Source organism: Myripristis murdjan, chromosome 12 (assembly GCF_902150065.1).
Source record: "Myripristis murdjan chromosome 12, fMyrMur1.1, whole genome shotgun sequence".
NCBI classification, from domain to species: Eukaryota; Metazoa; Chordata; class Actinopteri; order Holocentriformes; family Holocentridae; genus Myripristis; species Myripristis murdjan.
In genome coordinates this window covers 23,145,803-23,278,369 of record NC_043991.1, presented here as the reverse complement: position 1 = coordinate 23,278,369, position 132,567 = coordinate 23,145,803, and the positions used below count along the sequence as shown (strand labels likewise).

Sequence of the window (132,567 nt, the reverse complement as noted above, 5' to 3'; positions counted from 1 at the left end):
CCAATCAACCTCAAAGAAACACAGCTGCAACCACTTACCGTATCAAGACCCTAGCAGCCACATAGAAACGTCCTGGCAATCACTTAGCAACACCCTAACAACCATGTAGGACACCCTATCAATACACCCTAGCAACCACTTGGTGATACAACCACCAAAACACAGCAGCAACCACTGAGACTGTAGCCTAGCAACCACATAGAAACATCCTAGCAATCACTTAGCAACACCCTAGCAATCATGTAGGACACCCTATCAACACACCCTAGCAACCACCTGGTTTATTCGTTTAGCTCATAGTACTTGTTGTTGCAATCCCAAAGAATCAGCGCCTACCTGCTGTTTGTATCTTGAGTGGGGAAGGGCCGATCACTTCCTGATGTAACGGCTGACTGCTGGCTTGGAACAGCCCGCTCAGCAGGTCAGAAACCGAGCACTACTAATCACTGTTGCTATATCTGATGAAGTATTTAAATAGCCAATAGCATAACCCATCGCAATCTTGGTGTGATTTTAAGGTCATCAGCACACCTTAGCAACCACCTGGTGACACAACCACCAAGACATAGCAGCGGCCACTAAGACTGGAGCCTAGCAACCACGTAGAAACATTTTAACAGCCATTTAGGAACCCCTTAGCAACACCCTATCAATCCTTTACATTTCCACCTTAGAAACCGTTTAAATATCTAGATTCCTTACCCCCCAGCTACTTACAGCTTGCACACATATTTTCTCAAAGAAATATATTTTCTAGCTACATCTAAAATCTTTTAACAATACTTTACAGTACATGCAGTTCAGTCAGTACAGTACAGAACTTATGACTAACAACTGCCCACTCAGCAGATCAGACACCAAACTGGATCAACAAACAATTAAACTAAGATCTGAGAACATCACATCTATCACAATATCTATGCTGTTGTATGACACATTCATCTGAAAACCTACTGCCTAAAACCCTGTCATTTACAGTATAGAAAACAAACCTACAGTCTCAGGGGTCTCTTGGCTGGAGGACGGCTGCTGCTGTCATCCTCGCTGTCCCTCTTCCTCTTCCCCTTGCCTTGTGGAGCGGGACGGGATCTCCGCAGAAACCTGGCATCGGGGATAGAGCAGAAAACGGACAGTATCATGTTCCCCTCAGGGGTGTAGTCGGTCACCCTCCACCGACCCAACAGCTCACCTCTCGTCCGGGAGACCACTGGGGAGAAGACCCTGACGAACTGCACACCTTGATGGTCCATGGGGAGGACCTCGTTCCTCGGGTCCGCCCTCAAGGTCGCCAGGTCTGCCCTGTCGGGATGGGCCGGTGTCACCAGGGTGCCGCCTGCGGACAGCATCACTGCAGCCGCTTCCGCCATCAGGGGACACGGCGCGGTGTTCTCCGCTTCGTCCCTGTGGGGGTAAACAAAGTGAGACACCATCAGCATAACATCGGTTAAAAAAACAGGAATGGAGGTCAACTCATCCTCTCCAGTGATGCGGCTGTGAAGGCGAACAGCGGACATCGCCAGAGAGTGGAGGTTCCCCATCGTGAGTGGACGGTTCCTCAAGTTGGAAACCTCCATCTGGACCTGCGGGAACCCGTAGCTCCAAACTAGAGGGGAAACACAATGACTCTTTACTCTTTAACTGATTACAGTCCTTACTTATAACATGAAATTGTGAAAGCAGAATTTCATTAGTGATTCAGGGGAAATGCACAATGTGACAATTTCAAATATTCAGTGTGAATTAATTGCTGACTGTCAAACATGGATAAATCCTACTGGGATGCAGAGAATAAAATGTTGAACTTGAACTATCATCAAGTCTCTCTCTGGATTGGAAAAAGTTAGGACTAACCAATGTAACACCAAAATTTGCTCATTTACTGCTATTGATAACCGTACAATAAAAACATACCTTCTATTTTAAGTTACTTAATGCAAGGCATCTTTAACATCATGCCGGAGGACTGCGGTTGTAAACTAGCCTCTGGCTAACACTGGCACATTTACAGGAACGTTAATTAATGTGCACTGTCCTCTCTAAATAAATAAATAAATAAAAGAATTATGATATCAGGCAGATGTACTCAGACAAGTGTCTCAAACATTTTAATCTGGCAGCACTTAATACTCCCAACTGCAATACAGAAAAAAGCTACTATAAGTTAGAATTTGACATGAAGCGAGCTGACCATCTGGGCTGTTTGGGAGGCAAAAGCTTAATTCAGAAACACAGATGAGAAGCGGGATTAGACAGAGCAGCTGCTGTGCTGATCAGGGTAACCACTGCCTACCATGTAAACATCATATCAGCTGGCCCTGTGAGTAATTTAACTAAGTATAATAAATAATAATAATAATATTAGATAAGTATTCAGTAGAGAAGCAATGTTGAAGCTCAGTGGACTGGAGGCTGCTGATAAGCGGCGGGTAACGGAGCTGTGACAAGAAATTACTGGACACAATCAGAAATTAGGGAATGCAACATGTATAAATGTCAATTGAGATCATGAGATAAAAACCACCAAACAACTTTATATTAAAAGTTTCGGAGCAAAGTGATGAGCCTGAATGTTGATCTTCTATTTTATATGGATCACCTTGGAGACGGAGAGCGTGTGACGGTGATCGTTCTGAGATGACACTATAAATTCTCAAGATAGTGTTATAGATGGCCATATCCACTTCCGGTTTTGTGACAGGTTAGACGTGTTTTTCTGAGCTCTCCGCTTTTGCATTTTGTTTTTTACATTTCGCTATTTCCTACATATTATTTCAATGAGAGTTATTACCGGATACCTCGGTGGTAACAAAACGTGTATCGTTGAGTTGTATTACGGTACAAAAGTTGAGTTTGTGAACATGGAAAGTTTCAGAGCTCCGTTAGTTTTGTATGCTAGCTTTGCCTTACCGACTGGGCTTCTCTGAGCGGCAAAGACAACGCAAAAAAACCGAAAAAGAAACACCTACTGACCGTGGTCCTCAACTCCGAGACTCCACCAGCATCACCAGGTAGCGAGTACTGTATCTCCCGTTTTAACATCGCTCTTTTATTTTTAGCAAGTAGCATTTTAGCTAGCTGGCGGAGTCAGCAGCGCTGCTCCGGCAGCAACAGCCGGCTGCTCCGGGAGCCGCGGCCGGCTGCTCCGGGAGCGACGGGACAAAGCAAACAATTTGTCTCCATCATGTATCTCTCAGTACCTGAAGATCGGCGAGGAGCGGCGCTGAGCGCCACGCAGAGCCGGTATCTCTCGCGTCGAGTTGCAGAGGCCATGCAGTCTGACTTTCTGTTAGAAATTCAGGAGCAAAGTGAGGAGCCCGAATGTTGACATTCTATTTTATATGGATCACCTTGGAGACGGAGAGCGCATGACGGGGATTGTTCTGACAGATGACACAAAAACACTCAAGGTAGTATTACATCTGGCCATATCCACTTCCGGTTTTGTGACAGGTCAGACGTGTTTTTTCTGAGCTCTCCGCTTTTGCATTTTTTTTTTTTTTTTTTTTTTTTTTTTACATTTCGCTATTTCCTACATATTATTTCAATGAGATTTATTACCAGATACCCCGGCGGTAACACAACGTGTATAGCTGAGTTGTATTATGGTACTAAAGTTGAGTTTGTGAACATGGAAAGTTTCAGAGCTCCGCCACAGACTCCGCTAGCTTTGTATGCTAGCCTACCAGACTAAGCTTCTCTGAGCGGAAAACGCAAAAGCTGTCTACAAAAACCGAAAAAGAAAAAGAAATACCTGCTGACCGTGGTCCTCAACTCCCAGACTCCACCAGCATCACCAGGTAACATTAAATTGTGTGGAAATGGCGCTGAACTAGCTCAAATGCTAACCGAGCTACCTCTAAAATACAAGAACAAACAACCATTTAACTTGAGATAATGTCTGAGAAACATGTCTTCGTGATGCAACCGCATGATAATAGTTTTTTCATAGTTTTTAGTTTTTTTTATGGTGTTGTCTAGTAATGTCTAAACTAAAGAATATTTTTTTCTATGTTGCAACAGAAATAAAAATGATTGTGAGTGTGAAGTGTTGACAGGTTAAGCTCATAGAGAAACTTGTCTCAGTATATCTGCCTGAATCTACCTTGAATAAGTAACTTGAAGCAGAGGGTATGTTTTTATTGTATTTGTATCAACAGCAGTAAATGAGTAGACTTAAGTGTTACATTGTCTGGTTCCAAACTCTTTACAATCCAGAGAGGCTTGATCACAGTTCAACATCTTACTCTCTGCATCTCAGCATCCATGTTTGAAAGTGACTCAGCAATTAATTCACAATCACATACAGACTGGCTGCTTCTGGACGGGTTGTATTTAGACTGGCACAGTACAGCTGCTCTACTGTAGTATTATTAGTGTTATTAGTAGTACTATTAATAAACATAGAAAAATGAGTAATTTTAACCATTCATTTTAGTAGTATGATGCAAAATATCAAGCATGGCAAATTTAGTTTTATTTTCAGATAATTTCACTGTTTTGAGGTGGCTGTCAAGGCAAAGTGTGGACTTGGCCAGTGGAGGCTGCCCTCTTGCCCTCTGTCCTGGTCTATTCAGAGCAGCACAGACATCTTTAACCCTCCAATTATTTTGGGGTCAGTTTGACCCCAGCCAATGTTTAATGTCTCTAAATAAATGATTAATATCATTTTTTTTGCTTCATATTTAATGAGTTCCTAATGTAATGGGTACTACTGGGTAAACATTTTTCAAACTATTTTTCAACACTTGAAAGAGGAATACTAGAGAAACGACAGGTTAAAAAAAAGTATCCAAACTCTTACACTTTGTTAACTGCTGCAGATACAAAATCAGCCCAGTGTCAAAAAACTGAGTGTGTTTGTACATGAGGAAGGACTGTTGTCCGATTATCTGTGAGAATCTTGAAGATCATCTGTCCTGCGTGCGAGGATCAGCTGCACAGTTTTAGACCTTGGAGGTAGTTAAGTTTAAGCATTTTGTCTCCCAGGCTATGATGCACGTAAGGATTTTGGCCTGATGTAAATAATTTGCTGGCTTCAGGGCCCTTTTTTTTTTTTTTTTTTTTTTTTTTTTGTAAATAAAACTCCACTGGGAGGCCATCTATTCCCGGAGATTTTCCTGGTTTCATGAACTGAATAGCTGCTCTAACTTCTGACTACAAAATGGGGACTGAAGACATCTTGCAAAGTTCAATCTGATTTAAAAAAAAAAAAAAAAAAAAAAAAAAACTGCATTCAGTTTGACTGGGTCTGAATCTATCTCTGAAGTATTGAGTTTTGAATCAAAGTTTTGAATCACCCTACCAATACTCTTTACTACCTTTCCCTTGTCATTGTTAATACCAGGAAATACATAGCCAGCCTCTTTTTGTTTACAGCTGTCTGGTAAATCGTTCACCCAATTTTTTGCCCTTTTAATAACAAACTTTTGTCAGTCTAAACAGATTTATTCAGTGTTTCTGTTAAAAATCTCATTTACATCAAATTTCAAAGTACACATTTGAGTAATGATTAAGTAATGATTTACCATAGCTATTAGGCAGTTGCTCTTTTTTTTTTCCTTTAGCTGAGATCATCCTGGTGTTTGCTCTTTGCCTCAGGGTTATTTTCAGCTCTGACTGAACTGCTGGATGTCCTGACCTGCAGCTCAGTGAATTTACAACATGGCTACTCTGCCCTCTGCTGGCCACAGTACAACACTGCAGCCTGCAAGACAGCCCTCAGGCTGAGCTGAGGGGTTAAACCATATTCTTACAGACACTTTACATTGTGAGGGTCTTATTCCAGTGTCTAGGACATGTGCACCATAATCATTCTGGATTGCCTCCTGTGAATGTTACTGTTGTAGTTCAGTGTAGTCTGCTAGTGTTGGTTTTCTAATATTTGTGGTGAGTATCATTAGCACAGCTCAGTGGTGGCTTGTGTTCATTTTCTATGGAAGCGTATTGCCGCCACGGCAGAAAAAAAAATATGTACCAGTATCACGTTATAACATGAAACTTATCACATTATAACTGAAACAGAACATATATATGAAACAGAACATAAAACTCCCATTACACGGTGTGCGGATGGATTAATTGAGGAATATGGCTCATATACATAAACATATTCTGTTTCATGCTTGGGCTGAAACGTGGCGAGATTCTGTTGTTATCGAGGACTGTGGATGATATTGTGAAGATTATGCATACATTAAGGAGGATTGTAAAATGCATGGGGTTGGACAGAGGAATGAATGAGTCCGACCCTCTGGAGGTCGGGAGCCTCCTTTCTCATTGATCAGCTGAGGGGGCACGGCAGGCTCCATGGATACAAACTGCACTATCTAAGCTTTCACGTTTTAACAATACATATTATCATGTTATAATGTGATGTTATCACGTTATGACACGATAAGTTTCACGTTATAACAGGATAAGTTTCACGCCAGAAAAAAAAAAATATATATGTATCACGTTATAACATGAAACTTCTTAAAGTGCTGAAATCACTTACTGACTAAAAAACACTGCTGTTTTTGTTGTGAACTGCACAGGGGCTTGTTTGAAAGAGGCTGTTGTTGAGTTTTAACTGAAACATCAATTTGTTCAAATGTTGACATGACATACATACACCATAATAAACTGGCTGGCTTTTTCTTCTCTCCACCTCACAGGAGCAGCTCCTCATGTGATTCTCCAGTCAACACCAAGTTGAAGAAGAGGAGAGGAAATAACAAAGCTGAAAAGACAAACAACCTAAACAGCAATGTTTTTTGTTTTTGATGAACTCATACCTCACATTATGTTCAACAGTATTTCGCTCCAGGTAATGATGTACTAAGCCTTGTTCCTGAACTGATATGTAGTGTGCTTGACAGTATGGGAACAGTGTCACAATCAGAGATCAGATTTATGCTGCTCCATCCCTTAATGTCTGTTAAAGCTATTAAAGCATTAGTTCATAACATTAGAGCTAAGAAAATGTAGGCCATGCTGTTAGACAATTAAAAAAAAAAAAGATCAGCAGTACTTATGTTTATTGCTGTGCTTCAATACAGAGAAATTCTGTGTGAGAAGTAAATAAAACCATAATTCATTACTTTTATTTTGGCTGATTACATTCCTCACTTAAAACATGAAATTGTGAAAATGGGAAGTTTCATCAGTGATTCAGGAGAATATTTGCTGCCCTTCAGCTGGTAGATCTCCACCTCCCTTCCTCCAGTCAGTAGTTCAGGTCTGCAGCCCAAAGGTGACTGACCTGCTGAGATGCAGAGTGACATGTTGAACTGTCATCAAGCCTCTCTAGATTGTAAAACGTTAGGACTAACCAATGTAACACCCAAATCTACCCATTTACTGCTATTGATAACAACAAAATAAAATAAAATAAAATAAAGCCTTCTTCACATTGAGAACCCAGATAACTTGGTGAGATTCATGTACATTATACAATTTTACTAACAAATTACAGCAATATGTAGCCTAAAATCTGTTTGCCCTATTTCTGTTTTTTTTTTTTTTTTGACATGATATTAATTTCTTAGGTGACGCATAGTTGCAACTTTGTTATGTTTTATTGCCCTCACCTATGAAATTAAATAGCCTCCACCCCTGTTGTTGTTAGGAGAGGCTTCCTTTGGTGTGAGTGGCCACAGTCTGAGCCAGCAAGCTGCAGCATTTTCTCTGAATATCCCTGAGAAATCTTATTTTATTTATCTCAGCTACTGTACAAACAAGTCTGTTGTTGTTTATTATGCTGTGCATTTGCACTTATTTATTTTAATACATCCTGTCCTAGCAGTTACGTGGAAAATTATTCAGATAGTGATTTTTGTACTGGTCTATGTTTTTTATTATAAAAGAAATAAAGCTGTGATGGATTAGCAAATGAATAATGCATTTTTCATTCATACAAGTACACCTTTTTATTTGATGGGAATGCCAGCAGTGTTGTTGCAGATGTGCGACAGCACCAAGCCTCCCTTCTGCACAGCTTGAGGGAACAGATCAAAATGGCTTTGACACTCATGTTGGAAGTAAGAAGCTCCAGACAGCAGGTCTGGCACTTTCTGATGAAAAGTCTCTTCAACAGGACAGTAGTCCTCGGCCCATTTTAGTCTGATCCATCACTCAGAAGCCTTGAGGAGTTGTTTTCTGATCCCTGGACATTCACAATAATCAGCTGCATGCCTGAGAGGGGTAAAGTGGGGGTTCATATGATGCAGCTGATGGTGAACTTCTTAGGCACAACCTCCTTTTCTCTGCCAGACACTCCGCGTTGCATCACTAATAACAGTCGGCCATTCACGTCTGTAACGATAAAGCAAATTAGATGAAAACAGTCGCAAAATGAATACATTAATGCACCAATTAATTTCCCAAAAGTCATGCTGCGCGCGCACACCGTGTTTCTTGCCACCGGCGTGTTCCAGTCGACATCTGAAGCGCACCCGCCCTCGCCGGATGTGACGTCTCGGCGTTTCCTGTGTACATGGTAGCCTACACATTGGCCATGCTTGTCTGGTGAAAAGTATCAATAATAGACATTTTACATCATACACACATTGGAAATCATCTGGAATCATGTCCGGGCGACAAAACAACAAACTGCCCAACAACTTACCACAATTACAGAATCTGATAAAGAGAGATCCACAGTCATACCTAGAGGAGGTAAGTGCTAAGCTACTAGCTAGCCTGAGTCCTATGAAGTTGCCCGAAATCAGCTGGTGAGAACTGCGATGTCAAACACTTCTTTGAGCCTACAGCATGCCGCAGTGATGCGACAACAGCTGCCGACTTTGTGTCTTCATATTTTCCGCAGTTTCTTCAGCAGTACCGACACTACCAGTCCAATGTGCAGATCTTCAGACTGCAGCCTGACAAGCCTAACCGGGAGCTGGCAGAGCTTGTCATGTTCCTGGCCCAGGTATGAGTCCTGTGAGTCAGTGTACAAAAACATAGATGCTGTGTCGGTGCACAGACTGTAGTTAAAGTTGTTGTTGTCCTTCAGGTGGGACACTGCTACCTGCAGCACCTGTCTACCTTTCCTCAAGAGCTGACCGAGCTGCTCCTGAGCCATCACACCATCCTCGAGCCAGACCTACGAATGGTGGGAATACAGGACTCAGCCACGCAATAACATTATTCAGCCTTATGTAGTCAGTTACTTAATACTTGAATGTTGAGCCTTGTGCAAATTATTTGTGATTCAGTCTTTTTCCCTCTCTCTGTCAGACCTTCTGTAAAGCGCTGATTCTTCTGAGGAACAAGGACCTGATCAACCCGACCGGCCTCCTGGAGCTCTTCTTTGAGCTTCTGCGGTGTCATGACAAGCTGCTGAGAAAGGTGAAAGCACTCAGCTCTGGGTGTATTTACAATAACTATCAGTTTTGTTTCTTTGCCTAAACCGTCATCTGACCATAGTCTAATAGTACATTCTCAGTCCCCGGCTGATCCAATCGTGTTAATTATTATTTCTGCCACTTTTCAGAATGTAGATGAAACAAAGTCCTATCGCAGCTGTATTTGTCCACTTGTTTGTTAGTGTCTTTGCTGTCTTTTTGACTTCTTCTGCTGCACTAATGCGAAATTTGTTGCCGTATATGGTTACCATACGTGTTTAAGAGTGGGCGCTCAGAAGCATAATAGTGGTTTTGAAAGTGTAGTTTTTATTAAAGCAGATTTCTTGTGAGTGTGTGTACATGCATTTAATAAATGCTAATTTTCTTATCTGTAGGAACAGTTTAAATATTATTTGTAAGAAATAATGAAGAAAGCTTTCTGCGTAATGCTGACATCTGTCTTTGTGAGGTCTTTAGGTTTGTATTTTCACTTATTCCTCCTCTGTCCTCCTAAATTCATTGTCTCCCTTCATAACTTAAGCAGTTTCTTTTCTCTCCCCACAGACCCTGTATACACACATTGTATCAGATATCAAAAACATCAATGCCAAGCACAAAAACAACAAGGTCAACACAGTAAGTGCTCATGCACACATGCATCCCTTCACACAAATCTGCTTTTTTTCCAAAGGAAAGAGACCTGTGTCATAGTGTTGTCACTTTAAAATCAGCCAATTAATATCAATGGCACCGGTATCTAAATGCACAGGCTAGACCAAGCCCCTTGGCTAATTAGTAAGTAAACACATGGTATGACCTGTAATATACCATAGACCATAACATATGTGGCTGCATGGTTTATTAGACTGTAGTAGTATAATAATATTGTTATAAAATAATGATAATTTTTTTTAAATCCTAAAAAAGGTGTAATGGCACCACTACAATGCATTGTCCAATTGTCCAGTCCAAGTCTAAGTTGTTCTGAATTTAATAAAAAAGACCCACACATGACACACTCGGCAGAGAGTCCAACTTGAGATATTGAAAGCTAGAAACATCCATGGATGGTAGCTCAATAAATGTCTCTTATGTCTAAGATGAATGGTGCCATTTATTAATGATGGCTAATTATGAGTCTTTTGAATATTGAATGCACTGCCACAGTATACAGTTGGGTAAGACAATAAGGATTATATTGTATAGGAATATCTTGTGGCTGACTATGTTGTAAAATATGCTTTGTCTGCGGCCTTGACCCACTGCTGCTGTAGCTGTGTAGTTTAAGGTACATGCTGTGCAAATGTGGCGTGATGGGTTCATATAAGGCCTGAGACCCTTTCTCTTCCTGTCTTCCCTGTCTTTATTTTGAATTGCAAGACATAGGTGAAATGCCAAATAAAATAACAATAAAAAAAAGCCCACCTTCATCGTGATATGTAAGTACAGGACACAGTCTGACATGGTCTCCTCTTATTGTTTCTTTTCTAATATTGTATGTGTGCATTTCAGACGTTACAGAATTTCATGTACACCATGCTGAGAGACAGTAATCCCATAGCAGCAAAGATCTCTCTAGATGTGATGGTGGAGCTGTACAAAAGGAATATATGGTGAGCTTTGTAATTTGAAAACTGATTTTCATGGAATAAATTGAAAAGTATAGAGGTCATGGCATTGACACAGTTTTCTTTATGTGTGACAGGAATGATGCCAAAACAGTTAATGTCATCACAACAGCATGCTTCTCCAAGGTGACAAAGGTAAGGGTTTTTTTTGTTTTTAATGTTGAACTTATTCCCTATTGAACAACTGGACCGTCTTTTACCTGTCTCTCTCCCTGTGCAGATCCTTGTAGGAGGACTCAAATTCTTCTTGGGTAAAGATGAGGATGAGAAGAATGAGAGTGACTCAGAATCAGAGGCAAGTAGCACACACAAAATTAATACAGGAGTACATTGATCAGTTTCAGACACAGGTATAATCCATAATGTGTATGCAACATGCTCACAAATGCAGAGTCTTTTTTTTTTTTTTTTTTTTTTTCACCTTCAGGAAGAGGGACCATCAGCTAGAGACCTGATGGTGAGATACTCGACTGGCAAGAAAACCTCCAAGAACAAAAAGAAGATGGAGAAGGCCATGAAAGTCCTCAAGGTGCAGCTGTTTAGAAATTATTAAAGCCATTATTCAGTTTGTTACACTTGTGTTTCAGTGAAATCAACATTTTTTTTTTTTTGTACAATCTTGGCAGAAACACAAGAAAAAGAGGAAACCAGAAGTGTTCAATTTCTCCGCAATTCACCTAATTCATGATCCTCAAGGTGCGGTCGCTCACATTAACACTGCAGCATGGGACATTGTCTAAGGTCACTGGGGCCAGGATAGACAGCACACACATTAACCACACAATTTTTCTTTGTGTTAAGATTTCTCAGAGAAACTCTTGAAGCAGCTGGAGGACTCAAAAGAGCGCTTTGAGGTGAAGATCATGATGATGGAGCTCATATCCCGACTAGTGGGGATCCATGAGGTAAGCTGCCAGTTGAAATATGACAAAACACTGTTGTAAATAAAATATTATGGTGCTACAGAGATGCCATAGCCTACAAATTGTATTTTCCAAATGTAGGAGAATGTGTTTGTCGATTGGATTTCATCCACCTATTTACAGTGATGACATTGACCTGTTTTTTTCTAACATTTTATATATAATGTGCATTGTGTAGAATGGATGTTATCAACTTTTTTTTTTATTATTATTGCTGTTGGCTCATTTTTGGGATAGAAACTAAATTAGAACAAAATTACATTTTTATCATGAATAACACATGTGATCAGTTCTCAATTTGTGGTATTGGGTCCTTGTCTGAAACTCTGAATATTGTTGGTTGCAACATGAATGCATTCTGCACAGCTTATCACAGTGAATGATATTCACAGCGTTGTTTTCTTTCTACAGCTCTTCCTTTTCAATTTCTATCCCTTCATCCAGAGGTTTCTCCAGCCCCATCAAAGAGGTAACCATAATTTATACTGCAGGAAGTGTGTGTCTGTTGCTTTGTAGTGATGAGAAAATTGAAATAATGTGTTTCCTTTCCAGAAGTGACAAAGATTCTCCTTTGTGCTGCCCAGGCTTCACACCAGCTGGTTCCCCCTGAGGTACGTCAAGAGCTACAGGTTTATTCCGCAGATTAAACAAGGTGGACTTGAAATGACTCTAACACAGTCAATGTCTCCTCACACATGCAGATTATCCAACCTGTGATCATGACTATTGCCAACAACTTTGTGACTGACAGGAACTCCGGGGAGGTGATGACTGTTGGGTAGGTAGCCAGCATCTAGCTGGTTTGGCTTGAAAGTGATGATTTGAAGACAATCCCTTATTTATGTGTCATGTATGCTTTCCTGTTTGTAACAATCCAAAGAACAGAGAGAACTGGTTAATTAGGAACCATAAATATTAAACACATACTCCTCACTTGTAACGTGCATGCCCAATATAAAACTACTGTAAAACTTGCATTACAATCCCAGGCTTCAATTAGTGTTAATTATCAAAAGCAACTGGCTGTATTTGGGGCCTGCATCCACTCGGGAGGTGCCTTTATTTCCTTTTTGCACTAAATTCTTGCTCAGCATAAACTTAGAAAACATAATCAAAAGATACCTGAAAATTTAGGATTTAGAAAAAAATATTTCTCAGAGTCTCTTGAGTGTAGATAATTTGAGCTCAGTAGGGTTGGGGTTGACAGTTATAAACTCTTAGTCAAAACCGATACCTTAGCCAGTGCTGATTATGTCCCGGGACAGTGAGCAGGATGTGACAGGAAAACCCACAGCTGCTGTCCAAAGACAGGCGCTTTTCCCCAGCAGGACAAGCTGACCCCTGCTCTGTAGTTTGTCACCAAGCAGTGACTAAACAGCCTGATCATTCACAATGGTGTTGAAATTTAATGTGAATATTTGACCCAACTTCTAATAGGGACCGGCATTTATTTATCAAAACGTGCAGCCATGCCCGGCCAGTAAAAGAGACTCTGTGTTTAATTATGACTCAGCTTTTCAATGCAGATTTGTGGTACATTTTATATGTAATTTTAAATTGTACCTCTGCTGTGACTACAGTATCAACGCCATCAAGGAGGTGGCAGCCCGCTGTCCGCTCGCCATCAATGAAGACCTTGTGCAGGACCTGGCCCAGTATAAGACTCACAAAGACAAAAGTAGGTGGCTAGGACAAGTAACAACCATCCTGTGCTGTTTTGTCACAGTCCTCGATGCAGGAATTAATACAGATGTGTGTGTTTGTGTTTCTCTGTTTCTCTGTATTTGTCTCAGATGTGATGATGTCTGCCAGAGGACTGATTCAGCTGTTCAGGAATCTCAACCCCCAATTGCTGCACAAGAAGGACAGGGTGAGCGAACATCTCTGTGCACTCTACCAACAAAACAGAAAGAGCTGTTTTGGTCAAACCTTTGAGAGCAGTGGTCACAGTTTGTGTATCACCCACAGTGAGAAAACCCCATAGATAATATCCTTTAATAAAATAGCTCATCAACAAAATATCCAAGTCCATCGATCTTGTATCCACATTATGGATCAACTGATGTATCAGTATGCCAGTAGAATGGATTCTGATTTTTCTCAGATTTGCCGCTCACTATACCACACTATTTCAGACATAATCCTAGAATGTATTTATAATAACATATAGAGCTATGGAAGAGAATTTGATCCAAAGAGGGAAAAATCACCACAACCATAAACAACATCAGCACTGGCTGCTGCTCATTTTCTTCACTTTCCAGTTTATAGTAATGATGTGTATGCCAGGGACTACATCCCTTTGTACACCTTTTTATCATAAACCAAACACAACTTCAGTCAACAAGTTGTCTTTCTGTTCAGGGGAGACCCACAGAGGCGTCAGCAGAGGCCAAGATAAGAGACTATGGAGAGCTGGAAGCTAAAGACTACATCCCCGGAGCTGAAGTCCTGGAGGTGGAGGAGGAGAAGGGAGAGGGAGAGGAGGATGAAGGTGAGCAGATGTTATTGAGCAGACAAGGCTAGATTACAAAGGTTTACATTTTGAGCCGCAAGCACAGAATCTGGCTTCATTCGGTGCTCTGTGTTTACGTGGAGGGAACGGTTGCATGATACTGGACACATATCTGTTTATTTCTGTCCTGCAACAGAGGGCTGGGAGAGTGCCAGCATTAGTGATGATGATGAAGATGGTGAGTGGGTGGACGTTCACCATTCCTCTGATGAAGACACAGGAGAAATGGTGAGAATGAACATGCCTAGCCCAATATGTATTTCTGACAGGGGATTAAAGAAGATTGTACATTATCAGGATGGCTATTTGGACATAAACCTACCTAGGTTATTTAAGAATTTTCCATGTTTGTTGCAGGCGGAGAAGCTCCAGAGCATGCCCGCTGAGGAAAGGAAGGCTAAAGCAGCAGCGGTCAGTGCCAGCAGGCTGCTCACTCAGGATGACTTTAAGAAGATTCGTCTAGTCCAGATGGCCAAGGAAGTGAACGCTGCTCCAGGCAGGGGCCAGAAGAGGAAAACAGTGGACATTGATGATGATGAGGGTGACAGCAGGTGAGCAGGCTGGTTGGGCCCTGCTCGAGCATCAGGCAGGGGCCTAGCAGACACAGTGGAGGGGGACATGTTCCCCTCACCTCTGGAACCTGTCCCTTCCTGTTGCGTAAGGCTGCATTCAGATGCCTGTCACAAGTTATTTAAACCTCTGCAAGCTGAGCAAATTGACTTGATTCCTTTCAAACACCTGGGGAAATGTGACAAGCAAATTTGCAAGGAGTGACCCAGAAATCAGCAAGAAATTACTTTTAAAAAAATCAAGAAAATAACCAAAACATAACCAAACTTATTCAAGTTAAATTAGATAAAAATAATTACCACAAATTGACACTAAGCTGTTATTTTTATGTTTAAAAAAAAAGAGTCTTTCTCCTGAACATTTTGTCCCCATCACTTTTGAAATGCTGGCTCAGCCCTTGGCTCGTAGCATTATGCCATTGTTGTGTGCATTTGAATGATTATGCTCAACCTTTCAGAGGGGAGCTGCTGACGTTGAGGAATATTGAGAAACTGCACAAGAAACCCAAAGCAGACAAGGAAACACGACTGGCAACAGCACAGGTGATAACTCTACCCATACTGTTGATTTAAACAAATCATCAGTTATTTGGAGGCACACCCATGGAAAAAAGCCAGATTACCCAATGCAGCTGAGATGCTGTTTTTTCTCAAACTCAGTCTTGGGCATATTATAAAATGCAGACATTAAGTAACAAAGCGTTTGATGTTTCAGGCTGGACGGACAGACCGGAAGGAGTTTGTCAAGAAGCGAACCAAGTTGAACCCATTCGCCAGCACCAGTAACAAGGAGAAAAAGAGGAAGAAGAACTTCATCATGATGAGGCACAGTCAAAATGTCAGGAGCAAAGGCAAACGCTCCTTCAGAGAGAAACAGGTAACCCGCTGTCAACCATTAGGCAAATTCTATGCAATGTTTCAGCGTGGCTGGAATGATCTTGTACATTTTGCAGGGAAAACAGATGTTTGATTGCATTTCAGCTATAAATAATTAAAGTCAACCGTCTCTTTTATCCAGATTGCTCTGCGAGATGCTCTCCTGAAAAAGAAGAAGCAGTATAAATAGAGTATGTGGAGGCAACGAGAACGGCATCACCATTGCCTTATTCAGCGTTTTGTTCCGTGTCTATCATCCTGCTGTGGAACCCTGGCAGTGGGATTTTTGGTGGCTGTCACGAACCTGACCTTTGACAGTATCAAATGACAATGTACATCTTTTAAGTGGCTTGTAAAATCTTATCAGTGACTTGATTGTTTGTATTATTTTCATTGGCTCTATTAGAGAAGTGTAAATTGCGCTGAAATAAATAATCATTTCATAACTGTGTGAATATAAGTTTTTATAGTAGGGTATGGATTTATTCTATTTCTTAACCTCCCATTGAATTGTCTTCTCATGCTACCTGTACTCAGGACGTTTTCATTCATATTAGTCTGGATTGCAGGTTGATACATCCTCCTACAGAAGTTGCATGTCACATGACGAGTTTGTTTACCCTCATCACTATTACTCTGCTGTTGAAGGGGCTTATGAATGTAGTGATGCACACTTTGAGCTGACTGTTGAGGCCATACTTGTGCGTAGGAGTAGTTTATTACCTTGGACTGTAATCCTCAGATCTTTTATCCTGACATCAACACCACTAATTGGAATATTTTTGTAGGTGTCCCAGTTGCTTGGTTGTTTTTAAGCTCCCCATCAGGCTAGACAACTTGAGAAACGTCCCAAGAGCATTACAGCTGGCTTCAATTCCATTCTCCGCAGGGGAGACCGGGCCTCTCATGATTCCCCGAAAAGTCTCAATGAAACAACTCAGGGAAAAGGGAAGAGGCAGACCGGTGTTTTATCAGTTCACCGCAATGGAGAATAACATGGGCACTTCAAAAATCATTGTCTCACCACTGTGAGCAAGCAATTAGGGTTCATGTGGTAACTTCAAGAAGTCTGCGTAAGCATCAGGAAAACAGCAAAAATGAACTCTGAACTTTGCACTGCCTGTCTGTGCATCATCACAGACTTCTTTGATCAAAGGTGATGCAACTCCTCTCTGATCTTCCATTTGGGTCACATTTGTCAGAAAAGTTCACCTGAACTCAAATACACCTGGGGCTGGGCTTGTATTTTAACCCTCATTTCTGTTGAGAGAGAGAGAGAGAAAAAAAACAGAAGCCTTGAGTTAATCGGCTTGGTTTCCAGTGGCAACAGGCATTCCATAGAACAACCATTTATTACAGGCCCAGGGAGGGAGGTTAAATTGTTGAATAGAGGCGGAGCTGACAAATGGGTAGAGGGAAGGGAGGGAAGCTTGAGACAGGCAGAGGGTCATGTGTTCCCTTCTCCAGTATTGCTGATTGCTGATCATGCTGAACAACAGCAGTTTAGATACCACAGTGGGAAATGGATCTCTAGTTGATGAGCCTGGGGGGCTTGGCAGTGGACTCCACAGGACCCTGAGTGTGGTGCTGACCATCATGCTGGCCATGGTGGTCTTCTCCTTGGGGTGCACGGTTGAGGTGCCCAAGCTGTGGTTCCACCTGCGCAAGCCCTGGGGCATCCTGGTGGGCTTCATCTGCCAGTTTGGCCTAATGCCCCTCACAGCATATCTGCTAGCGACTGGGTTCGGCGTGCAGCCTGTCCAGGCAGTGGCAGTCATCATCATGGGGTGCTGTCCAGGAGGGATCATCTCCAACATCATCACATACTGGCTTGACGGAGACATGGACCTCAGGTACAGAAAACACTGTAATCCCTATCTGCTTGTGGTATTCTCCATGCTTTTTGCCATTCAATCTTTTTTTCTCCCCCTCCATGAATGGTGTCTGTGTTGTATGAATGACATTTTTGACAGTGTTCAGAACAGAAAGTGGTGAGGAAATAACTTAGATGTAGCACACAGTGGTCTAAAGTGTGACGAGAGCGGCTGTAAAAGTAAATTTTGTAGCATAACGCCTCCTCCATAATGAAAGCAAATGGGGAAAAAATGCTAAAATTTGGTCACAAAAAAAGTAAATCTCTGGCTCAGGGGAAGCTGAAGTATGCAGAACGATGTTTCCCTGCAAGTATAGCTGTTCCTCTTTACTTTTCTAATAGTATCTGTGGACATTTAATCAAGCAGATAGATCTGATCTGGGGTATAATGAAATAGAAACTAAGAAGATGTGTGCACAGTTGAGACAATGCCAGAAGGGAGGAAGCTACTCCCAAAATTCCAAGGTCAAGGTTAAGATGATGTTATTTTCACGCATCAGCGAGAATTGCTTTGGACAAAAAGGAAAGTATTGTACTGCAAAAAAAAAAAAAAAAAAAAAAGACAGATTTACATCCACATTTACAACCTAATTGACATAATCAACCATGTTTCTCTAAAATCACATACTTTTTTTTTTTTTTTTTTACATTTAAAAGCATTCCCAGTCACAACATACATTATCTCATTATTTGCATACCCAAGGACCATGCATGTACACACACACACACACATACCATATTTCCACCTCATACTCAGGAGATAATTCCACCTAACTGTCATTCTACTGTTCCTCTAGCTCCCTTCCTGTTCTCATCAAATAGCCTTGATAAATTTCACCAGTAAGGGAACAAAAGGATGATTGTAGCAGTTTTGTTTGCCCAGTGGCCCCGTATGTATTTCTTTCCAGAGGACATTAAGTGATACAACACATGAGAAGGCTCCAGTGGCTGCAGATCACTGTGTTACAGGAAGGTCAGGCCAGCCCGATGATGTAATGCTCCTCCCACCTGTCTTCATGTAGCATCACCATGACCAGCTGCTCCACAGTGCTCGGCATGGGCATGATGCCACTCTGCCTCTACATCTACACTCATTCCTGGGTGGAAGCAGGGAGCATCAAAATACCATATTTTAACATTGGTAAGAATGTGTTTTGTTTTGTTGTTGTTTTTCTTTTAAGTTATTCTCTAAAAATCAGATCTTGGCCACTTTCTACTGGCTGTCTGAACATAGCCAAAGAGAGCTCATACTATCACGGTATATTCTTTTTTTGCCCCTCAAAAGACATTTATGGCGTGAACAATTTTACTATATTCTGTCAGTTTCTTTCTTTAAATCAGCAGCTTGAGACATCACTGGTCTAGACTGAATGCTTATTGGTATGGAATGTGCTTTTAACACCAGCACTGCTTTAGTTACACAACCATGCTTCAGGAAAGGAGTGGCCAACAGCAGGGTCCTGCTGGAAGAATATGAAAAATCTTGCTCTCTTATCAGCACACCATGTTTTGCAGGAGAGGCAAAGAATAAACAGGACAAATTGCATCACTAAACAACCAGCAGGCCTTTAGCTGTCAAGAGTTCAAATGAGAGAAATGTTTATACCTCTCAGCATCATGAATTCAGTATTTATTGTGTGCATACCTCCTCAGACCTGTTGATGCGTAATTGCTGTTTTTATGTTGTAGGCATCACTCTTATCACCTTAGTTGTGCCTGTGGCCTGTGGTGTCGCTGTCAACTACAAGTGGCCGAAAGCTGCAAAAATGATCCTGAGGGTATTTTGTTTTTTAAATTGTTCAATCTATACTTTATCTAGGTCTATTTTAAGTGGATTTTGTTCATATATATTTAATGGCTTGTCCAACATCAATCAAATTCTCCTGACAGGTCTAAAGTGGTAGACTGTAGATTCATATTTCTTGGCTCCTGAGATTTACCATGTGGACATGCTAAGCTGGTTGGTTTCTTGCAGGTTGGCTCTGTGGTCGGAGGCCTCCTGCTGCTGGTGGTGGGTCTGGCCAGCGCGTTATTGTATCGCGGCTCCTGGTATACAGACAGCTCACTCCTCATTATCGGCTCTGTCTTCCCTCTCATTGGCTACAGCATCAGCTTCATCATTGCTGTCGTCCTAAGGCAGCCGTGGCCGAGGTGAAAGCAGGAAGCTGAATCTGAAAAGTCCAGATTTGTGCGTAACATTCAAGAAGAGCACTTGTGTTAATACAGTGCTAGAAGACCAGCGTTAGAACCGTGGGTGGGATTATTCTTATTAATCCATAAGACATGCAAAAACTTTTCCCCATACTCTTCATACAGGGTTTAGCTTCAGATTCATGTCATTTGGGAGAAAAACACTTTAGGCAAGGCAGGACAAGGCAGCTTTGGGTATATAGCACCTTTTCATACACAGAGGCGATTCAAAGTGACTTCCAGAATAATAAAAATACAATAAAGGCACAAGATGTTGAATTTAGAATGTGCAAAAGTACAGGAGCAATCAAAGTGCTTTACAGAATAATAAAAAATGCAGTTAAATTCAAAGCTTAAGAATGTGCAAAGTACAGAGGCAATTAAAAAACAGCAGCTTTAGCCAAGACTAGCTTATCTTCCGCAGAAAGAGCCCTCCCAGCTACACGTTTCTTCATATTTTTTTATTTTAAAACATATAAAAACCATATTGACCTGTACAAGTGTAGAGTAGAAAATGTGTGTATTAATGTTTGTATTGGAATTTTTAATAATCTCTCTGTAGCTCCCTTCACTCAGTCACACTGATGATTTTAGATGCCGAACCATCGCTATGGAGACGGGAGCCCAGAATGTGCAGATCTGCTCCACCATGCTGCAGCTCTCCTTCCCGCCGGAGCAGCTGATCCACATGTTCACCTTTCCCCTCATATACGGCTCCTTCCAGCTGCTGAATGGCCTCCTGCTGGTCACAGGTGAAATAACAAGAAAAACAAAAAAAAAAAAACAATATTTGTGCTTGTTTTCCTCAATAAGTATGCTGTTGAATAGACTCGCCTGTTGTGTTTTCATTCATTCAGATTCACACATTCTTCAAACCTGTTCTCAGTGGAACCTGGAAATAATTCACAGTATTAGTCAAAATGTCCTGGCGTGGCTTACCAGATAAATGTAAACTTTGTGGCATTCAGTGTTTAGTTCAGTTTATTGTGCATGATAATAATAAAAACAACAGAACAATAAGGATGAATACATTTGAATACATAAGGATTGTGAGGTGGAGAGAAAACAAAAATTATGGAGGAGGAAATCTCCAGAGGATTTTCAACTGACCTTCCTATTAGATTACATAAATCATAAAAAGAAAATAAGAAATAAAATAAAATAAAATAAAAATGACAGCCATAATTAATATACAAAAGATATAAAAAAACATAAGAAAAAAATATATACAATATATAGTATACAAATGTACAAAAATATACAAAAAAGAACTATATGCACACACACACACACACACACACACACACACACACACACACACACACACACACACACATATAATACACAAATAAAAAAGATACAAAAAATGCAACATATACAATATATATAATATACAAAACAATTCTTACAAATATACAAAAGTACCAAGAAAAATACAAAGAAAGTAATATACACAATATATATAATATACAAAAAAAGAAAAAAAAAACATTGTCTGTAATATTGTCCTTGACTTGTCTGTTATAATGTGAAACTTATTGTGTAACCTTGTGTGATATTCATGTATTTGAGAATTATACAAAAAAACTAGCTTTGACAAACAGATCAGGAGGAAGTTGTGGATGAAGTGAAGGACAAAGAGACAAAATTGTGCAGAGCTGACATCAGACCCACGGGTGTCCCATCCTCTTTGTGTCTCACCTTAACCCCTCTGCTACAACATCAGGCTAAAGCAAACCTTAAAACGTACTTTGCACATACAGACAGGGGCGCCGTATATGGGGGAAAAGTTAGGACAATTCCAAGGGCCCTTGCCTGACAAACTAAAATTATTAAACCATCATCGAGTAAATATATATATATATATATATATATATATATATATATATATTTTTTTTTTTTTTTTTTTTCATGGGGCCCAAACATCCTGGCGGCGCCCCTGCATACAGTTCTCACACTGTGTGATTTCTGTCACTGTAGTCATGTCTGTGTGTGGAGCCTGATAAGTGACAGTGTCCTGTTTGTGATTTGTCCCAGCGTATCAGATCTACAAACAGATGCACCTACGCAGAACAGCTGATGCCTCTGGACAGGAGCTGCAGACGGCACCGGGCGTCGACAGTGGCCACGGGGAAATCAACATGGGGTTTGAAAATGACCACAAGGCTGTTCGCACTGCAAGCTGAACAGCTGGTCAACACTTGTCCGATTCAAATGTAACACACAGACTGATGGAGGCTGGCTGTGTGGGAACCAGGTGTGACCGGTGTGGGGAAGGTTACTTCTGAAATGTAATGGGTTACAGGTTACTAATTACCCCTTTAAATATGTTCATCAAAATATAACTTCTTACATTTGATAACCTTTTGATTACTTTTCTAACACAGAATGAATGTCATATTCTACAAATAAACTTTTTTTTTTTAACCAAAAAAGAATACATTCAGATGTAACCCCTTTGTAATCACCAACTTTTTGATTAGTAACTGTATTTTTTTTTTTTTTTTCAGTAACCGTAACCACTTACAGTTACATTTATTTTACAGTTTAATTACATGTAACATGTTATGTCTCAACACTGGTGATGACTGTGGAGGTAGATTTGGAGGAGGGCTGAGGGCTGAGCTTCAGTCATTTTAAACCTTGTGTTTATCACAATTAATCTCCTATATTTAAAATTTGATCATGATCTTTGTATTTTATAATATTATGGCTGTATAATTTACTGAGTTGCTTATATGGTAGAACAGGTCGTAAAAGGGTGTTATTTATTTTGTTACTTATTTTTCTACCAATGTTACCCACAGTTCTTGAGTGCCTATATGCATCTGTTAAAATGCATTTTATTAACGTTAAACATTTGTAACAACCAAAAAAAAAAAAAAAAAAAAAAAAAAAAACTAAAGAAACAGAAAGTGCTGGATATCCCATCTTGTATTTGAACTGCTCATCATTAAAAATAAGACCATGCTGTTGTATTGTCTTTGTCTTTATTTATACTTTATTTCATCTGGAAGTCACCATGAGGTTGAAATCTCATTTGCAATGAACATTATATATATATATATAAAAAAAACCCTGTAAATCTAAAAAAAAAAAAAAAAAAAAAACATACATCATGATAACATATCAATGTAGGAAATATCTCATCTATCTAATTCATTTCCATCAATCCGACCTTAGTGACTTAGTCCACAGGATTTTGATACTTGTAACTGTTTGGCTGGAATGCTTAAAGCTGATGACTATGATGTGCAAACAGACAGCAAGACATGAGTCCTAAAGTTTCATGAGAGACAAATCTGATTTCATGGATAGGTTTCAAATCTCCCTGCTCAGGGCATAAAAATGACCCTGATCAGCCAGATGGTGGCACAACTTCACATAACAGCCAGTAACTCCTGAACTGTGTCTTTTCCAAATTTGTTTCTCTCTGCTTTTGTTCCTGACATTTTTAAGATGAGTTTCTTGATCCATAATCACCATGAATTTCGCCCCCTGCAAATGTGATTCAAGTAACAAACTTTAAATAGCCAGTGTTCATATGTTAGAATTCAATGTCTGGACTTGGACTCAAGGCCAGAGGAACAGCAGACTCATTCTCATGGTGCATCAGGTACCCATGCTATGTCAAACTCAAACAAAGTCAAGAAGCAGAGCCTGTTGTCCACGTCTAGACATGGAATCCCTTGTGATGTTTAACTGCATGCACATCTGAGAAATCAACATATATCCAAGCACAAAGTCTTGTCAAAGTCATCATTCTCAGTCCCAGTGGCTACATCCAGTCAGAAAACCACAGCTCCAAGTGCACCCATGAAACCTCAGGTGGGCCAGTTCAAGGAGGGATCACCCACCAGGGTGGCCGAGCAGGAGGCTGAAGTGGGTGCTGAGACAAAATACAATGGACAGTAACATGTTCACTAACAATGACATAAGAAAACTGATGTGACAAAGTGAAATTTAATCTGTGCAATCATTTGGCCAAAACATGCAAGGGAAGGTGACAGTGAAGATGCACAAACTTAAAACATTTAATACTCAAGCAATCAGACCACATACTTGTGCAGGTGTTTTTCAGATTACACATGAATGTGCACTATCACGGTGTTGGGAGGATGACTTGGCATTTTTTTATTGCAGTATTTCAGGTATCTATGTGTATTTGGCTTGTGGGCTAAGACAAAGCTAATGATAAGCAGCTATGTTTACCCTTCCCTGTGTTTAAGGATTGAAAAGTTTGTTCTTATGTCTTATTGTTTTGTCCCAGATTTCTGGTGTTTGCAATATGACAGCAGAAATATGGAGACACAACACTGACATGAAGAAATCAGGGCACGAAGATGCTGTTAATCTATAATCTGGTGAGCTTTTACTGGCCAATATACTTAACACAGTCATATGACAAATGAGATTTATGTGCAAAAGCATGCAGTTGTGTCCTTAAGCTGCCCATCTCTTTTCACTTTAGTGCCTTCAATGCTCAATGAGACAGAGGACAAATAAAATTAGAGAGTTTACTTACAAGAATGGATTCAAGGCCTTTCAATCAAGGTTCAATGAAATCTGTTGCTCATCAGAGGTAAACTCCATGTGTGTGTGTGTGTGTGTGTGTGTGTGTGTGTGTGTGTGATGTGATGTTTGCTCCCATCGGGCTGTCCCCTCTGTTAAAAAATAAATCACCTGCTGTGTCCAGGCTGCGTGTGTCCTCTGCCAGTGTCCTGTGATGTGTGGCAGCCTGCCAGGTGCACTGCGCACAAACTGTTGTCAGATCATGTCATCCACGGCTGGCCCAACATCCTGGCCTTCAGCACAGCAGGAGGATTGTCTTTGCCTCAGTTGTGTTTGTGCATGCCCTTGGATCTACATAAATATGTGTATCAGCTAAAAGCATTCATCAATTTTTTGTCTGTTTGTCCTTCTTATGTGTCATCTGATCATGTCTCATTTACAGGATTAGATTAGAGGATGTTATTAAATTATTTTAAACAGTGCAAAGTCTGATCTGAGCACTCGACAAGTCTTTATTTTATGAAATGCCTTGTGTCAGACAAACAGTAACAGTCATACCTTATCCTCATCATATCCTAATCAGTATTTAGTATTGACAAGCCCTGTTTTTGTTATGCTTATTTGGGGACTGTATAATTTTTTTTTTTTTAACATATCCACAAATTTTCAGTGTTTTCCAGCCTTAGAATAGCCACTGACATACTAATTTCTGCCCCTCTCACATTTTTGTGGTTGCAACACTAAATATTTAGAGTACGCAGACATTTTAGCATTTTTATTACTCCACAAATAAACTTGACCTTTTGTTTGCATATGGAATATACAAGTAAATGATTTGAATATAATCCAGGTGTAAATTCATTATAATTCTGATGTAAGAATATACCTAAGTTCCCACTTAATAGAAACATCATCTCCAAATTGATGTAATTTCCTGCAGCACAATGTCTTCTTGCCAACTCTCACTCTGCATATTCTGATGGTTGAGACTACAGGTTGTCCCAGAATTTGTACAACTTGAGAAAAATACAGTATTTTAAGTTTTTTTTTTTTTTTTTTAATTATATCTTGTGGCCACGACTTAGTAAATCTGGGCGTAAAAATAAATATAGTATTTTTCCTCTCATTGTTCCTCTTGGGCTCCATATAGGGATATGTAGTATCAGTATGATTTTCTGATATGGCTAACTTTACTCATTTGCCTCAAGATTCACATCATCACTGCCCTCTAAAATCATAGACAAGCTTAACAGAATTCAGAAAGTGTTCAAATTAAAATTGCATTAAATTTTAAATGCACAGAGTTTAGGAATGACCTTTGTTTTTAGTTCCTTCTAATGCCATACCTTATGTAGGCCTATCTGTTATCTTTTCACATCTGACTTTTTGATATCTGTGTGCCATGTTCCACTTTGAGTATAAAGAAATGCAGTTGTCAGTAGAGCATCTTTAAATCACTGTAAAACAGCTGGCGCATACTCTGTATTTTCCTTTTTCCAGCAGCTGTCGCTTGAGAATGCTGTAGGACTACATTACCCAGAAAGCACTGGGAATAACAACAAACGTGCCACTGCCAAAGACTCGTCTCCTCCGTGAGTCACACAGATGAGTGGCCGTGAATGAAAGTGGCGTTTTAACTCTTTGCTGCGAGATGAGGTAACGAAACAAATCGCGTTTCATCTACCGCGACGATTATCCTGCATTTAGTCCTAAGTGCTGCTGCAAAGTTTGTGTTTTTTGTATGAAATTAATGATTGTAATTCCGGTGCGGGTTGCCAGCTAGCGTTAATGTTAGCTAACATAACGTACGTGGGCTAGCCTGCCTGTTTGCTGCTGATTGCAAAGTGGCGTTATGGCTAACTGCTTCCGTTACACTGGTTTACATGGTTTCGTTTTGTTCTCCACCCTCATAGAGCAACATGGACAAAATACAAGCATGAATAGTTAAAAACAAAACAAAAAAACGAGGCTCAGTAAAGGGTCGTGGCGTTTGTTGCTGTTGTTTACACTGAATACAGGACGCACGCCTGCCTGGTAGCCTGTAAACTGGATTTGCCTCACAAACTGTTGACGTGTAGGTGCATATTTTCATCTTGCATTTTTTTTTTTTATATCACCTGTCATCATTTTTAATTATTTAATTATTCACAACCCAGAACCTGTGCTATTGCCATGGCATTATACAGATATCACCATTTACTGAAGAAGTCAGTGGGGATTTATTACCTAAATAAACATCTTATCCGTGATTTTAAAATCTCAGTAGCTAGTTTCAGGTTTTCTTAAGTGCTCCTTGATGTTGATTTCAATCACTGATCGCTGTCTGGATATGGGTTTTGCCTGCCAGGATGTCTCAAATGGTATCCTGATTTGATGCTACAACATAGTGGCTTAAGCTGACATGATGGAAATATGTGCTCTGGAGAATTGGGCATACTGCCTTCACAAAGCATGTTTAAGTCACTGGACACTGTTGAATCAATCTCTGTTTGATCTTGGAGTCGTAACTCATAAGGATCACTCAGGTTGTTTTCCACCAAGCATTTAGTGCGACATAGGCTGTGTCTTTAGTCTGCGGAAGCAAATCACTATAATGTGTCATCATCTTGGCTGTAATGATGTTTGCATCAGTGAGGGATGAGGGGAGAAGAGGAGCCTGTTTTAAAAACATAACCTCATTTTAAACTAAAAGTCTAGTATCTAGTAGGTATGATTTTACAACAAATGAAATTCTTTTAATTGTAGTTAATGGAGTGTTTGAAATGTGGTGTGTTACATTATAGCACATGAAATCATTTTTAGAATCTAATACAATTCAGGAATTTGAGCTCCTCAGCAGAAAAATATGGTTATAATCTTAACCCATATTCACTATTTGGCAGATGAGTTTCTTTCAGTTCCCTTTCAAAACCCCATGAAATGATATTTCACTTCCTTGATTTTGTTGTACTTGCTCTTGACACAGAAAGCTGGGGCAAGACACAACACATCTCCATGTGCCTCAATCCAAAGTGTAAACCAGTGAGATATCAGTTTGGGAGAGTCGTGTAGTTTTATTTGATGATGCTGATGTCCAAAAATATGTGAAGGTGTTACTGGCTTTAATTTTGATTCTTGCCTCATGGTGCTGTGTGAGGTCACTGTTGTTTTCCAGGAAGTAAAAGTGAGTTCATTTCATGGGGGCTTTAAAAACCTTGCTGTTGGGGCCTAGTAGGGCCTTAATCAGGGGACAGTGCACTCAGCAAAGGACAATGACATACATTTATATAGGAGGCACTATAGGGTGGAGTCTGGTCACAATGACCAGTGGGTGGTTCAAAATACAACAGTAAAGCAAGTGCCTACAGCTGGGATAACACGGGGCTTTGAAAATCACTACATAACATTTGGCACAAGAAATGCCATAACCCTAAACAGTGTCTATATTGCATCTCTGTAATATTTGGAAATACATGTCTGTAAAATACCTCAGCTGTCCTCAAATCAAAAGGTCTGTTGGCTAAGCTGATACCTTTATTTCTTTGGCATAAGCTGCTTCACCTGTAGTGTCTCAAAAGCAAGTGAAGGTTACAAAGCCACAAAAGCTGGGGAAGAGGACATAGATTATTTGGCTAATAAACCCACTATCCAAAAGGATATACCATGGAAGCAAGACTTGGGCAGCTGAAAGTCTGTACCATCTACAGCAGAAGTTTTTATACTCCTCAGCATTGTATTGTTTTCTAAGGGCTGGGCACTACATCAGTATGATATTATGTGATATGAGCCAAAATGTTTTAATATCATGATATGGTAAAGCTGTTGTCTTTTCCTGGTTGCATCTCAGTAAAGGGATGCAGTTTTCTGAACTTATTAGACTGTTCTCACTTTTCTATTATTTGCATCTACATGCTTGATCATCATATCCACATTACTAATGACTTTTTATCAAAAGTATGTAAATATTTTGTGAAAGCATCATCCCTGTAGTAGTGTTGCAATATTGATATTGAGATATTCAGCCAAAAATAGTGTCATATTTGATTTTGTCCATATCGCCCAGCCCTGCGTTTTCTTATCCACTCTGTTTTCTTGCACACGCATGAGCTGTTTAGAAATCTGAGTAAGGGTTTACATGGCCCAGTAATCGGGCTTCTACAGCAGAAATATAACAGTGTCAGTTGAGGTTCCCTTAATCCTTTAACCTGATAATGGAAAGCTGCTTTCTAATTTAAAAGGCATTTCTGAAATCAGATTACTGCCGTACGTGGGGAATAACCCGATTAGCTAATGTGCATGTAAATACACTGTATGATTGTTTCGTCCCTTTGGAAAGTGGATGAAGTAATTGGACATGACAAATGTAGGTCCCCATGAGTGTATACTGCTGCTCAGTCTACCTTTGTGCACATTTCTGACACAAAACTGCATAGAAAAATAGCTTCTGGTTGTCTGAGTTACAGTAGGTTGCTGTTAGCATTTTGTCATTTGGGGTTAGGGTTTGGTATACACTGTATATACAATAGATTTTAATTGTTTTGCTTTTAATTGTTGATTCTCAATTAAATTATTCTCTATAAATAATACAGTTTTGTCTGATCTTAACATGGTAAGGCCATTCAAGTGTCAAAACTGTACCTGAGTTAGTATGCTTTTGGATCAAGTAAGTATTACAAAGTCCATTCACGTTTTAATTGAGCATTTTCAGAAATAAAGCCCAGCCATGAGCCTCTGAATTGACACACATAGAGAGAGTCTTTGACCATCCGTGCATGTGATAGGACTTAATGTCTTGTGCCCTTATAGCTGAGAGGACTAATGATGAGGGGCGATACACTGAGTCCATTCAGTGGCAGAAACACAGCTTTTAAAGAGAGACAGTGCATCATCTGTAAGGCGTGGGTGGAGCTGTGCCTTTGGCAGTCCGATTTGAGTTGTTCTCAAGTAAAGCAATATCAACTGCAGAGATTTTCATCAGACTCAGCAAAAGGTAGGATTTGTCATAGGTTGAGTTGTTCTGTATTGTCAGCAGTATGCTCTAGGGAGCTACAGTAGTTAAGGAAATGTGTCTGGCCACATTTTTCTGGCCACCAGGCTGCTGTTTTCCCTCTGTTGAGGGGTCCCTCCAGTGCGGCATCACAAATGTTATGGTATTTGTACCTTTGTTAGTTGCAGTTTCTGCTGTGAACAGTCTGTGCTTTGTATGGCAGTGGCTCTTCTATGATGGGATCAATGGCACTTAAAATTGATGCTGCTGATTAGTGTTTGCAAGAGGTAAACAGTGTTTTATGGGTGGGATTTGTTTCTCATGTGCCCCTTCTCCTCTGCCATCTCTCTGTTAAGGGTTTTATTTCTGTAGACCGCTATGGCACCAGGGGATGTGGTGCCAGACCATGCCAAACAGCTTAAGTCCAAGGAGAAGCGGCCTGGAAGCAGGGCCTCAAAGACCGACTGTGAGCCTGATGGTTCCTTTGTGTTTGAGGCCCATGAGGCCTGGAAGGACTTCCACAACTCCCTCAGGCATTTCTACGAAGTAGGGGAGCTCTGTGACGTCACACTGAAGGCAGGTCACTCTGTTTGGACCCAAGAAAAGAGATTTGTTTTGAGTTTAATTTATGGCTCAACTGACCTTTGTTTTCTGTTCAGTTATATAAAAAAATGCCTGACAAAAATATTTTACAGATGTGAGGCTTTACAGGCTGTTTTTTTTTTCTCTGTTAAATTATAAGTTGAGTGGGGTTGGAGTCTGTTTGCAGTTTGATTTAGTGTCAGCATCTGAGCTGCTGCAGAAATTAAATGAGTCTGTCCTGTCTCCACAGTTAGACTGGAAATGAGTATACTTGTGTGCCTTATTTTTATTTATTTTTTTTTCTTTGTCCCTTTTTCTCTGTGTCTTTGTCCTCATGGTAGGTGGGCAGTAGGCTGATACCATGCCACAAGCTTGTGCTGGCCTGTGTCATCCCTTACTTCAGGTATACTCTATCCTCATGTTTTATTCCATGAACCAGACTTTCATTACTGCATAGAAAAATGAGAAGATTTTTTTACTGACTGCCACATTCCCAAAATAATTTAATGGACTCTGCTTGTCTAGGTTTTGTTAAAACTGAATCATTTAGTGCGGTGGCCCAAAAGCATGTGCCATGCAAGGCCAAGAGCAATACAAGTGGAAGCCCTATGCCCTGCCTGGGGTAAAGAGAATAAATAAGTAATTGTTTAGATCAAATGAAAGTCTACAGTATATATACTTGGCTTTCCATGGCATGTGATTGGATACCACTGATGCAGACTGTAGAAGTTAGTGTGATAGCCCTGTCTGAGAGGCTGCTTCTTCCTCCAGGGCCATGTTCCTGTCGGAGATGTCTGAGGCCAAGCAGGAACTGATTGAGATAAAGGACTTTGATGGTGACGCCATTCAAGACTTGGTGCAATTTGCCTACTCTTCCAGGCTCACTTTAACTGTAGACAATGTTCAGCCACTACTTTATGCTGCTTGCATCCTTCAGGTGAGAATACACACATGCAAACAAACCATGGGTGTGTGTGCATAGACAATTTATTCACCTTGTTCATGTGAGTTTGGCATGCATGAAATTTCACAGAACAAATAAAATGTAGTGATATTGAGACCTTTAGTCACTGAGCAGTTGAAAAAGATGAAGCAATTGTGGACTGAAAATATGTTCTCTGATACATCAAGAGAGTGTAAAATGAGTTTCAATGCCTGAATCCTTTAGGTGGAGCTGGTAGCAAGGGCTTGCTGCGAGTACATGAAGGCCCACTTCCACCCCACCAACTGCCTAGCAGTGCGCACGTTTGCTGAGAGCCATAATCGAGTGGACCTGATGGACATGGCTGACCGCTATGCCTGTGAGCACTTCTGTGAGGTGGTGGAGTGTGAGGACTTCCCCTGTGTTTCACCCCAGCACCTGCGCACACTGCTGTCCTCCAGTGAGCTGAACATTCATTCAGAGACACAAGTGTACAACGCGGCAATCAAATGGCTTAAAGCAAATCCACAGCACCACGAGACCTGGCTGGACCAGATCATGTCTCAGGTTAGAGAATACAGACACTGCATTATGAGGATAGAGCTGGTTGGGGCTCAGGTGGGTAACAGTTGTCTCTCTTGTGTTTTGTATCTGTGTCAGAGGGAAAAGACCTGTGCCTATGTGCTCTAGTGATGTTAGACTTGATTTTGTCCATAAGTGGGCTACTTTATTTCTTTAATGTAAGCTTGATAGTTTCATACAAATATATGTCAATCTCTCCTTCAGGTTCGCCTCCCCCTGCTCCCAGTGGAATTCCTGACAGGAACAGTGGCAAAGGAGGAGATGATCAAAGGTAACCTGAGCTGTCGCGACCTGTTGGACGAAGCCAGGAACTACCACCTGCACCTCAGCAACAAGGTGGTGCCAGACTTTGAATATTCAGTCCGCACCACACCCAGGAAACACACTGCAGGTGGGATTTAGGAGCTGGAGTTTGGCTTTGAATGTGTAACATTTAATATCTTAGAACCTTTAGTAACTCTCAGCAACTGGTATGGCAAGTTTTCTAGAGGTTGTCTGGGTAGAAAGTCTTGCATACTTTCTCTCGCTATATCTCTTCTTTTTGCCCTCCAACCATCTCTTCAGGTGTTTTGTTCTGTGTGGGTGGTCGGGGCGGTTCCGGTGACCCATTTCGCAGCATCGAGTGCTATTCCATTACCAAGAACAGCTGGTTTTTTGGCCCTGAGATGAACAGTAGACGACGGCACGTGGGAGTGATATCTGTTGGAGGTAAGGAGGTTGTTGCAGAGAAAGAAAGACAGTGACCCTGCAGAAAGTAAAAGACAATGCCTTGCATGGGAACATAATCCAATGGGTTTAAAAACTGAATTGCTTAGGGAAACATTTGCAGATGGTGATAAATTTAAGGCCTTTATTTGAAGATGAAAAAGAAAGGGAAGATGAGTGTATAGAAAATGAGTGCATACGAGCTTGAACAACAGTGTAAAGTAAAATAATCTAGGCATAGTCATTTTCTACGTTTTTTGAGTCATAGACACCTCAGATGTCATGTCTTTAGAATAAGGACATTATCACTCAGTGCACATGCAATGAAGCTTCATTTATGCTTGGCTGCTCAACACTCCTAACAGCTGTTTCTTGAAAGAAATGCGAGATTTTTGAGTAGATAAAGTGTTGCAGGGCATTCATGTCACTGTGGATGATTGTTGTGTGTTTGGATGGGTTTCTTCGCCTTGATAATGCTCACCAGTTCCTTGCCTGTTTGAACATACAAAAAATCCATCAGATTCAGTTATTTCATCAGCAACAGCCGTGTTTGCAGAGGAAGTAACAAGTCCGCTAGCGACTCTTTACCCTTGCAGTTGACAGAACCTGTCACTTATGTCTTCACCAAGTTGTAAGTGAGACATGTGGCAATATAACATGTCTTGTTGACAGACAGCTGTCGAGTGTTGTGCTGAAACATTAATTAATTAACAGGGACAAACACAAAGAACAGATTTCTCTGGTCTTCATCGTAAGCAGCCCGTTAAAATAACTCCCTGTCACACTCATGACACTCATAACCCCAAGTTCAGTTAGGTTTGTTTTCCTGAAATTTCAACAAATGCCAGTATTATGCAGGACAGTGCAGTTCTCTGGCACTAAGTTGGCATACGGCTGTTTTAGATTTACAAAACAGTCCGAGCTGCTGTTTGTCGCCATACTAGCAAGACCCATTTTCAGGTGGGTTACATTTGTAGCTGCCACTTATGCAATTATATAGTCATGTAAAGCATTATTACACAATGTTATGTCCAACTATGGCAATGTCTTACTCAATTAGCAGCAGCCTACCTTCACTCATAAGCCTTTGAGTTCCTGCCAGAGCTGTGTAGCCGGCATTGCACCACTGAAACACCACAGCATTACAACAGTGAAGCTAGGCTAAGAAAAGCCGTTGAGGGACAACATCAGTTTGGAGAGGTGTTTAAAAAATTCAGTCATGACAAAAATCATAATCATGATTATTTTGGTTAATATTGAAATCACCATTATTTAACATGATTATTCATTGACTTTGGAAACATTGCATTTATTGAACTTAAAAAATGGTCTTCAATTGTAGATTTCCTTGAACTGTAAATATAAATATGTCACAGCCGGGCTGAGGATGAATTTTGGCTTTTATGGAGGGGCAAGAGCACACTGCTGGAAGAAGAAAAGGGTGTGCTGGATTTACAACACAAGAAACAATAAGAGCATCATTTTGAAAAGGAATGCTGCACAATAATCCTTTTATCTCGATTACCTTGTTTTCATAATTGTCAGAAGCAAGAATTGTAATTGGAAAATAAAATTTGCTTAATCGCTTAATCCGAGTACACATAGATTTGGATAGATGAAATGGATGGAGAATGCTAAGAACTGGGCATGTGCTTCTGTGCTGTACATGACAAAAAAATTCACATGGGAGTAGCAGCAAGAAAGCTCTTGTTCACCATGAAGCTGGTCCCAGCTACAGGGCTGCCGTGACTCACCACAGCGGCCACTAGATTGCCAGGAGCAGCAGCCACATCAGCTGCACCAGCAGAACATGATCGCTGGTCAATTTGTGTAAAAGGTTGTAGTGTTTACATTCAGTGATCAGGTCACATGATCATATAGCTTGAGCTTCATATCTGGTCTCAGGTGTGCGCTCCTGTTCTCAGTACCTTTTATGAAAGAAGGTCCTGACTGCTGCATGTTGGACATTTGTCTCCTCAGGCAAGGTGTATGCTGTTGGGGGCCATGATGGCAGCGAACACTTAGGCAACATGGAGATGTTTGACCCCCTCACCAACAAGTGGATGATGAAAGCTTCCATGAACACCAAGAGGTACATATACACATTAAGACTAAATGTGAAGCGGTCTCTCTAGTTACAGCTCACATTGTAGGAGAGTGTTCTGTCTGTTTGTAGTGGGGATGCAAGGACCAAAAAACAATATTAAGTCATTTCTAACATTGTGGAGTATACCCATTATACTGGAATCCAAGAAAATATTTATACGTTACACCCTGAGAGTAATTTCGGTTTTACATTTAAAGTTTCTATGTTAAGTAATCTTTTTTTTGTAAAGTGTTTTTGTTTGTTTTCTTTGTTGGCCTCTTTTACTTTCACCTACTTGTTTGCCTGCTCCTCTGCTTGCCTGTTTGAGTTAGCCGGTGTGCTTTAGAAATGAAGCAAGGCTGGTAGTCTGTGAGCTGCTCTTCCTTGTTACGCTTTTAGTCCAGATGTGTGTTTTGTTTGAAAAAAATTAATAATCTGACAGTTTCTGCTCACTGAAGACCCGTAGCTGTAAGCATCTCTTGCCATGGGATATTCCTGTTGTCAGCAAGAGGTTACTTGTGAGAATTTTGAACTTAATAACCCAGAAATAATGTAATATGATGCCAGTAAACAGTGCACAGTGCCCCTGTGTTTTACAATCTGGCAACAGTCTGTGAGCACTTTGTACCAAAGAATGCCAACTGCATCAGAGAGGGGAAAGTTCTAGCATTAGTGAGTCCACTCACTCACTGCTGTTTAAAACACTTTATATTTCAGTCATAAAAGGAACAAAAAACACATTTTCTTTTAAAAAGGTATGCACTATAATATCAGCAGGTCTGTGGTATTGGCCGATATCAGCTTTAAAATAAAATGTCGGCAACGGCCCAAAATTAAAATTTCTGTTGATATAACTGGCTGATATGTGAAATAGGCCAAATTTGCCCTGGTTGTGGCATCCCAGCCTGTTTAAGTAGGATGAATCTTACAGTGTTGATTGAACAAAAGTGTTATATAGAAATAAATATGGCATGTTTTACATATCTCAAGTGTTATTTTGTTTTTGTTTTGGGTTTTTTGCCCAATGAAGGTATACATTTTGAAAAGCACTGAATTTTATGTCTGCATCTGCCAGTAGAGCATCATAATACGAGCAGACATAATAATATGTTCATACAAGAGACTTGATGCTCTCTGATGCTCTCTTGATACTCTATGCAGTTGGAACACAAGACACAAGATTTTTTTTTTTTTTTTTTTTTTTTTTGCCAATATCTGATATTGGCAAAAAAAAATCTTGTGTCTTGTGTTCCAGTCTCACCTTGTAATTTAGACTAACAACCTTACTTCATACAGTATAAAGCTATATAACAAAATTCTGGCTTTGCACCAACAGGACAAATTAATAGCTTAAGCACAATTTTCTCCCATTGTACCGTTTCAGTCAAAATGGTACCAACTTTACTGTTTCTATAACTGGCTTTATTGGATCATGTTTTTTTTTTTATTATTTTTTTTTTTTTACATAATTTACTCAATATCTGCTATGATCAAGGATGTGTGCGTTTGTCTCAGGAGGGGTATAGCCCTGGCAGCTCTTGGTGGTCCTATCTATGCTATTGGAGGTCTGGATGACAACTCATGCTTCAACGATGTGGAGCGTTATGACATTGAAAGCGACCGCTGGAGTGCCGTAGCTCCCATGAACACACCCAGAGGAGGAGTGGGATCTGTGGCATTAGGGGTATGACTGTGCACGATAGCCAGTCCAGCTGACCCACACACATTTACTCAGTATCTCACAGCCTAACAAATGGGATAGATGTGTTTATTTTAGAAATACAGCAGCTGTTGATGTTAAGGAAGGGTGATATGATTCAAGACAGTCACACTACTCACAGTACTAAATGACTCTATTATGTGTGCAAAATGGAATATTAAATAATTCATATTAACCCCAGTGAACCAAATAGTAATTTAATAGTAACTCTATTCTCAAATTATCACAATAATTTAGGCACAATAATTTATTGTGCCTAATCTTGTCAGTTTTTAAGCAAGATTTCACTTATCATCAGTTTAGACAACAGACTTGTGTGTCACAATATCCCAGTATCACCGTATCATCACAATATGCTTCTACTGCATTTTATTTCACCACTGTTTAACCTCTCGTTGCCAGAGTTACGTGTACGCTGTGGGGGGCAACGATGGCGTGGCATCTCTGTCCAGTGTGGAGCGCTTTGACCCTCACCTCAACAAATGGACAGAGGTCAAGGAGATGGGCCAGCGACGGGCTGGAAATGGAGTCAGCAAACTGAATGGCTGCCTCTATGTAGTGGGTGAGAGAAACATGCAAACATACAAGGAATAATTTGATGGATTCCAAACACCCTTATTCATTTATTTTAGATCTAACGACATGGATGACCAGCTTGAGCTAGATATTCCTCATATGGCTTACAAGCCCTACAGTCAAAGGGATATGTAGTATGAATGACAAAGAAGTTGGTATTATTTGAAATGAACTGACAAGATTTGTTTTGTCCACATTGCTCCATCGCCCACACCCCTACTGCAGTGACTGGGAGGATCAGAGTTTGATTTTAATTTTTCCAGTGTGCCAGTATTTTTATTAGTGTGTGTTCCTCCTTACTGGACGCTATGCTTTGAGACAGGCAGGTCACATGCCTCCCTTGTCCACACCCTGCAATTTTATGCACAAATCCATGAATCAAGAAAGAGAAAAGATTATGTTTTGTAAAGCTTTCTGGTTACTGATTACAGAGAATACATACAGACAGACTTTTTATTGTGCCACTTTTGCTTAGTCACCAGCTGTGGCTTCATATGGGTATCTGCTCGTTAAGTAGCAACATCATCTCACTCAGAGCAAATGACTGTTGACGGCTGGTACCTTTATACCCGAGCACATCATTTCCTGGTTTCACATAACTTGGAATCTTTTCTACGTGCAGTAATGTCATATATGCCACTTGTCACTTACACCGTTCCTCACACAGCCAAGGCACTGTTCCCTACATGTCGCTCTTTGTCAGTGATATTTCACTGACTTTCCTGTGCTTCTTGAAGGTGGTTTTGACGACAACTCGCCCCTGAGTTCTGTGGAGCGTTTTGACCCACGGATGCACCGCTGGGAGTATGTGTCCGAGCTAACAACGCCCCGCGGTGGAGTCGGGGTGGCCACCGTAATGGGGCGGGTGTTTGCAGTCGGTGGCCACAATGGGAACATCTACCTGAACACAGTGGAGGCTTTCGAGCCTCGAATGAACAGGTTAGAAAGACAAAGAGATGAACCAAGACTGCATGACATGTAGTGTTTTTCATTCATTCATTCATAAATTCATTCAACACAGACTGTGCACAAAAAAACATTAATCTCAGGATGATAAAAGACGATTTTTGACATATTACTAGCAGTCTACTAGCAGTCACCAACACATTAATACCTAAAAAAAAAAAAAAAAACATTCATCCAGTACAGTAAAACTATAAAATTACAGTTCATTACAATTAAAAATCAGAATCATGGTTAAAATTAATTTGGACATGACTTAAGCCACTGCAGTGGAAAGAGGGATCATCAAATTATTCTTGTGGCGATCAAATCAAAATCTATTAATGAAGCAAATCACCATGGTTGTGAACAAGGGGCCACAAGATCCCTCAGGTAGATAACTGTTGGAGCTGTAATGCCTATAATTGGAGATTTACTAGACGAATATGAAAAGCTGTGTCTGTATCATATCCTGAAAAGTTTACATCTCTGCTTCCAGCTCCCTTTCACATGCACATCTGTGATTCTGTTTTTAAACTCCTGTTATGTAATAAAATAACAAGTACTTAGTAATATGAACAAGCTGTCCACCCACGTGGGAATTCTTTGATGTTTTGACATCATGCTCATTTGAGCATTTAATGGTGTCTGTAGTTACCTACTGCGTTCTACAGGCTGCTGTGCGTCTGACGACTATCATTATGTTCATATCTTCATCTTCCTCTCTGTTTCCTTTCCAGGTGGGAGCTGGTGGGCTCAGTGTCCCACTGCCGGGCCGGGGCCGGGGTGGCTGTCTGCTCCTCTCACATCAGCCAAATCAGGGATGTGGGCCAGGGCTCTAGCAACGTGGTCAACTGCATGTGACTGACGCTCCGCTTCCCAGGTGACTGCTGAGCCTCCAGCAGATCTGATTTGCCAAGCACCCCGTCCAGCCCCACAGTCCAGAGTGATATCCCCTCATTACAGCACCGTCACAAAGACGTGACAGACATTATGTCAGACTGAACAGCAGCGCTCGCGTTCAGTCTACACACAGTGACTGAGGAATATCATGGTGATATTTCAGACTTAATCATGTGGACATCTGAAGTCACCTGAAGTCTTCTCTGAGCCCTCTAAGAAAAAGAAACAAAGATTTCTTTTATTCTGTTTGTGATATTTGCATTTCAGTGATGTATTATCTAGTACTGTATTTTCTAGCTTCTTTTTATTTGACTGCCTTGACATAGATTTTTTTTTTGTTTGTTTGATTTTTTTGTTTTTATTATTATTAAGGGAAAAATGGTAGCTGAGTCTAGTACCGGCCTCTTTGAGTAGAAATGAGTCATAATCAGCACTACTATATTAACCTACAAACTCCACATTATTAACCTGGATTACATAGTGGGCCAGTATGAACGCTTTTCAAAGGCTTTTTGCTTGAGACTGTACCTGGATTGCACTTTGGCTCTATAGTTTTCATTACCCAGAGAAGGCTCACAAACTAGAGAATATTCATACTGTAACACTCATCTCCTATTTTGCAGTGCAGTTAGAAAACTAATATTTTCACGAGTCTGTGTGAACTCGGCAGGTTGACCTCACCCACGTCCACAAGATGCTTCTTATTCAGCCTCGTGTCAGGATAAGCAAAGGCATCATGGGCATGGTGTTTTGATTTTCGAAGATGGATTTTAGAGTTATCTTATCAGCAGGTCCCACTGCAGTATGCTGGATCGCACCCCAGCGGTGCAGCTGGGTGTAAATGCATTTGTACAATCGTTGTCGGCTGATTGGGACAGCCGGTCGTTGGTTAGCACGTGGCAGGCCCAAGGAATCTTAGCGCTGCAAGTGCCAAACAGAGGAACTTGTGTGAAGCTTTTAGAGAGAGCTACGGATGCAAACTTTTGCTGGTCCAACCTTTTGCTGAGTCATATCGCTCCCTTACCTCAGAGCTGAGAAAAGCACGACTGTAGATTGATAGAGCAATACCCTGCAGCCCACCAGTTCTGCTCGATTTACAAAGTTGTTACGTAGACATCTGTGGAGATCTATTTGAAGCTGGCAGGGAAATGATTTTCAACTTCAGAATTTGTGTTTGACGATAGCTGGACTGTCAGAATCCTAATCAAGAGTGCTTTCAGATGTGAATGAGATTAGACTGAGATTTCTCTCTGGCAATTGGTTCAGATATATTTTAATATATGGAATTTTGTATTACCAAATAGGTGTATCTTTGGTGTTCTTCTTTTCTACATTATCTAATCCATTGCTGTGCACTATTTTCCTAGAATAGATGTGAAGTTTGGGTATATTTTTTTTGTCATGAAATAAGAATTTTATGTAGTGATTTTTTTTTTTTTTTTTTTCCAGATGTCTTGACAATACTTGCATTTCTTTGGCTTTGAGTTTGAAGATGGCTCTTGAACTCTCATGCTGATTTGGGGCATATGTAAGGAATTTGAAGGCATTTCTTGCAACTCTGTTAATTTTTTTTTTTCACAATAGGTTGAGAAAATGATGATTTTTAAACAGATATTATTTACATACTCAGAAGGAAAAAAAACATTGCTACACAGCTTGTGTTCCTCTATAATCAATATGAGTGCAATTTAGTCAACCTGGTTGTGTTTTGTGCTGTTACCATTCCTCCTTTGACTGCTTCAATTGTGTGCTATTCATTTACATGGCATTGGTATAATAAAATAAAATTATGCATCATGTTTACTCGCCATATTTGTCCTGTTTTTCTGAGTTGGTTATGAAAGTTGCCTTGCAGTGAAGATGAGCCCTATCTTGATGCCAAAAAAAAAAAAAAAAAAAAAAAAAAACTTACACCAATCAAGTTTGGAATTCTTGGTTAACTACTGTAAGGGCCCAATCATAAAATTAACTTTTATGATTTAAAATTAACTTTTTAATTATGAAAAGTCACCACAGAAATATGCAGAACTGCAAATATGCTCATCATAGTTTGATGTGCCTGCTGCAATATACTGCATAAATGACAATTTGATTACTTCAAATACGCTGCTATTGTCTTGTAACATGTGCTTCAGTTAAAAAGTAACAAATGTAACAAGGCAGAGTTTTGGCTATATAACATTTACAGACAGTTAACATGCAGCTGTTATAATCTGCCTCTTGTGGACTTTGAGATTTTGTTTTCATTCAAATGTCATGCACATTTCCCAATGACAGATCATTCAGCTTCTGATGGAATTGGTTGCATATCCTGATAGTTTGTGTTGTTCAGGAATGCTAAATGTTATGTATCATAAGAATAGTAATTAGGTTGATAAGTGCACATATTCTATAAATTACATACATTACACAGTTCACACTAAAGTACTTAACATATACTAGGCAGTATAATAAAAATCACTTGGCACACAACAAATGCTGAATGAAATGTATCTAGCATTTATTGCATTTATTATATTTACTGGGGGCTATGATCTTTTTTGATACATGAAATTTGTGTAAAAGCTTTGAGCAAAAGCAAAAGTCATCATCAAAATGCAAGAGGAAAAAGTTGCAAAAATCAAAACAGAAGTATGTCTAAACTTTTTTGTCTGTAAAGTTGCAGTCCGTCTATACTGAACGAACAACAGCACACTTGAATTGGGATCACTGGAGTTCATTTCCTTAACAGAAAAGGTTGTAATTTAGCAAATCAGTCAAGAGGTCAAGTGGTTGTCATCAAGGTTTTACTGCTCTGTCATTTGACTCAGAGCTGATGCTGAAAAGAAGCTGGTCAAAGAGGAGTTGATCAGATATCTGTTAACCAGGAGCTAGGAAACGTCAGACCTGGTGCTGGACTCGGGAGACGTTCCTCGAGAGAGTTGCACCTGGTAGGATGTGCAAAACTTCACCTTGACAGCTGAACACAGAGAAGTGATCTACCGGCTGGCCAAAGGATGCTTCTGCTGCTCTTCAGCATCTTTCCTCTTTTTTCTTTGGGTAAGGCTGATTTTGTTCACCTCCATTTTTATTTTTGTTTTCTTTACAATGCAATGTGTCAAATTCATCATTATACTTAACATGTCAGAGCACACTGGTAGCAACTGAGTGGTGTCCCGGGTGCTAAAGATTCTGTGCTCCACAAAATGAGGACTTAAATTGATGTATTACAGCAACAGTTCACCCCCCCCCCAAAAAGTGTGATTTGTTGAGGTTCCCAGTCTACTGTGGTCTTCTCAAATACTATGGGGTTGGCTGGATATTTGTTTTTAGAGATAACAGTGATGGTTTGGATTCTTACCCGTATAATGGTATTTCTTTTGATGATGAATCTCCAACAAACATGCATTTTTTCAACTTTGGCCACTCAAAATCCTACCTCTGTTTCATTCATTTTGGAGAGTAACACTCCCAATGAAACACTCGTTCTCATGATTAACTTGGAGGATCACTTCCTTTTGTGTTGAGTAGCAAATACAATCATGTAGGTAAGAATCCACACTATCACTTTAAACCAGCAAAAATTCACATGGAAAAAGCTCGACAGCAGCAGCTCTTTCTGTACTATTTCTCACAAACAACAAATGGTATCTATCCACCAGACGTTGCTAGTTTTAGATGGAAACTGTCTCTCTCCAGCCCCATGGGTGGATTCATGTAGTTTGCTGATGCTCTATAATTCCCAACGACAGTTTGCTCTCCGAGGGCAGCAGGTTAACTTTTCACAGGTGAATTTTTGACCAGCTGAATTATAACAAAAAAAATATCCATCCAACCCCACTGTATTGTGGTGCCAGGGAGGAATAGGACATTGCACAAGACTAGAAACCTCACAAAATATCACAAAAAAACTATGTGGATGGATACTTCCTGTCCCTTTAACCAGGTGCACAAGCATATTTTTGCACCTGAAATACAGAATGACACCTTTGTGTTTTTAACCTAGTCCTAATATTTGTAGGGGAATTGTAAAATCGCAAAGTTTAATTTCCTAGTAATCAGAGCTCAGAACAAACTTTGCTCATTTTTCATTTGCATAGACGATGCTGATAGGAAACTTATGAGCTGAATAGAAGAAAACTGATAAAAGCAACTGTCCTTACAAGAGGCTCATTGGAAATAATGATGAGTACGAAATAAATTCATATTATTCGTATTATTGAATTGCCCAGGAGCAGTGAGCTTTCTAGAGCTAACAGGGTGATGTGTGGAATGCTTCGATGTACTAGTTTTTTACGGCAGGTATTAGTATCTGATGGTTGTAATGTCTGACAATGTGACATTAAATAAAAGATGTGAAGCTGTTCCATCTTGCATGTTTCCCTGCGCACTCTCAGTCCATCAGAGATGTGTGACAGACATGTGACGGTATTGTGCCTGTAAAAGACGTTTAAGGTCAAACATTACCACAAGCCCGCTGGTCTGAGATGGTCAGAGGTATTTGACATACTGTGCTTTTGTCATGGGACTTTTATGGATGTGAATGCAGTTCCATATCAGCTGTTCCATATCAGCTGGACAATATTTGACTTGGGAAGCGAGAAAAATCTCTGAGTACTCTAATGTCATGTTGTTACGTTCCTATTCAAAATAATCTATCTTCAGCCCACGGCGAGTGCGCTCAAGGCTGGAGGCCGTACGAGGGCAGATGTTACTACTTTTCAACAGACACAAAGACATGGTCGGAGGCTCATGCGTACTGTCTGAGCCAAAGAGGCGACCTGATGAGCATTCAAGACATTCACGAGAGGGTGAGGCAAAAACATACACTTGCGTTTTGCAGTTTTCAACACTGACATACCACACTTCATTCATCCACACAGGCATCACATCTACACACCCCATGTGTTATATATTTGATTTAGACAAATGAATTTGATAATCTGAGTGCTGTGTGTGGACACTTGTTCCATGTATCCTCTCAGACACTGCACTGTCCTATCTCTGTTCTGTGTTTCTAGCTATGGGTGAAGACACAAATTGGCACAGAGATCTTTTGGATCGGCCTGAATGACCTAATCACAGAGGGCGTCTGGGAGTGGACGGATGGGAGGCCTTACATTGAGTACTTGGCGTATGTAAAAGCTGTTCCCATTTGAACACTGGCACTGATTTGATTGTGGTACCTAAATAATAATAATAATCTTATAGACCATGTTATCTATTTTACTGAATCAGTGCCGAACCCAATTAAATTCCAAAAGCGCACACACAAAAGTTGTGATTGTGGATTTCCACTCTAAATGCACTCATAAATCTTTAGTAATCAAAAAAAAAAAATAAATTAAATTAAATTTAATTTAAAAAAAAAAAATAAAAAATAATAATAAAAAAATACAGAACTTTATTATGTGTTTTTCCCCCCTGTCCATCCCAATGATCAAAGAATCTGAATGTGAGAAACCACCTGGTAGTAAAAATTACAATAAGAGACTTTTTTTTTTTTTTTTTTTTTTAAATTTTACATGAATGGTTAGCTCATATCAATGAATAAACCAATGCTTTAAAACACATATTTTGTATTATTTTAACAAAATGATTGACTAAAAAACCCTCAGTTTCTGAAGTATCTGCACAAAGCAGCATGCTCAAACCCTCCTGACCTGAATATTTGGTGTATATCATCAGTATTAAGCATTATATGATTTTAGTATTAGAAAATAAAATTAGAACAGTCAGAATAAACCAAAAACTGTTTTTTGCTGTTCATTTCCCAATTTCCCTTCTGGTGACATTGAGATTCCCTGTCCATTCCAATGGGCAGATGTTTTTGATGACATCCTGAATAAAACCTATAAATATTTCATATGATATTTTGATATGAATAAGTCATATGACATCTCATGTGTACTTTAATCACAGTTTAAACACTTTAACAGTATGATTAACAGATTAAGGAGTGCCTCACACTTCCTCCTTGCCTCACAGCTGGCCATGCTTGCTGAAAAAATGGGTGTGGCTCTACTGCAGTCCACTTTTGATGATGTGGAACACTGTGATTGGCTTATACATATCTTATTCATAGGTGTGTACATTTGGATAGTGTCAGATGACATTAATCGTAGATCTAGACGTCCTAGAAAAGCTATGTCCATCGGCATGGACGGTGGATCTGCACAAGGAGATTTCACTGATTACCTCACTGTCAAGCAGAGAGGAGGAACTTGTTAGTGAAACCATCTGGTGGAGATTTTGGTTGGAATGAAAACCTGCAGGCTCTCGGTTCTCCATGGCACATGGTTGCCTAGCCTGGGTTTAGTCTAAACTTTAGTTAAGCTACATCATCAAATCTACTTCCTCTCCTCTCCTCCACACTTCAGACACTGGAGGCCCGGCCAGCCTGACAACTGGGGTGATGAGCCGGGGGAGGACTGTGGCCAGGTGGTAGGGTCTGATTATGGACAGTGGAATGATGAAAACTGCGGCGTTCACAGGAAATACATCTGCAAACACGATAATCGTGAGTCCCCCAGCCAGCGTCCATGCTGTTGTTCACCTTAATCTTGCTTTACTGTGCTCAAACAACAACTTGATTATGAAACAGCACACAACAACTTATTGGTGGTACCATGAAAAAACTGGTGAGGTGCACCACAGTCATGTGGATTTTAATTTTTGTTTTCCTTGCTTTATTTATCACCTCAGCCAACCCTTCCACACAATGTGACTTGGCCAATGGCTGGAGTCAGTTTAACTCTAACTGCTACAAGCTAGAGGCAGACCTGTGGAAGAGCTGGGCAGCAGCCAGACACGACTGTGTGACGGAAGGAGGAGACCTGGTGTCCATTACCTCACCTGAGGAAGAGCAATACGTCACAGGAAGGCTGGACCCCTCCCACTTCGACCTCTGGATTGGATTGTCCACACTGGTGAGAGTCAGGCGTGGGATGGCAATCAGGGAGCGAGAGGGTAGCCGGAAATATGCATCATTTAATATCACTGCTTAGTTTTTTTTTTTATTTTTTTATTTATTTATTTTTTTTATCAGTGCTCTCATGAAATTTGAGCAGCTTGGGTATCTTTGCACCCTTATATGTCACATGAGGGATACGCATATGAAATAGATGACTAGAGAGATAAGCTGTTTTTGTTTCTACAGAAATGCAACAAATTTTCATGTGAAGTTCAGCCTGGTAATGATCAGTACACTTGGTCTGATGCTGACACCGGCTCATACAGAAACTGGGCGCAAGGTGAACCTTCAGGGTGAGTGAGAGTGTGACAGCTGCCGGTTAAATTTCAACATGATTTTGTGTGGTAACATTTTAATTATATTCAACCATGTAATCCTTTCTAACAGTGATGTGCAGGCAGGTGTATGCTCTGCAGTTGTCAAAGATGTAGGACAGGAGTATGGGAAATGGAGAGGCCATGCGTGCCGATACGAACGTCCCTACATGTGTAAACGGCCGCTCAACAGTAAGCTTGACTGTTTTAGAGATATTTCTTGCCTCAGTCTTGGTCATTTGTACTTTCCTCGTGCTTTTCCTCATGTAATCTATCCCCCCCCCCCCCCCCCCCCCCCCCCCCCCCCCACTAACTCACTTCCAGCCATCTGCCCTCCTGGTTGGCTGAGCTTCGCTGGGAGTTGTTACTGGTTGGTCAGTAATACCAATCTGCTGACCAACTGGTACGAGGCTCAGACCAAGTGCTTCGATTTAGGAGCCAACTTGCTGATTATTGAAAGGTAGGGGGGGAGCAAAATACCAAGGATCCAGTGATTTGACATTATAAACAAAACCATATTTAATTACACTCCAGTTAATTACATCAGAGGAAATTGTATCTCACATTATCTCTCACATTTATCCCATTCTGTATTTGTAGTCAGGAGGAACAGTACTTTATCAATGGAAAACTCCCAGAGTTCCATCAAACAGATGTTCCTGACATCTGGATCGGTCTATCAGGTATTCTGCAGCCATATGATACATTTAATGCTCAGTATGAATCAGTATACATTTGTTCTATGTTAATGTTAGGGCTTGACCTGATGTACATATAAATTTAGCTGTCATTGCTGTAATGAAATATATATATATATAAGAAGCACTGTTCATATTTTCAAGTTCAACTTCAAGTTTATTTAAAGTCTGATATCAGGGTTTACAGTCTAAGGTGTTTTTTTCCTTATTATGCAATTAAACAGATTTGCAATCCAAAACATAGATTTGAGAGCAAAACTATCAATGCTGCAATTAAAAAAAATTAGTAAAATAAAGTAAAATAAATGTGTGGTTATGTTGCAAATCAAAAGGTTTTGCTTGGTATCCAAAAGTTTTGCTTGCTGTTGAGTTGAATCTTGTAGGTGGGGCCTACGCTGAAGATGTGTAAGACACGTCTCTATTGGCCAGTCTCGACTGGAGTGACAACATGGCAACGTCCACAGTTATAATGTAGTTATAGTGTTATAAAGTTGTAATGTAACACTCCCATCCAGGTAGCGGTAAGACTGGCCAATCACAAATTTATTTTACTTGTTGCTTGATTGCATAATAAAGAAACAAAAAACACTCCATGACTTGATCGTCATATAGTGGGCAAGTAAAGACGCCCCCAAAACGCCCATTTTCTGCTTTGTGGTGTCACCAGATATGTACGGGGACGGGGTCTTCAAATGGGTGGACAAGAACCCGATCACGTTTTCCAACTGGGGCCCTGGGTGGCCCCACAACACTGCAAACATCTGGGACTGTGGGCAGATCTTCACAGGTAAGCACACAAGTCCACCATTATAGCCCTGAAAAGACACTGCCATACTTTTACATGAAACTGGCACTGTCAGACTAAATGCGTTCACTTGCTCTCCTTCAGGAAATTACGAAGGCAAATGGGAAACAACCAACTGCTTCAAGAACCTGGGTTACATTTGTGAGATGAAGGGCGGCCAGAACGTGAAGCCGACTTCAGCCCCTAGTTAGTGAGACTTATTATTTCTCCTCATGTACTGTGTAGCTAATGCTGCATTCGTTATCTTTATTATCATTTACTAAATGTAATAGATGAGAGGGAATATATTTTTCAATCTTTTGTCTTTTTTATAAACCTGGACAGAGTGGATGGAGGTTAAACAAAACCATTTTTTTCTCCCAAGGTTTGTACTGTGACCATGGATATTTGCTCTATGGAAATTACTGCTATCATTTTGAGATCGAGGATATGAAGAACTGGCAAGAGGCAGAGGATTACTGTGTCAGAGATCAGGGTCACCTGGTCAGCATCTACTCTGAGGAGCAGCTCAGCTTCCTGAATGGTGGGTGGCCTACAGATCAACTCACCTGTTGGAACCTTACTGATTTTGTGGAGGCTGTAATGTTTGGTCTTTTCCCTATAGCTCACATGCCCGGGGCAGCCTGGGTGGGTCTGAATGACATCAGAGAGGAAGGACACTTTGAATATACTGATGGATCTCAATTTGTAAGTGACTATGCTGTGAACATAATTGTGTGGTACAGATCCCAAGCAGCCCAAGAAACAAACATTTCCAAACATTTGGTTAAGAACATTACATTAGATACTCATGCTACAATATACAAAAACATTTCACAGATGTTCATGATAAGGTAATATTTTACTGTAAGCCAGTTTTCTCCGGGTCTTAGAACCTCATCCTGTGGGCACCGGGCCAGCCAGACAACTGGCAGAACAACGAAGACTGTGCGCACCTCAGAGCACCGACTGACCCACAAGCTGGGTTGCTCAATGATGATTTCTGCACTGCCACAAGGGAATTTATTTGCAAAAAAGGTCTGACATCCATATAAATATTTTTTTTTTGCTTTTCATATGCCAATTATGTAGTTGTTTTACTTTTTTTTTTGCATTCCCTTGTCTTTTGCTTGTTCACAGAAAAGGGAAAAGAAACTTCTCCCCAGCCCCCAACGTCTGGACCAGGTAAACTTACCTGTGCTCACACTGACTGACAGCGTGGGAAAGGTTACTTTAGAAATGTAATAGGTTACAGTTTGCTAGTTACCCTGTTAAAGATTTAAAAAGTAATGTAACTAATTTAAGAACTTCATCAAAGTAATGTAACTCATTACATTTGATTATTTTTTGATTACTTTTCTGAAAAAAAGATGTATTGGTAAACAAGCTGGTAAACATGTTTTACACTGTACAGTAATGTTAGAGCCTGTTCTGATTTCACAAGGAAAATATTGTTAAACGAAACGTGTTCTTGTCCAACGACATGGCCACCCGCCTTGATGTGGTTGGCTGTTCACAGCTCGGCATGGCAGACTGGCTGCTTAGAGGCATGTGCACTGAAGAGGCAGTGCAAATTTAAACAAACATGAGGACCAATCAAAAACAACGGCCAAAATTTGAGCGCATGCTGCCAAATGAATGGAGCCCTTGATGGTGGTGGTCTCAAATTTGTCCCAAAGTGCCGACCTGCATTGCTGACCCACATTGCTGACCCACATTGAAATATGTCAGAAGAGGGCATTCCTGCACAGCAACACTGTGCCAAGAAACAGCATGAATGTTTCTATTCTACACATGAGCTTTTTACTGAAAAGAATGCATTCGGATGTAACACCTTTGTAATCACCAACATTTTGATTAGTCACATTAATTTAATTACATTTTTTTTCTCAGTAACTGTGACAGATTAAAATTACATTTATTTTGTAATTGAATTACATGTAACTAGTTGCTCCCCAACACTGCTGAACGCACAGCGTTTAATTACTGCATAGGCACTATAAACAGTTCACTTAAAATACACAACAGATTTTATGTGTGTTTTTATGCGTATGCACGTGTGCATTAATGTGCTCGTGTTTGTCACAGGATGGAATGAGAAATGTGGCTACTGGACGCCTGACCCGTTCAATGACTACTGCTACCTGTTCAACTACCTGTCTATGAGGACGTGGGCGGAGGCAAGAGCTGACTGCGTGAATCAGGGAGGAGACCTCATCAGCATCACCGATCCCTTTGAACAGTCTTTCATACATGGTATGCTTGCTATATTTTTGCTTGAATATTGTTTCTAAAATAATTGCACTATTCAGTGATATGATTCTTTAGTTTTTCTGGAATTACAGCTATATTATTCATATTTTTTTTAAATGATTATTTAGTAATTAATTTCTGAACCCACCTCTGACTATCAGTATGTGGAGTTTACTGACTATAGACATTTTAGATGAAGTTCGTGCAGGATTATGCATAATTCTGTTGTTGTTTAACTTGTGCTGTTTGCACTGGCACAGCTGAGATCTCCCATACTGTCTCTTGGTTGTGGTTTTACAAGAGCTCTGCAATGACCTCACCCGTATTTTGTTGTTTCCTCGCCAGGCCATATCCAGCAGATTCCCACAGGGATCTCGCTGTGGATGGGGGGGCATGACTCTGTGACTGAGGGGGGCTGGGAGTGGACTGATGGCTCACCTTTCAGATACATCCGTTGGAATGCAGGTATGTGTTCAATTAAAAGAAAAAAAAAAAGGCCTGGAAAACAAAAAACAATAAAGATTACAATTAGATCCTGCTTCCTGGTGCCGTTTTCCTCCCAGGTAACCCAGACAACCACAATGATGAAGACTGTCTGTCCATCCTTATTAACAATGGCTACTGGAATGATGACAACTGCGACTTCAACAGAGGATATATCTGCAAGCGGAGAGGTAAGATGTGCAGCATGCATTGTTACTGTCACCACTTAGAAATGGAAAACAATTTTTAAACTGAAATCATACTTATAATTCCTGTTTCAGGGAGGACTCCTCACCCGCCTCCACCTCATGACGGTACGTTAGACGGCTCACAGCTTTGAGATGGTTTTTAATGTAGCTTATTTAGCTGTCAAACACAAATAGATGCATAATGTATTCTCTGTCATATGTATGCCATGCAGTGGTAAGTTATGGGCCTTATGGCGGATGAAGTTTACATCATATGAATCCTGTGTAAACCCTTGGTATCTGATCTGTAGGTTTTATGACGGCGCTGATGTGCCAGGATTCCAGCGCTGTGCTTCACTGTCCAGAAGAAAGCGTCATTAACATCCAGTCTGCTTTTTTCGGACGTGCGGACAAGGACGTCTGTCCCCACCTGGATGGATCAGGAGGAGGTACTTAATTAAAAGTCATGCAAAATTAGACAAAGCAGATACCGATGATGTCCATTATGGTATATCCACTGAAATATTGCTGTTCTGCAGGAGGCTGCACTGTGCCTGGTGTCCTACCTTTTATTAGGAAAATATGTGACAACCGTCCTTTCTGCTTTGCGTATGCCCATGTGGAGGATGACCCCTGTCCGGATGTTGCCAAGTACCTAGAAATCGTCTACAGTTGTGAACAGAAGGGTGAGCGCTCCTCCTCATGTCGCCGTTCCGCCACCGTCTGCTCTCAAATCATTCCTGAACTCGTAAACTCACCACTTTTGCCTGCCATTGTGTTTTTGTGATTTGGCCTCTTCCAGTGTGTCTGCACGGCCTCGGTGTAGAGGACGGGACCATCACAGACTCCCAGCTTTCCGCTTCCTCCTCCCAGGGCTCCTTCACCCCGAACAATGCCCGTTTAAATGGCAACTCCTGCTGGATGCCGTCTGGCAGCTGTATGTACTAACTCATTATCACTCCTAGGAGTACAGTATTGCAACAATGGAGAATGAGAAAGAAAGAGTTTTTATTTTTTTTCGGTGAAAATGACTCACTCAGCGCTGGGTGAGATTTTTGCTAAATTTTAACCAAATTTAAGACAGATTTTTGCAAAAAAGCTTATTTTTGTTATTCATTTGAGCATTGCAGATAAGTGTAAAGAAAAGCACTGTATTTTTTGTGATGTCAGTTTTAGGTAATAATATGGTTGGTTACTGACTACAGGCTTTGCTGGAATAAATCCAGGCAGGATTTTTTTTTTTTTTTTTTTTTCAACAGAACTTGGGACAAGTAAGTCCAAGGATTTTGTTCTTGTGTGTTTTTCTCTACAGATAATGTGCATGTAAATGTAATATATCAGAGTAAATGTAAAGTGAGTTAGATTAATCTACATGAAGCATTTCCCCAGCAGGTTAAGTGTGACATGTTGGTATAAAGGAAGTATTAGGCTCATGTTTTGTAATAGCAGAAATGTTGTACTTCATGCAGAAGACCTTGACAAATTTTTACCAAGAGAAATTAAAAGATGGATAAATAAAATTTGATCAAATGTTTGTGGAAATTAAGACTTCATAAATTCAAATTTAAGACTATTTAATGATTTTTAAGGCCTAATATATGTATATAAAATTGAATTTAAGATATTTTAAGACTTTTTTAAGAACCGGAAGACATCTTTTTTGTTTGTTGATGCCTGCTTCTGCCTGACTGCTGCATTTTTGTATTGGTATTTTTTTTTTTTTTTTTGTATTGGTAGTTTGGTATTGTATGCTTCCCTTGACCCCTGCCCTGTCTCCACTCTGCCCTCCTTCAGCAAACTCAGACTGGATCCAGGTGAACCTGGGTCAGACCAGGAAGGTGACTGGGATAGTGATCCAGGGTTGTCCTCAGAACGATCACTGGGTCACCACATTTAAGCTTCAGCACAGTGTGGATGGAACGAGCTGGACTGACTACACCGCTGATGGCGAGGTGAGTCAACAGAGTCACGCTTGTAGCCTCTAGCTACAAGGTGACCTGAATTAAGGAATGATTGCATCTTTGAAATACAATGTTTCACCTCGTGATAGTTCCAGAAAACAACTCTGATTTTGCTTGGTTCTCCAGTTCTTCCCGGGTTCAACAGACAAGAACACTCCAGACACTCAGCTCCTGGGTACACCTGTGTCAGCTAAGTACATCCGCATCCTGCCGCAGGAGTACCATGGTCAGGCGGGACTTCGCTTTGACGTCTTGGGATGCACGCCTGACTGTAGGCTGATTTTGCAAAATACTTTCATCATCAAATTATTAATAAATAATTTTCATTGCTTGTTAAATCAGCTCGCGATATTATGCTTTGATGCATCTGACAGTTAAGACAACCTTTGCCTCAACAGATACGGTCACGTGTGCTAACAAGCCCAACTTCGACCATTCCATTGATCGCATGACGTGAGTGACACTCGAAATGATAATTCCTCATGTGGTGTACTCCATATTCTACTGTGTTCTTTTGTCTGTTATAGTGTTAGAACTATAGTCACCACATAGTCTGGTGATATTGATGATTTTGTGTCTTTCAGTGTCCACTGTCCAGCAGGCTGTGCCAGAGCTGCCTACAATGTGTTCGGCAGCACAGTATATCGTGGGGTACGTCAGCATAAATCATGTAATCTGTATCACAGCTCCTGCAAAGTGTGTGCATGGATAGATGAGGAAAAAATAATTGCATTATTCATTTACCTCCTGTAACAGGATTCGAACATATGTGCAGCAGCTATCCATGCGGGTGTGATTCTAAATGAGGTTGGAGGAGACTGTACTTTGCTGAAGAAACCAGGACAGGATTTCTATACAGGCTCCGCCAGAAATGGGATCACCTCAAAACAGTATGTGCCTAAAGTGCACTATTTCTTAAAGTGTCACGTCACCTCGTGAGCGATTTTAATCCAGAAAATACAACGAGCGGCATAATCACTGACTCGTCTAATTTCTACAGATCTCAAGGAAGCTATTCAGTGTCTTACACTTTTGCAGATGGAGGTGAGTTGAGCTACACATATGTTTAATAAAACAAAAGCAAATGGCATTTTCTTGTCTGTGCAATTATTCATGAAGTACTTTTCTGCATGTGACCTTATTTGATGGTGCTCAATCGCTGCACGGACTATGTGTTTATCTTATTCATTCCCCTGTAGAGTTGAGATGTTCAGGGTCTGACTGGCATGAGTTTGGAGAGTTCTGCTACAAACCTTTTGGAGAGAAAAAGACATGGAATGACGCCCAGGCCGCCTGCAGGAGTCTGGGTGCTGAACTTTTGTCCATCCGCTCAATGACGGAGCAGAGCTGGGTTGAGAGCTTCCTCTATATGGGTATGCATTCAGAAAACATGCAGAATATGACAGCCGGCTTGACTGAATAGGTTTATCATACAGAAAGTAGTAACATTTCTCATGAACTGGCAAGCACTTGTAAACTAAATCTGAGAAACCACTGCGGTGAGAAATGATGTAAGAATCACACTAACATCTGAGGAAATGCATTTAAATGTCACTCCAACTGTTTTTACACAAGGAGAAAGTTTTCCCAGTTTAGAGATATGACATTATATACGACTAGAACGATGCGATAGACTTCTCTTTGTCTTGTCTTTTACAGCGACCAGTGATGTGTGGACGGGTCTGAATGACCTGGTAATATCTGGTATGTTCACCTGGTCTGATGAACACATGGTTACCTTCACCCACTGGGCGCCAGGGGAACCCAACAACCATCAGGGCTTCAGCGAGGACTGTGTTGAGATGTTTTACCAGGTGAGGAGGACTGCCAATAGTCATGCACACACAGACACACTTTGCTTCGCTTTGTTAAAGACCACTGACAACCCTGAAGCTGTCTTATTTTCAGTGCATCAAGAAGTGTATTCAAATACACACGATACATTGTGTAAATGGATCGGAAGTTGGAAAAAGGGTATTTTTTGTCCAAAATGTGGAGTATTCTTTGAAATGGATCATAATTGTGTTTTATACTCTGCTGCAGACAGGTAGATGGAATGATGTGTCCTGTTCAGAACTCAATACCTACATATGCAAAATGCCGAAAGCCCATTATCCCGTGCCCTCCGTGAAGCCCACCGTGTATGGATGCCCTCAGGTACTATGAATATCTTCTTTGTGTTTATTCAGGATTATTTTTGTGGAATATCTAATTGCATGGTGTGGATTTATAACTTCATTTTGTCATCTTTGTGCCCAAGCTAATACATGTGTGCACGGAGAGTTATGATGCTTACTGAGGGAACCACGGTGCCTTATACTTACTTTGTAATTGGATCGGTGCAGTGACTTACTCCTGTGGTGTGTGTCAGGGCTGGGATGCGTATGGCTACTCCTGCTACTGGATGGAGGAAAACGCCAGGACCTGGTCAGATGCCAAGGCCTTTTGTGAGGAGCAGGATGGCTTCATGCTGCACATCGGAGACACGTGAGTTTGACAAGAACAAAGGTGCTCGGCTGCCTTGCTTAGATGCAAGAACGGTGGAAGAGGGTTAGCAGTGCAAAAGCTCTTTGTCATAACAGCAGTCATGCCTCCAGACTTTGTGTCCCTCCTCAATCACAGAACTTTTTCTTAACTCTTTCTTTGCAACTGATGTTGTTGCAGTCTAAAAAAAAAAAACAACGAAAAAACAGCACAACACACAACCCTAGCACTATATAGATCTGTTACATCTTGTATTGGGGTTTTATGACTTTCACCCTTGCACTCCTTTTACTGGTTGCTTAATATTGCATCTTGTGTCAGAGTTTTATGACTTTCACCCTTGCACTCCTGTTTATTGGTTGCTTGTAATGTAGGAAACATAGGACTTGAAGGTCTCTGTAAATGGAAACATGAGCTAAATTCCTACAATGTAAACTGAAAAACTGTGAGAAGTGGAGACAGAGAGAGTGAGAAAGATGGGGAGGCTGACCTTAATTATGGATTCACTGAGTGTGTAATGAAAATCATGCTTAGATTCTTTGTGTATTCCACGGACAAAATTCAAGAGGACTCTTGGATCTGTGTTTCACTGCAGGTATGAGCAGGCACATTTCACAGTGATGCTTTCAGGAAAAACTGGGCTGTGGTGGATCGGCCTGCGTGCACATGGACAGGGAGGTGGAGGGGTGGACTATGAGTGGGACAATGGTTACCCTGTTACTTTTACTAACTGGGACAGAGACCAGCCAGGTAACACCCTAAGCATAAACCTACCACCAATTTACCAGCTGTATCAAACAGGCCGCCATACAGTATTACATAAATCAAGCACCAGAAAAAAATGCATGCAGACACTGTTTATAACCCTGACTGCCTTTTTTCCACAGACAATGGTGATGGTACTTGTGTAGCTATGACAACAGGCGCCATTGGTGGTTTCTGGGATGACAAGCCATGCTCAGAGCAATTCTATTTCGTCTGTGAGAAACGGAGGCCCGACATCAGCCCGCCCACCCAGGCCCCGACCCCTGAGCCTTCAAATCACTGCGCTCAAGGCTGGGCAGCCCTGCCCCAGCAGAGGAGCTGTTACAGGGTGTGTATTTACAGCAGTGTAACACTGTAAACATATAAAGCAGTGATTCATTCCACAGGTATTTATGTCAGTGTCAGTGTAATTTTGTGGGATGCGCGATTAGAGTTAGAGATTAGAGTGATATCCCAGTAGTGTGTACAAATTGTAAGATATTTAGGATATATCGATTATTTTTGTGAGCAGGCATGGCTTTCAAAATTTTCACAGTACTCACTTCCTTACCAGCAATCATTTTGGGTTTTTTTTTGTTCTGTATTTTCTGTTGATTATTGGATTATCAATCATCTTCAGTTTTTGCCTCGCTGTCGTCACACAGCAAGGGTTCCCTTATAAAGGATTTATGAATGGCTCAGAATTTGGTTATTAATTAGGTTATAAACACCTTATAAATCATTAATAAACAATTATAAACAAGTTATAACTCAGTTTTCATACACTGATGCAGTCTCACTATTTGTAGTGAAGTAAGCTAAGAAACTAGCAAGATCTGAGGTGCAGTGCAGCAGTAATTGGACCTTGCCAAATAGTGAGCCTGCATCAGTGTATAAAAACTGTGTTATAACTTGTTTATTGTTTCAACCTGATTAATAACCTAATTGTAAACGACTCCCAGACCCTTTAGAGGGGTAGTCCTTTTAAAAAGACATATATTTATGTTGATACTTTACTGTGTGCGTACCTGCATGTGAAGTACGCTCAAACCGAACTGAAAACACATGATCTTGTGTACGTTCCAGCTTTTCCACAATGTCGACTACTCCCAGAAAAAGAGCTGGGGAGCAGCTCGTGAGGACTGTGTCTCCAGAGGGGCTGATCTGGTCAGCATCCGCGACCAGGGTGAAGAAGAGTTCCTCTCTTTCTACAGCAGAGCCTCCAGCAAGTGGATTGGCCTCAGACACAACCCCACACAGGGAGGTGGGCATTTGTGTGTGTGAGTGTGTGTGTGTGTGTGTGTGTGTGTGTGTGTGTGTGTGTGTGTGTGTGTGTGTCTATTTATGTGTGTTAATGCTGTGCAAGTGACAACCAAAATAATTTCAGAGAATACAATGTTCAATTCAAAATTCTTTAGTGTGTCTTGTGCCTCTTTTTCTATTTTTCTATTTTTCCCATCTGTCTAGGCTATTCTTGGAGTGATGACACACCTCTGCTCCACACTAACTGGGGCCCTGGGGAGCCTAATAACTTTGATGACCGTGAGGAGTGTGTAGAGATGGTGAGCAACAACAACGGGAATTACTCCTGGTGGAACGATCTCAACTGTGATGCTCATCAGGACTGGATCTGTAAGATTGCCATGGGAAAGACACCCATTGTGCCCCCAGTGCCTCCACCACCCGTCCCAGGTAAAGAATTAGCACAATGTCCCCCTCCCCTCTCTAAACAGAGAAGTAATACAGATGTGCTGGTTCCAGAACGACTTTGGCAGCTCAGTGGTTTTACATGTTTACCACTTAGACATCACACACTGCTTAGTTGTGCAAAACTGTCCTTGCTCCTAATGACTGCCCCAAATATCAGACATCACTTAGAAGGAGGGAAACATCATCAAGTTACTGTACTTTCTCTGTAGTGATGATGATGATGGTGATGATTATTAAAGTGATAAGAATTAACTGTGAAAAAGAAAATCTTATGACGATATTCAGCAATTTATCATTAACAAACTTGTTTTCTCGTTTTGTTAACCTCAGCTCCTGAATGCGGTACCAACCCCGGTTGGAGGAAGAACAACGGCATTTGCTACTACTACAATGACACCGACATCGTGGACTTCTACACAGCTATGAGCCGTTGCCACGACGAGGGGGCCAGGCTCGTCTCCATCCTAGACGCAGACGAACAGGCATACGTCAACACCATGGTACACGAATTCTTACTCCTCGGCAAACCCGCTCACATCACCTTGAGACGCCTCTAAATAGGAGACATTTGTGAGAGAACAGTTCAAATATGTTGTCTCTACCGCTCGTTATCAGCCCGGGGCGTTCTTAAAAGGCGAATGTGGTCGACAACTGCTCTGCTTTTCAGTGCTGCTTCACTTTGGTGTTGTATTGCTATTCCAGGTAGGGACGGGCCAGGTTGAAGCCGCTTGGATCGGAATGAGGAGATTTGGGCTGACAGACGCTCAGTTCGTGTATGTCTGTTTCTAATTGATCTGAATCTAGCTGTACTGAACTTGTGCCTGCACTGTCAATTACATGTAAGGTTAATTATTCTCTCTCTCTCTCTTATGTACACAGGTGGTTGGACCATTCCCCTGTGGTATATACTCACTGGGCTGAAGGTGAACCCAACAATGCCAACGGGGAGGAGCAGTGCGCACAGATGAACAGAAAACAGGGTATTGAAACTGTACAAACACTGTGTGTATTTCTACTGAATGAACTCCCTGGCTATAGTATTTATGATGGACTTGTTTTTTAAGGTGTATGGAATGATGCCAATTGTGGTCGGGCTGGAGCAGGTTATGTATGCAAGAAGGTTCCCGGAGCTGACGTCACCACTCCTCCACCCACCCAGCCCTGGGAGGGCTATTGTCCCGCGGGTAACAAAAACACACATGCGCACACACACATTGCTTTTGATGTTCACTTAAGGTTATGCTGTGAAAAGGTTGCATGTGATGGGCCAACTGTGTGCTATGACATGAATAGGAATCACTCATTTACACAAACAGACAGGTGACATAAAGCCACCAGAATGGTTTCAGTGCTCTTTGGCATCAATTCCACAAGTCTCTCAAACACTATTCTTCATCTGGTGTTTTGATGACGGTGGTGGAGAGCACTGTCCAGAATCTCCCGGAGGTGTTCAACTGGGTTAAGATGTGGGAAGGCCACACGTCATTATTTACATCATTTTTATCCTTATCAAACCATTCAGTGACCCTGTGGGTGGGGGCATTGTCTTCCTGGAAGAGATCATGTTGCATCATAGGATAACGGTGATCACTCAGAATAAGATTGCATTGATTTTCAGTGAGCCCACCCTGTAAGGGAACAAATGGAAATGCCCTCCACTGCAAAACAGAGTCAGAATATGGTGAGGAATGACTCATTGGACCACATCATTTTTTTTTCCACTTCTCTGTAGACTCTGTGACTATGGTTTCTGCAGCACTGAACTGTCAAATGTGCATTTTTTGTTTCTAATGAGGGCTTTATGCACTGAAACCCAACAGTAACTTTTGGAAGAATGGTGGTCGAGTTTCAGAGAGTTGGAGAATATAATCTGCCATGCAGCACTGAAGCTGTTCTGGCAGCTCGCAGTGGCCCAACGCTTTACCACTTTGTTTTTCCCTTAATTTGTTACTCGTCTGTGTATATTCACATACACACACCCAACAAATCCACCGCAATATTCTGAGAATGTGTGACTTCACCATGGATTGCATATTACCACTAAATGCCCATAATGTAACTGTTCTTTCTCTCTTTAGGTTGGATGTTTTTCAGGAACAAGTGCTTCCTGTTCAAAGGACACAAAGATGGCATTAAAACCAACTGGTCTGATGCTCGGAGCTGGTGCAACAGCCAGGGAGGAGATTTGGCAGTTATTGATAACCAATACGAAAATGGTAAACCAAATAGCTACTGTTAATATTTATCTCAAGCAAATTGAACCAGGTCAACATTCTAAGACTTGTAACTACAATAAGTCCAGTTGACCTGATTTCAATTTCCTTGAGATGCCTACGACCTGGATGAATGAGAATATGCATAGACGTACTGTAAATATTCTGTGGTTTTGTGGCTACAGCTTTTACGTCTCTGCTCTGCTCCTCAGACTTTGTGTCTAGTTACCTGAGGGATCTGGAGCTCCCCACATGGATTGGCTTTTCTGATACTGTGAAAGAGGATCTGTATGCCTGGAGTGATGGCAGCCCAGTGCTGTACACCAACTGGAACAATAATGAGCCCAACAATGCGGGCGGAGCGGTGAGCCTACCGAACACTGCATTTACACTTAATGTGATCCTGTAGTCATTTATGACAGTGAGAGGAAAGCAGGTGTGGAATATGGCATAAGGGTTGGTTTGCAAGTTCAGGATTGAAGTTGTTCAGAAATAAATGAAATTAAATCCACTCGATTGTCCATCGGGATGGAAATTTTCCTTACATACTGTATATATGCTTGAAAATCACACAAGATAAATACTGTAGCTTTAACCTCTGTTTTCAATCTCAACAGGAAGACTGTGCGGTGATTAGTCACAACCACCTGATGACTGGGAAATGGAATGACGAAGCCTGTCATGAGGAGAGGAGCTTTGTCTGCTACAAGATGAAATGTCAGTATGCAACTAGATGTAATAAGTAGATAGATAATTTCAACTTCCTTTTTAAAAACATAAAGCCAAATTAAACTAAGTTTTATTATCAGCAATATGACAGCAAATCCCTGTTAAGCTCCTATTCATACACTTCTCCCCGTCTGCTTTCTGTATGTGACACATCAGCAAGCGATATCGGCCCTCCTGCAACCAAGAACCCCTGCCCTGACCGCTACACATCCTGGTACAACAATTGCTACAAACTGGTGGAGGAGCCGGCGACGTGGGAGGCTGCCCAGAAGGCCTGCGAGCAGGAGGGGGGCAACCTGGCCAGCATCGACATGAGCTACGACCAGGCCTTCGTCGCTGGGGCGATCTTGCAGGGCAAAGCCGATGCCTGGATCGGTCTCAGGCGCAAGGTGCTGTCAGTGGAGCTGCACAGTGCAGATTTCTAAACATACTCTCAGCTGGGAGCTACAGCTTGAAAGAAGGCAGTGTCATTGAAGTAAAAGTGATGGATACATGTAAATAACTTGGGATAGTTATGTGTGATGCAGGCATTACAGTATATCCTGAAGATGACATCATACTTGAATTGAATTAAAAGTTTACTTATTAACTCGTTAAAACATATTAATATTGCAAAAAGCGCATATTCACTGACAAGATCTAAACTAATGTTGTCTTGTGATGCAGGAAGACAGCAACTCGTACCAGTGGACAGATAACTGGCCAGTGTTTTTCACCCAATGGGGTCCAGGGGAGCCCAGCAACCACATGGGTGAGGGCTGTGTGAGTATGCACGCTGCACCATTGTTCCATGGTACTTGGAATGACACCGGGTGTGACCAACTCAAGTCCTACATCTGCAAGATCTCCTCAGGTATGACACATATTGAGCTCTGATTTTGTCCTTTACACACTCCTTGAACAGTTGATTTTCCAATTCCAATCAGATTATACACACAAGCAACACATCTTTGATCTTTTGACATCTGTTTATTCCAAAAGTCTGATCATTTAATTCATGGACATATCCTTGTGTTGCCGCTCAGAGACACCCCCTCCAACCCCTCCTCCCAGTGAAGGAAAGTGTCACAAAGGCTGGCAGCCCTACGGCCGCTTTTGTTACAGGGTGTTCGATGAGAAGAGCCACTCGTGGCCAGAGTCCAACCACCTTTGCCAGATACTCCAAGCAGAGCTGGTGTCCATCCACAGCAGAGCTGAGGTTGAGTTCATCAGGAACCTCAACTACACCAAGAGTCACCACATCTGGATAGGCCTCACTAGAAACCATAACTGTAAGTTTAGTTAACTTTGACCAAAAGATTATGAAAGATGATTAGAAAATAGAAGCATGGGGCAGATTTGAAATCGAACATATCTCCTCAACCCACATTTCAGTGTCCAAAGTTGTGCCTTGAACTCGTGTAACTGTATCATAAGAAATGATACACACGAGCCTTTTGCAAAGTAGTATGTATATTTCTTTTTTTTTTCCCCAGTGGGCTGGACCTGGACAGACAAGACATCTCTAGGCTTCCTGAACTGGGCTGCTGGTGAGCCCAACGAGGCCTTTCACCCAGGGGAGGTGCCTGAGAACTGTGTGGAAATGTACCACGATGGACACTGGAATGACAACGACTGCATGTACAAGAAAAGTTTTGCATGCCGCATGCACCAGAGTAAGCCCACTTTTAATGGAAGTGCTGATTCTGTTGAACTGTTGTGACGCCAGCCTCTTGACTTTAGAATATTATTCATTGTTTTTCCAAGTCCCTCCGGAAGAGAGGCTGGATTTTATTAGAGTGTTTGTTTGGGATATGATAAGCACATTAAAAGCCATTTTGAAATTTGTTTTTTAGACTTTACTACAGACCCTGATGTCCTTCCGCCTAATCCAGTGAATCGTAAGTGTGACACAGTAATTACAGTGCCTTTATACTGTACATAACCTTCACACTGGTGTTTAAATTAAATATTTTTTACTTTGATATTTCATACTTTACATAGATGGACCAGATATTTTACAACACTTTATTTTTGGGTAATAATTGGTTTCTGAACCATCTATAAACATTATTTGGATGGGTATTATAAAGTTGCTAAAGATGTTATAACACTTGATAAATAGTTAATAAACATTGTGTAGTGCATCTTTAAACATTATTTGGATGGCCTTTATAAAGCTGAATATTTTTAATTAAGCTTAATTGACAGTTTGTGTCAGCTTGAACCCCGTAGCTGCAGCTTTATTCATAAACTAATTATTATAAGCAGTAGTTGCAACTTTATTACAGCCACCTCAATAATGTTTATAGATGGTTTACAAACCAGTTATTACCCATTAACAAAATGTTGTAAAATATCTTGTCCATATGTCTATGTAATGTTGCAGATGTTTTACAAACTATTTCTTAAAGGTTTACAAATCATCATTTAGTAATTACTTAATATAATATATAAAATATTACAATAAATGCAACAATAAGCTGTTACTGAATAGTCTGATGTGAAATAAGTAAACATTATTAATTATCATTTCATTTTGTGTTAATTGTATAATAGCTTGCAACTAAAGTTTAATTCATCATTTGTTAATGATATTCATTATAAATAGCAATAACATAGAAAATGTGTGCAACAATTCATCAACTGCTATGCCTGTGCAACTGCTGACTTTTTTATTTTTTATTTGTTTAACTCCGCTAAGCTACAGAAATTTTTGCCCAAGAATGGAAACTGAAATTTTGACAGACCTGGGGCCTCATTTATAAACATTGCGTACGCACAAAACAGGGCCTGAAATTGGCGTACGCCACTTTCCACGCAAAGGTTGTGATTTATAAAGGGAAAATGCTTGCAGGTGTGCGTACGCATGGTTTTATAAGTCTGGATTTTTTTGGGCGTACGCCATTTTCGGCTTTTGGGCGTACGTACACTTTTAGTATGGATCCTACGCAAAGTTTTATAAATGAGGCCCCTGGTGTGTAGCAGCCCTGATTTTTGTGCTGCCTGTCTGTGTGCACAGATGCTGGGGTGATCGCCGGGGCTATTATTGGAGCCATTGTGATATTCACCCTGATATTTGGAGGATTATACTACCTGTTCAGCGTCCGAGGCGTTAAGCTGAGTGGCATGAGCCTGCCAACAAAAACAGACAATGTGGTTGATGTGGTAAGTTATTTTTTGTATTGTAGATTATACTGATTTCTGGGTACAAATATTTTGTTCAGCTTTGTTTTGGGGGTTCAGGGTGTTATTGTACTCTGTAATGTGTCATTCTTCTGTTGCAGCCGGCATTCAGCAACCCCAACTTTGGAGCAGAATACGAAACATAAACCATCGATCAACTTTAGTGTATCAAAGTGTTCAAAACTGTACAAGTTTATCACAGCTGATGGTATGCTGCATGACTAATAAGTGTATGTTATAAAACAATAAAACTGGTTAATTCTGTTGTTTTTATACAAATCTTGCATTACCACTAAGTGTATGCTCTAAATATATATATAATTTTGTAATTCTGTTTTTTTTTTTTTTTTTTTTTTTTTTTAATACCAATCTGTGATAGTGTTTTTGATGTCAACCTCAAAGTTTTATATTACTGAGCATAACTCTGCATTTTGTATATAGGCTATTGTAATACACTGATAATAAAATATAATGACAGATAAAAAAGGAACTTTTCCTATGTTTCACTTTAGTCTTCTTTAACAATGAACATTGTGTTTACTTAACAATAATTCACACCATGCTACCACTGTACTGGTTACCAAACAATCAACCAACCAATTAAACAAACAAACACACACACAAACAAAAATCCTTTCCAGCACATGCTGTAAAAGCCTCACACAGCATGGTGCTGCCACCATCATGCATAGCCTAATGAAGCAGGCATGTTGTAAAATCAGTGATATGATGTGCATGGTTTCACCCACACATTGTGCATAAGGGCATAAAAGTTTAGATTGTAGTTTCACAAAATCATAGAATATTCTGCCAGCTGTCACGGTCACACTGTTTATTTTTCTGCAAACTTCAGGCTTACTTTGTGGCATTTTCCCCCTGAGGAGTATTCACAGTTACCAGAGAAGCTGGTCACAGAGGAAAAATAGCTTCACTTATCTTTTCATGGGTGAGTTTTGTCACTGAATGCTGTCTGTGATAGAATATAACATACCAGTCTTCCCTTTATTTTCAAACCCGGTCAAGCCCTTTTGTGATACTTAATTGATGTTGGTTCCTGAAGGTTTTTTCCCCTCTACACAGGGGTCAGAGCACAGGGTTTTCCAGAAAGCAGGGACCCAGGGATTCAGTGTCTTGCCAAAGGATAGGTCAGCAGACTTTTGATTTGAAAGATTGAAAGATTAAGACTCACTAAGCCACCATGCTGCAAGTTTTACTGAGATAAAGTAACTGCAGTTTAGTATCTTGCCTCTGAGCAGAAAACATTGTCCTAATAACACATGTAGGTTCCACATGCAAAGAAAGAGGAGTTGAACGCCAACTGTAATAACTGACAGGCCGGCTCCACAGCTCTCTGCCAGAATACATTCATTCATTCATTCATTCATTTACCAAACTGCTTATTCTAATTCGGGTCATGGGGATGCTGGATCCTATCCCAGCGCTCATTGGGCGAGGCAGGGGAACATTCTGGACAGGTTAATTACAGGGCAGACAGACAAATAAGCACATTCACACACACATTCACATCTAGGGGCAATTCAGTCTCTCCAGTTCACCTGTCTTGCATGTCTTTGGACTGTGGGAGGAAAACAGAGCTCTCGCTCGGCGGAAACCACGCAGACACGGGGAGAACATGCAAACTGCACACAGAAAGGTCTGAAGGTAGACGTCAGGTGGGTCTCACCCAGGACCGACCTGCTGAGAGGCAACAGCACTAGCCAGTGTGCCACTGTGCCACACTCCTGTGAGTTCATGTTGCAGCCAGGGGGAGGCACTACAGTGTTTGTGCATGGACCTTTCAAATAGACCAGCAACAAAATGTGTCCAATTTTTTTACACTTATATTTTACTCAAATTCAGTGAACATGCAGCATCTCTGCGTTACTGTTAAAATCTCTGATTTGCAAATAATTAACAGGCATCCATTTTGCATTTTTGCCAAAAACTGGACTTTTCTAAATGAAAATAACATAAGTAGGCCTACTATGAACCAAATGGAGAACCTTTTCTGCTCAGGGGGTTATGTTGCCTTGCAAGGTCTTTGATAAGCTCACTGTACTTTGATTTAATTATTTATTAGAGTTAATAATTTGATAAACTGAATAATTGCCTACGTGGCATCCATTGCACTTCCAGAAGGGATATCCCTTTCTCTGTGATCCTGCCCAACGTTTCTTCCATTTTCCTCCTCATATTGACCTTTATGGTTCTGTGGGAGTTTGTTCTTGCCCGATATGATGGTTCAGGTCAGGCGGTGTCATTTTGTTTTCTAAAAGCTGTGAGCCTGTAAAGCTCATTGAGACTGTAATTAAGGGCTCTATATAAACTTAAACTTGAACTTCAGCTGGCATGGAAAGTCATCCTGAGTCGAGTTAACCCTTATTGTATCTCTCAGATGGAAAACCTTCTATCTTTAGTAGTCATGCTAAAATTGAGCACTCTCATGAATCCAAATAAAAACAAGCACAAATTCTCAATAGCTTTGACCATGTACACACATGCATGGAATGATAGGGGCAAAAGTACATGCACGCATGTATTCACACACACACACACACACACACACACACACACACACACACACACATACACATACGTATAGGGCAGGCACAGCAAGTCCAGTGATGCCTCCTGATTGGCTCTGTGACAAACAGTTCATGAGTCCTGAGAGGGGGCGGGGCTAAAGAACAGGCTGCCCCCACCAATGAAAAGAAACTCTGCTGAGACAGTGATGCCTTCCATAAGAGTGTACAACACCTGGTTTATGAGTTATGAGAAGGGACATGAAAATATAATGCATGTGTTTGTGTGTATGTGTGTGTGTGTGTGTGTATTTCCACTGTGTTTGGTCATGTTATGTGAATATGTCATGCGTCCTTTTGTTATGGGCCAGTCCCCCTGCCACACCTCCTTGTTGTCAGTTGGCATGAACACACACGCACGCACGCACGCACGCACGCACGCACGCACGCACGCACACACACACACACACACACACACACACACACGACCTTCAAATTCCAGCCTCATAGGATGAAAACTGTGGCTGCCAAAGGGTGAGGAATTTTTTAGAAATTTCACTGAAACTCTGAAAACAAACGTCCACCTTTCTTATCCCTCTGGCCTTTGTCCAGTATGTCGAGACACGTTTCAATGATGTCTATTGTGTTTGTGGAACATCTGCACATGCCTCCTTCATGGTCCTCCATCTGGGCATGAAAGACCTTTGTGCTCCCTTGTGATCTCAGCCAGGAGCAGCTGCTGGTGTGTGACTCCCAGTGTTACTACAAGAACAAAGTGCTGGGAGGCACCTGACGCTCAAGGCCTTCCCTCATTTTTGGCTATAAGATGTTTCAAGCCGCATTATCTCACAATGACCTTTGATGTGTATGTGTGTGTGTGTGTGTGTGTGTGTGTGTGTGTGTGTGTGTGCAGTGTGTGGGTCCATGTGACATGAGAGCCCGGAGATTTGAAAATGATTTAGTTGAGAGCTGAGTTTGATATCTGAGTTGTCCAAGAACATTATAGAGATTTTAACATTAGAAGTTCTAAAAATATGTTTAGCATTTAGATATGATATTAGATATTAAAACACTAATAGTGAAGTTTTTGAGCAAGAAGATGTGTTTTCTGCATGTCAGAACTGGCATTTTTACAATAAGGGATTTGAAAACCAGATTGTCATCACATGTTAGATGCTCTGTGAAGTTTAGCATTTGGTTGTTCTGGGCAAAAGAAAGTAGTGCAGGTCTTGTATCAGCTTGTACCAAGAATTCCTTCCACACTGTTGATGAATGACGGTTTGATATGTGCTCACCATCTGCTGGCACAGACTAACAAAGAGAGTTTATTTCAGGCCACATGAGAAATATTTTTTTCTGTATTGGGACCCAGCTAAGGCCTCACAGAGGAGAGGGCATCTAAGGACTTGAAGTTCCCATTCCATGCATGTCTCTGACACACGCTGGCTTACAGGGCCATGAGCGCTGCCAAGCTTCTCCCTTTGTGCTTTCAGAAGTTTACATCACCTGCAGGCCTCATCGCTTGGTGTTACCTCTCTTCCCTGCAGATCCTCTGTCCTTGAATGACAAGTGCAGAGCAGAAGGACTGTTTTCACGTTTATCAGTGGAGATTGGTGTCTTTCATGTCAGGCCAAAAAATGCGAGTTATAATGGAAACTGATAAGTACGCATAAGATGGAAGAGACTGGACAGATTGTGTCTCCTGCTAGGTGTGGCCCGTCATATTCACCTACAGGAATAAGCACCAACTTATAGGCTGAGAAAAATCAGAAAGTCTCTCTTCTTTTAGATGCTTTGGTGGACTGTGCTTTCTCTCTCTGCATGCAGGGCATGCATATCCTATTCTTATTCTAATTCTTTTTTTTTTAAGGAAAGTATGCATTATTTTTTTATTTTTTTATTTTTTTTATTTATTTTTGGTAAACAGTGTGGCTATAGCCTTTGTTCACCAGGAAGATTGTTGCATTAAAATCTATTGCAGTTCAACTTCACCAACTCCTGTGTTATGAATGACCACCACTACAAATGTATCAGTTATACATGCTGCAATTTGGTGTGGCAATAGAAAAAATGTAATTTTGTCATCTTTTTGCTTCCCTCCCAGCCTTCATTTCTGTCTGTTTGTCTTTTTTCTGTGTGTCTCTCTGTCTTTCTCTGTAGGATCATCTGCCTCTTAATGTTTCACACAGAACAGGGGACAAGACAACAATGTTAAGTATCTCAAGGCCAAACTGTGCTAAAGGAAGATAAAAAGCCAGGTTCCCAGGCCCTGACAAACAATACCTACTGCAACATCCCTGTCTAGTCACTCCTATTTCCTCCTTCAGGCAGACCAACAGAAACCAACATCAGCCTTCACACCTGACGTGAAAGTCATTGCAGTCCACCTGTCCTGCACGTCCACCATGTCCATTGTTTTCACTCTCATGATGGTGCTTCTGGGCTCTTCGCTGGTGACGACATTTGTCCTGCATCCCTCCGGAGAGCAACCTGCAATGTCTGCTGACTCTCCTCTTACCAGGCACAACAGGTTAGTATCACACATGTTTGTGCAACACACATAAAACTGTTTCTTTGAACTTTTCATATAGTGAGTCTATGCAACAATGATCTTTCACTGTTTGCAGAGTATTAAACATTTTAGAGCAGGATGGTCTTGCAGAGGTCATTTTTGTTTTAAAATAGCCTTGGAACCCTAGACAAGCAGTTTATCATGCAGGTCATATTGTGGAGTGATATTATCTTTCATAAGGTCTGTGTTCATGCATGCTTTCTGTTGGCCTTTTCAAATGGGCATTGGGAATATGAAGAGTTTGGCTGTGATACAAGGTCATGGTGACCTGTGGTGTAAGAAGAGTAATAGCCCCGGCTGTAACACACTGTTCTTCTCAAGCATTTGCCGCATAATCAATCACTCAAAAACACTCTCTCTGACTGAGCTTCAGTGAAGAGCCACAACTCTGCAAATTTATTTTCTGGCCTTGGTTTAAGCCTTCCAAAATCAAGATCATTTTCAAACAAATCTTATTTTAGGCTCCTGAAGGTGGAGTTTGTTTACACAAACATATATATTCAGTGCTTCTTTATTTTTTGACAATTGTGACCTGACAGGATGAATGCAACATTATCAGCTTCACTATAAATGTTTTGTAAAATAATGTTTTCTGTATTTTAATCATGTGAATGATGTGTGTGTGCAGGTGCCGGGATGAGTCATTACAGTCCATCAGGAAGGGACTCCTCAGAGATCTCAACCTGCAGTCAGAGCCATGGCTGCCTGTTGGTGGGCTGACCAGGATCAGGGAACAGTGGAAAAACAGCTTCAGTGCCATTGCTCACACAGCCAAGTTGACTGCAGGTAGGATCAGACCCAGCACAGGAACAAACATGAAAAGGTTATGATCAAAATCATGTTGCAAATATCAAAAGTGGTTTTGTCCAATGTCTCCCCAGTTCCTACACTCCCTGGCAACTCTGAGACACCGAGTGCTGCAAACAGCACAGGCCTGGAGTGCTGCCAGAGGGCTTCTGAGATCTTCCTCAAAGGTACACACCATGTTTGTGTGTGCGTGTGTATGCATGTGTGTGCGCGCGCGTACACGTGTGTGCATGTTTGCATGCATGTGAATGCACATGTGTACTCTCTGAGTGAGAAAACACAGCAGCCCATGTCTTGTCTCCTCTATCTGACAGATCTGGGCTGGGACAACTGGGTGATCTATCCTGAGAGCATCACGTTGGTCCAGTGCACGTCCTGCAGCTCTTTGAGCTGTCCATCACACTCCGTCACTGCCCAGGAAAACCCCTCACAGGTACAATTCTGTTAGCTTCTGCATGCTTACACAAAGAATACATTTTTGTTGTAAGGTGCTAAAAAAAATAACAAGAGAACATGCCAAAATAAAAAAAAAAAAACAAGTAAAATAACAACATCCTTATTCTATGTGAGAGATCAAAGTTATTTTTCCTTGTAAACCAAAGGAAATGTGAGTGAATTTACTGCCACGCTTTGGAAACAGGATGTTCCAGGTGGGTTTCTCAGATAGCAACAGGCACAGTCCATCATGAGAAAAAATAACTCTTCAGACTAACTTAAGACCGGTGATTACAGGATTATCAGCAGAATGTAAAACATGTTGAACTCAGTTCAATATGAAGCGCAGAATCCAACAGAAGAAATTTAATTTCATTTCACTAAACTAATATCACTAATTCTTTTTGTTTCATTCAGATGAGCAAATTTATGCACTTTAGGTGCTGAAATATCTACTGTATGATTCATACATTCATGCATACACCCTGTAGATTGTTTACCGCGATATCAAGACTGCCTATTAATTAGAATTATTAATTATTAGTGATGGTAACACCCCCACCCCGTATCCCCTGACTCTCTCTCTCTTTGTCTGTTTTTAATGGTGCAGGTGCCATGCTGCCAGCCCACCTCCCAGGAAATGATGCCCATCCTGTACATGGATGAACTCAGTACCCTTGTCATCTCCTCTGTGCAGCTGACCCGCAGGTGTGGCTGTGACCCTGACAAACTTCATGCTGCCCAGTGAGGAGGAAAGCTTGTTTTACAGTCCTGTCAATGTGAGTTCTGTAGGCCATACATGAGTTTGTAACAGCAGTACACCATGCAACACAGAATATGAGCTTGTACAAACATCCTATTGCAAATCAAAGTCTCAGGCTCATATAGGTAGATACATAAAGATCAAAGACAAGAGCACATCACTGGCACTTAAACTTCTGTCAGCAGCACTTCCACTGTATGTGCAAACTATATTTCTATAACTTTTGGTATTTAGCCCATTTCCAAGTGTGTTCATCAGCACCGCACATGAGAAACAAAGTAATCTTTATCCAAGGTCTAATAATGGCATTCCTATACAAATGAGCTTCCAAGGATAGATAATAAGTTTCTGATATGGCAGACCTGTCTATCCATCCCACTATACACCACATAATCACATAATTCATCACGTAATCACACCTCATTACTCTCAGATCCCAATCTACATGTGTATGCACTCCTTTGAAAATCGATTTATCAGAGCAATCAAAGCATTTCTCATGTGTGCACAGAGCTATTTAAGGCAGCCATATTTCACAATAATCCCTGGCTAGCAAACGTCATGGCAATAAAGCAGCTGCTAAGCACTGCTGAGTGTTCCCTACAAATATGTGAAGACTGTGTCAGTGTCTGAGGCCAAATCCTCTCCTGGGACAGCAGCTTCTGCTGCTGTGATCTGTGGAGTACAGCCATTTACCACAACTCTGTTGTATTTTACAAGCAGTGCTTCCTTTGCTGAAAAAAAAAAAAAAGTTCATGTAGTTTATTTCAACACATACATATACATATATATATTATGGATGGATAGATAGAAAGATTTTTTTTCAACAGTGAGAATAATAATGGTAGATTAAAATCTGTTGTCCCCAAACTCCGTATCAGCTCTCTTGCTGCTGCCGTTCTTTGTCTCTGAGTTTGAGCAACATCTGCACTGTGCTTTCCCACAATCGTCCACTGGCCGTGCTCCATTTGACATATTTCAGCTGGTAGAAGAGACAATCGTGACCACACTGCCCTTCAAAGGCAGCATGCAGTAACGTTAAATTTGGTCTTTATGGTATCAGTGAAGACATGCTCTGCCATGCAGCTACACATCCTGGTGTGTGTTTTATTGTGTGTTTTACAAGGAGAACTCACAATTCAAATGCAATTCAAATGTGTATTGCATCCAAATTGTGATTTAAGGCAAAAATTAAATTGTGCCAATTGGATGTTTTGTTTTTTTTTTTCTTTCAGTGTGAGGATTCCATTTTTTTTATATTTGATTTTTCTAGCTGTCCTAAAAATCCTCTCCTGTGGGGGACAAATGCTACAGTCTTACTGCATAATGCACAGCCGCCTCTTCTAGTAAGACATTTTGTTCTGTTAAATCATTTGTTGAGCCAAGATTTTGGTTGGTTTGTTACATAATGAAGTGAAATGTCTGTTTTTGTATTAGCAGAGTTCTTGATGCATTCTAATTTGTCCACCCCCCTTGACCAGTGTGTCCATCAGCTTCCAGTTGTACATTTTCACCTCTGTTATACTCAACGATGAATGATATCGCTAAACCAGCCTTGTTTTTAGTTGTGCACACACACTAATTCACATAATTTATACACATGTACCTCACCATTCACTTCTTCAGATGTTTCACAATAATATTTTTCACAATGATATGTAAAATATTATATAATCTCCATATGTAACCAGTATTTTTACTTAAAATGCACAATGTTTATTGTTGTTATGCCATTTTTATCACATTTTGAATCCATGATTTTTTTTTATTTGTTTTTTGCTCACATCCTTTGAATTGATTAAAATAAATCACAGATGTAACCAGAGTGTACATATATATGTTTTTCCCCTTGTGCAGTTATTCCCAGTGGAAGATTGTTGAAATAAAATTTCTTTAGTGGTGATGTCTGTTAGCTGTCAAAGCTGTCTGAATCAGAGAACAGCATATGTATTACCTCATGCACCTACAAGGATTTCCAAGATGTAGATTACATTTTTTTTAATGGTAGCTTGCGTCACATTTTGCTTTAAGTGCAGATCCTGTGGCAAATGGAAATATTTAAGCTCATGCAGTCTCATGCTGGGCATGTCCTGCACACACAGGTGCAACAGAAACAGAAAAGTACATTGATCTGAATAAAGAGATTGTACTGTAACAGCTGGACAAGGATAATATTTTAATGTTTCTGCATTCAAACAGTGAGTACAACTGAAAAGAAGAATAAAATATAGTAATATTACCATTAAAATAATAACAACAAATTACCAATAACCAGCTTATGAACAGTCTTCTTTTATCAGAGAACTTTGTATCAGTCTTCCACTCTTGGAATAAATGTTGCTGTGCTCTAAATTACATATCACACGCTTCCAATAACCGTCTTCTGAGCCCAAGACAAAGCTGGTTCCATGCCTAGAAATTCAGGACTGGTCCACCTTTGGCTCTGTGCTCGGATATGTACTCACATGTATCACATATCACCACTAACACAAGCAGGTTATCGTTATTTTCCTGTATTGCTAAATATTGTATTTGCTCAAAATGCAATAGCATAGCATGAGACAATTAAAGGAATTAAAGGATGCTGTTAACCCAGGCAACACCAAAGTGCCTTAACCTTTTAATCTTTATTTGGCAAATGGCATATGCACAGAGAGAGTGCTTTGGTATAAATATTTTGGTATCTGGCTGGATGATTGTTATTGGGATGTTATATATGCAAAAGCTACAAAAATACCACCACTATTTCTACTATCCTGCTAGGGCAATTGTTTCCTTGTGATGTCATTTGAAGTAGTTATTTAGCACTTTTTCTATAATAATAAAGACTTATTACATCTGAGTGGATTGTGTTGTGATTTGAGTGTCCCTGCCTTGTAACTTTAGATGGCCAAGCTAAAAGTGTCTCAGCTAATCCCTGCTTCAGAATAGGTGTTGCAAAATACATAATTAATGATTAGTAATTAATTTCTGTTTTATTTACATATATGCTATTAACTTGCTTACAAATTTTATTGACTCAGGAAAAATGAATTTGTCTTATATTAGTTTTATATGAGTTTTATATTAATTGTAAGCAACTTATTAACAGAAATAACATATTTGTTATTAGACTTTTCTAGTTATAACGGCAAGAACAACACTGCCCAACCCTTTAGTCAATGAGGCCAGCCTCATTGGTCTCTGACTGTTGGTAAAATGTCTGGTAAATGAGCTGCTGAACAGGTCATGGTTTCGAGCAGCATGGTCAGTCGTCATATCACCCTGTTGGAAGACTCTCACCCTCATTTAAAGCACAAAGGAGCATTACACCCAATGCTGTGTGCAATTAAATGTTAACACAATGTGTTAATGTGTTAATGTCTCATTTTAGTGAGACCATAACTTTAGCTGATGAGATGGGAAGTACCTGGCTTTACTGCTTACAGAGGATACAGAGGATTCTGCATGTAAACTGGTCAATATCTAGATGTATAATTTCCCACTGTGTCATAGAGCAAAAGCGTGACCTCTCAATACAGCCATATCTGTATTTTAATCACTTAAAGTGAAATTGACAGCAATGCCACTGGATATTTAAAATGTCATCTTACAGTTAGTGAAGTTAAATGTAATATGCAGTATGTTACTGCATACTATGAGAATCTGTAGCTATTGCTAGAACTTGTGTTTTACTTGCGTTGCACTTGCATTTTGTGTGTGTGTGTGTGTGTGTGTGTGTGTGTGTGTGTGTGTGTGTGTGTGTGTGTGTGTGCGCGCGCGCATTTTGGTTATAATATAAGCAATACATACAGATTCAAATGCACACTAAAAGTATAACAACACTAGAAATTCCTGTTCCTTATTGGAGTATGCATTTAATTAAACTATGTTAATCCAAGCTCAATCAGAATTCCAATTGTTGTTCAAATAATTATCTACCCTCCACCTTCTTGTTTGATTGGATTTGGACTTCTCTGCCAAATGGTGACAAGGAAGGGTGGACATCTGAGAACTCTGTCTGCCAGGAGGTCTTGCTGTGTGATGATCTTTACACAGAATGATGTCTCCGTCTGCTCTTTGTCAAAGTGGTGTGTGACATCGTATCGGAGGCCACAGTTCTCGGCAAGCGTGGTGGGGTTATTGTGTGCGTCCAGCGTGCCAAACGTGGGGGCAGTGGATTTCAGCTGCAGCTGCTCTTGTCCTACCACAGATATGTCCACAGGCAACACCACGAAGGCATACTGAAAGCTCTCTCCTATGGTGCACTGCAGATCCATCGACCAACAGTATTCTCCAAGGTCTCCTGAGGAGAGAAGCTGGTTTGTAATGCACATCACCGACACAGATCATTTTATGTGCAACACACTGCAGGTGTGTGTCATGTAGTTTAAAGCACAGCAGTGATGCAATAACTTCACTGACCAACATATTTTACAACATACACTGGCTGCTTGTAAGAAAAGTGAAATTAATTTGATAATTTAATTCACAGTAGGTTTTAATTTCAGGTACTATTTTAAGCAGGCAGCTTGTGACATTCAGCTGAGCTGCACATCACGAACCCCCCATAGTTTAAAATGAACTGATTGTCTTACCTTCTGTTGAATCTTTGAAACGTATGTTACGATAATCCTGGAGCTCCAGTTTTTTAGTGTAGGTCAGCCAAGTGCACTCCATTAAACAATCACTTGGTTGAGTCAGCGAGCGGGGCATCTCTTTCACCAGATTTTCTTTCTCTGTACACTCGATTACTCCTGCAACCAGCAGAAGGGGTGGCAGCATGCCACACAACATCCAAATTGTGAAATACCCTGCCATTCTGTCCTATAGCAAGGAAACATCAAAGTAGGAGCAGAGCTGAGCTTTCTCCCCTTTTCTTGCTGTCTTCTTGTGCTGTTTTATTTTTTCTCTCAGTCAAGGACTGATATCTTCTCTATACACAACTCTCAGGAATCATTCCACAGCCTTCAAGACGAGATAGATAAATGTTTTAAGTCAAAAAGCATGCAGAGCTGAAAATCTTGAAGACCTTTACAGAAGTGCGTAGCAGACTGTGATGCTCTTCCTCTCTTCCTCTGCCGCCTGATTTTCTAGAGAACTGTGCCAACATTTCTTCCTCTGCTCTTTTCCCCCCTCAAAACCTGAGCTGTAACTACATGACAGACACAAATTATTGTTAGGCTGCAACACTAGACATCACCACTTTTAACTTTTAGCAATATCAGAGGTTGCACGGAAAGCAACTGCATGAAGAAACCAATTCACACATTGGTAACATTTGTGATTTATTTTAATCAATTCAAAGAATGAGAAAAAAAAAAAGAAAAAAAAAAGAAAATCATGGAATCATAACGTGATAGCAGTTTCATAAGAACAATAAACATTCTGTATTTTATCTAATGATACTGGTTACATACTACAATGATATAATATTTCACCTATCACAGTGACAAACATTATTATGAAAGGTACATGTGTATAAATTATGTGAATTAGTGTGTGTGCACAACAAAAAAAAGTCTGAGTCTTAGCGTTATCATTCATCATTGAGTATAACAGAGGTGAAAATGTACAACTGGGAGCTGATGGACACACTGGTCAAGGGGGGTGGACAAATTAGAATGCATCAAGAACTCTGCTAATACAAAAACAGACATTTTCACTTCATTATGTAACAAACCAACCAAAATCTTGGCTCAACAAATGATTTAACAGAACAAAATGTCTTACTAGAAGAGGCGGCTGTGCATTATGCAGTAAGACTGTAGCATTTGTCCCCCACAGGAGAGGATTATTAGGACAGCTAGAAAAATCAAATATAAAAAAATGGAATCCTCACACTGAAAAAAAAAACAAACACACAAACAAACAAACAAAAAAAAAAAAAACATCCAATTGGCACAATTTAATTTTTGCCTTAAATCACAATTTGGATGCAATACACATTTGAATTGCATTTGAATTGTGAGTTCTCCTTGTAAAACACACAGTAAAACACACACCAGGATGTGTAGCTACATGGCAGAGCATGTCTTCATTGATACCATAAAGACCAAATTTAACGTTACTGCATGCTGCCTTTGAAGGGCAGTGTTGTCATGATTGTCTCTTCTACCAGCTGAAATATGTCAAATGGAGCACGGCCAGTGGACGATTGTGGGAAAGCACAGTGCAGATGTTGCTCAAACTCAGAGACAAAGAACGGCAGCAGCAAGAGAGCTGATACGGAGTTTGGGGACAACAGATTTTAATCTACCATTATTATTCTCACTGTTGAAAAAAAATCTTTCTATCTGTCCATCCATAATATATATGTATATGTATGTGTTGAAATAAACTACATGAACTTTTTTTTTTTTTTTTTTTTTCAGCAAAGGAAGCACTGCTTGTAAAATACAACAGAGTTGTGGTAAATGGCTGTACTCCACAGATCACAGCAGCAGAAGCTGCTCTCCCAGGAGAGGATTTGGCCTCAGACACTGACACAGTCTTCACATATTTGTAGGGAACACTCAGCGGTGCTTAGCAGCTGCTTTATTGCCATGACGTTTGCTAGCCAGGGATTATTGTGAAATATGGCTGCCTTAAATAGCTCTGTGCACACATGAGAAATGCTTTGATTGCTCTGATAAATCGATTTTCAAAGGAGTGCATACACATGTAGATTGGGATCTGAGAGTAATGAGGTGTGATTACATGGTGAATTAAGTGATTATGTGGTGTATAGTGGGATGGATCGACAGATCTGCCATATCAGAAACTTATTATCTATCCTTGAAAGCTCATTGGTATAGGAATGCCATTATTAGACCTTGGATAAAGATTACTTTGTTTCTCATGTGCGGTGCTGATGAACACACTTGGAAATGGGCTAAATACCAAAAATTATAGAAATATAGTTTGCACATACAGTGGAAGTGCTGCTGAGAGAAGAATACGTGCCAGTGATGTGCTCTTGTCTTTGATCTTTATGTATCTACCTATATGAGCCTGAGACTTTGATTTGCAATAGGATGTTTGTACAAGCTCATATTCTGTGTTGCATGGTGTACTGCTGTTACAAACTCATGTATGGCCTACAGAACTCACATTGACAGGACTGTAAAACAAGCTTTCCTCCTCACTGGGCAGCATGAAGTCTGTCAGGGTCACAGCCACACCTGCGGGTCAGCTGCACAGAGGAGATGACAAGGGTACTGAGTTCATCCATGTACAGGATGGGCATCATTTCCTGGGAGGTGGGCTGGCAGCATGGCACCTGTACCATTAAAAACAGACAAAGAGAGAGAGAGTCAGGGGATACGGGGTGGGAGTGTTACCATCGCTAATAATTAATAATTCTAATTAATAGGCAGTCTTGATATCGGGGTAAACAATCTACAGGGTGTATGAATGTATGAATCATACAGTAGATTTTTCAGCACCTAAAGTGCATAAATTTGCTCATCTGAATGAAACAAAAAGAATTAAAGTGAAATTAACTTTCAAGAAAATAGGTTAAACATTTCATTCTTCTGTTGGATTCTGCGCTTCATATTGAACTGAGTTCAACATGTTTTACATTCTGCTGATAATTCTGTAATCATCGGTCTTAAGTTAGTCTGAAGAGTTATTTTTTCTCATGATGGACTGTGCCTGTTGCTATCTGAGAAACCCACCTGGAACATCCTGTTTCCAAAGCGTGGCAGTAAATTCACTAACATTTCCTTTGGTTTACAAGGAAAAATAGCTTTGATCTCTCACAAAGAATGAGGATGTTGTTATTTTACTTGAATTTTTTTTTCTTGGGCATGTTCTCTTGTTATTTTACCTTACAACAAAAATGCATTCTTTGTGTAAGCATGCAGAAGCTAACAGAATTGTACCTGTGAGGGGTTTTCCTGGGCAGTGACGGAGTGTGATGGACAGCTCAAAGAGCTGCAGGACGTGCACTGGACCAATGTGATGCTCTCAGGATAGATCACCCAGTTGTCCCAGCCCAGATCTGTCAGATAGAAGAGACAAGACATGGGCTGCTGTGCTTTCTCACTCAGAGAGTACACATGTGCATTCACATGCATGCAAACATGCACACACATGCACGCACACGCACACACAAACATGGTGTGTACCTTTGAGGAAGATCTCAGAAGCCCTCTGGCAGCACTCCAGGCCTGTGCTGTTTGCAGCACTTGGTGTCTCAGAGTTGCCAGGGAGTGTAGGAACTGGGGAGACATTGGACAAAACCACTTTTGATATTTGCAACATGATTTTGATCAAAACCTTTTCATGTTTGTTCCTGTGCTGGGTCTGATCCTACCTGCAGTCAACTTGGCTGTGTGAGCAATGGCACTGAAGCTTTTTTTCCACTGTTCCCTGATCCCGGTCAGCCCACCAACAGGCAGCCGTGGCTCTGACTGCAGGTTGAGATCTCTGAGGAGTCCCTTCCTGATGGACTGTAATGACTCACCCCGGCACCTGCACACACACACACACACACACACACACACACACACACACACACCATTCACATGATTAAAATACAGAAAGCATTATTTTACAAAACATTTATAGTGAAGCTGATAATGTTGCATTCATCCTGTCAGGTCACAATTGTCAAAAATAAAGGAGCACTGAATATATATGTTTGTGTAAACAAACTCCACCTTCAGGAGCCTAAAATAAGATTTGTTTGAAAATTATCTTGATTTTGGAAGGCTTAAACCAAGGCCAGAAAATAAATTTGTAGCTCTTCACTGAAGCTCAGTCAGAGAGAGTGTTTTTGAGTGATTGATTATGCAGCAAATGCTTGAGAAGAACAGTGTGTTACAGCCGGGGCTATTACTCTTCTTACACCACAGGTCACCATGACCTTGTATCACAGCCAAACTCTTCATATTCCCAATGCCCATTTGAAAAGGCCAACAGAAAGCATGCATGAACACAGACCTTATGAAAGATAATATCACTCCACAATATGACCTGCATGATAAACTGCTTGTCTAGGGTTCCAAGGCTATTTTAAAACAAAAATGACCTCTGCAAGACCATCCTGCTCTAAAATGTTTAATACTCTGCAAACAGTGAAAGATCATTGTTGCATAGACTCACTATATGAAAAGTTCAAAGAAACAGTTTTATGTGTGTTGCACAAACATGTGTGATACTAACCTGTTGTGCCTGGTAAGAGGAGAGTCAGCAGACATTGCAGGTTGCTCTCCGGAGGGATGCAGGACAAATGTCGTCACCAGCGAAGAGCCCAGAAGCACCATCATGAGAGTGAAAACAATGGACATGGTGGACGTGCAGGACAGGTGGACTGCAATGACTTTCACGTCAGGTGTGAAGGCTGATGTTGGTTTCTGTTGGTCTGCCTGAAGGAGGAAATAGGAGTGACTAGACAGGGATGTTGCAGTAGGTATTGTTTGTCAGGGCCTGGGAACCTGGCTTTTTATCTTCCTTTAGCACAGTTTGGCCTTGAGATACTTAACATTGTTGTCTTGTCCCCTGTTCTGTGTGAAACATTAAGAGGCAGATGATCTGACAGAGAAAGACAGAGAGACACACAGAAAAAAGACAAACAGACAGAAATGAAGGCTGGGAGGGAAGCAAAAAGATGACAAAATAATTTTTTTTTTTTTATTGCCACACCAAATTGCAGCATGTATAACTGATACATTTGTAGTGGTGGTCATTCATAACACAGGTGTTTGGTGAAGTTGTGGAACTGCAATAGACTTCAGTGCAACAATCTTTCTGGTGAACAAAGGTTATAGTAAACAATGTTAATTGAAAAATATTATTGCATATATTCATAAAAAAGAATAATAAAAGAATAGGATATGCATGCCCTGCATACAGAGAGAGAGCACAGTCCACCAAAGCATCTAAAAGAAGAGAGACTTTTTGATTTTTCTTAAGTTAATGCTCATTCCTGTAGGTGAATATGACGGGCCACACCTAACAGGAGACACAGTCTGTCCATCTCATGAATAGTTATCAGTTTCCATTATAACTCGCATTTTTTGGCCTGACATGAAAGACACCAATCTCCACTGATAAACGTGAAAACAGTCCTTCTGCTCTGCACTTGTCATTCAAGGACAGAGGATCTGCAGGGAAGAGAGGTAACACCAAGCTATGAGGCCTGCAGGTGATGTAAACTTCTGAAAGCACAAAGGGAGAAGCTTGGCAGCGCTCATGGCCCTGTAAGCCAGCGTGTGTCAGAGACATGCATGGAATGGGAACTTCAAGTCCTTAGATGCCCTCTCCTCTGTGAGGCCTTAGCTGGGTCCCAATACAGAAAAAAATATTTCTCATGTGGCCTGAAATAAACTCTCTTTGTTAGCCTGTGCCAGCAGATGGTGAGCACATATCAAACCGTCATTCATCAACAGTGTGGAAGGAATTCTTGGTACAAGCTGATACAAGACCTGCACTACTTTCTTTTGCCCAGAACAACCAAATGCTAAACTTCACAGAGCATCTAACATGTGATGACAATCTGGTTTTCAAATCCCTTATTGTAAAAATGCCAGTTCTGACATGCAGAAAAGACTTCTTCTTGCTCAAAAACTTCACCATTAATGTTTATATAAATATGTGATATCTATCTGTCTGCTTGGCTAACTGATAAAACAGGCTCCCTCTAGACATCAAGTCTGCCCCCACTCTGGAGTCCTTCAGGGCCAAACTGAAAACTCACCTTTTCAATGGGGGTCTCTGATTTGGTATGCTGTGTGTTGTGGAGTGTATGTGAGATGAATGTGTGGGTCTTCCTGTTGTTCTTGTCATGTTTTGTCTCTTTTGTTCCCAGGCTGCGCCCCGGGCCTATGTAATAGTTGGATGGGGGGCGCATTATAAATAAACATAACATAACATAACATAAAGGGACAAGACAAAGATTTAACAGAACAGATGCAGTGCAGCTGTAACTTGATCTTGCCAAATAGTGCGCCTGCATCGATGGATGAAAACTGTGTTGTAACTCGTTCATAATGTTTTATTAATGGTTTACAATCTGTTTACAGTCTAACTGATAATCTTATTATGAACCACTCATAAACCATTCATAAGGGCAGTTTTACTGTAACGTGATGCTGTCAAATATATTTAATGTAAATCAGCAACACTGAAAGGTGGTTCTGTTGGAGCGCCACCAGTTTAAATATCATCTAAATGATCATCATATCACTAAACATGTTTTTAGTACTTCTAGTGATGAAATCTCTATAATGTTCTGGGAGAACTCAGATCTCAAACTTAGGAATTCAAGTCTCATCTCTGGGTTGGCATATCTCTAGAAATGGTAACACAGCTGGGGAAGGAGTGTTTGTTTGATTTTGCTCAGTGTTGTCCAATATTGTTGGTCGTGAAGATTTTAATTATAATAGGCACACATGGACAAATGCACTGCGTGCGCGTGCGCGCACACACATGCGCGCGCGCGCACACACACACACACACACACACACATCAGAGGTCATTGTGAGATAATGCGGCTTGAAACATCTTATAGCCAAAAATGAGGGAAGGCCTTGAGCGTCAGGTGCCTCCCAACACTTCGTTCGTGTAGTAACACTGGGAGTCACACACCAGCAGCTGCTCCTGGCTGTGATCACAAGGGAGCACAAAGGTCTTTCATGCCCAGATGGAGGACCATGAAGGAGGCATGTGCAGATGTTCCACAAACACAATAGACATCATTGAAATGTGTTTAGATCAAGAGAAAAATTGAAGAAATCTTTCTTCTTCTTCTGAATTTGAGGAATAAAAAATATAAAAGTGTTGCAGAGAAATATTAGAAATCTTTTAGAAATGTTTAGGCTTCAGATATGTAACAATAGAATCAAAGAATTTATCACGTGTCTGAAATCTGGTCTGTGGACTGGGATAAACTGCTAACAAATATGACAGAAGTGTGTTGTTGTTAAGATGTTATGCAATGGTTTTCTTACTTTTGCTTGCTGTTTTTACCTTTATTTCTCACACATCCAAATCAGTGTTCTGGAAATATATTTCTGCATCTATATTCGTTAAGGTGAGTTGTTTATACAATGCAAAGCTACACATTTACATTTCCTGGGCAAAAAGTATGTCCTTTGTAGACTGATTGAGACTGCTGAGAGCTAATTATGCGAATTGTTCACGTCATGTTGTTCATGAGGTCAGCAAAACTGTCAGGGTTCATCCTCTGTGGAGCATGAATGTGCATACCAAATTTCCTGACAGTCCAGCCAGTAAATTTCAAGATATTTTACTTTCAAGATATGTTACTTCTGAGTAAATGGACAGACAGACAGACAGACAGACAGACAGACAGACAGACAGACAGAGTGACACTGCCAGCCTTAGGGCTGCCTGCTACCAAAAACTATGCACAGTTAATTTGGTGAGAGAAATTTGCTGGGTCTAATGAAACTACTGAAACATAAACTCACTCACAAAACAATCCAGAACAATATGAGTCTTTATACCCAATATGGTCATGGTGCACAGAGTATCGTTATATACAAAGATAAAATTAAAATGTGATGCATCATAACAAAAAAGTTGTAAAATACAGCTGTTTTACATATAAAGAGAACAAGGTAAAGAGGTCCCAAGATGGACCCTTGAGGTACTCCACAAGTAAATATTGATATTATATTCAGTGTGACCATTTATAGTGCTACACTGGAGAGTCTGGGTGCTTACTGAGCTGATCACTGAATATGATCATAGTTTTTGTTGTCTTTCATAGTCCTTCATACACTTTGATTTTTAAGAGGAGGATGTAAATGATGCTATGCAGGCACCACAGACATAAACGTGGAGCTGTGGCACCATATTGATCTAGAATTTATTTAATTGCCCCAAGTAGAATATAGAGCAAGCTCTAGCAAAGGAGAACTGTCCATGCAAGATTAACCAATGTTACATCTGCAATTTAAAATGTACCAGTAAACACCAGCAGTTGAGACACTTCAGAAAAACAGTGTCTGTGCATTGTACTTCTCCTGTATTACCTCTTATGAGCCAAAGTTTAGACTAAGGGCCACTAGCAAGCCCCTTTGGACTGGTCCCTGGACCAGAGTTGTGTCTTAAGCTGGGGACACATCAAATCCACCTCAAAGAACAAGCACTAAACAAGGTAGACAGGTATATTGCTTTGTGTCCCCTTGTATTTTCTGCTAAAAGATGTCCATGAACACACTGCAAAGGCTACCACTGCCAGTAGATACGCATGCATGTTCTGTGTCTGTTCAAGAGAAAAAAAGATATTTTCTCCAGGAGGCAAGTGCAGTCTCAACCACAACTAGCTCTCTCTGGTTATCTAACTGGCAAGCTTGGTCAGCACCGTATTAACACAACTGAATTCCCGCTGCTCCTCTTTGGTCATGCCCTGATTTGTTTAGACAGTACCACCAGTTCAAAAGCACTCTGACATGCACAGCCTGTGCTGCCTCCAGGCTGCACTCAATCAGTGATGGGCCTTTGACGGCTGCTAAATTTACCTGCCGTTGCATCATTGATTGGGTGTGGCCAGAACATGACTGAGAATCAACCCCCAGAGGGCAGAGCAGCGGTTTTCTGCCGTTTGTTTATTAGCATTAGTATGAGGAGAGCTGCATGGCACATGGGATATGTGATGGAATAGAGGCAGTGGTTATAGCAGAAAGAACACTGGGAAAAATGCACAGTGAAAAGGAGGGGTGGGGGGGCGCCAACTTAAAATTTATAACTCAAATGAAAACATGTTTTTTTTTTTTTTTTTTTTTTTTTCACATTGTCTTCCCTAAAGTGATTTTGTGATCACATACAGTTATTATTATTCCATTAATTGGGAAATTTAATTTGTCTGTTTTTTATGCAATACTTCTATTTTTGTATATGCCCTGTTTAAATGTTGTTCCTTAAAGTTCTTTACAAAATTCTATTTAATAAAAAGTACTAATTTGTAAATCAAGCATATTATTTCCAAGTATATTGCTATGAATCAGACAGATGACACACACTAAGTCTTGAGCTGATGCCAACAACAACACCCCCCAGTTTCAAAACAGTTGCTGCCCTATATCAGAGCCTTTATCTGTTTATTCAGGTTAGGTGCCAGCCATAGTAAGATTTAATCCTAATCCACTTGCATCTTGTTGTTTTAAGTGGTCACGAGGCTTGTCCAAGACACTTGGCTATGCGATCCTCAACACTTGGTCAGTGTGAGTTTGTTGTGACAGCTTGTAGCCACAAAGGGAACATGTCCAAGGGTTCGCCTCTCCAAACACAATACTCCAGCCACTGGAACAACATGTGCTCTGACATGGATATAACTAAAAGATAATTCAGAACTTCTGTTTTTTCCTTCTAAAATTGCCTTTTTGTGCAAGATTGTAGAGAGGAAAATGGTGAGGTTTCTCCAAACATTGCTGAAGAACTGAGGCAAAGGAATTAGAGAGAAGTAACACGGCCAGGTGAGGTCTCTTTGTCCATTTTGGTATTGCTTTTTTTTTCTTCGTTCTTTTCTATCAAGGAACTTTACACTTTCATGAGCCTCTAACACTTGACACTTAGTCCATACATACTTTCACTTTCATTAGATTAATTTGCTGTTAACAAGAAATTTAGATAATCCAAAATATTGAGGATTTTCCCCAGTGTAGTCGCAGTGAAAGGATGGAAATATATGACAATGCCTAATCACGAGTCATGTGGCTGTTACTGACACAAGTAAGCATCATGCTGCTAATCACTAATGGTGCATTCTGTGGTCAGAAAATTCAAGGTATCATTTTGGCTAATTTTGAAAATATTTATAATATATACTATAAATAATTTACTGTTGGATTATTCCTATTCCTGAAACTCAAATATCTCCGACTCAGGCATACATGAATGTGTTCATTTCTTTATGAATGAATGCCTTTATTGTAAAAATACAATGAGATTGGAGCGCCGCTGTGTGTGTTCATTTCTTTGTTAGTGAGAAGAGCACGGGGTCATGGGAAGTGGCATGGCAAAATCAGAACTACAGCTGAAGAAATGTGAACGAGGTAAAGTTTTTGTCAGAATAATATGAGTGAAAGTTCAAGGCTCTGTATTCTCAAAGAAATGTTGTGGATTAATTTATTATAATTGATGAATGAATTCAAAGTCAGTGTTATTATCTTTCTCATTTTTAGCATCCATCTCAGTCCCAGGTAAACAGGACTCCATCATTTATTCATACTGCTTCTACTCATAATTACAGTGCACATCTGTTAGATATAAATCTTAATTTGCTGTGTTTGGTAAAACTCTGCTATCTGTACTTTTATTTTATGCAACCTGTGAAGCTGCCATTGGTGAGTCTCCCCATCCAGATTTGATACTGAATTTCACTTTAAAGCAAGAGGACAATTGCCTCAGCATTATGAAGACCATTTTTTTTTAACTTTCTCCTTTTCCATTTTCCCTTCTCCAGCTATGAGGGCAGCTCTGCTGATCCAGCGCTGGTACCGTCAGTATGTGGCACGGCTGGAGATGAGACGCAGGTGCACTTGGAACATCTTCCAGTCTATTGAATATGCAGGAGAACAGGACCAGATCAAGGTGATAATGGAAATATAGTTACAAAACATAGCACATCATATGAAAATATTTACACAGCATTGCATGAAACAATTTTAAATACACACTGGGTAAATATAAATTAACATGATGATATGTTTTCAATATCCCGCATATATGTGGTACACATAGGTGTTTCACTGGCGTCAGACCCCAGACTGTTTTAGCTCTGTAAAACATATAAGAAATATTAACATTTTACACACATTCATACATTTGTTTAAGCTGTTTTGCCATTTATAATCTTCAAAAAACGTTGTCTCTGCTTTAGTGCATGAATCACAAATAGTTCAATGACACTAGGGAGGGGAAAACATAATTCCTGCAATAACTTTGATCTATAATGAGGGGTGAGCATGTGTGTGTGTATGTGTGTGTGGTGTGTGGCACGGCTCTTTTTATGGTGGTTGAAAATGTTTCCTTGATCAACTGTTAGTCTTCACACAATTAATATCTTTGACGGCACTAATAAGATTAGAAATTGTAATAATCCTTTCCCTGTCTATGCAGCTCTACAATTTCTTCGGCTACCTGATGGACCACTTCACCCCAGCCAGCAGCGAGAGTAAGACAATGACAAGGACAACCCTTTGTTTAATTTGTTGAATTAAGCACAGTATACATTAGAGAGTTAATCTGAGTTTAGGCAATCCATCCCCTGTGGAGGAACACGCTTCCCTTTATAAATCTTTTTCCCTCTCGTGCCTTCAGGAAATCTGATCTCGCACATCTTCCGAGAGAATGACATCTGTCGTGACGCTGATTGGGATAGATACTTCTGCTACAAGAGCATTGAAGTACCTAACATGTACACAGGCCCTCATCTAACCTTTCCCATCACTATCTGTGAGGCATCGAAAGCTGGTGGAAGCCTTCAAGCACGAACAAGTAGGCACACAGCCGCACAAGCATGCAGCTGGCAGAAAGACACACCAACACAAAAATCCACATTCAGTACAATACACATGCAACAATATGGGAATGCACACAGACAGAGGAGTTTGTTGCATCTAATTGTTGGAAGTATCCCTTTTTTCAGCGCTAAATTTATTTGCATTTGTGTTTTTTTCCTAGTAGCAGCTCCACTCTCGGTATGTTCTGCAGCTTCTTGGAGAAACTTGGAGGCTACTGAGGATTCTCCCTAACATCAATCACGTCTCTACCTGTCAAACCAAAGAGATCACCATATGTGGTACACAGCCGCAGGCCACTTGCAGCCATGCACTCATCAATATCTCTCATGCAAAATGTCAAAAATATTTATGTGTTGTTGTTTGCTTTGTCCCAGGAGATTTACATGGGCACCTTGAAGACCTGCTGTTGGTGTTCTATAAGGTGTGCAAACAAATCAAATCAAAATTGACGAATCAACCTGGGTTAAAGATTATTTCTTGCATGACATCTAAAGGGATGACCCGCATTTAATTTAATTTGATTAAATTTCTGACTTGTCCAGAATGGCTTGCCCTCCTCTGAAAAGCCCTACGTCTTCAATGGAGACTATGTGGATCGTGGCAAACATTCCTTGGAGATTCTCCTCATCCTGTTTGCATTCCTGCTGGTGTATCCCAATGATGTCCATCTGAACAGAGGGAACCATGAGGATCACATCGTTAACCTGAGGTGGGCTCAACAAATAAAACGACACTGCATTTTCCTGCCTCTGGTGTATTGTGTTTTGTATTTCCTTTACTATCTATCTAAGTGATGTGAATGCTGATCTGTCTACTCCTCCTGTATTTATTCCAGATATGGTTTCACCAAAGAAGTGATGGGCAAATATAGGGTAGGTTCTGTGCATGTTGCTTTCTCACAGGAATTTTATTCTTACCCGGTATTAGCTTCTTCTCATCTCCATGATGACATGTTCAGTTCTGCTTTCATCGCACCACACCACACACTCTAAACTGAATCTTTTTCAGCAAAAGTGACATGCCTGATTTTCTCTCTCTTCCATACTAGTCAGTGATTCAGCCATGATCTGATCCATCACACATGACTCCTGTGTGGAGAAAAGTTGTTATTTTAAAGTGGTGTTATGGCACTGGACAGTTTGGCAATCTGGCACACAATGACAGTCAATACACTTCTTTGATCTAACTAAGTAGATTATGTAAAGTGATGATATGAATCAATACCGTCAATGGAACATTTTGTCATATGAATATAATAAGAAGTGCAGAATATATCACTCCTCTAACCATATATGAAACATGCAGTAAGCCTTCACTGCTTGACATTGTTGCTAGGTTCATGGGAAGAAGATCCTGAAGATTCTGCAGAAGATCTTCAGCTGGCTGCCTCTGGCCACAGTGATTGATCAGAAGGTGCTGGTTGTGCATGGAGGGATCTCTGAAAGTACAGACCTTAATATAATAGCCCAAGTGGACAGGCACAAAGTAAGAAAAGTTCCCAAGTCGCCAAAAGAGTGTAGTGTCAACTAAACAACAAATCCAGATTTTTTTCTGCCTCTTAAAAATCCAATCATCTATCTGTGTATGAATGTAATGACCGGCTATCTCTCTCTCTGTGGATGTGTGCAGTACGTGTCAGCTATTAGGCCACCTAAGCAGAGATCTAATGCAGTCAACGACAACAGTTCGACTGAACAAGACTTTGGACCAGTAGAAAGCCGGCGTCGGGTTTATTCTATGACCCAACCCAGGCCAGTCCCGGGTACCCGGCAGGAGCACCATCGCCGCTCGCTGCAAGGCCTGTCTTTAAGCAGTCATGTCAACTCCTCAGTGGAAGAAGAGCTAAAGAAGAGGCGCAGACAGGCTGGGTTTGACCAGTCCTATGGAGACCTGAGGAAGTCTGTCTCGTCGGACTCTGACCCAGAGTCTGGAGAGGCGCTGGAGACAGATGTGGATGAGTGGAAACAAGTAAGTCGACAAGAAGGACTTTGGGTCGTGTCAGATGTTATTCTTCTGTCAGACGCAGTTCTGTTCCACTCATTTTAATATGTAGTGCTGCTGAGGTTCACATTTGACAGCAACTAACTCCTTTGTGCCACTGATCTCCTTTGGCTATTCAGATACTGGACATGTTGTGGAGTGACCCCATGCCCCAGGACGGCTGTATACCCAATGAGGTGCGAGGCGGAGGCTGCTACTGGGGGCCAGATGTCACTGAGAAAGTACTAAACAAACATAACCTCCAGCTCCTCATCCGCTCTCATGAGTGCAAACAGGACGGCTATGAGTTTTGCCACAACCGCAGGGTGAGCATAAACTATTGAGGTAGAATGGTTTAAAGGGGAAAAAAGTGCATAAATTAGAATATCAGTTACTGAAGAAAGTACTTTCAGATATTCAGTAGTATTGTCTGGAAACAGTGTCACCTGATAACTGCCAGAGAGCTGTCCTCTAAGCACATAATATATCAGCATTTTGTGCTTTTACCAAACAGCTGCATCTCATAAGTCACAGCACCATGCACTGAGCAGTCCCAGCTGTCCTCTGTTGTGTCCAGGTGCTGACAATATTTTCAGCGTCTAACTACTACGAGGTGGGCAGTAACAGAGGTGCATACATCCGAATGGGCCCTGATCTGGTTCCCCACTGCATTCAGTACCAGGCCACTCGAACCAGCCGAGACCTCACCCTCAGACAAAGGTACACGAAGAGGCTACAGACTCCACTTTTGGAAATATTTCAAAATTTTCTGCCACTGACAGTATTTTGCTACTTTTGAGCCACAACTATTTGCTACTACTGTTTTGCCTATCACAAAAAGTGGATCAAAATAGCTCAGTGTGAGGCATGAAGCCAGAAAAAGATACTTGTGGGAACACTGCATGAAATCATACGGACTTTCTCTCTCACTCACATATCGTGAGCAGTTATTAAAATAATGTTTCATGAGTATTTGTAAAGATGGTGCTTTGTCAGTGATGCCAAGATTTATACAGTGTGAAATAAAAGTGACAGACTGGTTTGTTCTCCACCTGTTTTTGTCAGTGTTGGGCAAACAGAGAGGTCAGCTCTGCAAGCTCTGAGGCAACAGCTGTTTGTACACAAGCCCGATCTCATCAGTGCCTTCCAGGAATACGACCCTGAAAACACAGGTACTAACCCGAGCAAAGAAACCGCTGTAATTAGATTAGCAATGGTAATTTTTGACACTTCACACTACATCTGTCCAACACACCTGGCACTTGAACAGCCTGAGAAGTAAAACCCAACATGAAAGGCAAAGTAAATCAAGTCAACAAAGTCTTTCCATTTTTAGTCTCATCTTCAGTCTTCTCACTTGTTTTTCCTTAAACAAGTAAAAAAAAAAAAAATAAAATAAAAAAATAAAAACTAGTGGGATGAGATATTTCCAATGCTGTTTCCAGAATTTTCTTGAATCAAGTGTCATTTTCTCACTGCGATAATCTTCCTTATTCTGCGTACATATTCAAAAATATGTAAACAGGTTCCCAAAGAAAAAACCTGAAACAAGTGAAACTGCATTGTAAACAAGTGGGATTTTCTCATCGCACTGGCATTTTTTTTACTTGGTTTAAGAAAAACAAGAGTTTAAGACTCAGTATGAAATAAAATGACTTGCTAAAATTAAGATTTTTTGCAGTAAGACATTTATTTCTAACTTCAACAAACAAGCTACAGAGTTGTGCACTTTCACAACTGATATCAGGGTTCAGGCCTCCATTTCTGCTTGAGGGCAGGAATCATCACCTCTGTGTCTGTCATGTAGGATTGATCTCTTTAAAGCATTGGGCCAGTGCCACAGAGAGGGTACTGAACCTGGGCCTGCCCTGGAGGGTCCTGCGCTCCCAGCTTGTCAGCAACACCCAGGACGGCATGCTGGACTACCAGCAGTGGATCAGGGAGCTCTCCTCGACTGAGACCAAGCTAGAGGTCTGTCTCATTTAGTATCTATGTATGTGTGTGTGTGTGTGTGTGTTGCCTGTTTCTCTCTCATCCTGTCCCTTTACCTCAAACACATGCAAACAAAATGTGAACAACCTACTGGCATCGGTACAGTTATTAATCCACTCTGGTAAACAGATCGCTTGCTCTTGCTTGCCAGGTCTCCAATACCAGCATCCTGGATACCATGTACAAGAACCACTCCAACTTGGAGACCATCTTCCGAATCATAGACACAGATCACTCAGGTCAGTGAGAAACTAGAGCCATGCCCTTCTCTGCTAGGTTTACTCACAGCACCTGACTCTCTCTCCAAGCCTTTCAAATGCTGGTGATGTGGAGGGAACCTGCTATCAAAGAATGTTTAATATGTTCATAATTTGGAGCGTATAGCCTAACTCTTCCCCCCGTCTTCTTCTAGGCCTGATCTCATTCGAGGAGTTCCGTCAGACCTGGAAACTCCTGAGCTCCCATCTTAAGACAGAGATCAGCGATGAGGCCATTGCAGACCTGGCCTCGAGCATTGACTTCAACAAGGACGGCAATATCGATATCAATGAGTTCATGGAGGCCTTTCGGCTGGTGGAAATCTCTGCCCACGTGTAGTGCTGGAGCACGTTTGGGTTCCCCGTCGTTCTACTGCGTAGAAAATACTCAACACTGTCTGCGTTAGACCTGCTCACCAGGATCAACATGTCTGCAGGGATCTGAATGATCATTAGCATCTCGTCAGAGCCGTCACACAATGTGAAGGATGTAACATAGTGTGCACTGTTTGGCCAGGTGCAATCCAGCCATGCTCATATTTTTGTCAGCATTTAGCTCTTTTCTACCTCTTAGATTTTTTTTCATGCTCAAGATGGATAAGGGTGAGGGGAATTCATGGTCAACTGTTTAATTATGAATAAACTAGATCTAAAACATGATGCTGTCTCTGTCTTTCATACTCATATTCATGGGGGGAGGCGGATTGAGGGCGCAATGGCATGCTCTTAAATAGCAGGGGGGTGTAAAGTGGATGGAATCCAAGTCAGGCTTTAAAGAGGAAAGATCTTAATGAGCCATAATGTTGCTGCTGACATTGTCTGAACTAAAAGGATTAAAAATGATGGTGGAAGGATGTCTTTTATGGCCACTGGAAGGACAAACTGTTTTCTGGTTAAGTTGTGTGCTGCAAAGAGAATAATACATATTACTAAAATAAAAAAAAAAAAAAAAGAAGAGGTACAGGGGTGTAACAAGGGCTTTTCTCCTTGAACTCAATTCAATTTCCAAGTGAAACTACAAGACTTGTAGTGTGCAGGATTAGCTGGGCAGGGATAGTGTGCTCAAAGACCCATTTAGGTGGTAAGACCCTATAGGAATGTGGACGTCCCCACTGCAAGAGGGGATCTAATCTGTCTGAGACCTGCTTAATCAGTTCAACTGCCAATCAGTCTTTCATCCCTGAGGGGATGTGAATCCAGGGCAGGAATCCTATCAACTCAAACCCTGCTTTGACAGGACGTTGCAAGGGGCTGTGAAATTAACAAGGCGTGAAAAAAGATTGCGTAAGACACTAGAGGCTTAAATTGCTGCTGACTGGAAAGGTCTGGAAGCGCTAACACACGTGTATACATAGATTTATATATAAACTACTAATTACTATACTACTATTAAATTAAATAGTACTATTACTGCTAATACTGTTAAATTTTTATGAATGAAACGTAACACATGGGCACATAAAGCCCAAAAGGTTTAAACAAAGACAACAGGCATCACTCATATCTTTGTTGATTACTATACGGCTATGAAATCAAGCTGATTAAATGGACGTTAGTTAATGTGTATCACTACAGAACACCCAATTATGTATCTTACGTATCTTTTTTTCTTGGCAGATCAACATATTCACATACACGTGAGGGCACCTCCTAGTATTGTGTTCCAACTCAAACAAAACCCACAAATTAGTTCAACAATATGTATCAAATTGATCGATATTTGATTAATTTTGGGTTTTTTGGGGGGGCAATTTCATGCTATTTTGATAGTGACAGTAAAGAGAAACATTTTCACTACTAAACTGGACCAACCATGATTTTAAACAAGTTGTAAACAGGAGGAAAATCTACCTTAAGTGGTAAATACAGAGAACAAGATCTGTTTTATATCGCTTCCAAAACAATATATGTGCATCTAAAATACAGGTAGCTTTATACATAAGGAAAAGATGTAGTCAAGAGGTTCTTAATTTGAGTTAATTTTTTTTATTAATATCAATCCAGCATAAAAAACATTAACAATACAAAGATGTATTTACAACGTGTTCAATCACGTCACACATTCAATCCCACACACTGTTTACATGCCTGTCACATTCATAGTCTTACATCCATAATCTGATTTGCAATATGGGAAGCAAGCTATTATTAGAAACAGCTGGGGATTTCCATCAATGCCTCTGTGATCCCAGGATGTGCAGACTAACCAATCATTTGTTTCTTCTGTTTTGCTGGTACAGATGGCGGGATTGCATGAACACAGTTATGATACGCCTGCAAAGGTAGACTTTTTTTGAATAAATATAAACTGCTAATTGGACAGACAGAGAGAGTGACTCCTCCCGATTTATCTCTCCAACAAGTGTATTCATGGGAGGAAGATAAGTGAAATAAAAGAATTACCACTCTCATGAAGTCAACACCATACAGCACACAGGGGTTGTTCACTCCTCAGTGCTTATTTGAAGAGCTAAGGGAATCAGATAAAACATTTTGACTTTTTCAGGGCAGGAAGGCATGCCACTTTGCAGAGAATTGAAAATGAAAAAGAGTCTAAGTTTATGTGATAGGAAGGGTAAGTGGGGCTCAGCTGAGGATCCCTCCTCTCATGTGTCCACTGTCGCTGAGCCCGTGCTCTATCAGCTTGATGTCTTCCAAATCATCCTTGATGACACTGATCAGGTGACTTAGACCCTCCTGCTGCTGTTTCAAGTGCTGAGTGTGAGAGAGAAAAAAGTGTCACTTTCTGAATAACATAAACATGCAATAACACATCAACACAACTGATTAACACAAAACATGGACTAGTCTGAGCTGAGGTGTGAAGCACGTGCAGAAGGTACAAGCCAGCCATAAAAAGAACGTTTCAGATGCACAGTGCACATGTCTGGTGTCTCACTTGTTTGATCTCTCTGAGAAGATCTGCATCAACATTGTAGCGCTCCTCAGATCTCACTGCTCCAAAGTGGTTCTGCATCCGGATTTGGGACATTAATTCATTCAACCGACCCTGGTAAATAAGAGAACACACATAACATGTAATTCTGGACAAGGACTGGGTCTAACAGAGTGGCCATAAAGGCCAGTCTTTAGTAAAAGATATACATATCCAGCCTAAAAAGTGATCATCCATTTAATAGAATATGCCGACCTGTTTCTCATTGCTGCCTGCACAAAATCCTTGAAATTTCTTCAACTAACTACTAGCTGGATACATGGATCGATGTGTAGCATTACTCCAATTAATTAAAGAACATTTTTTTGGCTTTGGCACTTTTTGTTTCATTCTGTTTTAATAGTTATGCTCTGTTTGCAGGACTCCTGCACCGCCTGCTACTAATAAGAACAGTTTTTAATAATTCCAAATGTATGTGCCAGTATTCACAAGATGGAACTTCCCAGTTGTAGCAACTTTGAAGTTTCAGAGCAGTTTTAAAATTTTTCTTCAACATGAATGTTGATATGGAGGAAATGAATCTTGACCTCTAAGCTACCAATGCGTGTTCTTCCCAATCTTATGCATCCAATTTTGTGCTGGACAGACAGCATCACGATGGGCTAAAACCACTCATCATTTTAGCCACAACTGTGCAGTCCCACTGCACAACACATACACACCTTGAACTGAGTGGGTGCATTGAGCTCAGACTGAATGGTATCCAGCTGCACCCTGAGGTGCTCCTCATCCACCTGGATGGCATAACCACTTTTCCTCTGGATCTCTTGCTTGATCAACACCTGGCAGGAAAATTGAGAAGAGTAGAAAGACAGAAAAAATGAGGAAATGAAAGGAAAGTTCCAGACACTACCGCAGCAGTTTTGATTTTTACAAACTGTCCAGACAGTAATGATGTACTGACAATGGGAAAGCAAGAATCCTTCATTTTCACTCAACAGTGGCATGGTGAGGCAGCTACCTGTAGGACCCGGTGAGACAGGTCCATCAGCTTCCTCTTGTACTGAGCAATCTTGGCCACTGTGGTAGCTTGGTTCTTCTGCAGTTCGCTAATGTCATTGGAAATAATCTGTGTATGAAAGGAAGAAAGAAGGAAAACTTCCTGAACTGATGATGCACACTGATGATGATGATGATGATGATGGCGTAGCCTGAATCCCAACAATTAAGTATCATAGTTTTGAAAATGGTATTGTTTGTAAATCTGTAGTGCTGATGCTGCTTGGTAACACACTGCAGAGTAATCTCAAAGAGCAACATCCTGATTTATCCAGGTTCGGTTTGGTTCATGTTTAAGTTCTATCATCATAATGAGCTGCCAAAATATTTTTAGACAAGAAAGAGACATTTTTCTAGCTTTAGTTTGATTAGCAATTATGCTGATGACTGTAAATCAAAACTGCTACATCATTAGATCACATAATCATGCCATACCATATTTATAAGTAAATACAGAATTTAGAAGTGTTTCTGTTTACTTGTTAATGTTTAAAGAACTTTTTTTTTTATTAAGAAGTGTATGCTGGATCAGATTTCTGCCTTTTTCCTACATTAAAAAAAAAAAAACAAAAAAACAGAAACTAGTAGAAACAAAGAAGTTCGCTCCATGTTGGCTCTTACATCCACTCTGGTTTGGTGCTGTTTAGTCATCTGCTCCTGGATCTTCAGTCTGCGAAGCAACTCCTTAAAACCCACCATGGGCACTGGGATTAACCTAAGGAACAATCACTGAATCATCACTGGATCATTCCTGACCATGGAAAGCCTTGAATGAATATTTTAACTAACATACAACTTACTTTTCAGGGTCAGGGTTGTCCACTTTGGCCTGTTCCCAAATTATAGGGTCCACTCCTGGAAAAGACAAACAGAGTTACTACTCAAGATAATTTCACCACATTGTGTCAGTTTGTTGAATATAGCAGGAAAATGACATTAACACACGGACACATCAATGCAAACACATGTTACCTGCAGGAGCGTTTTGCAGGAGTTGTTTGAGCTGTGCTGGAGACAGCTCTGTGCGTGTAACTGTCATGAGCACTCCGATTTGTGTGAGCTGGCCCTTTATGTTGGCTTGCTCCACATAGTTGAAGAGCGTGCTTGCAGGGATCCGCTTGGATGTGCCATTAGGAGAACGCTCCACCACATAAACAATCACCTCTGTCCTGAAGGTGAGAAGAAATAGTGACTTTCACTTACAAAATTCAAGATTCCACACTCCAGACAAACCTTTCCACACACACTTTTTTCTAACAGTGTGTGCCCCAATTAAGCATTTTGTTTATGATAAAATTTCTGATAAAATATTAATATTTACTTGCCTAATAAAAAAGTGACCCAAACTTGTATTGATACTATGAGTACGAGACAATAATCATTTCAAGCAATTTTCATTATCTCTTAATTTGTGTTAAGAGGTAAATGTGTTAAGAGTGCTCAACCACTAAATTACTTGAAATTCCCATCTGTACTACTATTAGCGGTCACAGTATCTTGCCTGTAAATTTTGACAGCTGAAATTATGTTGCTTTAAAAAAAAAAAAAACATGGATGTGCATGTACATTTTTTCATCATCTACACCACTAGTGTTAATAATGATTCAGAAAACAAGCCACATTTAAATCTATAAGGTCTAATGTGGTTAGGTAGAAAAATAGTAAAAATTATTTCTGCTGTAATAGCCATTAGAAAGTCTTGGTCAAATGTGCCAATGACAAAATACATTTGAAACTGCTGAGAAGTTAAGCAGTTTTAGACATGGAAGCAATATCATGACAAAGCTTTGACATGGGCTGTGTCAGTGAGGGGATGTGATCACAATAAATGAATGAGTGAGTGAGTGAGTGAGTGAGTGAGTGAGTGAGTGAGTGAGTGAGTGAGTGAGTGAGTGAATGAATGAGTGAGTGAGTGAGTAAAATTTTAAAAATTGCCAAGCAAGATTATTCAAAAAAGGATCTATTAAGTGGCTTTATGATTGAAAGTTAAATTTTAAGAAAACAATGACATTCACAACTATAGCAAAAACAAAAAATAAAATTTAAATGACTGGTATGTCTGGTGATGACCAGCAGGACCAGTGACGTTTAACTGTGTATTCTACTAGTCACACACATTTTTTGATGATTAACATAATGTAACCTTCACATGCAGCTGTGGTTTTAGAAACTTACTGGTCATTAGGCAGAGCTTTGACACCCTCCACATTGACAGTGAGCGTCTGGTTGCTGCCTAGGACCTTGTGAAGGGACTCTACCAGATGCTGCTGCTGAGCTCGCACATCAGCTTCCCTCTTGTTGAGGACCAAGACCACTAAGCCATCCTCATCCTTACTCACAGGGACACAGCTGTAGCCCACTGCCTAGGAGACACAGAACACACAGGAATACAGTTCAATTACAAGTTTAATAATATTTACACCCGCAACTCTCTGGCTTGTGACAGAGTATGAGAACACAGAGATATGTCATCCTGTCTGTGGACATGCAGGAATAAATAGACCAACCAACACATCAAATCTTGCTGATAAGCCATGACCCATCCCCCTTTACCTTGAACCTACAGAAGGGATTCTCCTGGGTGAAGTCTACAGGTGGCGTGTTGTTGCTATAGTAGCCCTTGCCAGTTCCCCAGTAAGCCTGCAGCTGGTTCCACTTAGCTAGGATGGAATCACGCTCATCTCCCAAGAGGGTGGGAGCTGACAGAGCAGTAACCTGCTGGTACAGCTGAGTGGGCTGGGCCTGACCCTGCTGGGCCTGCTGGCCGAACAAGCCTCCTGCAAAAGGGAAGGAGAGGTAATACGAGGAGACAGACATGGATGAGTAACGACTTGGTCTAATTCTATTAGAATAAACTGTCTGGAAACAACTTTGTTGTCTGTGGATTTTATAGGCCAACTAAGCAGTTGAGTGATTATCTTACTCATTACAATACTAAGCAGTTAATCACCCATATATGCCACTCTATTTCAAGGTAACCTATAACCTCACACACTGTGCAAATGCATGCTCCTCAAATGAACCCAAAGCTAAGATGCACATAATTGATGTTAATATAATGTACTATGGTTGCCTTGTGTCATCAATCACATTATCATTTAGTCTTCATTTACAAGCAATGGGGTTCCACATTAAGTGATGCTGTGGTGTAGCTGGCTGCATACAGTATTAAAGTCCAGTTTAAGACCAGTCTTGTTAGCCACACAAATGGAACACCTTTATTTTTTATTCAAATTAAAAGATGAGCTTTTATAAAAAGACCTCCCACAACTACAAGAACCATCACCTTTGTTGGCAGTTTAAAAGAACTGAGGAGTATTGCATATTTGATGCAATATAGTGGGGACTGACATTTTAGTGTAAGAATTTCAGAGTTAAGACCCACTTATTTGCAAACTGCAGCCAGAAGTCTGACTTTGACACTGTACAGACTGCCCCCTAATGGCAAAAGATGGTATAACATGGGAACCACCACCAGTGTAAAAATGGCATGTGACAGCTCTTATGTCTGGGCCAATACAGATACCAATTTGGCCAACAGCCAGTAAACAATGTGTTTTTATTTTTTATTAAATGAACTGTCTTTTAAACCATACCATTAAACTATCATTCAGAATGAATTCAAACATATAATTTTATTAAGCAATCTTTGATATGACCTTCTTTAACATGATAAAGATTATTCTGAAGGCCTTTTTAGCCCACTACACAACTACCTTCTCCTACAAATTTGCCCATCAAATAAATGCAGCCTATTTAATTCTATTTAAGTTGCAAAGTTGATCTAAGATGTCATTTTCTGAGTAACAGGTATAATAACAATAATGATAATAATAACAAGAATAACAACAGTAGTAATAAAATCCCCAACATTGCCCTTTAGTCCTAGAGCAGGGGTCACCAATCATGTGCCATGGAGGGCCGAGAGGCTGCAGGTTTTCATTCCAACCAAGACCTCCACCAGGTGACTTCACTTATCACCTCACCTTGTATCAGAAAGGAGGAGCTAATCAGTGAAATCACCTGGTGGAGGTCTTGGTTGGAATGAAAACCTGCAGCCTCTCGGCCCTCCATGGCACATGATTGGTGACCCCTGTCCTAGAGGCATCCTGCTGCTAAGGATCGGCCACTGGCATTGGTGAATGCCATCTTATTGCCCTAAAGCAGGGGTGTCAAACTCGTGCCATGGAGGGCCAAGAGGCTGCAGGTTTTCATTCCAACCAACAACTCCACCAGGTGATTTCACTGATTAGTCCCACCTCTCTGTTTGGAGGTAGGGTGATCAGTGAAATCACCTGGTGGAGTTGTTGGTTGGAATGAAAACCTGCAGCCTCTTGGCCCTCCATGGCATGAGTTTGACACCCCTGCCCTAAAGGCTGATAGCAGTCAGAAAGGCCAATATCGACTGATGCTGATATTCCACAGATAAATTGATGGATTCCTTGTGTCTCACACCTTGCTGTTGCTGAGCTGGCTGGATACTGAAGCCTCCAAAGCCACCCAGACTGGTTGTTCCTAATCCAGTTCCAAATCCTGTGGTCCCAGTGGCAGTCGCGGTACCAAGCCCAGAGGAAAACCCAAACCCTTTGTTTTGTGTGCCACCAAACAGACCCCCTAAAAAAGAGAAGCGTAACAGCACATTGGAAAAAGGCAACAATTCTACACTTTAAAAAAATTAGTCTCTACAGTGAGTGGCAATTTGCTGCTGGCTTTGCAGGAAGTTGACAGTAGAGGAGCGACAGGACGGCAAAATATTATGTAGGAGTGAGTGTGACATCTAGTGGCAGCTATTCCATTGTAAGCATGAATGTGGAACAGTAAACAAGAGCACAATGTGGCGAGTGATGATTCAGAGGGCTGACCGCAAGATTAGACTGATGTTTACATGAAGCTTCAGATTCAGTCAGCAAGCTGAGCTGACTGACAGTCAGCAAGCTGAGCTGACTGAAGGCCGAGCCAGTGTGTACTGACTTGGCGCAACAACTATTAAAAGACAACAAAGCATGAAAATATACTGAGACTGCAATGCAGATGCTGCATCCACCCACCACCGCTAACTCACACCTTTCCAAAATATTTACTAGAGTAATAGTTTTCAACACTAGATTACTTGTTTTTATTACATCTGAATGTATTTTTTTTCCATATAACTCATGGCATGGCTTTTGATATCCTGCTGCATTATTATTAGCTGTATAAAATGCATTCCAGTACATAAAACTACATAAAATTGGGCGCTGTGTGTGCTTGGCAGAACTTATTTATTTATACAGCCAAGTCATGTCACACAACTGTCAAGGCAAACTTTGGTCGGTTTTACCTGAATGGTTCACAGGGTCACATTTTTAGGTCAGAAAAGCAGGAATTCCTGATTAATAAGGAGGAATCACATTCCAGTCTTGTGTAATTTTCCTCCCCTTCAACCACTGTAATGTTACTGCAGTCATTTAATTAAGGCAGCAGTATTCCTACCTGTGGTGTTGGATGGAGTGGCGAAGCTGAAAGTGGACCCGGGAGCAGCAGCGGATGTTGTTGTTGTCCCAAAGCCACCAAAAGCACCTGAGAAACAAGACACATCATGACCGAGGAAACACAGGAGGAGGCAGATGGAGAGCAGCAGATAGATGTAATGATGTGTGAAGAGAAAAGATTCAAATGGCTGCCTATGGCTGAAATGAAAGAACACATCAGCCATAAACTAAATGTTAGTTGAATGTATTACTATTTTCTCTTGCAAAGAAGGTGATGATGTGTAAGAAATCAGATCAAATGAGATGAATGAAGGTACACAACATAATTTAACATTTGTCTCCTCATGCAAATGGGGAAAAAATATGTTTTGTGAAACAAACAAATCGAGATGTGAGATGAAACAAGTGCTGTACCACACAGATGTGAAAAATGCAGGATGAAAGACATGTTTAAAGACACAGACTGTACTGATTGTACTGATTCACCAATCAAAAAGATCATCTACCTGTGCTAGCCAGGCTATTACCAAAATTGAAAACAGTGCCAGTGGTGGTTGTTGTACCAAAGCACCCCACATTAAAGCTGACTGCTGCTGTGTTGGCATTTACGCCAAACCCCCCAAAACTAAACCCACCAGCCGCGGTGTTCCCGGCTCCCAGCCCCCCAAATCCTGCAGCCAGTGGAGGTGGGCAGCAAGAAGGAGAGAGTGACACGGAGGAGTTAGATGATGGACAGAACAGTCCTAGAGTCCAGCTACCGCAAATAGTCTTGAAATGCCTTCAAATAACAGCACCATTCATGAATAATACAAAAAAACACACCTAACAGCTATGCTCTGCTGATAGTGTGCATGTGTGTGTGTGTCTTACCAGTGGTGGTGGAGCCAAACCCAAATCCTGCTGCAGCTGTGGTGGTAGGTGCCCCAAAACCAGGGGCTGTAAGAGCTGTAACACAAGATGACACAAAGCAAGCAATCGTCAAAATCACACCAAGGGTAACTACAAACAGCCTGCAGTTGGTTCCTCATGACTACGTTGTGATCCGTTCAGGGAGCCCCCTAATGATGAAATGCCTGATGTACTACAAATCAAGCCTTCTAGTTCTCAGCAACAGAAGAAAAATGAGGGCTCAGCACCCCATTAATCTGGATTGATATATTGATTAAATAATCCAATATCATCAGTGCCAAGTGAAAATCTATATCTAGGGCCCCACAATTTCCATGATCACGGAATCGCGGACGGAATCACGGAATTAGCCAAATAAAACGGAATCTATTTTTAACACGGAATATCGCAGAATTTGACATAATTTGAATGAAATGCTGTTTTTGTGTGTAATATGAACATACACTACTCACAAAAAGTTAGGGATATTTGGCTTTTGGGTGAAATTTATGGAAAATGTAAAGTGTTTACGCTACAGTGATATTATATCATGAAAGTAGGGCATTTAAGTAGAAGCATACACTGGTGATTTCCTCATCTCAAACAATTTCTTGAAACAAAAGCCAACAACAGTGGTGGATATACCACAACAAAAAATGTCAGTGTCAATAACTTGTCATGTGCCCTTGAGCATCAATTACAGCTTGACAACGACGTCTCATGCTGTTCACAAGTCGACTTATTGTCTGCTGAGGCATGGCATCCCACTCTTCTTGAAGGGCGGCCCTCAGGACATTGAGGTTCTGGGGTACAGAGCTCCGAGCCTCTACGTGGCGACTCAGCTGATCCCATAGGTTTTCTATGGGATTCAGGTCTGGAGAAAGTGCAGGCCACTCCATTTGAGGTACCCCAGTCTCCAGCAGCCGTTCTCTAATGATACAACCTCGATGAGCTGGAGCATCAAACACCTGATGTGAATTTTGCCGTTAAACTCCTTGTTAGAGAACAGCAACTTGTGCAAAAAGTACTGAAACATTGAACAGCTGGACATGTGCATTCAAAAGTTTACAGAAGGTCACATTAAGTTCACCTGTAAAGGTTATAATGCATTTTAGGTTCATCCTGAAATTTCACCCGAAAGCCAAATATCCCTAACTTTTTGTGAGTAGTGTATGTTTGGGGAAAATTACGTGGAGGGAAGCAAATCTAGTGCCCCTTTTCCACTAGTACCTACTCAGCTCGACTCAGCTCGACTCGGCTCGACTCTACTCGGTTTAAGAGCTTTTCCATTAGGTCGTAGTACCTGCTAGCAGGTCCCATTTTAGCACCTACTCAGCCGGGGTTCCAAGCGAGCTGAGTCGAGCTGAGTCGAGCTAAAAATGTGACGTTAACGCCGTGCAGGCAACTGATTGGACAGGGAGTGACGAGAGCGACTCCTGCACGAAAACAAAACCCGACATTTAAAAAAAAAAAAAAAAAAAACGGCAACAGCGGCCGTGCGCATTGATCGTCAGTGAAGTTGTCAAAGTCGGAAAATGGCAAGCAAACCGCGACCGCGGTCAAATAAAGACGTGGAGACTTTTCTGAGCTTGGTGGCGGCCCAAAGAATCCAGAGGGAGCTGGACGGTGCGCCCGCGACTCCACCCACGGCGAGGTGCTACTCAATTGTAATGGAAAACCACCTAAACCGTGTCGAGGCGAGTAGAGTCGAGCCAAGTCGAGCTGAGTCGAGCCGAGTAGATACTAATGGAAAAGGGCCATAGGTGGCACAACCCCTCCAGTCGTTTCACCTGCACCTGCACCACCAAGAAAAAAAAAGTACAACAACTGCACCAGCACCATACCAGTCCAAAAGGCAAAGAAACTTTCCAGGCTACAGCAGCGCACTGACATAGATTGTGTAACAAAGTGAAGAGTTGCCACTCCGCTCTATTTTCACTGGCTAACAGCAGCGCACTGGCTTAGCTTGTCTATTCAGAGAAGTGGTATCACTTCGGCTTATTTTTCAATCTATGTTATCACATGCATACTACTGCTCATTCACTGGTAGCTGAACTGTTAGGTCTGTTTGATAAGTAATTTACATTTTTAAAACAAATAATAATTTAACATATTGTTCAATCATTAATAACATATCATTTTCACCTTTTATTGCTATAACAACGTAATTGTTAAATAAATAAAGTGTTGTTTATTTGTTACCTCAATTCATTTAAGGTAATTTCTATTCCATTTGTGTGCATTTTAGTCATTAACATTAAAAACACACTCTTTTTTGGTAGTAAAATAAGAGTAAAAGGTAAAAAACGGAATTCCCAAAAATTAAAATGGAAAAAAACGGAATTTGGGAAAAAATAAAACGGATTTTATAGGGCCCTATATATCATTTTTAATATAATGCCTTTATTTTTAAATTCCCATGCCATGTCTGGGTTATCATTTCTGTCCAAGCGTGTCATTCCTTCAAACTTTTGAAGTGCTAGGTGGGTCATGCAGCAGCCAAGAAAAAAAATGAGAGAATTTACTCGCCTTTCAGAAATAAATCTGGAATTTGGAAATATTTCAGATTTCGGAAAAATGAGTAATCAGCAGACAAAACACACACTGCTGCAAATAATGGCACTATGAGATAAAAATACTCATATTTTGTTGTACTTTAAATTCAAGGTGATGAGGTATACATATGCATTGTTTATGCTGATACATGAAAGGTCATCATGGATTTTTTAAGTTAACTGAACATGAGAAACATAGAACTTTATTGTGAACAACACAAGATCTATTTTTATTCTATCAAAAAGATGAATTTGTTTTTCAAAGGTCTATTTTGATTAAAAAGAATATGTTGTTTTTCATTTAAAATGTCTGGAAGAGCAGAGCTCATAAAATTAAATCATATTTTAGCTACTAGTTAATAGAAATGTAACTGATTGTGTGAAATGGGCACATAATATCATCTCATATCGATCATAGACACCTGAACTGAAGCAAACTGACTTTGTAATACCAGGAAATATCATATCATTGTCCAAAAAAATAAGTACCATACTGTATTGTAATAAACTGGTGATAGGACTAAAACTGCAGCCAAAAGGTTTTGTCTCTACAAATCAAATGCAACCTTTTTGACAACCTGACCTACTTTAATTTTTTTTGGGCATTTCTAGTTTATTGGACATGCAGTTAAGAAAAAAGAAAGAGAAACAGTGAAGAGAGAGGGGATGACATGCAGCAGAAATCCCAGGCTGGAGCTGAACCCAGGAAATGCAGAAACTGCAGAAAGTTTTGGAACCCAGTGTTCTGTTACATTTAGCAGATTTGATGAGCAGACCCAAGTTGAGTGCAGTGTACCCTTTATGCTTAAAAACTGAAGCACTTGCTATTCTTTGCGAATGGAAGTAAAATCCAGGGAATGAGGAAGAATAAGTGCTCCCTTGTTTCACATAAGTTAGAGCCCCTTTCCACTTTGTTTTGTCAGCCATTTTTATCTGGATTTTTGTTGTTGTTTTTGACATGTGAACCATGAGTAGCCACAGTCTTCACAGTTTTGAGATGCACTTCAATTCAGAGTTTCATTTCAAATCAAACACTCCACTTTCCAAATAGCTCCTGAATTTTCCCACACCTTGGACAGCCAACATGGGAACAGCCTCTGACAGCTGCACCCCTGCCTACCACACTGATACAAAAATATAATCAGTTACAGTCAGAATAACATAAAAAAAAAAAAAAAAAAACAATATTCAAGCTGCTATGAATAAAAACACAGCGTGGAGAAAGGAAACACGCTTTGACAATGAACTTACTGCCGAAGCCTGAGGAGGCGGTCGTGGTGGTGGCGGCTGGGGCGCCGAAGCCAAATGCTGTTGATGCTGTTGTTTTGGCACCAAACGAACCAAAAGAAAACCCTGATGTGCCTGTTCAAAAAGAGCACAAGAGTGCTGTGTGGGACGCATTGGCTGAGGTAAAGTAAACAAGGTACAAGTGATGAGCACGTGGTGGTTGTCATGTTCACATCAGTTGTACGGAAAGTTAAATTTGATTACATTCAATATCTAAAATCTCTACATACATGATAAATATCGGCAACAACAACATTTGCTTCATACTTCATGACTTTCCTAATGTAACAGAGACAAGTGGATAAACATGATATTACTATATTTCTTATATGTCTTGTATGTATACAACCTTGTTATGCATAATGATTTCTTTGGGATCTATTTCACCTCAGGCTATTTTAGCTGTATATAACATATAAGCAGCATCAACATTAACCACACATTTGTTTTGATTGTTTTGGATGACACTGAGGAACTAGGACATGCCAGAGCCTAACCCAACATAACCACACCTGTAGTAGCAGCTCAGTTCATATGACATTTAGAAGGGAAAAACATGATTTCCACAAGAAATTTGACGTATAAGAGGGGCTGAGTGGGGAGGTTATGTTTTATTAAAAGGACTATGTATATGGTCAAATAAAATAATATTCCATGGCTTAAAATTGCTGGGGTAAAATTCCTCCAAAGAGATAAAAGAAGTTAGTAAATCTTTAGTGAACAGGAGAGTTGTACGTTGATTTGGCTCGCAGCGCAGTTGGCGTTAGGTTGAGCTAGCTAAGAGCAACATCATAAAGTAATATTGAGTAGTGGACTAAGGTGCACTTTATTTCAATGAAACCTACTCTTAAATAAACTAACAGTAAAATTAAAAAGGTTCGCAGACATTTGTTGCACAAATTATTCAAATAGACAGTTGTTTACTCGAGTTCCTGACAACAGACCGCATTTCGCCAGCTAACGGCAGCCTGGTGACATTAACAGCCGCTCGGTTTGAACTGTCTAGTTGTTAATGTGCACACACACGCGGGTTTTGACCTACATGTGCGCGCCGCGGCTCAAGTCTCGGTTAAATGTGGTAATATTAAATACAATTTCCATACTTGCCGCGGGATTAGTCGCCGCACCGCCAAAATTGAACGCCATGTTGTTAGCTCCCAGAAACCCCAGCTGCGGATCCGGATACCGGCCGCTGCTTCTTCTTCGTCTTTTGCTCAGCAGTGCACGGGGCTACTAGGTACACGTTTGCCCCCTGCTGGATGGAAAAGGAAAATACAGCTACTATTTAAATCATGACTCAATAAGAAAAACAATAATACTAGCTTTATTTATATAGCACTTAAAACAGAGTTAAAAACTGCTGTATATGCTTAAAACAGAATAATATAATATTAAGAACATTAACATGTTAAAATATATTAAAGGATTAACATCCCTCTTTGTGGGGCTGCATTATCCACCATATAATGTACTGAAAAACCTCTCAGTCTTACCTGAATGCAGTGTCCATATTCTGCAATGTCCATTTAACCCAACTCCAGTTTTTCCCTTCAAATTAAAAATCCCCCCTCTCCGATTCTTTGCATAACACTACAGCCATAGTTAGCACTTTCGTTTCCAAAACCAGTTTAACACTGTGATAGAAAATTGCTTATTTCAGCACATTGTGGGGTTATAAACTCAGCTGGAGAGCTGGAGCACATGTGAGTGATCCCTGAGAGGAAATTGGAGGCCAGAATCAAATTCAGATCAAACCCTAACCCTAACCCTCTAAGTGTGTGTGTGTGTGTGTGTGTGTGTGTGTGTGTGTGCGTGTGTACATGTCGTTTCCACATGGAGACACAGAAGCCAACTGTAACTGCAGCCACTCAGCCAGCGAGCAGAGGACAGAGAGAGTGCATTGTTAAATTAGATTAATGAGGTGCACTCGGCTGCTTTTCCCAGCTAGAGAAGCGCTTCTTTTCCCACTCTCTTTTCTTTTTTTTGTGGCCATGTGACTACTGAAGGAGAGCTGGGCTGCATTCGGCACTCTGTTATTATGTGGCGTTCCCTTCAGTTAGCCCCCAAGTTACAAAGGGAATAATGATGAGATGTTGGACGTAAAATAAAGGAGTCCTCTGAGTTCTCAGCCAGGGGAGAAAGGTGAGGAATCAGCACCAGTCAGCACTAAGCAGCCCTCACAGCTTTATGTAGACAGCAAGTGCTACACAGTACATGTACTCAGTCCAACTGAAAAATAAGGCAAATAAAACGGCTGCTAAAAGTATTTTGTCTCTAACAAAACAAATAAAACCTTTTTTGAGATGGCAGTCATCTTCATAGGATAAGAAGAGTTTCTATCAGCCAGCGCTCTGCTCTAGTCAGCACACTGGTGGTTTGTGGGTTACAATTCATGCTTGAGGCTTGAATTTTCTGCCCTTTGTGTAAGGACAGGAAAACCAGGAGTAAGGAAGAATACATGCTTAAAATACATTCAATGGAAGCTGGAGCTGAATTCCACTATTACTCATCTGTCATCTGGGCCTGTTGGGGATTCCCAGGTTATTCAAGGGAAGACAGCATCCAGATGGAAACAGCGCTGTCCCCCTAGTGGACGATTCTGGCAGTGACACTCTAAACTTTTACAAGAGCAGGAGTTGATTCAGTCGGTCTGAAACTGAATCTGCATCGGAGGGATCTGTTCCTGGTTTTCCAACATAATCTCCACTCCCTGGCAAGCTTGTTAAATAAATTAAATATTATTTATAAAGCGCCACTAGTCACATTTAACATATTTGATTGTTTCCAAGGGAAGTTAATCCTGGCCAACAAATGATCTGTTTTCTCATGAAAGAGGGAAGTCGTCAAGTCAAAGGGCCTAACAATGCAAAATAATGACTAAATGGATTGACTCATCGTCGTCCTCCTCCTCCTCCTCCTCCTCCACACAGTTCCCATCCCAGCTCGTCTAGATTTTGGTGTTCTTTGCCTCCCATGACATGCCTGTCCTGACATATTTTTAGAAACATGAACTTCCCCCAGACCTTTAACCAAGATTTCTCCTTTCTCTGACATTTTTTTCTGCCCCTTGAGGACAAAACCAAACTCTCCTCATTGCACGTATTTTCTTTATCATTTCCCCCATGGTGTGCTCTATCTCAAGTTTTCACTGTGCCCTCTTGAATGCTGTCCTAGAACTGCTTTGAACTATTTCTTTTAACTACCGCTTACAATCTTTCATATTTCAATTCAGTTACATACAGAATAGTGTTCCTCACTGCTTTGGCAACTGCTGCTCCTGCATTCCTTCATGGTATGAACTCCTGCGTTTAATTATCAGTTTTCCTTGTGGACAAAAGAAGGATTTAACACACACAGATCGCTGCAAGATCCTTTACTGCATCTTCCCAAAGGGGCCAAGCTTCTGGTCTCCGACCTTCATTTGGATATACTAAAGGATCTTGTACGGATTTGAGTGCACTTTCTCATTATTTCATTTTCACTTTGCTGTTTCATTCTTCACCACCTCCAGCACCTCTGCAAAGTCTGCAGTCATGTGAATGTCATGTGCAAGCTCATTTTTGAAACCACCGCCCTCTCCTTACAGTTTGCAGTGCAATTATATCTGCTTGCAACTTTTCATGAAACATATGACCTATGCATTTTCTTTTCCACATCCTCCAAGAACAGACACTTGCACAATCACTGCCATGTTAGTGTCGAATCAGCTTGACTCATGCTCTCAGATTCACCCGACTGGTGCTTTCATCATTTCAACACACAAGCCCCAAGATAGTAATCATTTCCTCCACCATTATTTCATCTGTGTGCATGCCCTTCACTCCAAAAGTGCTATGGGCCTGAAACTTCCCAAAACAAACACCCGCTCCTTTTTCCTTCCCTTCAAACCACTTACATGGGTTATAAAAATTCTTCATAATCAAATTACCATCTATTAAGCAAGCCTCAATAACCAGATTTCCCCCTACCTCTTCATAAGTAATAGCTTATTTCACAATTTGGCAATGTAGCACATACTCCGTATTCCCACTTTCTCTCTGAACTTAACTGTAGATAATTTTGATGTTGTTTCCAATAGATATTACATCAAGTTTACATGATTTTTCTATTTTTGATTTTACAGTGGATATGTCAGTGTTTGTGCAAATATGATTACTCCTTGCACAGCAGTTCTTTGTGGAACTACTCCCATCCTTTCACCCTGTCTTCAATATCAATGCCATGTATCCATGTAACAATATCTTGCTGTATCGCCACCTTCTCATTTTTTTCAGTCTGTGCATTTGTCTATCAATGACATAATTTGAGAAAAAGGACATACATTTCACCGAGCACTAGGCGGTCTAGTTTGAGCATTTTCTCCTCTAACTGCCAGTGCTCTAATGGAACGGATTTCAAATGTTTCAAATGCCACGCCTTCCTTAGTATGTAAATGTAAATAGTGAAAAATGAGGCACACATTCACTGAGACTGCTTTTATTGGTTGTACATAGTAGAAACAGTCATCAATCCAAAGCAAGCCAGCAGTTAGAACAATATGCAGATGGGAGAGGGCTGAGCTGTGATGAGAAGCTTGAAATTTTGGCTAAATTAAAAGAAAAACAAAACCAAAAAAGAACCAAAAAAAAAAAAAAAAATCAGGATGCATCACATGCAATGCAAGTAAGGTACAAAGAAGGCAATTTTTTTTTTCTACAAATAGCCCGTGGTGCTGCTTGCCATGTGTCGCACTTTGGGTTTGATATCGGCCTAATAAAAAGCATTTTTTAGTGTTCCATTTTAACTACTATACTAATGTTTCCTAATGCTGTGGTTGCTGTAACAAAACATTTTATGTATTATTTGATTTATCCATTCAATCATCCACTCACTCACTCATATACATTTGTATTCATTTATCTCTATTTGTCAAGGAATCATTACAACATGCATTCTGTATGAATCATCACTATTTTCATAAAATGTTTTCACTGAGGCATGTGATTCTTTTAAAATACATGTGAAACAGAAATCCTAAAATCAAATATTTGGTTATATGTTTAGAAAGAACAGTCTCTAAATGAAAAATTTTGCAGCCTCTCTATGATTTCTCGATACATTTAATACTGATCACGGCAGTGCACGTCAGGAGGAGGTGGTGGGAAACGCTGCATTTGTCCTTAAAGTGTTACAGCAAACCGATGCAATGTGAGTGGAAAATGAAACAATAACAACTGGGCTGAAGAGAATTCAAATTTAGTCAAGTCTGCAACATTTCTGTTTTGCCATTAAATAAAATGTGCTTACTTCAGCAGTGAGAGAGCTGTATTACTGTACTGTCACACATGTAGCTATCATTCAAGCAGTTTTTCAGAGTGCAGTTTCACACTGTCTGGGTATACAAAAAACAAAATGCTGTCTATCTCAGTTTGGTAGCTGGACAATCAAGACTGATATGACAAAGCAATCCCCTCATAAAATATCCGCAAGATAGAAAATGTCCAAAAGGGACATGTCACAACTAACAACTACATCTTAATCATTTGTTTACTGTCATAATTTCAGTAACTCTTTTGTCATAATTTCAGTAACATTTACAAACCAAAGGCTACTTGAACCATAGTGATTTTTGAGGAGCCAGTCATCCGACACAACTATTCTGCAAGTGGTTCTCCTTCAGAAACTTAAAAAAAAAAAAAAAAAAAATTAAAACAAACAAGCAAACAGCCAAAACACAAAATAAGACAAAATACAAAAATGCTGGGGTTTCACATTCAGCAGCAGCAATAATGTGAGGACACAAAAAAGAGAGACAAAAAGAAAATACAGAAACGAATACCTGATATGAATACAAACAGAAAAAGGTTCAACAGCTATTTCTGATAAATCTCACTGATATGTTGAAACACTGTCAGACATAGAAATGTTAGTTAGCATATGAAGTAATAGTAAGACAGCAATACTGTTAAGTCATACATTCAATACTCTATGAAACAATCTTTCAATCTCTGTAATCTCGAAGTCTTAGAGTTTTAAATGATTGTTTAAAGTGAAGCTCATTATGGCACCAGAGAAAGTTCGTGAAACTTCTACTTGAGCACATCCACCAGTAGAACCTCTCTACATTAGATTTACACACGTGATGCAAAGGATTTACTTCACAAAAATGACAAGATTCAAAATATACAGCGTTTTTGTGATATTCATCCTCATCATACATTTGGAGGAATGTAGGCAGTTTAATCAGTCTTACACTGTATATACATAAATATGCCATACACTGAGAGTTTTTCAGGTTTGGTAATACTGATATACACCGCTATCCCTCTAAATACAGTGCACAGATAGAAAACGATGAGCCACTGAAATGTAACAATTAGTTTAGCCCACTGAAGTATAGAAATGTTGAATTGATTAAAACTTATCAGAAAGAGAAACCAAAGTTTTGGTTGTCTCTTGTGCATTAATACATGTTTGATTATGTCAAAGCAAAGGCCCCCTGAGAGTGGTGTATGATGCCGAAAAGCTCACAGTTTATGGACACATTACTCTGGTCCCATATCACCCCTTACGCCCTATTACAAGAGTGGTCAGTTACTGACATCTGGAGAGCAACGAGAGTTCATAAAAACAACAAGAAACTAGTCTAGCCAATCAGAGAGTGAGGTAAGGTCGCAGCGTTTTAAAACTATCAGATACTCCCAGATCTCATTAAATATCAGGGTTTAAGGGTTAGTTTTGGCAAAGGACCATAACATCTTGCACGCTCCATCTCTGCTCAGAAAGAGCTGTTGCCTATTCACAAGCATTTAAAATTCCACACCATCAGTGACTGATGAAAAAAAATAAAAATACAAATAAAAAGCCCATGACTGACTTTTTTTTTTAAACGGCTTTTTAGAGATCAGTCTAGGCTGCCAATTTACTAAAGAGCTAGGGCCAGGCTGAGAATTTCTAGGTAGCTCTCTATGACTGAAGTTATTTAAAAAATATTTTTGCCTCCCTTGTCCCCCAGAATGCCACTTCCCAGGGTGGAAAATAATATATGTTCAATTTTAGTGTTTTTTTTTTTTTGTTTTTTTTTTGTTTTTTTTTTAAATTAATTAGTTTATTTTCATTTTCTTTTATGTTTTTCAGGCTTATCTACTGCAGGTGACCTGTATCTGACCTGTCCCCCAAGCCCCCATCCTCACCTATATTTCTAAATTGCCAGTGTATGCTAGTGTATGCTCCCACCCGGCCCTCCGTGCACTCTCTCCTCAGGACTGTGGATCAGTGGTGGGTGTGAGGCCAATATAGGTGCCATTATGGGTGTCATCCTTTTCCTTGTCGCTGACTGGAGTGTAAGAAGTATCTTCCTCAGCAGTGGTCTGTGCAAGTACAAGACAGGGTTTAAAAAACAGTGTTACAAGCCAGTGTTTTTGTGAGTGTGTGTATGTGTGTATGTGTGTGTGTGCAAGGGTTGGAGGAAGGATAAAAGTGTGCAAATGTATGTATGAGTTTAGAAAAAATCTGATGTTGAGTGTGCAGGATTTCTGCAGGTATCAGCAAATCTAATTTAATGCTTTTTGATGCCACAAATCTAATGCCCATGTCCAGAGAGAGAGAGAGAGAGAGAGAGAGAGAGAGAGAGAGAGAGAGAGAGAGAGAGAGAGAGAGAAAATTCTAAGCATTTGACAATGCTAATCTTGAATATTTGAGAAAATCTAAATTTACATTAACTGTCACTCTATAGTGAATTAGAAGTGGCTAACAAGACGGTATACAGTCTCAGAATTTATTTGCACATTTCAAAAATAACAAAACCAGCCTGAAATGGTAGTGGCAGGTGTGGTGGTAGCAGCAACTGTGGTGGTAGCAGCAGCAGCTGCAGTTGTGGTGGCGACAGCAGAAGTTGCGTTGCTGGTCACGGCAAAGAAATTCGGCACAGTTAACTGCTGCCTGCCTTTAATCACCGACTTGTGACTATCTGACAGCATGTGTAATTTCACCACATTGACGCCCACTGTGCAAAGTTTGAAGATCTTTTTGCACACACTGCAAAATGCCTCAGCAGGTTTACCGTCAACGGGCTTTAACCAGGTTCCAAATAGTTCCTCCTCCAACTACTTCTGCTGAAACTTGCACTTTCCCATTTTTCTGACATTTGCTAATATTCCCTTGCTCTTTCGCCACAGCATAAGCACACTCACAGCACAGTGCATTCCAAGCATCCAGTGTTGTGACATCATGCACCGGCCGTAAACAATAGCCAATTAAAGGGTTCCGCCTATCAATCATCACACTATACTTCTCATCAAAATTATTAAATGTTTATATAATCAAACTAAATCGTGAATAAAAATGTTTTTTCCCATCAAGTGTATTTAATTTTTGAATGTCTCTGGACATCGAATTTAATGCTTTTTAATTCCATTTAAGGCCTTAAGTTTTGCAAAATCTATTTAATGACTTTTAATGCTTTTTGTTGCGGAAACCCTGGTGTGTAAAGTTTATGACTTTCAACATGTTCTAGGCTCATTACCTTCCTACTATTTGGTCATTTTATGTCACATGATCTTGCCACTAAGAAACATCATCACACTGAAGCAGGCTCTATTCAACTGTGAGGAACTGTGTGGTAACTATTATGCTATGTTGTTATGTTATGTTATGTTATATTATGTTATGTTATGTTATGTTATGTTATGTTATGTTATGTTATGTTATGTTATGTCATGTCATGTCATGTCATGTCATGTCATGTCATGTCATGTCATGTCATGTTATGTTATGTTATGTTATGCCATGTCATGTCATGTCATGTCATGTCATGTCATGTCGTGTCATGTTATGTTAAATGCGTAATCATTAAATGATTAAAGCCATAATACTGTACCATGATTATTTTGTTGGTGAAAGGATAGAGTTTGCATACAAAAAATAAAAATGTTTATGCATAAAAAGTAATACGTGAAATAAGGAAGAAAAGGATAAAGAGGACAAGATGAAGATTTGCAAATAAAGCATCAAATTAATCATTCAAACTTACAGGGGCAGCATAGAGAGGCTTCGTAAAGACAATGCGTTTAACTTCATTCTGCATAGGGACAGGTAGTGATAAACACATGCACGGTGCCATTAGTAAGAAATTAAGAGATTAAGCAATGGAATACATTAGATAACATTGTTGCACATTCCTTAATTTCACCAAACAAGCAAACAGTGAATGGCTACCATGAAATCAGGTGAGATTGGGGCTTACCCAATTTTGCAGTTCAAGTAAAATCTTAACAAACTCAGTAAACTTAGCAGCACACAACGCAACAACATTTACCTTCTGTTTGCGGGCACGAACCAGGAGGATGATGAAGACAATGAGCATAATGGCACCCAGACCAACAATGATGAGGGGGAAGTTGGACACCAGAGTTACTATCAGCAGTAGCTTGTTGAGTCTTGCCACAGATGCATCGTCAATCACCACACTCTGTGGACAGGATATACATAGAGACAATTAGCTTACGTGGAGGAAATGCGGTACAAGGTGACTGGTTTAGCATCCTATATTTCCGAGGAGAGAGCGTGACAATCATTTCAATCATCTAACCCTGCTCAGTGGTGATCAAAATACTGATTTTATATTAACTGTGTTTTATCTGGGCATGAAGTATAATCATGTTTCTGAAATAAAGCACTTCTTACCTCATTGAGGAACATCACAGGAAAGATTGTCTCATTCAGGCTTCTAGTTGTCCTGTAAACAATATAATGAAAGATGGAAATGTGAAAGACTTGTACGGTGCAAAACTTTACTGGGGAATTTTGAATTTGGATAGACACTCACGGAAATCCACTGATTCTCTCCATCAAGATGTTAATCTGAGCCCTCTTGTTTGCACGCACAGGCACACCAGTGGTCTGAGAACAAGAGAAAACACTTTGCTACACTGTGCTTCTGTGTTTCAAAATATATTACACTGGGTGGTGCAGCAATACACCCTTATAAAACACATCATTCTTTTTCACCCTGAAATGAATTAAACACTACTCTGTTACATTTTCCCATGGAACAGTGCAGTGTGAACAAAAATGATACAGAACACTTGGGCTGTGCGATATGACGATATATATCGTGGGATGAGAGAAAAATGTCTATCAGTAGAGATTTTCCTCTATCATTTCTATCACTGTTGTTGCAAAAGCTGCTTAACATTCATTGTGTTGGAGCTCCTAGTTGTCTTTGAATGCACCATTACTATACATGGGATAAAATAACAAACATGGAGGAGTGTGACACAGAATGAAGCTCCAACACAGAACAAGACTCAGCTCAACCAAGACAATATTAGACGGGCCACAGACCGGTTCCTACCACTGACTACGTCTATCACTGACCATGAACCATGAAAGGCAGGACAGGGAGAGCCAAAACATGTGAGCTACATGGAAGGCAAATGCTGAAAGCAAAAGCAGACATCAGTTTTGTTCAGTGTCACTTCCGAAAAAAGTGCCTTTCATTTCAATTTAAATCACAGGATTATCAAAAAGTAGCCATGCTCTTATGTCGTACAGACAATTTTTTCATCTAATTCATAGAAGACATACAATATTGTGATATATATCGTCAAGATATGAAATTATCTGTATTGTTCTAGAGGATTTTGTGTATATCACACAGCCATACCAGACAACTGCATTTTGATTAAACACAGTGTGAAAGTCATTTAAAGCTGATCAACTGTGGTCCCACTTCGTACCGGGTTAAGGTCAAGGAATGTTTGGTGATGCTCCCTTATAGGGGACAGTCCATCAATGGCAGCCGCGTATTTTGGGTCACCCAGGTAGAAATGAGGGAAGGAGGCCACCACAGGGGCACCTGTGCAGGAAGAGGAGAGGGAAGGGGAGGAAGTGAGGGGAGCGACCGAAATAAACTGAGAAAAGCATTAAACGGTACTGAAAACATGAGTCAGAAAAAAAATGAGTCAGAAGAAAAAAAACATGCAGTAGTTCTTCTTTCATTTTATTAAGTGGGATAAATGTCACAAGAGCTTGACCTTGTGACACTTAGCATGAAGCTAAATTTTTATTCTTACTTCATGAAGTGGAATTTCAGCCTGATGATCTAACCAAGACGCAGAACAGTGGGGGAAAGAGTCTTTGACAGAAGGAGGCAAGATATTATCTGACCTCCTCCCCCAAAGACAGCATGTTGCTTTGACCTTTCCCCCCACACAAGACCCAGACAATAGCTACACACATGAATCACGGTCCAGTCTGTAGAACTACTTATGGGGTGTAGCTGAGGTCCACATAAAGAATCTTGCAGAGTTCCTTCCTCATATTGTCAACAGGAGACATTCCACTTTTAAACCATGAACCATATTGCCTTGGTCATGACAGGAGACGGTGCACCAAAGTGACACATTCTTTGGTGTTGAGGTCCACCTGCAGAACAGCCTAAGTACTTGTACGTCTCTGTGGTTCACAAGAAAAAAAAGAAAAAAAAAAAAAAAAGAAAACGCTGCTCTGGTTTGTGAAAAGAAACAGCCTCAGGACCAAGACCAAAGCCAGACATGGGAGTTGCCCTTGAATATTGTGGCGGCAGGGTCAGAGCTGACGATGAAGTGGGACAGAGGTGATAGTTTTCCTGCTCTTGTGTTTGGCAACAGTAGTTCGACAAAAACACTGTCACCTGAGTGGCTGTTCCCGTGACAACCCACAAGGTCATTCAGGCACACACACATGTACACACACTGCTTGTGTTAGTATACTTGTAAGAGCCTTCATTAACAACATTCATTCGCTAGCCTCTACCCCTAAATTTAACCCTCTCTGCTAAAAACCTAACCTTAAACCCTTACAAGTACCCAAACCTAATTGTAGTTACAGCCTCAACCCTAAACCTAAACCTTAACCTTGAGCTATCCTCTTGAAGAAGTAAAGACTGGAAAAATGTCCTTAATTTGTAGAATTTTCCTCAGTTTTCTACCCCTGTGAAGACATTTGGTGCTTAAATAGCCCCGAAATAATATACACCTTCAATATTCAAACACACACAAATATACAAGCACACACAAATGCATGTTCTTCTGAACCCTCCTCACCTGAATAGCACATACAATTTCTATTTCTGGCCACATGGAACAGTACACCATGGTGATCTCAATGTGTTTTGGCCAGTGACGAACTTGCAATATAAAAGTGATTGGGAAGCAGTTATTTGAAAGACGCTCGGGCTGTGGACACAGGCTAGGGAGATTATGCCTGGTCATATTCAGGGCCAGAGTCAGCTGACAAGGCTTACTGCTCTCTTGCCTACTGGGCCAGTCACAGTCAGATGGTCCCTGAGGTGTAGAGAGGTCTGGAGAACTGTGTCACATGGGTCATTTAAAGGGTGGAAATAGCAATGGTGATATAAAAGATTAAATGTTTTGAAAGAGAACTTGACCGATAAAGGAATTAATGCACCATCAGTGCCTTACATGGACAGTGTTTAGTAGTAAGGCACAGGCTGGAGTGTACGGCTTGACCATGGCAGGAAAGTATAGCTCCCTTGGCAGCCTTGTTTATTAGCACCAGGGTTTTAAACTTTATATAAGCAGAGGTAAGAGGCCAGTGGCAGGGTTTCCATTTTATTTCCATTTTCCAATTCAAAATTCCACACCTTTCCAGACCTACATTTCCAGACATCTCGATAGATTTTTTTCAGATTATGTTTAACATCACAGACTACTGATATCTACATATTTATAATGCATGTAAATATTCCAAGTGTTATATGTGGTAGTGGCTTCATCACTCATCAGCTTGCATTGGTGGGTTGAGCCAAAAATTATAAGACACGAGGTGCTGATGATGCTTTCAAAAGATCACAGTGCTTCCATATCATTAGAAATGGCTACCCTTCCCGGGTTAAAGCTGTCAAATGATTTCACACACAGTTTGCGCCATGCTCTGTTCTCTGTTTTAGAGTCCTTTGCCAACCATTTTTTAAATTTTTGACTGGTATGCCATTTCTCAGAAAGGCAAAGAGTGTGGGAACAAAAGCGTGGGTGAGAAAAGCAGCGACTGAGATGAAGAATGAGTTGACCTTTACCTTTTCGACATGGGCTGACTTTGAGAAGGCCAGTTCCCAGGCACTCTTTTGGGCTGATACAGAAACCCTCATTGGCTGGGTTCTCCTCCTTACTGGCCAGGACAGACCGTGGTGGTGTGAAGCGGTAGGCTGGGATTCCCTTCACAACTACATCCTTCTCAAACTCCATGTAAATGGACCTGCAGAGTAAAGACAGCACATCAAATTTGAGAAAGAAATCAGATATTGTGGTTTAATGTGAAACACAGCCGATAGAATACTGCTGTGTTGACATATTTGTAGCTAGGAACTAGACTGCTGGGACAAATCATACAACATAGATCTTGCATTATAATTTAATGTTTGAAACCTTTATAACCTCCAAGAGAATTATTTTATTGAGAACAACACAACAGTCTTCTATGTATCTATGGTTATATCCTGTCTAGAGAATCCAATGGCTCCTAGTGAGAACAAAGGAGTCTATACAGCCTTAGCCAACTGGCAGGGAGGATGTGGCCCTTTGCTGTGCAGCCCACCTATTGTGCAACAATACTGTACTGACCTCTCCCTAGACCTTCGTGAGAGGGGCCAAGTAAAGGCTCTTTACACAAGTTCTTTCCCTAAGATGGTGCATTAATCTTCATAAGGAAGAAGACTCCTCTACAAGAAAACCTATGCCTTATAGATGCATTCAGTAAGGCTGGAATGTGGAGCATGTAGAATGAACCATGGTGCTATTGAGTCAAATATGGAAAGACGTCTAGTTGGGACTAATTTCATGAGTTTGCCACACTAGCAATAATGTCCATATCTGACATACTTGTGTTTATGGTTGATTCTACCTATGGTCCACATTCCAATCTTAATGGTATCTTTGAATAAAAAAGACCATGGGTTAGAGAATAGGGTAACTCATGTTGGGATTTAAGCAATTAAAGGGTCTGTTGTTGCGACTCCAAAAGACATTTGTTGTTAGTTACTGGACCAAAGGATCACAAGTCACCTCATAAATTCACAGAAGGTAGTCTAAAATCTAGCACTGGTTGTATAGTACTGACCAATCCTGAATTCTGTTTAGTAACTTAAAACATGTTACAACGCTAAGCACTGCTGTGCTCCTCTATTGTTTGCTTAAAAATAAAAACCTGAGACAGAGAATTTGTGTGTGAAAGGTTGAGGTATATGACTTGATGGGACATTTCCTATTTGAATTAAGCTGAAAAGTACAGGAACCGGGGAACCAGGGAGGGAGGTCTCCCTTTAGTCACAATAACACAGATGGCCATGATGAGGCTACTAGGCAATGAGTAAGTAGGTGAAAGTGTTTAGAAACATTAGGGAGAGGGATTTTGACACGCACCCAATCAGTGTCAAAGGGACGGCCATGCCACTGAGACAGATTCTTTCCATGCTTAACAAAGGGGGGAAGAACTTTAAAGCAGCTCCTGTTTTTTTAGGTCAAGGTTGTCTTCTAAAATAGAGCTTGCCGTTATCAGCAAGGACACTCTCATCAGAGCAGTGACACTGATGGATAAAATAAAATAAAAACAAAACAAAACAAAACAAACAAACAAAAAAAAACTGCAGCATGTGATAGTTGTAACACTAGGTTATTCTAGGTCAGGGCTAGCTCCACTGGTCAGATTTTGTACATGGTTCCCCAAAATTCTTTTAAAAGTCTTTTACTGAACACATGCTGGTTTTGAAATGCTGGAAATTTCAACAAGAATTTGAGCGTCCTTATGAATGACTAGTTCTGTAACAAGACTGAATGCATGGACCAGACCCTCGTGAAATGCTTACCAGTTCCAAGAAGTAATATGTGAAATTGCCCCGAGGCATACAGCCCATTCCATGTGGAGAGCTTAAATAAGCCTATTTGTTTCTGTTGGTCAGAAACAAAAACTTGAAAACTTCCCCACTCTTTGTAAATATAGCAAAAAGGAGCGGAAAATAGCTACATTTCCTAGGGGTTCATCTCAATCTCTCCCTGCATTCCCCTTCCTCTCTCACCCCCTACAATATACTCTGTTCCCACATCCTTCTTCAAATATGGCCTTCCATTCAGTATTTCCTGGAAACTTGTGTGCTAGACTTTCAAAAACCCCTCACAGTATAGGCAGTAAAGCCCTGGTTAAAAAAAAAAAAAAAAAAAACAGCGGTCACCTGTGGTGCTGTTTGTAAGTGATCAGGATGTTATGATAACAATTCATGGCCTCCGAGGCCTGTGAACATTATTCCCATACCAGATATAAAAGACTTTTTCTCCCTTCACGTTCTGTAGCAACTTGAATCCAGCAAGTTGAGTTCAGGTCACGCACCAGAAATAGAACATTGCTTCAACTATCACTCCCCCATCCTCTACAGGTGACATGGGACGCCAGGCTACAATTGCTTTTCCATGTAAGCAGCTATTTTATCTGTTTATAATCTACATAACAGCATTATTCCGGACACTGTTGCAGTTACTTGACTGTGGTGACTCACAAATGCTGCATTTTGTTGATATTTCATTGTCTTTAGGCCAGCTGAACTGTGCCCAGCTAATTTATGAATATTACATTATTTTTTAGCATTATCATTAATATTATGAACTAACAGGACTAATAGGATCTATGTAACACTTAACAGGTAGGATTTTCATCAGCCACTTAGAAGAACAATACAATACTTTGATTTATATAGTTATTCCACATATCTTAAAAGGTATACTACTTGGACAGCAAGAATGCATTGTTCAGCTGATTTATACCTGCACAGGTCTGAGGTGAAGACATAAAGCCGTTCATCCTTAGACAGAAAAGGGTGGAAGGCACTTCCGTCTGTTCCATTGATGCTGTTGCTCTGGTTAGATGTCCAAAATGATACCTGGCTGCAAAACAACATAACAGTCAAACACGTGAGCATTTCAAGGCTTTCAAGGAACTCTAGGAGTTCTGTGGAATTAAAAGCATAGAATTCAATAGTTGTGAGGACATAGATTTTGAAGGGATTTCTCAGGGCACAAATGTCTCTGAGAAATGTACGATACAGAGCAGCCTATACATGATTTATCACCATCAAAACAACAGGCTGTACAGTTGTAGCTCTAATGTGCAACAAAAATAATGTTTTTTTTGTTTTGTTTTTTTGGGGGGGTGGGGTGGGGTGGGGGGGTGTTTGTTTGTTTATCCATGACATTTTCAAAAAACAGTTCCATACAAATATCCCACTTCCACTATCACCAGTATTATCATCACCACCATCAAGACTGCTCTAAATTACAGTTAAATGTTTTGATGATCAAACACTTCTTTATCTCAAAGTCAAAAGACAAGCAGAAAACAAGCTTTTCCAGAGGGACGTAGTGGGTAATTCAAGACTTGGCAGGAGTAGATGACAAGACCTAGCTAAAAAGCCATTATTAAGGCATTCCACTAGTCAAGTATCAGGATGCCCTGCCCTGTCCTCAGAGTAGAGGGCAAATGCCAAATGGACAGGCAAACAGACAAACCACAAGCAGCCAGTCAGTGTTACCCTGCTACTGGCAAGAAGCAATGCATTTGAGACACTCTTGATTTCACATGTTACCCAATGATGGAATTAACTTTCATCACAGTGGATGAAGACAGAGAATGCGTGTGTGTGTGTGTGTGTGTGTGTGTGTGTGTGTCCACGCATGTCTATGACTAACTGTGTGGTACCTTTGGCCTCTCCATGTGTCAACCCGTCCGTAATCCATGTAGTTTTGCTCACCAGTGTAGTACACAAATTCTCCATCGTTAGTGCCGTTTTTCTGAAAAGATCCACAAGTTTAAGTTATTAGAACTCATTTATAATCCTCAAGAGACCATAGCTTTCTATCATTCAAGGACTTTTCAGTGATCCTGATACATCAGGATCCCATCAGTAATGATTTGAGGTGAGGTGGCACTGTTATGCCTTTTCCACCAAAAACGTTCTGGTTCTCGAAATGGTTTGCTTAAAGATTCCTGGAACAAAGGTGTAAACTAAGGAACTGGCCCACATGTCGACCAGTTTTTGGAGTGGGACCATTCAATCTCAGTCAATCTTTATTTATATAGCGTCAAATCACAACAAAGTTATTTGCATTATTGATGGTAGGTGTGCACAACAGAAGAAAATACTGTACTGTGGACTACTGTGTACTACAATACTGTGGCAGAGCATGACCATGCATGACCCGCTTGACTGCTGTCAACTGCAGTTTTCTTTCTTTCTTTCTTTCTTTTTCTTTTAGACATGTTTGAAAAAAAAATTCATTCATTCATTCATAAATATAAACTTTTTTTTTTTTTTTTAATGATATGTCTTTAGTTACAGATGTGTGCACAAGTGTACTTGGAGTTTTGTGTTGGAAAAAACATTTTTAACCACTATTTTTAACCAGACCAAAAAATTTCTTGGTAGTCGTCTCCATCTTTCTTGGTAGAATAATAAGCTCCCACTCAGTTACAATTTTCCTTTAGGGAATCGATTAATGTCTGGTAGAAATGCAAAGAACTGTTCAAAATTTGGTGAGAAAACCAGAATGGAACCCGTTTTTTGCTGCTGGAAAAGGCACATGTTCTTAGCAAATGCCATTGGTTGGGATTTAAGCTTTCCAACTGTGAAAAAATATGCAAACAAAGCTAGGTGATGTTTCAGTGTCTACAGATTCATTTAAGAATTGTGGTTCACTTTGAATGCATGAGTGATCACATGGAATGAAATGGGTAAAATAATCATATATCAACCAGCTGACTGAAATTTCTTCTCTAAAGCTGTCAGTTTAAATGATCGTACTCAGCCACTTTAGTTTTCATGAGAAGTAGAGTTGTTGCATGCCTTGTACATGAGGCCAAAGGTTTCCTCAACGTCAGGATTGGTGGGGGCAATTCTGGCCAGTAGGGGGTCTTTGTAGCCCCACAGCAGTTCTTGCACAGTGCGGGTGGTGAAGAGTCCAGACCCTATAGAGTTCATCCAAATGGACACCATGGAGGCTCTCCAGTAACTGCCTTTCACTTTGTTCATTACAGCCTAATCATGCAAAATGGAAACAGGGGGAAAGCATAAGAGAGGGTCACAGGGTAAAATAAAGAATTGGGACATGAAGGTGGGATTGGAACTATGAGAGAGAATACATGTGAGAAAATTGCATACAAACTACAAAACATACACACTATGTTCTTCCACTTTTCCATGCTTCTTGAAGACCTGTAGCTCATGACTCACCCATGCAGGGATGTTGACAGTGGTTATTTCATCAACAGTCGGGTCACCAACTGACTTCTCTCTCACAAACACAAATGTCTTTGGATTGTATGCTGACACCCTTGTGCCATTTTGCACCATGGTCACATTGGCCTTGGGCCTGTATTCCCTGGGAGACACAAGGTAAGACATTAAATTAGTGGTTATGTTTCTTATTTTCAATTTGAGCTACATGTAAAAAATATTCACAGTAAAAGTGGGATTCAGTTTCTTGGTGGTTGCAACTGAATGCCACTTGCCAGACAGTGCAGATGAAAATTTCAAAAAGCATTGCACAAGCTATCAGGTTAACGTTTAAAATTTTATTACACAAATCCTGCCTTTCATCATAACAGCCAGTTAGGATTTGGTCAGCTAAACACTAAAATATAGATTGGGTCACTGGGGGAGATTAGCTTGACAAAACTGTGCCAGTTGTAACATTTTTTCTGTGCCTCAGGAGTGGACCTTGATATTTGTTCAAGCATTTCACTGGGTGCATTAAAAGTGTTTCAAACAAAGTGATTAATATGTACAGAATAACCTACTTTCCAGGACTCACATGGACATCTTACAACCAGTTAATAAAAGCCACTTGTCCGCCTCATTTTAAAGAATTTGTTTTTTTCTTTCCTTCTTCAAACAAACAAACAAACAAACAAACAAAAAATGTAAAAATAAGTATGGTTTAAAAGGTTACAATAACTAGAAGCAGAGAAGCACAATGCAGTTTGCATTTTTAAGTTTATGTAAGTGCTGAACAGGCACATTTCAGCAAAATTACAAAGACTCATTATTCAACTCAACAGTTACTGCATCTTAACACCAGTGGCCCATAACATAAGCAAAACGATTAACAGCCAGCTAACTTTGAAGAACAAAGTAGAATACATGTGGAATTATATTACAAAATATTGCACTACAAAATAGTAGTACTGCACATTGTATTTTAAATCTGGTAATTGCAAGACAATTGCAAGAAAATTATTGATATGATATATATATACCATTCACGTTGTACAAATATACAAATATAACCCTACAGAGATAATGCACACATGGTGTGTAAATATATGTTATGCTCCCCACTACTGGTCAGCAAAATACATATGTATAGTAAGATGAGATATGTCACAATATGTATGCTGAGATGAAAATTTGCAGTTTGTACATTTATTTTGATTTTTTTTTTTTTTTTTTTTTTTTTAAATTGCTGGTCATGCAGCATTGCTTTTTGAAATTCTGCAAAACTCAGTGTTGTGGTGCAGGCCAGCAACACAGACCAAATTTTGAAACAAAACTAATACATTACAACTATTACTTGCATTAATACATTAGAACTAATACTTGCATTAACAAACCCACCAAGCTCAATAAATAGCTTTGTATACAGCATCATGGTCTTGTATTGTAGGACTTCCATGTTTGGTCCATGTGTCACGCAAGGCATTGTATCAGATCCCTTTATTTATTTGCCCAGCGATTTTTTTTTGCCAAATGGTACAAGTTTTCCTCTTTTAAACCAGTGCAGCTCAAGATAAAGTGAATGAAAACAATCTGAGTTCATGTATCCTACCTATATGTGTAAGGTCCAACCTGAGTGACCATTGCCTTGGCCCCTTTCAGGAATCCGTCCACATTAGTCACGTTGAAGAAGAAATACTCCATGAAGACAGGGGGAGGGGGGTTCTTCCATGTCTCAAACACACGGCTGCCCTCTGTTAAAGTGATCTCCTGTGGAGACAAAAAGTTCTTTTCCATATAAACTCTCGAAATACATCATTGCATTCATGTACATCACTGTGAAGGAGGGATAGTTTTTATTTAAAATTAATAAATTAACACTGATGAAACAACAACAAATGCATATAAAACATAATCAGAAATGCACTACTACTTATACATGCTTCAAATGGAAAATAACATGGCTTTTACTGAAAGCAGATGTTTTTAAAATATCAAACCCATGTTTTGAACTTGGAGTTTCCACATTTTGTTCCCAATAAAAACACTCCAGAGAACAAAAATCTCTGGGGGTTGTGGAGGGGAGTTGCTGGATGAGCAGCATCAGACTAGAGCATTGGCTACACACATGAATAGCATTAGGGGAGACCCTTCATTGAAAGACGTTGCCAATGACAACGAGCTCTCTGGGAGAGTCGCAGACAGACCATGTGATACAAGGAGCTGGATGCCCACTGGTTGGACAGGACTGTGACCTTAATGATCTGAGCCACATTCCACAAGACTGAGCCCTAAGCGGCCCTGGCAATGCTGCTGAAACAAACCACCGCAAACCTGTAGTATCTTGCTATAATATACAGAATATTACCACCACACACATCACTGCCAACAAAGATGTCCCCATTCACTGAGACGATCTAATAAGCGCACAGAAAAGACTGGGAGTGAGACAATAATGAGGGAGCAGGAGGTGGGGCTGACACTTCTTTTAACACATCTAGAGAAAAACACACTGGTTTAATTCAGTCTCATTTCTACTAGTTAAAACCGTCAATTCTAAGCAAACCAAATATGGCAAACACATCAATGAGTGAGGTTATTTCAGGGGAACAGAGCCCCCCACCCCCACCCCCCGCTTCTTTTAGGGTCCCTTCAAGACACTCAGTGACAAAGGTTTAGTTGAGTAGCCATAGACAATAAGGCTGTCACTGTGGATTGAGGAAAGGAGAGCCTGGTCTCTATGGGTCCTCCTTTCATGGCTGGAACAATCAATATGGTAACCCTCCCTGCATGCTACATGAAATACTACATGGTAAACAGGAACAGAGAAGCCCTCTTATCTCAGTTCTTGCCACAGTTACTTTGACACCACTCCCTGTATGAAAACAGATGTTGCAGGTGAATACACATACAGGCAAGTGCTTTGATGTTAACACACTTTTGTGCAGACAGCACATGCAACTGAATAACACATGGCACATCGATCCTGATTCAGAACACTGCACATTACATTACGTTACACGTCTGTGTTTACAAGTTCTGCATGTATGGGATGCCATGTATGAGCAACTTAACCCCTAAACCAAGCTCTACCAGCTGAACAGAAGTCCTGCACCACTATTAATGAATCCATCAGTGACAAATTAAGGAGCATTCCCATCCAGGGAAGAGTCATGTTTCATTGTGACCTCTTCACTAGGTCATTGCATGTTGACCCTCTGCTTACGGTGACTCACACAGAAGCTGTGTGGCTGCCAACCCACCCCCAGCCCAGCCTGTTTCCCAATAAGCCTGGCAGGGAAAAGAGGCTTAACACACAAAGAGGGCCTACTGCTGGGAGGGTCTCCATGGACTAAGTTCTTTCACACTGGGGTAACTAGGGTAAGGGAGTTACTTAATATGCCCTGAAATAAATCATACTGCCAGGCCAGTAGGTGACTATGTGCCTGCCTCTCTCTGTGTGTATATGTGTGTGTGTGTGTGTGTGTGTGTGTGTGTGTGTGTGTGTGTGTGTGTGTGTGTGTGTGAAAAGATTGTTGACAAGAATTTTGTGATGTACTTTGGTACTTGGTTAAAACAGGTTTCTGAAAGTGGCTGTCCATTTCATGTCAAAGTGGGTGGGGTATTTTCTCAAAACTGTGCATTTCAATAGAACAAGATGATCACTGTCCCACAATTATCAGTTTATTTGAATGATGAGACAATAGGCCAGAAGCAGCAACATTCTCTTGTTTTCTGGTTATGTTTTTCTTAACTTCCTGTTAGGAGAAAAATAGAAGTCAACTCCAGATGCCCCAAATGTTCTTAACCGTCCAAATCTGTTGTTACCCAGGCGTGCTCATACCTGTGTGTGAACTGGAGGTGTGTGTCTGCATTAGTTATTGGCACAACATCTGCCCCACACTTTATAAGGGCAGCTGTTGTGCCGTGTCTGGCACAAGCCCAAGAACTGGAGACCCCACCAATACAAGAGAGTAGGAAAACCTTCAGCAGCTAAAATCAGAGTTGATTGTGATTGTGTGGTTTGAGAGTGCTGAGCCAAGTAAAATTTCCCGTCTTGGAACAATAAAGGTCTCAGTTCAGTTCATTTCAATTCAGTTCATACCTTTATTGTTCCAAAAAGAGAAACATGACTTGGTTCAGCACTCACAAATCTGAGTGCCAGAGAATTTTGCATACAACACAGCAGCTGTCCTTATATAGCGTTTAGGGGGTGTTACCTTATGCTCATAACAAATGCTCAGGCACATGCCTCCAGTTTACCAACAAATGGGATTTATCGTTCAGTACCTGTACCCTAACCCATATGTTCGTACCTGTATCCTAACCCTGTGTAGAAGACGTCTCTTATCATTACTCTTAACAAAAAAATAAGAGAAATTTAAGAGAATGTTGGTGCATCTGGCCAAATGTTGCTTCAGATTTTTTTTGCTGACTATGACGGCAACACTGCTTGCCTGGTGAAATGCCTGCATACCTGGCCATAAACAAGAGCTTCAGTATTTAGAGTAAATATCAAACTCTCTAAAGAATGACCACCTATGATGTCTGTCAGTCTTTTTTTAGACTGTGACCATTTGATCTAACGCTATAAAAAGAGTGTCTTTTTTTGATGCTGTTTGTCTCTGTAGCCTGGATGGTAGAAGAGGCATGTTTTCTTATTGCTATCACGAAGCATGGTCATCCACTGAGGGCAAATAAGGCTTGTGAGAAATTACTTGCTGACACACATCTTATTACATGACAGGCCAATAATTATCATAGTTTTTAGGGTTCTTGCTGATAGAGCCAAGTCAAATCACTCTGTGTCTTAATGACCATGTTATACCCCGGCCACCCATGCACAGCATTAAAGCACTCTTCCAAGGAAAGAAGTCATTTTAAGAGCTTTGTCACTTGCAAGCATGATGACTTAAGGGCAATCTTCTCATGCAATCCATGCAATAAAAAGACCTCTTGCTCTTGCAGACTTCAACACACTTAAGGAAAACAAACATATCAGAGCTCGCACAATTGAGCATGAAAGTACCATTAGAAGGAACAATCACACATTTTACACTGCTCATTGTTTTAATTTCTCCACACTGTCTTTTATCCTTGCGCAAAATGTTTATTAAAAAAAAAAAAAAAAGAAAAAAAAAGCTGAATGACAAAAGGTAAAATGTACATGGATATTCTGCTGCTAGACTTTTTATTCATCAGGCTGAAAGGAGTGGATGTCACTTTGTTGTTTCACCTTGGAAAGTTGAATCTATTTTTGGCACAATGTTTATGATTGTGTATTCATGTATAATTAGATTAAATATTATGCCAAATTCTTATGAACCTGTGCTCTTCCAACAATGTAAACTTCAACACCTTAACATGACACTTCTATACACCAGTCTTTTGTGCTGAAAGGTGAGCAGTTCACTTGAGCCAAATGATGTTGGATTTTTGGGGCTGATGCTGATACTCATTCTGAAAATTCCCATATTGATATGCATAAACCCATGATCCCCAAAATGTGGTTATCAAACACTTGTGACAAAGATATGTAATGGAGACAGGATTTTTACAGTTTAACATTAAACTTTATTGTCCACAATTATATCACTGCACTGATGTCAAATAAACATCTGTAAAATGTTCTGGAAAAAAAAGTTTGCATATCGGTGCATATCAGACAATACATACATCGATATCAATATAACTGTGTTAGGCCAATAACGCCTGATAAAATTGGCTGACCGATATATTGGTCGGGCTCTACAGTTCGCATATGGCCTTTTCTGAAGTTAAAAATATCAACAATCTACATTAAACATATTTCAATATTTAGCCATAGTCTCTTCCTAGTTGTAAACAATCCCTATGCTTGTAATGTAAAACCACACTTGATATGAGACTGAGGATGATGTGTCATACTACAACACTGAATGTAGGCCAGCGATATTTATTTTCATAACATTCCCACCAGCTCTGCACACTGTGAGGTGATAACAGTGGAGTAGGACAAGTCGTGTCATAATAAGCTGGAAAGGTGGCCTGCAGTGTTGTGAAAGTAAGGTGAACCTGCAGGGAGGGCTTTGAACTTTACTGACAAACAGAGCCTGAAATCTCTGATATACAGATACACCTTGGGTCTAATTTTACAGTGATTAAAGGGATGGAGCTTATCAGTAAAGTAATGACCCATGAAAATGGTAAAGCATGTTGACAATGATAACCAAATGTTTGATAACTGATTTGTGTTTGTGTTTGGACTCTATGTGTTTGGATTTGCTTTCCATCGGTTTTTACAACTCTATTACTGAAGATTACACATTTTGCAGCTTTAACAAAAAGACTTGGGTTCAATGAAAAAGTGTTGAGAATATGGGAGGACGGGTGTTTGAGATGAATTGCCCCATTTCCCATCAGCATTTTACATTACTGTCTCACAGCCTTGCTCCAACATCCTCCCACCCACCGTCCCAACCTATGAGAAAAATTGCCACAGTGAAGTTGAGGAATGTGTTTGGGGAATATCTTGGCAGATGAAATGGATTGAGAAAACATCAATTCCCCATGCTCTCTTCAGGCGCCTTGTTCCTTCTGTCCTTAGCATCTTGAATCAATCTGCAATGGCCTAACAAGCATTACCATCATTACCCAATGTTATTCCTCTGGCTATAGTCCACAGTCTTTAACCCAGGTGGGGTTGTAAAGTCTAGGTTAGTTTCAGCTCATTTCTGCTTTCAGGTGATTATATAGGCTATTCTGGGTTTATGTACAAAGCCCTAGATACAACTTTATTTAAGCTTTACAAAAGAAAGTGAAAGAATAAGACACTCAACTTAATCAAAACACTGACTCAATTTCCAGTGGATAAATTTTCAGTAGTCCTAACAGATGCTTTACACTCACTAATCTTTATCAGTCCATTATATAGCCTGTCTTTCTGCAGGCTACTCAGGTATCACCTTATGCTGACATCCTCACTGCTGAGATATATAAATACTGAGAAATACTGAGAAAGCCTTCCAAGTGCAGCTTTATAAATGCCCAACCATCTTCAGCCCTGGAGAGCAACTTAACATATGTGAGACAAGTGCACTAGTCAAGCACTAATAGCCTACCATGTCAAAATCTTGACCCGGGGTAACTTCATTCAAGAAATCCTCACAATCAAGTACGGATAATGTGCTGATTTTATTGCCAATCCTTTACCACAGCTTTTTAAAATGACATGCATAACTCTTAGTGTTAAAAATAGAGTTTTAGCCTATGGGACCAAGCAATACCAACCCAGCCCTTAGTTATTCTTAGCTGTGGAATTCATCTTTGAGGCACCTCCTAACTTAATGACAAGCATTCAAGGCAGATTCATAAATAATGGACCACTGAGGGCTCTTTTATTGTCCGCTCAAATAAAAAGTCTGTCTGAAAGAGGCTTTCAACAAAGTGATTTCTCTAGGAAGTGTCATTGGCAAACCAACATCGTATGATGTCGCCTGGAAATTAGCTAATGGTGTAGTACACTGTATAATCCACTACAGTACATAACAGCACGTTCTTATTCATATCAAGGAATCTGAGCTGCTTATTAAGCCCTGAAAGCCACTTCACCTGAGAGGCGGCACCCACAGCACCAACCCCCTGTTACTGTTCGCTGGATACTCATAACAAACTGTCACTGAAGTGTAGTATTACATGTTTAACAGTAACCATGTAATTATCTCACTACACACCTCATTACACACACTTGCTGGATTTTTCTATTTTTTTTCCTTTTTTTATATATTCTTTTTTATTTGAACCGTAGAATGGACTGAGCATTAATGCCCCATTGCCCTAGTTATTTCAAACAGTGCAGCCTATGTATGTGACATGCCTGGCTGTGATCTCAATAACTTCCTCCTAAATGTGGCCCTTGAAAGTAACCAACTCTCGATCTGATCTTCTAGACTTTATACACACACACGAGTCTCGGACACACACTGACACACACACTTTACGGCCCCATCCCTGCAATAAAATAAGCCTGCATTTAAAGAATGATGCGTTTGATGAGTCCACTCGAGTTGTGAACATGTTTCATTGAACCCTCTGAGGATAATCACGAACTTACCTTTTTTAGACGGTTGTGTATTACAGTGCGGAAAACTTGAGCCACAACTAAGCCAATTCCAATGATTAGCAGGTGGGCGCAGACAATCCCAACCGCGTAAATTGCGCAGGATCTTCGTGTCATTTCGCAGGTGCTACGGAGGGGAGGAAACGTGCGTGAAACGTCTTAAAAGAGGATGGAGGCTTTATCCGAACTTTAGCATATAGCCTACAAATGATAACGAAAGATTTCCAGGCTGAACAGGCAGAGATACCAACCTTGTTTTCCCCTTTATTTTCCACTTGACAGACTATTTCCCGTTGTTGTTCAAGTTGTATTCTGAGAGAAAAAAAAGTTTTCAGAGGCTGCCCTAGTTGACAGAGAAAGTAACGGTGCAAGCTACTAGTTTGCTTCCCTGAGTTTTCAAGTTGCAGAGACTTGAGGGAAAGTTTGGTTACCCGCCTTGTGCTTGTTAATAAAGAGTCACTTCTCCCTGACAGCAACGAGGTCCCCAGCCCTTCGAGGTGGCGGTGGATGTGTGGGCTACAGTCAACTCTGCCACGGGATATAGCGGGCTGTAATGTCACCCTCGCCTGCGTGCTGACTGAGCGTTGATTGGTCGCAAGTTCGCGGCAGTTTGTGCGTGCGCGCGCGCGAGCAATGGTCTGTGCGTGCGTGGGTATATGTGCAGACTAAGTGCCTGCAGCTTCAAGGACGGACGAGAGAATTTCCTGTGCCCTCAAACTTTTCGGGTCTCCTTCGCTGCAGCCTGCAAACGCCTCAGCGCAGTCACAGTCAGCTCAGACCCTCACGGTTTATGGGTTTTATCTTTCCTGACGTGTGCTTGCATGATTTAGGATGTTCAGGTGTAGTCCAGGGCTGACCTTGAGGCAAAGGTCAGGTCAGATTTGTGCTGCTGTGCAATTTCATTTCAGGAGACCTTAAAATGAAAATGATTGTGATTGCTGTTACAGAGCAAAATATTTTATGTGGCACTTCTTAATAAGTGGGGAAGGCTTTGGCTGTGCACACACACCTTGTCACACTTCCACACCTAGAAGGTTAACATTCCACTGCCATAAAAAAAAAAAAAAAAAAAGCATTAACAACTGGGGGCACCTTGGAGAGCAAATTATCCACATTCCCCGCCCTTTGTGGTCACAAGGCGCACGCTTAGTCGCTCCAACCTTTAGGCTACAAACAACAACCAGTGGGCCTACAGATTGTTTTGTCTTGGTGT

At 40.5% G+C, this 132,567-nt stretch overlaps 8 protein-coding genes and 1 long non-coding RNA gene across 14 annotated transcripts; 6 read left to right on the top strand and 3 right to left on the bottom strand.

The window, feature by feature from the left end:
* The first annotated feature begins 2,771 nt into the window (after positions 1–2,771).
* Positions 2,772–7,872, top strand: LOC115369075 (uncharacterized). Its single transcript, XR_003929108.1, has 4 exons — positions 2,772–3,008; positions 3,195–3,407; positions 3,637–3,797; positions 6,657–7,872. It is a non-coding gene; the product is annotated as an uncharacterized LOC115369075 (long non-coding RNA).
* A 566-nt stretch (positions 7,873–8,438) lies between these two features.
* sdad1 (SDA1 domain containing 1) lies at positions 8,439–16,286 on the top strand. Its single transcript, XM_030066071.1, has 22 exons — positions 8,439–8,658; positions 8,810–8,914; positions 8,999–9,097; positions 9,223–9,333; positions 9,894–9,965; positions 10,842–10,942; positions 11,035–11,092; positions 11,178–11,252; positions 11,385–11,486; positions 11,584–11,653; positions 11,759–11,862; positions 12,292–12,349; positions 12,433–12,491; positions 12,582–12,658; positions 13,461–13,558; positions 13,674–13,750; positions 14,245–14,374; positions 14,532–14,623; positions 14,753–14,946; positions 15,423–15,507; positions 15,680–15,841; positions 15,983–16,286. The coding sequence occupies exons 1-22, from the start codon at positions 8,569–8,571 to the stop codon at positions 16,028–16,030; spliced, it is 2,067 nt and encodes a 688-aa protein (XP_029921931.1). The 5' UTR covers positions 8,439–8,568; the 3' UTR covers positions 16,031–16,286.
* A 1,009-nt stretch (positions 16,287–17,295) lies between these two features.
* On the top strand, positions 17,296–31,477 carry LOC115368820 (solute carrier family 10 member 6-like). The gene is made up of 7 exons (XM_030065186.1): positions 17,296–17,693; positions 18,736–18,854; positions 19,403–19,491; positions 19,689–19,864; positions 20,498–20,655; positions 21,941–22,418; positions 31,467–31,477. Exons 1-6 carry the CDS (start codon positions 17,326–17,328, stop codon positions 22,087–22,089), a joined length of 1,059 nt encoding a protein of 352 aa, XP_029921046.1. The 5' UTR covers positions 17,296–17,325; the 3' UTR covers positions 22,090–22,418; positions 31,467–31,477.
* Positions 25,986–40,198, top strand: klhl8 (kelch-like family member 8). Of its 4 annotated transcripts, XM_030065182.1 has the most exons (13): positions 25,986–26,071; positions 29,201–29,384; positions 29,738–29,957; positions 30,305–30,366; positions 30,735–30,900; positions 31,132–31,452; positions 31,672–31,858; positions 32,032–32,175; positions 34,153–34,264; positions 35,774–35,942; positions 36,381–36,540; positions 37,292–37,493; positions 38,237–40,198. In XM_030065182.1, exons 3-13 carry the CDS (start codon positions 29,760–29,762, stop codon positions 38,358–38,360), a joined length of 1,845 nt encoding a protein of 614 aa, XP_029921042.1. In that variant the 5' UTR covers positions 25,986–26,071; positions 29,201–29,384; positions 29,738–29,759; the 3' UTR covers positions 38,361–40,198. The 4 variants fall into 4 exon arrangements, with proteins under 4 accessions (XP_029921042.1, XP_029921041.1, XP_029921043.1 ...); XM_030065181.1 differs by lacking the exon at positions 29,201–29,384 and having other exon boundaries at positions 25,988–26,071; XM_030065183.1 differs by lacking the exon at positions 29,201–29,384 and having other exon boundaries at positions 26,014–26,141.
* Positions 40,199–67,901: 27,703 nt separating this feature from the next.
* On the top strand, positions 67,902–70,976 carry LOC115369553 (derriere protein-like). Its single transcript, XM_030066185.1, has 5 exons — positions 67,902–68,129; positions 68,800–68,957; positions 69,053–69,145; positions 69,293–69,411; positions 70,024–70,976. The coding sequence occupies exons 1-5, from the start codon at positions 68,005–68,007 to the stop codon at positions 70,159–70,161; spliced, it is 633 nt and encodes a 210-aa protein (XP_029922045.1). The 5' UTR covers positions 67,902–68,004; the 3' UTR covers positions 70,162–70,976.
* Positions 70,977–76,467: 5,491 nt separating this feature from the next.
* LOC115368961 (derriere protein-like) lies at positions 76,468–79,536 on the bottom strand. Its single transcript, XM_030065426.1, has 5 exons — positions 79,309–79,536; positions 78,458–78,615; positions 78,270–78,362; positions 78,024–78,142; positions 76,468–77,416 (listed from the first exon to the last, which is right to left on the bottom strand). The coding sequence occupies exons 1-5, from the start codon at positions 79,431–79,433 to the stop codon at positions 77,279–77,281; spliced, it is 633 nt and encodes a 210-aa protein (XP_029921286.1). The 5' UTR covers positions 79,434–79,536; the 3' UTR covers positions 76,468–77,278.
* Positions 79,537–84,304: 4,768 nt separating this feature from the next.
* On the top strand, positions 84,305–91,525 carry ppef2b (protein phosphatase with EF-hand domain 2b). The gene is given in 20 exon segments (XM_030065527.1): positions 84,305–84,587; positions 85,097–85,166; positions 85,296–85,313; positions 85,449–85,457; positions 85,577–85,704; positions 86,233–86,287; positions 86,434–86,579; positions 86,581–86,610; positions 86,800–86,914; positions 87,011–87,057; positions 87,179–87,345; positions 87,472–87,508; positions 87,972–88,121; positions 88,266–88,604; positions 88,757–88,942; positions 89,194–89,336; positions 89,682–89,788; positions 90,424–90,587; positions 90,760–90,847; positions 91,021–91,525. Coding segments are annotated over 19 exon segments (2,166 nt in total). The 5' UTR covers positions 84,305–84,587; positions 85,097–85,114; the 3' UTR covers positions 91,206–91,525.
* Positions 91,526–92,833: 1,308 nt separating this feature from the next.
* nup54 (nucleoporin 54) lies at positions 92,834–106,259 on the bottom strand. 2 transcript variants are annotated; one of them, XM_030065821.1, is made up of 15 exons: positions 106,125–106,259; positions 104,986–105,096; positions 101,162–101,236; positions 100,798–100,962; positions 100,293–100,379; positions 99,276–99,434; positions 97,374–97,597; positions 96,996–97,183; positions 95,793–95,989; positions 95,621–95,675; positions 95,442–95,535; positions 94,783–94,890; positions 94,484–94,603; positions 93,765–93,875; positions 92,834–93,580 (listed from the first exon to the last, which is right to left on the bottom strand). In XM_030065821.1, the coding sequence occupies exons 1-15, from the start codon at positions 106,165–106,167 to the stop codon at positions 93,452–93,454; spliced, it is 1,866 nt and encodes a 621-aa protein (XP_029921681.1). In that variant the 5' UTR covers positions 106,168–106,259; the 3' UTR covers positions 92,834–93,451. The 2 variants fall into 2 exon arrangements, with proteins under 2 accessions (XP_029921681.1, XP_029921680.1); XM_030065820.1 differs by lacking the exon at positions 100,798–100,962.
* Positions 106,260–109,703: 3,444 nt separating this feature from the next.
* On the bottom strand, positions 109,704–131,885 carry LOC115369212 (lysosome membrane protein 2-like). 2 transcript variants are annotated; one of them, XM_030065776.1, is made up of 15 exons: positions 131,786–131,885; positions 131,606–131,666; positions 131,349–131,481; positions 124,869–125,026; positions 123,275–123,422; positions 122,888–123,079; positions 121,744–121,835; positions 120,813–120,932; positions 118,079–118,257; positions 115,740–115,858; positions 114,827–114,900; positions 114,685–114,736; positions 114,317–114,469; positions 114,032–114,079; positions 109,704–112,370 (listed from the first exon to the last, which is right to left on the bottom strand). In XM_030065776.1, exons 3-15 carry the CDS (start codon positions 131,469–131,471, stop codon positions 112,260–112,262), a joined length of 1,569 nt encoding a protein of 522 aa, XP_029921636.1. In that variant the 5' UTR covers positions 131,472–131,481; positions 131,606–131,666; positions 131,786–131,885; the 3' UTR covers positions 109,704–112,259. The 2 variants fall into 2 exon arrangements, with proteins under 2 accessions (XP_029921636.1, XP_029921637.1); XM_030065777.1 differs by lacking the exon at positions 114,032–114,079 and having other exon boundaries at positions 131,606–131,862.
* Between the last annotated feature and the right edge of the window lie 682 nt (positions 131,886–132,567).

Coding starts and splice junctions, on each gene's coding strand:
- LOC115369212 (XM_030065776.1), bottom strand. CDS start 131,471: ATGACACGAAGATCCTGCGCAATTTACGCGGTTGGGATTGTCTGCGCC. Junction 115,859..118,078: donor AGTCAGCCCATGTCGAAAAG/GTAAAGGTCAAC, acceptor CTTCCTGCACAG/GTGCCCCTGTGGTGGCCTCC. Junction 114,080..114,316: donor TTCGTGCCCGCAAACAGAAG/GTAAATGTTGTT, acceptor GTCCCTATGCAG/AATGAAGTTAAACGCATTGT.
- LOC115368820 (XM_030065186.1), top strand. CDS start 17,326: ATGCTGAACAACAGCAGTTTAGATACCACAGTGGGAAATGGATCTCTA. Junction 19,492..19,688: donor CTGCAAAAATGATCCTGAGG/GTATTTTGTTTT, acceptor GGTTTCTTGCAG/GTTGGCTCTGTGGTCGGAGG. Junction 19,865..20,497: donor CTAAGGCAGCCGTGGCCGAG/GTGAAAGCAGGA, acceptor TGATGATTTTAG/ATGCCGAACCATCGCTATGG.
- sdad1 (XM_030066071.1), top strand. CDS start 8,569: ATGTCCGGGCGACAAAACAACAAACTGCCCAACAACTTACCACAATTA. Junction 8,915..8,998: donor TTGTCATGTTCCTGGCCCAG/GTATGAGTCCTG, acceptor GTTGTCCTTCAG/GTGGGACACTGCTACCTGCA. Junction 12,492..12,581: donor ACCAGCTGGTTCCCCCTGAG/GTACGTCAAGAG, acceptor TCACACATGCAG/ATTATCCAACCTGTGATCAT.
- klhl8 (XM_030065182.1), top strand. CDS start 29,760: ATGGCACCAGGGGATGTGGTGCCAGACCATGCCAAACAGCTTAAGTCC. Junction 31,859..32,031: donor ACCCAGGAAACACACTGCAG/GTGGGATTTAGG, acceptor CCATCTCTTCAG/GTGTTTTGTTCTGTGTGGGT. Junction 35,943..36,380: donor TGGGATCTGTGGCATTAGGG/GTATGACTGTGC, acceptor TCTCGTTGCCAG/AGTTACGTGTACGCTGTGGG.
- nup54 (XM_030065821.1), bottom strand. CDS start 106,167: ATGGCGTTCAATTTTGGCGGTGCGGCGACTAATCCCGCGGCAA. Junction 94,604..94,782: donor TGTCTCACCGGGTCCTACAG/GTAGCTGCCTCA, acceptor TTTTCCTGCCAG/GTGTTGATCAAGCAAGAGAT. Junction 93,876..94,483: donor ATGCACCCACTCAGTTCAAG/GTGTGTATGTGT, acceptor CTTATTTACCAG/GGTCGGTTGAATGAATTAAT.
- LOC115369553 (XM_030066185.1), top strand. CDS start 68,005: ATGTCCATTGTTTTCACTCTCATGATGGTGCTTCTGGGCTCTTCGCTG. Junction 68,130..68,799: donor CCTCTTACCAGGCACAACAG/GTTAGTATCACA, acceptor GTGTGTGTGCAG/GTGCCGGGATGAGTCATTAC. Junction 69,146..69,292: donor TTCTGAGATCTTCCTCAAAG/GTACACACCATG, acceptor TCTATCTGACAG/ATCTGGGCTGGGACAACTGG.
- LOC115368961 (XM_030065426.1), bottom strand. CDS start 79,433: ATGTCCATTGTTTTCACTCTCATGATGGTGCTTCTGGGCTCTTCGCTG. Junction 78,616..79,308: donor CCTCTTACCAGGCACAACAG/GTTAGTATCACA, acceptor GTGTGTGTGCAG/GTGCCGGGGTGAGTCATTAC. Junction 78,143..78,269: donor TTCTGAGATCTTCCTCAAAG/GTACACACCATG, acceptor TCTATCTGACAG/ATCTGGGCTGGGACAACTGG.